The sequence below is a fragment of the Haliotis cracherodii genome, unplaced genomic scaffold (genome assembly GCF_022045235.1).
Source record: "Haliotis cracherodii isolate W230 unplaced genomic scaffold, xgHalCrac1.p SCAF_1, whole genome shotgun sequence".
NCBI lineage: Eukaryota > Metazoa > Mollusca > Gastropoda > Lepetellida > Haliotidae > Haliotis > Haliotis cracherodii.
In genome coordinates this window covers 37,761,716-37,899,670 of record NW_027266264.1, presented here as the reverse complement: position 1 = coordinate 37,899,670, position 137,955 = coordinate 37,761,716, and the positions used below count along the sequence as shown (strand labels likewise).

At 39.3% G+C, this 137,955-nt stretch overlaps 3 protein-coding genes across 7 annotated transcripts; 1 reads left to right on the top strand and 2 right to left on the bottom strand.

Annotated features, from left to right (window-relative positions):
• Positions 1–42,649: 42,649 nt before the first annotated feature.
• LOC139477428 (potassium channel subfamily K member 18-like) lies at positions 42,650–61,822 on the top strand. 2 transcript variants are annotated; one of them, XM_071260000.1, is made up of 3 exons: positions 42,650–42,848; positions 56,292–56,877; positions 58,326–61,822. In XM_071260000.1, exons 2-3 carry the CDS (start codon positions 56,457–56,459, stop codon positions 59,156–59,158), a joined length of 1,254 nt encoding a protein of 417 aa, XP_071116101.1. In that variant the 5' UTR covers positions 42,650–42,848; positions 56,292–56,456; the 3' UTR covers positions 59,159–61,822. The 2 variants fall into 2 exon arrangements, with proteins under 2 accessions (XP_071116101.1, XP_071116109.1); XM_071260008.1 differs by lacking the exon at positions 42,650–42,848 and adding an exon at positions 52,105–52,207.
• Positions 61,823–67,650: 5,828 nt separating this feature from the next.
• Positions 67,651–86,848, bottom strand: LOC139464152 (solute carrier family 22 member 6-A-like). Its single transcript, XM_071245683.1, has 10 exons — positions 86,763–86,848; positions 81,993–82,395; positions 78,402–78,632; positions 76,140–76,336; positions 73,501–73,734; positions 72,773–72,907; positions 70,729–70,817; positions 69,573–69,693; positions 68,487–68,559; positions 67,651–68,126 (listed from the first exon to the last, which is right to left on the bottom strand). The coding sequence occupies exons 2-10, from the start codon at positions 82,374–82,376 to the stop codon at positions 67,947–67,949; spliced, it is 1,644 nt and encodes a 547-aa protein (XP_071101784.1). The 5' UTR covers positions 82,377–82,395; positions 86,763–86,848; the 3' UTR covers positions 67,651–67,946.
• A 5,009-nt stretch (positions 86,849–91,857) lies between these two features.
• On the bottom strand, positions 91,858–134,731 carry LOC139477400 (protein lingerer-like). 4 transcript variants are annotated; one of them, XM_071259981.1, is made up of 25 exons: positions 134,648–134,731; positions 131,914–132,065; positions 126,764–126,838; positions 124,949–125,065; positions 123,910–124,360; positions 116,828–116,864; positions 116,387–116,505; positions 113,884–113,951; positions 113,485–113,699; positions 112,789–112,903; positions 111,520–111,732; positions 109,061–109,218; positions 107,717–107,927; positions 107,409–107,517; positions 105,373–106,019; positions 102,780–102,924; positions 100,364–100,464; positions 99,743–99,811; positions 98,745–98,838; positions 97,573–97,748; positions 96,817–96,901; positions 94,794–94,880; positions 94,325–94,380; positions 93,481–93,636; positions 91,858–92,768 (listed from the first exon to the last, which is right to left on the bottom strand). In XM_071259981.1, exons 2-25 carry the CDS (start codon positions 132,028–132,030, stop codon positions 92,676–92,678), a joined length of 3,714 nt encoding a protein of 1,237 aa, XP_071116082.1. In that variant the 5' UTR covers positions 132,031–132,065; positions 134,648–134,731; the 3' UTR covers positions 91,858–92,675. The 4 variants fall into 4 exon arrangements, with proteins under 4 accessions (XP_071116082.1, XP_071116067.1, XP_071116075.1 ...); XM_071259966.1 differs by having other exon boundaries at positions 91,859–92,768; positions 93,481–93,651; XM_071259974.1 differs by having other exon boundaries at positions 91,860–92,768; positions 93,481–93,651; positions 97,573–97,745.
• Positions 134,732–137,955: the final 3,224 nt, after the last annotated feature.

Sequence of the window (137,955 nt, the reverse complement as noted above, 5' to 3'; positions counted from 1 at the left end):
GTAGATGGACATTTGTTGTTATGTTTGTATTTATTTCAGAGTTGAGCCGTTTAGCAATGGATGGACTTCTGTGATTATTGTTATGCCTGCTCTTGATTTGATGTGTCGTATTTCAGTGTAAGAGATTTGCCATTCTTATGATTGATCTATTGGAAAACGATCGAAAGGATGTCATCATTTGGTATCAATACTGACCATTGTTGTTATTATTGATAAACGAGGCACCTTATATTGAAACAAACGGTTCGCGCATGGTACGTTACCAGTTACTACATAGAGGATGTTAGGTGTTTCGTGTCAAATAACATGTTTATCTCATTGAGTGACCTGACAAGGATATGTTATTTGACAGACAAAAGACAGATGTTGTATCTATTATGTATGTTCTCACTTATCTTATTCTGTTACCGGCATAGTGTCAATCAGGCAGACTGAAACTAGGTCCGGGGAAAAGTGGTATTTCACTAGATAAATATAACATTTCATCTCTAGAAACACATTAGTTTAATGAATTAATAATTTATGTGATCTTTTACAAATACTGATTGGAACTGGTAGGGGCCGACCATACGATATTCTTGGTGCCTAGGGATGTATCGAAAACAATAAATTGTCCTCGAAATAAATAATAATGCTTCATATTGTTTGAAAAAAGAGGAATTTTCTGCCACAAAAGCTTCATCGTTGTAAAGTGTTTTTCAGAGAAAAAATATTTTGGCTCATGGTTTTAACTTAAAAAATATCTGGTCTTGCAGCTGTAGCCGTGTATAATGGGGATCAGGGGAAATATCAGACACCTTAATTGACATCTGTAAGTACAATATCATAAACATACACTTAAAACGTGAAGTTTGATTGAAAGTGTACTCTTTCAGTATAACACGATATGATATACCTGCCCCACGCTATTTCTCAAATATCTACAAGATATAATACTTTGTTGTTTGACAGCATCAGATGTATGATAAATTCACTATCAAACATCCTCTGAACGTTTTGACAGAAAACTCGAAAAGATTATACTTGCTCTCCCCATCCCTGGTCTTATGGATGGGAACGTTCTGATAAGCCTCCTGCTAATTCCCGTTAGCTAATGTGCCAGCGCTAATAAAGTGCCACGACAGGCCAGATTATCACACGTTTAGATAAAACATTCTTTGAGGACATTATCGGCTCTGAATCACCCTAATGCCAGAGTTTTCACTAAACTAGACTATTTATAAGCTTTTATCAAATGCTGGCGACTGGGGAAGCAGCCATTACACATTCTTCAGCACCAGATTAACAGAAACGTGGGGAAAGTAGACTTGCTCGGCGTCTTACGTGCAGCAAATCAATTTCAATTAGTATTGTCGCCTCTTGTATTCTGTTTCATCAATTCCTGTCAGATTGTGCACTTTTTGACTTGACCCGGTGACACCGTGTCACTCTGTGTTTCCTGGTCTGCCAACTGACTGTGAAGCAGGACAGAAGCTGAGCCAAACATTGGCAGCGCCGGACTGAACCACGATAACAAACAGTTCTGTATTGTTGGTTCAAGTAATGTGCTGGATGACTCATGCTTTTATACTGCGTCATTTGCTCTATTATTCTTTGAAGAAAATTTGATATTCATATGTCATCATGCTCTACGTATTTGGCCTATCTTCTATTTTTAAGGTTCTGTTTGAAATATTCGTTAACTATGATTATCATGTGTAAAACACAAGTAACGTACTAGCGCTTTCGCTTGATCCTACGAGTTTAAAAACCCCAACCTTTTATTTTTGTCATTTTCAGTATGTGATCTGATTTGTATATTTATTGTTGGACATTTGGTTGTATGGCGGTGTAACAAATCTGAGTATTCAGAATTAGATGGACAAATCTGCACTTTCTGTTGGTGATTTACTTATTATTCCCAATATGTCGGATCCTTCCTGGTTTTCTAGAGCGCATCTTCCTGGGGCAAGGACGTTAAAAAGTCTAGTTTCCACCCTTGTCGAACTAGGCTGGAGTTCTGGAGTTACATTTTGGCTTGACTAATAAGTCTATGCATAGCCCAATCAAAATCGCGCAACAAACTACACATCCGGTTCGTAAACAACATGGATTTCAACGTGCAGATATCGATCGTCTGCAGGATTTGCTAAACATGTTTACCGTCAACTGGGCGTTCACAGATATTTTCCAAATCTTTTCATGTTTTTAATCAAGGCGCTCAAATGACTTGATGCGCTTCGCGAGGTAAGACCCGTTTAATTACAATATAGATCATGAGTATCGATCAGATTGTCTTGACTGGTCGCCGCCCTTTTGTTGGAAGCAAATGCAAGTGATATGAGAGGTGGAATCTTATTAGTCAAGAAAGTATATCGAAGGGACATAACTCGTTATGGCCACTGGTGGTGCTACGATGGAGACACGAAATTCCAGCGTTGTTCGGCAAGGTAGGAAACTGAACTTTTGTAGTCAGTTAACACCCTTGCCTCAGGAAGATGTCTTAGCGAGATGAGTATATTATGTTATAATAGACACAGTTACATTTCACTACACTTTTATTTACCAAGTGAGGTTAATTAACAGCAAATATAACATTAGGAGAAGAGGGCTATCAAAGCAGGGGACGCAAAAAATCATCACATGTGGTACCCGTGGGAGAATTGAACCCGGGGCTTGGTTTTGACGTCCGAATGAATTAGCCTCTGGGATTTCCCATCTCAACATTTACTGAAGAAAGAAATAATTTCCAACAATTGCTCTGATTAATCTTTGCGTGTTTACAATTTGACTAACAGTTTATATAAAGTTTATGTGATGTATTATTATTCTTATTACCAGTTTCATAAGGCTTTATACCAATGACGTTATTGAAGCCATTGTTAGCTCTGTCTGGAAAGTATTCATGTCAGCCTCCGTTGTAAGATTTAGAGTCATGGCTGGGTTTGTTGGTTTTTGCAAGTATCGTATGTACATATATCTACATCAACAATGCAAATTTGTTATATATTTCAATAAATCATGCTCCATTCAATTTCAACATGTATGTCTTATTTCACAATTAATATATTTTCAAATGTCGCGGTGGTCCACTTAATTTCACACTGGCATAAGGTAAAGTAATGCCATTAATATGTGCTCATACACATATGTATATGCGGACACCTGACAGGGGGAATCGAATGAAGCCTGTTCAAGTCCAAGTATTCTGCCTTTCGCACTTTGTTTTATTAAACGACCATTTGATATTCAAGGGCTGGGCTTTTAGTTAGCGGGAGAATTGTTTTATCTCTTGCTGGGGACATGAATAAAAGAAGAAAACAAACAATAGTATTTTCACCCACAACCCAATTTTGTCCAGGTTACTCAGTGGACCATTTGTAATGCCTGGAGCAATATTATTTATTTTCTAGAACAGAACTTTATTTTTGTTAAAAAGACCATATCTTCAGTTGTGTAACTCATTCCTCTTCGTGTGTGAAACAGAAAGGTTAGAGAAATTTCAACGTTGAAACTGAGGCTTGGCTGAGACCGGTGGACAGCAAGCACCGGTGTAGTTGCTGTTATGCTCTCGTGTGACATATGCCCAACATTAACGAGCACATCTTCCATTGATATTGGCATTCATATATGCACGTGTGAATGAGTGTTATCAACGGAGCATTTGGTTCCGTGTCGCTACCACATGGGCAGCATCATGTTCGTGATGACCCCTATGTATGCACAGGGCAGGTATTGATATATACAGATACTGCCTACATGTTGGCTTCACGTTGATACGTTCGGAAAGAAAGACACGGCGAGGGAGTTTGGGCTCCACTCCACTTTAAACAGTAATCGCGTGGGAGAAAAGCAAAGCTCGTGTGTGGGTCGAATCTGGACTTCTAACACGAAATTAACGTGCATGTCAGTAGATCCATGGAGCATTTTCCGTCGAATATTAATAAGTAAAGTGCCGTTACTCGCTTCCAGATACATCTGCATTGATGTAGTCTAGAAGGAATACTATGCTAGAAATGTGCCTGTACGTGATAATTAACAATACCTATACAAAGATATATGTCTAATGTCGTTGAAAAATGCTAATTTTTGAAAAAAACATTCTTCAAACTTTAGTTTCCAGAGCAAAAGCGGTAATTGTGAGTGCTCACTTTCCCCTGCCGCTTCACGTTACACGAAAGTTGACACCCCGTGTACGGAACTAACCCTTTAAGCAAAAGATTAGCTACCACCTAGGAGGTGTAAATTAGCTTAGTGATCTGGCAACACGACAGAGAACAATCAACAAGCAGCGAGTCGTGAATCAGACAAATTCCCCACCCGATCTCCCATTATCACGACCTCTGTAGGAATTCTCACCACATGAATGCGACCCCCAGAACAGGGCTATTTGGCCACAAGGTGTTGGCTTAGGTCCTTAACTATTCACGCGAGCAAATCTAATTACAAGTAGATTAGGACCTACAGCGAGCATCATTACCGAGCCAGCGGCCAGTGGTGTGACCATTGTCCACAAGTGCCCGTAATGACCAGTTTGTCACCCACGTGAAGTAGGGGCGTGACCGGGGGTCATTTGTTGTCTGTGCGGGTGTTGGTCAATTCAATGAAGCTTCAAGTAGGTGTGACTTCACAATTAGCGTAAGTTGGTTCGCATAGTCGATGTGTTATGCCGGGCCTAATGTTGAAATTCTTCCAAGAGTTAGCTTTACTTGGGTGACCAACAAGAATCCCATGTAATTTGCTGGGTGGATAATGCAGAAAGGTTTTGCTTTGTTAACGAGAACAGACCACTCGGCTAATTTTGTTTGTTCATTTCATTTACTCCGGCAGCAGCGTTGTAGTGTGCTATGGTTGCTGCAACATGAGAACTAGGTGTGGAAAAAGTGTAGTTTCACATGCTGGCTAGGATTACATCGTACACATGCACAGAACCCGACGGCTATTGTTCTGAATAGAAGAAACCACGTCAAACGGAATGAAGCATGTTCTCTTAATCGTAAAAGGAAACATAATAATTCTCAATCACACAACTTCCAATGTATTATATGTGGAGGAATCCTCACAAAGCAGATATTATATCACGTATATAGCGATCAACACATGTCACTACCATTCCGACGACCAGAAAGCCAAATTCATAACATAACCATCAGCGAATTCAAAGCATGTAAAATGCGGTTTAACCTTTTTAATCTAGCAAGCATGATTTCCTATATTGTTTATCAAAATTAATTCAATATAAAAAATGACAAGGTGAGAGTATGGAGTATAAACCTTTAAACAACGTGCCCATGTTCTGACCGTAGCATGAACTTTCCAAACCAGACCCAGACTGCACGTGCTGCTTGTACTGAGTGAGTACGGTATTTCTCCACTTTTAGCAATATTCCAGCAAGATCACGGCGGGGGACACCAGGAATGTTCTTCACACATTGTACAATTCTGGTTTATATAATATAAACACAGAGTGTGGTATGTAATTTATATTAAATATACATTGATACAGAGTCCAGATATTCGTGTTGTCAAAACTTCTTTATCCACACAAGATCTTTCGCCGTTCAAGGGCTCTTCATGTGCATTGTAACTTTAATTACTTACATTGTAGTCCTAGGCATCAGTTGTATTTGTGGCGTTATATATCTATATCTGACAGTTTGTACCACATATATGTAACTCACACTACGTATATAAGGATTTAATACTAGTGTCTATAAGTGCATATAAACACGTTCTATATATACATAGACACATACTACATATATAGAATTCACATATTACATCTACAAGATTTTACTTTATTAGTGCATATAATCGACCGACATTTGACATTCCAGCTACAGCTACAAAACCAGATATTTGTTTTGATTTAAAACACAGTGCCTGATTTTTTTAAAAAGGAAAACACCTTGCAACAATGTACAAAACACACACACTACATATATAAGAATGTCATACTAATATCAATAAGTGCATGTAAACACACACACTACATACATAAGAATGTCATACAAATATCCATAAGTGCATGTAAACACACACTACATATATAAGAATATTATACTAATATCCATAAGTGCACGTAAACACACACTACATACATAAGAATATCATAATAATATCAATAAGTGCATGTAAACAAACACAACATCTATAAGAATGTCATACTAATATCAATAAGTGCATGTTAACACACACAACATATATAAGAATGTCATACTAATATCAATAAGTGCATGTAAATACACACACTACATACATAAGAATGTCATACTAATATCAATAAGTGCATGTAAACACACACTACATACATAAGAATATTATACTAATATCAATAAGTGCATGTAAACACACACTACATATATAAGAATATCATACTAATATCCATAAGTGCATGTAAACACACAAACTACATATATAACAATGTCATACTAATATCCATAAGTGCATGTAAACACACACAACATATATAAGAATGTCATACTAATATCAATAATTGCATATAAACACACAAACTACATATATAACAATGTCATACTAATATTCATAAGTGCATGTAAACACACACTACATAAATAAGAATGTCATACTAATATCAATAAGTGCATGTAAACACAGACACTGTATATATAAGAATGTCATACTAATATCAATAAGTGCATGTAAACACACACTACATATATAAGAATGTCATACTCATATCAATAAGTGCATGTAAACACACACACTGTATGTATAAGAATGTCATACTAACATCCATAAGTGCATGTAAACACACACAACATATATAAGAATGTCATACTAATATCCATAAGTGCATGTAAACACACAAACTACATACATAAGAATGTCATACAAATATCCATAAGTGCATGTAAACACATAATACATATATAAGAATGTCATACTAATATCAATAAGTGCATGTAAACACACACTACATACATAAGAATATTATACTAATATCAATAAGTGCATGTAAACACACACTACATATATAAGAATGTCATACTCATATCAATAATTGCATGTAAACACATACTACATATATAAGAATATCATACTAATATCAATAAGTACATGTAAACACACACTACATATATAAGAATGTCATACTAATATCAATAAGTGCATGTAAACACACACACTACATACATAAGAATGTCATACAAATATCCATAAGTGCATGTAAACACACACTACATATATAAGAATATCATACTAATATCCATAAGTGCACGTAAACACACACTACATACATAAGAATATCATAATAATATCAATAAGTGCATGTAAACACACACTACATATATAAGAATATCATACTAATATCCATAAGTGCATGTAAACACACACTACATATATAAGAATGTCATACTAATATCAATAAGTGCATGTAAACACACACTACATATATAAGAATGTCATACTAATATCAATAATTGCATGGAAACACACACCACATACATAGGAATGTCATACTTATACCCATAAGTGCATGTTAACACACACAACATATATAAGAATGTCATACTAATATCAATAAGTGCATGAAAACACACACTTCATATACAAGAATTCCATACAAATAATATCTACAGGTGCATATAACTACACACTACATTAAAAAGAATGCCATAAAATCTATTGTTATAGATAAACAGATACTACATATATAAAAGTTTCATACTATCTGTAAGTGTCATTAAGAATTTAGCGTTTATTTAAGGTTTTATCGTTTTTACTTCCATAAACGCAAAAAAAAGTGTATTGAAGTCAATTAAAATAATAAACACACAAACTGCTTATTTAATCATTATAACAAAACTGAAGACAATGATATGAAACAGTTAGTACCTTGATACAGCCACGGATCTATATAACGGTTATATAGTTCCGTGATACAAGAGCCCCCACCCACTTTATCCAACAAGGAAACAGAAGAGGGCGCGGCCAATATTGTTTCGCAAAAGAAATTGTTTCGTAAGCCAATCAAATGCCATGGAATCACTTGTTGTTTATTATAGAAACACACATACAACATATAAAGGAGTGCCATACTTTTTATAACAGTTTATAGACATGAACTATATCTTGTTTTGATGAATTAAACGGAATCTATATTATACACGACAGGTTGTCGCCTAAACACAGCAAATAACGACACCGTATGAATACCTGTGTACGAGACGTTTCATAACTTTCTTGACGCTTGTATTAATACATGACACTTGGATTATGGTTACACAAGAAATGACCAACATATGAAATAATGTATATCTAAAAATATTTCAGGGCAGTTGTAAAACATATATTGTTTTCTTGTTTGATTGGGAATGTTAGTTCGTTTATGCTTTATGACGGCGGCATATAAACAATTGATAGCATACACAACTACCCATGTGTACGGGATATGTGACGGGTTTAGGTGTATATTTCCGTAAGAATTTACCTCCAATTACCCGAAATGATATTCCTATTGTATTTGCATAACTGACCAAATTAATCTGATTGTCTGTCAACACAGTGATTTTGGCACCAAATTGTTAGAACAACCAATATCTCACAAATTCTATCCTTGTAGGCTAGACATTTGATGGTGAGCTAAAATCCCATACGTTTCATGAGAATAGCGCATGTGCTGCAAACTCTTACAAGAGGTGTGGGTACAATCAGTTACACATGATAAACTCTTACAGTGAGTGAGTGAGTTAATATATAACGTCATATCGGCAATATTTCAGCCATACCGTGACGAGAACTTGTCCATTTCCATCACATATGTGTAGATTTATATCACAGGTGAGAACTGGAATGTGCATATGCTGTTGGTTACGGTACATTGTTTGAAAAAAATAAGATGATGCTTGTCTTTAAGTATTAAAAATCCCATTGTTATTCTTTTTGTGCTAATGCTCAGTGCATGTATGAAACTCATTAGTTTAAAAATAGTGTACAATGTATCTATCAAAGCGGTCAAATGGTTACAAATGAATCGAACCCTTGTTTGTTAACAGACCCCTCTATGTAAGTTTGTCGTTTTGGGTGATGCATTTCAGATACATCTTCACTTATAGTTGTATTTTAAGGTTCCACAGAGACATAAAACTGTACAGAATCATCCGTTCATGCCATGTCACCTTCGATTGGATGATAAGGCGGCTGGTTATCGCCACATTGACTGCAACATGTGAAGTTGTGTATGGCCGATTATTGGAAAGATGATCATCAGTCATGAAACATCCAAGTAGCATAAGATGCACCTCGATTCGCACAGTAAAACCAGTTGTCTCGTGTGTTCTGCACAAGGACCAGTCGTGGTGGTTACACCAAGTGCAGCATCACCCTAAGCCCAACTGGAATCTGATGATTATCATATAAATGATTTGGTTTGCTCTGCTCCAGACGATAATCTGGTGGTGTCACTAGCCGACAAACTACTTTCCCGTCATCCTGCCAGAACACAGACTTCGCTCCACACAAATTACCTCACCATCTGCTCCTACCAGACGTTTCGTAGGGAGCCCCGTGCCCTCTGCCCCCCCCCCCCCCCCCCCCTCTCTCACTACCCCCAGCCAGACTCCGTTCACCTCCACAGACCTCCCACCACCCAGACCAGTGCTACCACCACCAGCAAAAAGTGCAATCTACAATTATCATTCCAATAGGGATAAGTACGGCAGTTTGCGAGTAGCAGTGGCCCTATAAACTACCTGTATCAGACGCTAGATACTACTTTTGTTACTGAATGAGGTTTTATGGGATTGTAACGTTAGGCTAAGTGTTAGGGTCGACATTTGGCAGATAGATGGCCGATATTGTTGCTTTCTTGCTGTTCGTGTTTGCCTTTGTTGAGCCGAATCTACAATCCAATTATCCAATTGTTTGGACGTTTCTCACTGTTTAGACACGTGTATGGAAGGGCTGAAGAACCCATCTCCTGATTTACTATCTCCAACTCCCAGAATGGGTTCTCAACGATAGAACGCCCGTCACACATCCTACCAGGTCGGTAAACACAGTAGGTACGGGAAACAGTTACTTTTCCATATCACAATCAATGTCAGACAGTGAGACAATTCCTTGGGCAATCAGTGTATTCAGATCCTCAACCAGACCTGTTTAAATGTGTCTCGTTATTCCAGGTTCCCTCTACTGAAATGCCTTCACTTCGCTATATACCGACGGTGAATCCATTGTATAGGGGATACTTTTTAATTAACCAATTTGAGTTTTACATCCTCAAAGTACACAACCCGCAGTAAAAGGTGGAACTTTCTGCTATGCAATGGCACAACATGTGCGCTGTGGCTAGATCGCTCTGACGCGTGTAGGATATGTATTGTTAAGCCTGGGACAGAGAAGCCTTTGTGTCAGACTAACATCTAATCTCTCGGAAATGAACATATCGTACAGAATAAAACAACAGTTGTTCAATCATCTTAATAAAAATGTAATCAAAAGGAGCCCAAGAGACTCTTCATTTTTAGATACTGCAGTAATCTAGACTTGCCAAACATTATAGACTTGCAAGGGCTAATTTGTATCAGGGTCTGTAAGAGAGACTACCTTTGTGTAGACAATATAGGATATGACGAGAAGATTGAACCTCTGGGATTATCTTTCATCAAAAAATGGGTAAATTAAATATGTTACTGTGTGTGAGTTCTGTTTCTATAGGGCATTAGTTGTTCCTGTTTGTATCAGATATACATATGTATGTCATGGACTAAGTTCTCAGACAAAGCCATAAAGAAGAGTATTTTTCTGTCTTGTTGCCAATTGCTGACACTTTACTGGGCTAATTTCATCTCTAAAATATCCACAAAGTTTTGTGAATACCACTATCCTTTGATTCAGTTCTGACTGAAGGTGACACCACGTAACATACGTCTCTAGTCACCCTAGACTTCAACACCATTGTGTATCCACCGCGACGTCTGAACACCAAGTTCCATCTCTACATATACAATTATGTAGATTCTCTACACTTCAATGCTGCCTAGTGGACACCTTCCACGTGCCACGTGTTCAAGTCACCCCTAACGCCCCCAGTGACAGCAGTAAGCGACGTCTCATCCTGCTTGTCATACGGTAGGTAGGATTCCAGATATCATACAATCCGATATGTTGCTGCTGCCAGTCTCCGCCAGAACCGATAGTGCTCGATATTGTCCACTTTATGTGAAAGAAGTGTCTGCTCAACTAAACTGAAATATGTCTACCGAGATAAACTGATGACCTAAATGTAGTCAAAGCACATTTTTGTGTTTATTTCTAAATTTAAACCGAGTCGTAAGGGGGCACGGGTGGCCCAGTCGTCTAAGGCGCCGCGATTCGCTGTGCAGAGTTGCGTCCCTTGGGCACGCCAGAAACCTATGATTGTGGGTTCAAATCCCGGTTCGCCCCGATTTTGTTTCTAGGTTTGTCAGCACAATACCCGTGCTCGTTGGTTTCACCGAAGTGGTAAACGTCTGAGACCTGCATCAGTACGGGCTTTCCCCCCACATTAAGCTGACACGCCACGCTATAACGGGAATAATGTTAAAAGCGGCGTTAAACCCAACTCACTCACTCACTAATAAATCGTAAATCACCTACTCATTGAATGGTTGATGTGTTTTATCGTGATGGGATTAACCGTAGAAATGTTCACATCCGCTGCAGGAAAACCTGATGTACGTTAAACCAGATGGGGAAAGTAATATTAGATAAGATAATGCTATGAAATAAAAAAAACCCGTCTAGCAGTTCTTTTGGAGTTCTTTAATGGATATTAAAGGGAGCGGTTGGGAGTGCGTCGCTTGTAATGGTCTGAGGACCGTATCATATTTTGCTGACAATAAATACATATTCATGCTTGTGTCACTTTATTACCAAACTGCTTCTTTTTTAATATAATATGATACAGATACACTGATACCACTGGTATTGATTTAACATTTTACAATCAGTTCCTAAATATATCAGCTCTACCTCACAAAATTGTGATTATACAAAAGTAAATTTAAAAAGACAGAATTCACCCAACAGATCAATAGTGGGTTGAACAATCGGCTGAAAATGTAATGAAACCGGTGATGGAATATTGTTATAATATATTTAGCCCTATTCTATACACGGACGATAGGTTGGGCACGATAACGTCAGTTTCAATTGACTGGTTTAATAATAGGCAAATTTGTAAGGCAGACGTTTTTGGAAGACCCTGCACTAGATTCCCGGTTGATTCGTTGAGAAAACGTGTACACGTGTACATTCTGCTTCAATTTGAAGTGCAATATGTCATAATGAAATAAATATTTATCAGAAATTATGTTCATGGGGCTATTGAAGCACTGGTCTTTACGTTTGTGTGATTGTATCATATAACAGAATACACTCAAACAGTGCTCCAGCGTGTTTATCTCATCGCAGTGTCTGGTGGCATATTACTTTTAAATCTTACTTATACAACATGATATTGTTGACAGAATCAATAGTAACGGCTATCTTTATTTAAATAACATCGTCACAGGCTTACACACCTGCTAAGTACTCTTCAAACAAATCACAATGGACCCGATGCTCTAATGTCTGTGTGTCATGTCACCTCTGCCCTTGGATAATACGCCATTCATGTACCGGTATAACATTCAAACCTGAATTATAAATAATATTCCATATTCTGTTGGTTTTTGTTGTTGTTTTTTTCAATAATAATTAAATACATTTATATCAAATAATGTTAAAATCTATAACTAATCGTTGAGGACATCCATAGTCTGTGGTCAATGTATCTGGACCGGACGGTGGTCCAGATGTACAAACAATTATACTCTTTAACCACCTATTCTCAGTGCCAAGGGACTCCATTGTGAATTATCCATATAAGTTCCTTTTATCTTAATCGGTAATATCTTCGATGTTTGGCGTGTGCTAGTTGAGTCAGTGTGAATTACAATTAATGCTGTTTTTTTATTTCATGTCTGCAGTTAAAATACAGGCAGTCAGGTGAAATAGATATATATGTAAACGTACGCCATGACACATAGTATGCTTGAACCTATCTTTGCTTAAAATAAAGAAATTCTCGCTGGTGTACGTGTTTTATAATTGCACATTTATTAAGTTTTATCAGATACCTTTCTACGTTTCTTGGTGGATATTCCACACTGGTTGTACTCAAATACCCCATTGCTCATTCTACATTCCTTATACTTTCGTGCAATTAAAGTTATTTGTTATTTCAATTTAACTGTACAATCCAGCGCGGCTGACAACTAAATCAGTTCAATTTATCTCCTGCGATGAAATAATAAGCGGCATGGTGATAAGCTTCACACTTTAAGAGTAGGTACAGCGCGGTGTTCTTTTGTACCGGAAATAAACAAATTCCACAGCAGGCGCATCGCGCTACTAATTGTGCATCCTTATCTAAATTGATTATCGTACTTTCAAAATCTTACCAAAACTTGTTACGCACTTAACTGCTGTTTTTTGTTCGCGAACCAAACTGTCTGACCTATGTTCTCGGTCTCCTAGATGGAGAGATTCAACATACTCGCAGGTAATGCTACTAATGGCGGCGATCACTTCCGTTAACATTTTGTCTGGGTGTTTTATCGGGTGAAAACCGCTGTCAACATTGATATGTTTTCAGATACAACAAAAGAGGAACGTCCTGGGAGTATCTCACACGATCGTGGAGGTCCCGACGAAATCTGTCATTCGAGAGAGCGCAAACAATTCTTTTTCACGACTTGGCCGCCGTAGGACTAATTAATTGGGAAGTTTTGATTGCAAGTTTAGCAGAAGATTGATTGAATGGTTAAAGGTAAACATTGCAGCTCAACAACACGAAGGCTGCTGATGCAGCACGGACATCAACAACATGGCGTATGTCAGACAGAAGTCTCTCGTAACAAAGATGAGGACAGAGGAAATTAATGACAGTCTGTTTTAGAGCCAAACTGGAATACCCTGTTGCGTATTTCTGACAGTACGCTTCTTTGTTTCTTGTTTCAGTAATGATTTTTTTCTAACGACCTTACATCGCCACAGTTAACGCTGCACTGCATACGGCTATCGACGTGGCACTGTCCTGATATCAACATGCTTATCGCAGTATTCATACCACACGAAGTATGTCAAAATGAAAAAAAGGTATAACATTTTAGATGCTTGTGAAAACGTTTGAGACACTCTGACCCAGCACGCTGCCATCTAAAGTCTACATGAAAAGGGTGAAGTTGTTCCTACATACAAGGCCTCAAATAACATAACCATTATATGTAAGCATCACTACATTAATTGTTTCATCAAAGAACCTGGTGTTCACATAATGCCACATATATTCCCAGTATGTTAACTGAGGAAGAACTCTTGACTTGGCATGGCCCTAAAACCTGAACACATGTCCATTCCTCATTTGTACCCGAGTCCAAAGTTCCTTGAAAATCCGTTCAAAGAGACATATATTGTTGGATCCTGCAAATGTACCACCAAATCCCTGCCTCAAAGATTAAGCATAATACCATCAAGGAAGGACTTTCTATATACTGACAAATGTATTTGAGACAAATGGATTGTCTAAAGCTCAAAGGAATTTCTTGAATGATTTTGCAATCTCAGAAAAGAGCCAAGTTCAATCCTGTCAAAACATTTCAGAAGACAATGTGCAGGGTGTGTTTAAATAGTAAAACAAATAGTAAAGCAATAGAATCAGGGCATGCTGATGGGTGGATGTGTTTTATATATCTTTTTGGCAACTTATCATGTGATACAATGTGAAGTCACATAATTGTTTGTTTGTTTCTTGTTTAACGCCGCACTCAGCAATATTCCAGATATATGACGGCGGTCTGTAAATAATCGAGTCTGGACCAGACTTCCAATAATTGACATCATGAGCATCGATCCACGATGACATGCATCGACCAAGTTAGCGAGTCTGACCACCCGATCCTGTTAATCGCCTCTTACGACAAGCATAGTGGCCTTTTAGTGCAACTATTGGTTGCTGAAGACCTATTCTATTCGATGTTCACGGGTTGAAGTTGCATTTACTTGTTGTGTATATCCATAGTTATATATAAATGAAAACTCCCTATGTCATCTTGATTCATTGATTCACTGTCTATAATTTACATATCTTGATGATATTATTGCTCAGGGATCACCGATGGCCTCCCTGGTCTAGTGGTAAAGCGTCTGACCGAAGAGCGGAAGGTCCGGGGTTCGATCCCTGCGTCATACCAAACGACGTCAAAAGTTGGTACTTGTTGTTACCCGGGCGCTTGGCATTGAGGGTTAAAACAAGGACTGGTCGGCTCAGAGTCAGTATACTGTGTCTGAGTTGGTTATTCATGTTAAACTGCAACATGGTATCTCAGGAGGCTAGCACTATAAAACTGACATTAATTTGGACTAGTACAAGCAGCCACACACACATACACGTGTATGCAAGTCGCTATACAATAGCAATAATCCTGAACACGACGTCAAGCCCAATTTCAACTCACCTCACTGCCGATGGGGGATAGAAAGAGACATGGAGACTCTAAATCTGATAAAGAAGTGGGAATCAGCATGGGTCGCAGACGTTTACCATTTCAGGTTTAGACCAACGAGTACTGGTGTGATACTGACATGACATCAGGATCGAAGATATTCATACCACAGATCAGTTGACCCGCAAAGACAAAGGGCCGCAGATCTGCACAGCGAGTTCCTACGTGTTGAGCACTAATTCAACCCGCGTCCCCAAATTCTTACAACAACAACAATGGCATAAATTCATAACAGACGCCTTCTGTTTTGAGATCTCGGAATGCTTGGGATGTTTATAGGTGATGATATTGCTTGTATTCTTTATGTAAAGGTAAATAAATATACATTTTATAAATATATGACTCGTTTATAACTGCGCGAAAGCAAGGTAAAGTACAATAATTGAAATATATATGTTTGCAAGAGGATTGATAAATATTCTTTAAATATGTTTATTGTATTGTATACTATAGCGTTTATCAGTTTGTTTGATCAGTTACTGTGAGATAAGACAGAAACTAACATGACATTTGTACACTGTGTTATTTCCCAGCCCATGTGGGTTTCAGTCATTCCACTCATTAGCTACGAAGGTAGAATGTCTCTGCGGTTACTGCTACGAAATTAGACATTTAAACAAAATTAGGCTACTTTAGGAACTGGTTTAACCTTTCATACAATGATCGTATCGGTAGACCCTATTTCGGATTTTCATAACAACGTAATTTTACAGTTCCCAAATGCACGTTTTGCTCGACATTTACGAGAGGGCGCGGTATCACGACCAATATTGGCTCGGCATGCTCCGGAGGAGTGTGGGAGGGGGCGGCTAATATTTGCATTCTTAACATTTAGCAAACAGCGGGTGAGAGCAAAAGTTGGATTTGTTCCGAAAACAAATGGGAATTAAGCGTATTGTTCTGTTCCCTATTCGCTTCTGTCTGAGTCCGACTAGGCATCTTCCAGGCATAAACCCGATGCATAGGTGATGATAATAGAGTGTGATTGGTTTCATATAAAACAAACAACGTGAAAAGAGTGTATATATATATATATATATATATATATATATATATATATATATATATATATATATATATATATATATATATATATATATATATATATATGTGTATGTATACACAGGTATGTATATTAGCATATAGAACAACGTGAAAAGTGTTCACAAGTATGTATAATAACACAAATAAACCAACGTGACAAGTGTTCACTGGTATGTATATTGACACACACAAACCAACATGAAAAGTCTTCACAAGTATGTATATGAACACATAAACCAACGTGACAAGTGTTCACTGGTATGTATATTAACACAGTTAAACCAACGTGACATTGTTTACTGGTATGTATATTAACACATAAACCAACGTGACAAGTGTTCACTGGTATGTATATAGACACAAATAAACTAACGTCTCAAGTGTTCACAGGTATGTATATCAACACAAATAAACCACATGACAAGTGTTTACAAGTATGTATATTAACACAAATAAACCAACGTGTCAAGTGTTCACTGATATCTGTAATAACACCTAAACCAACATGAGAAATGTTCACATGTATGTATATTAAGACATAAACCAACATGACAAGTGTTAACAAGTATGAATATTAACACATATAAACCAACGTGACAAGTACTCACAAGTATGTATATAAAGACATAAACCAACATGACAAGTGTTCACTGGTATGTATATTAAGACATAAACCAACGTGACAAGTGTTCACATGTATTTATATAAAGACATAAACCAACATTACAAGTGTTCACTGGTATATATGATAACACATAAACCAACGTGACAAGTGTTCATGGGTAAGTATATTAACACAAATATAGAAACCTGATAAGTATTCACAAATATGTAAATTAACACACATACACCAACTTGACAAGTGTTCACAAGTATGTATGCCAACACACATAAACCAACGTGACTAATGTTCACACGTATGTATATCAACATATAAACCAATGAGACAAGTGTTCACGTGTATGTATATTAACACATAAACCAACGTGACAAGTGTTCACCTGTATGTATATTAACACATATAAACCAACATGACAAGTGTTCACAAGTATGAATATTAAGACATAAACCAACATGACAAGTGTTCACTGGTATGTATATTAACACATAAACCAACGTGACAAGAGTTCACAAGTATGTATATTAACTTACGTAGTCCAACGAGTGATGCAGGTCTCAGACGTTTACCACTTCGGTGAAACCCACGAGCGCGGGTATGGTGTTGACAAACCTAGAAACATAATTTGGGCGAACCGGGATTCGAACCCACAAGCATAGGATTCTGACGTGCCCAAGGGACGCAACTCTGCACAGCGAATCGCGTCGCCTTAGACGACTGGGCCATCCGTGCCCCCTCCAACGAGATAAGTGTTCACTGGTATGTATATCAACTTACATAAACCAACGTGACAAGTGTTCACAAGTATATGTATTAACATACATAAACCAACCTGATAAGTATTCACAAGTATGTAAATTAACACACATACACCAACTTGACAAGAGTTCACAAGTATGTATATCAACACACATAAACCAACGTGACAAGTGTTCACATGTATGTATATTAACACATATAAACCAACGTGACAAGTGTTCACTGGTATGTATATTAACACATATACCAACGTATCAAGTCTTTACTGGTAAGTATATAAACGCATAGACCAACGTGACAAGTGTTCATAAGTATGTATATCAACACACATATACCAACGTGACAAGTGTTCACAAGTACGGGTATGTACATTAACACAAATATACCAACGTGACGAGTGTTCACATGTATGTATATCAACACAAATATACCAACGTGACAAGTGTTCACAAGTATGGATATTAATACACATAAACCAACGTGACAAGTGTTCACAAGTATGTATGTTAGTACCAGTAAGCCAACGTGACAAGTTTTCACATGGTTTATAAAAGAAAAAAAACATACTTTGCTAAGGATGGACAGCCAGCACGTCTTTCTACCGATAACCATTGCCTATTGTCAATACCGTTGTAGAACTTCATTTAACCTTTTCTGTGACAGTGTCGGCTATATATAACGAAACTGCTTAAATCGTGTTTGGGTTCGAATAAGTATTTTTTAGGTCTAAAGCAATTCTATAAATCAATTATTTGTAATCATTATTTAATTGGGTTTTTTTTCAGAAAGCAGAGACAGGCAACGTCTCGCGCGCCACGGTGCCTGGATGCTGCCTCGCTATTTCAACAGTGGTGACTTCAACACAGCCAGTTTGTATCACATCATCAAACACACACTGAGACGTTCAACCAATGATTGCGCTGTCAGTTCTTCGTCTACAGCACGTCAACCACAGCCGTTGGCGCAGTATAGATCCGCCCCTGTACAAACGTTTCCCCTCAGCATATGTACGGTACAGTCTCTCTCCCGGAGAGTATAAACCGGAAGGAACCCCAACGGATCTGTTTCTCGCCCTTTCCGGTACAAAATACCTAATATATACATAGTTTTGTTTTTCGTTTACTTCGCTTGGAGCACACATTCAAAAATTACAGAATATCGTTTTCACTGATTTTTTAATCTCATGGTATTTCAGGATTAGATTTATCAATATTCTTTTCTCAATTATGTAAAAATATGAACATTTTCTTAAGGGGTTCACATTTTAAAGATTTCTATTTAATCCTTTCCATGAAATAATCGAGTCGTACCACCGGTTGGGAGCAACGCTCCACACCTTCAAGGTGACACGCAATCATCCAAGTCACTGAGCCTGACCATCCGATCCTTTTGGTCGCCTGTTACGAAAAACATAGGTTCTTGAGTCACAGCCCTTGTTGCATGAAGAATCTGCTCGGAGTCCTGCAGGTCGGAAATGGTTACAGACAGTCTGTGCAAATATATGATATATGATATATGATCTAGATGCAAGTCTATTTCTTTCAGGTTCAGGATCTGCCAGGATTCTCTCATCTTACTTGGACTCCTTTTCAATTTATATGTAAATGGAAGTATTTGTATATATCAATAATATAGCTTCATGTTTATACCAATGGCATATAACTTATATTTCGTTTTATAAGTCTGGTCTTGGCATGGCGATTTTAAACTTCTCTTCGTCAGCTGCATGATTTTAAAGAAACTGCCAGTAAGCTGGCCAAAGAAACACGTGACAAAATCCATGACTTCCACGTGATAAATGTTTTTTTTTCAGTTTCCTTAGCAAACGAATCTTGCAAATATTTAAGGTAATCCATATTATCTCCACCAAAGACCATTTTGTGACACTTTATAAGTTAAAAAGAACATAAACGTTATTTTCATGTTGCAGCGAAATTTCCTTGTGAACATATTATTACCACCTGTGCGTTTCCTGTTTTGGAGAGTATATATATCCTGATAAAATAATATATGCGACACACACCTCCCCAACAATGTAATAATCTAATACAAATTTTCCTCCACCTATCTTTCTCAATTCCTTATATGTGTATATAATTTTCCTCAAAAGCGTAAACTGGGGAATTGTATCTTCGTGTATTCCAAGTGGAAGTTATTTGTATTGGTAAATATTCACTAAGACACCAGGAAAGACAGCTCTCGCGGAAGTATCATTTGATGGGTGTCAATGTTAATTTCGGTCTTTAAGGGGCCTGGTCAATGACAATGATCTGTAAGGGTTTTTTTCAGATTCCTGCTTAACAGGCATCAGCGTAACACACACACACACACACACACACACACACACACACACACACACACACACACACACACACACTCCCCAGCTTGTAGATCTCTCATTGATATATATTTAGCAATGGGTCACAATCGTGGTTAAGGAGAAGCATATAAATAGCGTAAGGGAGAAAGCAGTTTTGTTTAAAAGTGGTAACATCGATACATTCCTAACGAATTCTTAGAGAAAGTGCGCATTGCTAGCAACCTACACACAATCACGGAGAATAATACACAATATTAATCCACCTAAGATGGATCTACTTGCAGAGGGCCAACCGCAGTGCAACGTGTGACTTCAGCGACTGGAAATAGTTCTCAATATAAATATTTGGTCCCGTGTTAACCAGCCCAAGCGCCAATTTCCCACAAAACGTATTATCACATGAGTCCTGTGCTTATTCTGGAACCTAGGATGTGTTCTCTCCCTTGGTTCACGTCAGCATGCTAGTCGCTGGTCCTCGTGCGGTGGGTGGGGGCGAGTTGGTCGGGAGGTTGTACAGTCATTGTATGCGAGACCAACGTGGTGAGCTTGGGGCTGATCGGGTCAAAGTGTTTATCAAACGGTACGAAAGAAGACCATGAATATCAACATGACTGCCGCAAACACAGTGCCGCGCTGGCGTCGTTCAAGGCAAGAGCAGCCACGCTGATGTTCCATTAAACATGAACGTCTTCTAGTAAAGAATTTTACGTACGACTCACACACACAGACACACACACACACACACGCACGCACGCACTCACGCACGCACGCACGCACGCATGCGCACCCGCACACGCACACGCACGCACACAGAGTGTTGACTCATGTCCATTCTGGACCAGGACTGCCGTGGGGGTGGCTCAACCAACCAAGGCTTCACTGTCGGCCCTTAAATAATCAAGTGGGGACCATATAAACCAGTGATGGCTATAATGAGCAACATGTCACGCATGAGGATGACGCGTTACTGAGTCTATCCACCCGATTCGTTAGTGGCCTTGTGCGACAAGCATAGGTTTCCCAGTTATGATTGCAAAGAAACCTTTACCAATTTAGTCAGAAATGGTAGTAAGCAGGTCAGTTTGACGCCACAATCAGCACTAGTGCATGGTGGGCGAGATTGGACATCGCATTCTCGCCTTCCACGCGATAACACAAGACGAGGAAGCGATAACGCAAGACGAGAAAGCGATAACACAAGACGAGGAAGCGATAGTACGAAACCAGAAAGCAATAGCGCGAGAAGAGAAAGAGATAATGCGAGACCAGAAAGCGCTAACACTAGACCAGAAAGCGACTTCTTGTTATCACTTTCTCGTCTCGCGCTATCGCTTTATGGCTCTCTCGCGGCTGTAATTGAAGGTGAGAATGCGATATTCAACACATTCGAGTTGGACCAGGTAGACGGGTCTTTGGGCAATCGGATAGTACCCATTCTTTTCGCGGGGTGCACTGGCAGAATTAGGACTAACTTACATCACAAATAACCATGGAACTTTCACCACCTTCAACGCTCCTGTTTCTAACTTAGCAGCTGTTTGTTCTCGCTGGTAAAAGTAATTTGATTGGACGGCTGTTTTTGTCTCGCCCCAATCTAACCGAGATCCAAACAAAGTATGGTAACGAATAGGCCAAGGGTCATCATAATAGAAGGAAGATAAACAAACGAGAAAACGAAAGTTCACACCAATGTTTGATGGTGGCTATTACTGAAAGGGACACGGGTGGCCCAGTCGTCTAAGGCGCCGCGATTCGCTGTGCAGAGTTGCGTCCCTAGGGCACGCCAGAAACCTATGATTGTGGGTTCGAATCCCGGTTCGCCCCGATTATGTTTCTAGGTTATTCAGCACCATACCCGTGCTCGTTGGTTTCACCGAAGTGGTAAACGTCTGAGACCTGCACCCCTTCGGGTTTTCCTCCCACATTAAGCTGACACGCCGTGATATGACTGGAATACTGTTAAAAGAGGCGTTAAACCAAACTCACTCACTCACTCACTCACTCACTCACTATTACTGAAACAAACAAGAACTGATTATTTGATAGTGATGATGTTTTCATAATGTTTGTAATTGTTTGCTCAAATTTCAAATGAAGACTTTCTGTTGCCCGTCAGTGGATAATTGACGATGGAGGTAAATGTGAAGGCCGCATTTCAATCTGAGTGAATATTCCAAAGTTCAACCCGTGAAAATCCGGTTTAGAATAGGTCTTCAGCAACCCATGCTTGCCGTGCAAGGCGACTATGCTTGTCGTAAGAGGCGACTAACGGGATGAGGTGGTGAGGATAGCTGACTTGGTTGATGAATGTCATCGTTTCCCAATTGCGTAAATCGTTGCTCATGGTGTCAATCACAGGATTGTGTGGTCCTTACTCCATTATTTACAGACCACCGTCATACAGCTGGAATATTGGAACACACAGAACACGAAGTTGATCGTTCCGGCTTTCCCTCTCAGATTGAAAGATGAATTGACAAACGATTCACAGTCCGTGATGGTTTAACCTGACATGTGTTAAAGTAACGGGTTATATATAAATGTCGCGTACACTTACAGAGAAGCTAAACAGTTTCATAACTGATTACTTTAACCGATTATCATAACTGCACTGATTAAAACACATTAAAAATGGTGGTCAATTATTTTTTTTCAAAGAGTTATATCTACTGCTGGTAAAACAAGATAATGGAAATATTTCTTATTGTGTCTGGCAAGGTATGGGCTTTTGTGGGATTTTACGACGCTTGGTTTTGAATCTGCTGGAACCCCACACCAGGGCTCTCAGGCCACATGCTCACCAGAGGGTGGCGATACTCTTCGTTGCTACTCGTGATGTTGGTAAGATGCATTGTTAAAAAAACCTGTCGCATAAAATTTCCATATATATGGAATATAGGTGTGTGTGTTGCTGGGTGGATGTATAGGTGGGTGTGTTGGTGGGTGGAGGTACAGGTGGATATGTTGCTGGGTGGAGGTAGAGGTGGGTGTGTTGCTTGGAGGATGTTTAGGTGGATATGTTGCTGGGTGGATGTATAGGTGTGTGTGTTGCTGGGTGGATGTATAGGTGGGTGTGTTGCTGGGAGGATGTATAGGTGGATATGTTGTTGAGAGGATGTATAGGTGGATATGTTGCTGGGTGGATGTATAGGTGGCTGTGTTGCTGGGTGGGTGTATAGGTGGGTGTGTTGCTGGGTGGATGTATAGGTGTGTGTATTGCTGGGAGGATGTATAGGTGGGTGTGTTGCTGAGAGGATGTATAGGTGGTAGTGTTGCTGGGTGGATGTATAGGTGGGTGTGTTGCTGGGTGGATGTATAGGTGGTAGTGTTGCTGGGTGGATGTACAGGTGGGTGTGTTGCTGGGAGGATGTATAGGTGGGTGTGTTGCTGGGTGGATGTATAGGTGTCTGTATTGCTGGGTGGATGTATAGGTGGGTGTGTTGCTGGGAGGATGTACAGGTGGATATGTTGCTGGGTGGATGTATAGGTGGGTGTGTTGCTGGGTGGATGTACAGGTGGATATGTTGCTGGGTGGATGTATAGGTGTGTGTGTTGCTGGGTTGATGTATAGGTGTGTGTGTTGCTGGGTGGATGTATAGGTGGGTGTGTTGCTGGGTGGATGTACAGGTGGATATGTTGCTGGGTGGATGTATTGGTGTGTGTGTTGCTGGGTTGATGTATAGGTAGGTGTGTTGCTGGGTGGATGTATAGGTGTGTGTATTGCTGGGAGGATGTATAGGTGGGTGTGTTGCTGAGAGGATGTATAGGTGGTAGTGTTGCTGGGTGGATGTACAGGTGGGTGTGTTGCTGGGAGGATGTATAGGTGGATATGTTGCTGGGTGGATGTATAGGTGTGTGTGCTGCTGGGTGGATGTACAGGTGGATATGTTGCTGGGTGGATGTATAGGTGGGTGTGTTGCTGGGTGGATGTACAGGTGGATATGTTGCTGGGTGGATGTACAGGTGGGTGTGTTGCTGGGAGGATGTACAGGTGGATATGTTGCTGGGAGGATGTACAGGTGGATATGTTGCTGGGTGGATGTATAGGTGGGTGTGTTGTTGGGTGGATGTATAGGTGTGTGTATTGCTGGGTGGATGTATAGGTGGGTGTGTTGCTGAGAGGATGTATAGGTGGTAGTGTTGCTGGGTGGATGTACAGGTGGGTGTGTTGCTGGGAGGATGTATAGGTGGATATGTTGCTGAGAGGATGTATAGGTGGATATGTTGCTGAGAGGATGTAAAGGTGGATATGTTGCTGAGAGGATGTACAGGTGGGTGTGTTGCTGGGTGGATGTACAGGTGGGTGTGTTGCTGGGAGGATGTATAGGTGGATATGTTGCTGAGAGGATGTATAGGTGGATATGTTGCTGGGTGGATGTATAGGTGGGTGTGTTGCTGGGTGGATGTATAGGTGTGTGTATTGCTGGGAGGATGTATAGATGTGTGCGTTGCTGGGTGGAGATATGGGTACGTGTTTTGTTGTGTGGATGGGCTTACTATAGGACAGTTAGGCGGACAAAGAACAGGTTTACTGCGTTAAGTGTCAGTGACAATCCTGTAAACATTGTGTTAATTTATTAATAACTAATGTGGTTTCACGTCATATAATGCTACTGACATATGGAGTGTTGTGTTCTTTAAGGGTGATGCTACATAGTCCCCTATCACGTATATCCTTTGACGTTAGCACATTAGCACTATTGCTCCAGTATACACACTTATTCATGTCTGTGTACAACAGCAGCTTATGTGGTCACCCGAGCGATGTGACTGTAGAACTATTGCACATCTCCTCATTCCTCCGTATTGTCTATATTCAATAATTAAATCCTTTATCAAATAGAATTATTCCTATAATTTTGTGAAGAGTATTTGCTATGGTTCAGGCCATGTTCAAACGACTGTGCGGTATTTGTTGGGTTGAAAAACACTTCAATTTGTATTTGTTCCTCCGAATCCGCGCTACCTTTTCTATAAATAGTAAAAAATATACAGTGTTTTTAAATTTTTTTTACAAGACTTAAATTATATTCAGCTGCAAATATACCTCCCTCACTGCTGTTAAGTTTATATCAATATCGTCCTGTGATTCCGGTATCGGTCTCTGTCCTACTGATATATAAATATCGTGCTTTGTATCAATTGTCTTTGTTGGTATCCGTGCTTTGGATATATTAGGATATCAACCTATACATCAGTTATCCAAGTTGGTCTCTGTACGTTGTCCATACGTTGTTCTATATGCTACTTATAAACCTATGCGTCTGTTATCTACGTTGGCCCGATTTATATCGTCGTGTGCATCAGTGCGTGTGTTGGTCTTTGTGCTACTGGTATATATCGTCCTGTACATCAGTTATCAATATTGGCTTCTGTGCAACTGATATATATCGTCGTGTGCATCACTTGTCTATGTTGGTCTTTGTGCTACTGCTATATATCGGTCTATGCAACAGTTATAAATGGTGGTATCTATCCTACCGATATATATATCGTCCTGTACATCAGTTGTCTGTGTTGGTCTCTATGCTACTGGTATATATCGTCGTGTACATCATTTGTCTATGTTGGTCTCTGTGCTACTGACATATATCGGTCTATGCAACAGTTATAAATGGTGGTATCTCTACTATCGATATATATATATCATCCTGTGCATCAGTTGTTTATGTTGGTCTCTGTGCTACTGGTATATATCATCCTGTGCATCAGTTGTTTATGCTGGTCTCTGTGCTACTGGTATATATCGTCGTGTACATCAGTTGTCTATGTTGGTCTCTGTACCACTGGTATATATCGTCGTGTACATCAGTTGTCTATGTTGGTCTCTGTGCTACTGGTATATATCATCCTGTGCATCAGTTGTTTATGTTGGTCTCTGTGCTACTGGTATATATTGTCCTGTACATCAGTTGTCTATGTTGGTCTTTGTGCCACTGGTATATATCGTCGTGTACATCAGTTGTCTATGTTGGTCTCTGTGCTACTGGTATATATCGTCGTGTACATCAGTTGTCTATGTTGGTCTCTGTGCTACTAGTATATATCATCCTGTGCATCAGTTGTTTATGTTGGTCTCTGTGCTACTGACATATATCGGTCTATGCAACAGTTATAAATGGTGGTATCTCTCCTATCGATATATATATATCATCCTGTGCATCAGTTGTTTATGTTGGTCTCTGTGCTACTGGTATATATCATCCTGTGCATCAGTTGTTTATGCTGGTCTCTGTGCTACTGGTATATATCGTCGTGTACATCAGTTGTCTATGTTGGTCTCCGTACCACTGGTATATATTGTCCTGTACATCAGTTGTCTATGTTGGTCTTTGTGCTACTGGTATATATCGTCGTGTACATCAGTGGTCTATGTTGGTCTCTGTGCTAGTGGTATATATCGTCCTGTACATCAGATGTCTATGTTGGTCTCTGTCCTACTGGTGTATATCGTCGTGTACATCAGTTGTCTATGTTGGTCTCTGTGCTACTGGTATATATCGTCCTGTACATCAGTTGTCTATGTTGGTCTCTGTGCTACTGGTATATATCGTCCTGTGCATCAGTTGTCTATGTTGGTCTCTGTGCTACTGACATATATCGGTCTATGCAACAGTTATAAATGGTGGTATCTCTCCTACCGATATATATATCGTCCTGCACATCAGTTGTCTATGTTGGTCTCTGTGCTACTGGTATATATCGTCGTGTACATCAGTGGTCTATGTTGGTCTCTGTGCTACTAGTATATATTGTCCTGTACATCAGATGTCTATGTTGGTCTCTGTCCTACTGGTGTATATCGTCCTGTACATCAGTTGTCTATGTTGGTCTCTGTGCTACTGGTATATATCATCGTGTACATCAGTTGTCTATGTTGGTCTCTGTGCTACTGACATATATCGGTCTATGCAACAGTTATAAATGGTGGTATCTCTCCTATCGATATATATATATATCGTCCTGTACATCAGTTGTCTATGTTGATCTCTGTGCTACTGGTATATATCATCGTGTACATCAGTTGTCTATGTTGGTCTCTGTGCTACTGGTATATATCATCCTGTGCATCAGTTGTTTATGTTGGTCTCTGTGCTACTGGTATATATCGTCCTGTACATCAGTTGTCTATGTTGGTCTCCGTACCACTGGTATATATCGTCGTGTACATCAGTTGTCTATGTTGGTCTCTGTGCTACTGGTATATATCATCCTGTACATCAGTTGTTTATGTTGGTCTCTGTGCTACTGGTATATATCGTCCTGTACATCAGTTGCCTATGTTGGTCTCCGTACCACTGGTATATATCGTCCAGTACATCAGTTGTCTATATTGGTCTCTGTACCACTGGTATATATCGTCGTGTACATCAGTTGTCTATGTTTGTCTCTGTGCTACTGACATATATCGGTCTATGCAACAGTTATAAATGGTGGTATCTCTCCTACCGATATATATATATCGTCTTGTACATCAGTTGTCTATGTTGGTCTCTGTGCTACTGGTACATATCGTCATGCGCGTCAGTCATCTATTTAGCTATTACAAAGTCACATATACATATATATGGCTTTGTAATAGCTTTGAATAATTATTAAACGAGTCTGTATCTACGTTCAGACGACGTATAAGATATGCACGAAGCACTCATATCCCACTTCAAGCCGTTTTCACGCTCAGTGGAATGGACGGGTCTATCACACAAACAACTCCTGCTAAATGTCTTTCGTTGTCGAAAGCAACTAGTCTTATCTCTTGTCATCTGTTACAAATGATTGAAACACAATAAATATGATTCTCTCAAAACATGGCATGTTGATATAAAATAACGATTTATTGACAAATATGTCTCCGTTACCAAGGATATTGAGTGGTAGTTTGAAATTGAATAGAGATCCCATTGTAAAGCTTGGCATTGATCGAAACTATCAATTATTATATACCAAGGAATTTCATGTGGAGGGACGCTGAGATATGGACGTTATTGATATAAATGCGGGTGATATAGAGTTAGGCTTGGGAAAGATGGATATAGAGATAGATAGACGGGTGAAAAGATGGATATACAGATAGGTGGTTGAAAAGATGGATATAGAAATAGGTAGAAGATTGATATAACGATAGGTGGGTGAAAAGATGGATATAGAGATAGGTTGTTTAAAAGATGGATATAGAGATAGGTGGAAGATTGATATGAAGATAGGTGGGTGAAAAGATGGATATAGAGATAGGTGGGTGAAAAGATGTATATAGAGATAGACGGATGAAAAGTTGGATTTATAGATATATAGGTGGGTGAAAAGATGAATATATATAGATGGTAGAAAAGATGGATATATAGATAGATTGGTGGGTGAAGATAAATATATAGATAGATGGTTGAAAAGATGGATATAGAGATATGTTGGTTTAAAAAATGGATTTGGAGATACGTGGGTGAAAAGATGAATATGTAGATAGGTGGGTGAAAAGATGGATATAGAGATAGGTGGGTGAAAAGATGGATATAGAGATAGGTTGGTTAAAAGATGGATATATAGATAGATAGGTGGGTGAAAAGATGGATGTAGGTATAGACGGATGAAAAGATGTATATAGAGATAGATGGGTGAAAAGATGGATATAGAGATAGGTTGGTTAAAAGATGGATATATAGATAGATGGGTGAAAAGATGGATGTTGAGATAGATTGTTGAAAAGATGGATATATAGATAGATGGGTGAAAAGATGGATGTTGAGATAGATTGTTGAAAAGATGGATATATAGATAGATGGGTGAAAAGATGGATATATAGATAGATGGGTGAAAAGATGGAAGTTGAGATAGATGGGTGAAAAGATGGATATATAGATAGATGGGTGAAAAGATGGATGTTGAGATAGATGGGTGAAAAGATGGATGTTGAGATAGATGGGTGAAAAGATGGATATATAGATAGATGGGTGAACAGATGGATGTTGAGATAGATGGGTTAAAAGATGGATGTTGAGATAGGCGGGTACAAACAAATTGGTGACAGGGAGACAGGTAGATGGATATTTGGATGCATAGATGAATAATAATATGTACCTCAAGAGCATTAGCCTGCAATACGGTTGTTCTTAACGCTTTCCTGCCAATGAACAAACTTGCACTAAATCATGGATAGATTCTGAAAGAAAATAACATTACATTCATACGAGAAAATAACATTACATTGATACGAGAAAAAAACATTACCTTCATACGAGAAAATAACATTACATTCATACGAGAAAATAACATTACATTCATACGAGAAATATTAATTCCTACGCCGTGCACGAACCTGAACTGATTAACTCTTGCATTCAGTGAAACGCTTACACCGGCAATCAATTAAGTTGCTTATCGATCTAGATACCGCTTCATGGTTTGCGGCACGAGTATTTTTGTTTACCAGCGAGCATAGAGTATCAATCAAGTTGTTTTTATATTGCGCGCTAAATATGCACCCTAAATATTCCACTATAAAATGTACCTTGGACGATACATATATCGTTAATGGAGTTTTCTGTCTTCCTTTCTTCATCATTAACTCATTCATTCTACTTTCAAAGACAAAATGTTTGTTCGCGTGTGTGCGTGTATGTGTGTAATACATGTAACTGGGGTTTTAATTCTAACAATTTGTATTACCTGCATTGCGCATGAAACATATGCCATGAACGTCACCATTGCAGTGTGACCACCTGGTCCGTCATCACTACTTTCACCATTGATCGGCAAAGTCCAACCTACTGCCAAACGCAGTTAGGTATATAATGCCTAGACTCACTGTCTACTGGCAGTCGGAAGTAGTGAACGGTTTATACAGGTTCATGTGAGGAGTTTATAGCGGCATGACAACTTGTACAGATTGATAATACGTCGCCGAGAGATCCGGTGATGTTACGAACTATCGTTACGTGTTTGTCATGACAATTGAAAGGGATACACACACAAGCATCGCTCGGATTTAACGTGTTGGCAGCCCCCGGGACTGCTTGAGAGGAAGCAATGTCATTGGTTTTATTGTGATTTGATTTTGATTCAATAAGCTTTAATTTATCCCACACCATTACATTCTAATACTGTTTTCGTGATGACAATAGGCGTCCCACAGCGCACTTGGGAAAACTGTACAAAACTGTAAACCATTGTAACCATTCCTGTGCCCTTTCATTGCGTTTTGACAATCGAGCTGGAGAAGGGAATGTACAAGTTCAATAAAAGATGAGTTTTTACAAAGAGCATTTGTGTTGGTATACATAAACGTACATGTTTCCCATGTTGTTAATTTGTGTTGATATACATGCATGTGCATACTTATGACGTCCGTCTATTTGTGTTGATATACGTACATGTGCATACTTATGACGTCCGTCTATTTGTGTTGATATACGTACATGTGCATACTTATGACGTCCGTCTATTTGTGTTGATATACGTACATGTGCATACTTATGACGTCCGTCTATTTGTGTTGATATACGTACATGTGCATACTTATGACGTCCGTCTATTTGTGTTGATATACATGCATGTGCATACTTATGACGTCCGTCTATTTGTGTTGATATACGTACATGTGCATACTTATGACGTCCGTCTATTTGTGTTGATATACGTACATGTGCATACTTATGACGTCCGTCTATTTGTGTTGATATACGTACATGTGCATACTTATGACGTCCGTCTATTTGTGTTGATATACGTGCATGTGCATACTTATGACGTCCGTCTATTTGTGTTGATATACATGCATGTGCATACTTATGACGTCCGTCTATTTGTGTTGATATACGTATATGTGCATACTTATGACGTCCGTCTATTTGTGTTGATATACGTACATGTGCATACTTATGACGTCCGTCTATTTGTGTTGATATACGTACATGTGCATACTTATGACGTCCGTCTATTTGTGTTGATATACGTACATGTGCATACTTATGACGTCCGTCTATTTGTGTTGATATACATGCATGTGCATACTCATCTGGTTGGTTTAACATTACTTATGTTACATACATGTGCAATATTGTCACGTCGGTTTATTTGTGTTAATATACATCCTTGTGAAAACTTTTACGCTTGTTTATTTGTACTAACACACATCGTACTAACATACATACCAGTGAACACTTGTGATGTTGGTTTATTTGTGTCAATATACATACATGAGAACACTTGTGGCGTTGGTTTATTTGTGTTAATATACATACATGTGAACACTTGTGACGTTGGTTTATTTGTGTTAATATACATACCAGTGAACACTTGTGACGTTGGTTTATTTGTGTTAATATACATACCAGTGAACACTTGTGACGTTGGTTTATTTGTGTTAATATACACACATGTGAACACTTGTGACGTTGGTTTATTTGTGTTAATATGCATACCAGTGAACACTTGTGACGTTGGTTTATTTGTTTTAATATACATACCAGTGAACACTTGTCACGTTGGTTTATTTGTACATGCATGCATTCATACATACATACATACATACTTACATACATAACCATAACCAAGGAATATGCAGAATCTGCTTTCGTCAGTAAAAAGCTGTCCCTGATCTGCCAGCATTGTACTTTTCTGTCTAGCGCAGACTTCGAGCTTGATGTTCATGGATCAAGGCCATTCAACCGATGGGGTAGTAGACTCGAATACCTGCGACGTTGTAGCTCCGTGCGTCGACTAATGCGGCGCCCTAATGTTGTTGCTGCCGTTTCCGTTGCTGTGACGAACCTGTGCGCAGGTACAGCCAATCAATTCGCTGTTCACTTGCCCACAGGCCAACGGAGTTACCATTACCAAAACTCGATACCTCTTTGTTTTCAGAGTGTTTTTTTTTTAATTTTACTTTTTCAATTCGTGTTTAACGATAACCCAGCCACTTTCCTTATCGGAGGCAGGTAAGAGAAATGATTAAGTTTATCAAAACATGAATTAGTATGTGATTGTCAACTATATGACCGGGCACTTATGCAATCTTGGGTTGATAAGCTTCAATGAGTATCTGAATGTAAATAAGATTACTAATAATGTTTTATTAATATGATTATTCAGTTTGGTTTACTTGTAGGTTTCGGCCAGAAGCTACATTTCAGATTATGGACCTTGACAATGTCCATTCTCTTGCAACACAAGCAACACAGCCATAAACATGACAGCTGACACACCTCTACCAACATGCTTCTGTACACACCTACATGTACCAACATGCTTCTACACACACCTCTACCAACATGCTTCTACACACATCTACCAACATGTGTCTACACACACATACCAACATGTGTCTACACACACATACCAACATGCTTCTACACACATCTACCAACATGCTTCTACACACATCTACCAACATGCTTCTACACACACCTACCAACATGCTTCTACACACCTTTACCAACATGCTTCTACACACACCTACCAACATGCTTCTACACACACCTACCAACATGCTTCTACACACACCTACCAACATGCTTCTACACACCACTACCAACATGCTTCTACACACCACTACCAAAATGCTTCTACACACACCTACCAACATGCTTCTACACACAACTACCAACATGCTTCTACCTACCTCTACCAACATACTTCTACACACCTAAACCAACATACTTCTACACACATCTAACAACATGCTGCTTCTACCTACCAACATGCTTCTACCTACCTCTACCAACATACTTCTGCACACATCTACACGAATACTTCAGCCCACATCTATACATATGCTTCCATACATATCTACACATACACCTCTAAACACATCACCAACATGCTTCTCCAGGCACATTTGTACACATATCGTAAACACATATATCAGTGCACACTTACACATACACACATACACACATACACACGTATTCGTATTGGTAAACTAACGAACACATTCCTGCACCTGTCTTTATGACCAACTATTATCGTATCTTTTTCGTAAGCTTCAATGAGTATCTGAATGTGAATAAGGTTACTAATAATGTTTTATTAATATGATTATTCAGTTTGGTTTACTTGGAGGTTTCGGCCAGAAGCTACATTTCAGATTATGCCCACAGACATGGTGTACATACAGAAGTGGTAGATAACATACATATATAGATAGTTATAATATAATTGATACATATTGAGCCACATATTGTAATTGTTAGATATGAGTCATGCAGATTCAAAAACAGTTATATGTGGGAAAAGGAAAAGATTAATTATGCCACGCGTCCTAATCAGGTAATGAGGTCAGTCGTTATTGTCGTGCCCGCTATATATTTACCGTATCAGATCATGTCGATGAAATAGTCCGCCATACATGCTAACAGTTTCATCTTTGGTACATAAATAGTGCAATCAAACCTAGAGGATTAACACTGCTAATTCTGCACAAGAGTGGCATTAATTATCATGCCTGCCTCCACAACTGTACACCATGTTACTGAACCTTGACAAAGTCCATTCTCTTGCAACACAAGCAACACCGCCATAAACATGGCAGCTGACAGCATGATTGATTCCTCGAAGCGTGTCAACTATCGGGTGAATTCTCCTCGGGTTAATAACATTTGATAAAGTGAATAGACAGTTATCTAGCTGTTTGTCGTGTGTCACTGTTGTGATGCATTGTGCAATCATGTCACCACTAACACGTGTAGTTGGCTGACCAGTGGCCGCTGTGACATGTCACGTGGATGACTGTAATGAAGCTGGCTGATCAGTTTCATCGATTTGTGTTTTATAACTAGGTTTGTGTTGATCACATTATCTGACATTGTATATGGAACCGAAAACACATATCTACAGTTCTTGCATCTACACACACCTACCAAAATACTTCTACACACACCTACTAACATGCTTCTACACACACCTACCAACATGCTTCTACACACACCTACCAACATGTTTCTACACACACCTACCAACATGTTTCTACACACATCTACCAACATGTGTCTACACACATCTACCAACATGCTTCTACACACATCTACCAACATGTGTCTACACACATCTACCAACATGTGTCTACACACATCTACCAACATGCATCTACCTACCAACATGCTTCTACACACATCTACCAACATGTGTCTACACACATCTACCAACATGTGTCTACACACATCTACCAACATGCATCTACCTACCAACATGCTTCTACACACATCTACCAACATGCTCCTACACACATCTACCAACATGTGTCTACACACATCTACCAACATGCTTCTACACACCTCTACCAACATGTTTCTACACATATCTATCAACATGTGTCTACACACATCTACCAACATGTGTCTACACACATCTACCAACATGCTTCTACACACATCTACCAACATGCATCTACCTACCAACATGCTTCTACACACATCTACCAACATGTGTCTACACACATCTACCAACATACTTCTACACACATCTACCAACATGTGTCTACACACATCTACCAACATGCTTCTACACACATCTACCAACATGTGTCTACACACATCTACCAACATGTGTCTACACACATAGACCAACATGCATCTTCCTTCCAACATGCTTCTACACACATCTACCAACATGCTTCTACACACATCTACCAACATGTGTCTACACACATCTACCAACATGCTTCTACACACCTCTACCAACATGTTTCTACACACATCTATCAACATGTGTCTATACACATCTACCAACATGTGTCTACACACATCTACCAACATGCTTCTACACACATCTACCAACATGTGTCTACACACATCTACCAACATGCTTCTACACACACCTACCAACATGCTTCTACTCACACCTCCCAACATGTGTCTACACACATCTACCAACATGCTTCTACACACCTCTACCAACATGCTTCTACACACACCTACCAACATGCTTCTACACACACCTTCCAACATGCTTCTACACACCTCTACCAACATGTTTCTACACACCTCTACCAACATGTTTCTACACACATCTAACAACATGCTGCTTCTACCTACCAACATGCTTCTACCTACCTCTACCAACATGCTTCTGCACACATCTACACGAATACTTCAGCACACATCTATAAATATGCTTCCATACATATCTACACATACGCCTCTACACACATCACCAACATGCTTCTACAGGCACATTTGTACACATATCGTAAACACATATATCAGTGCACACTTTATGACCAACTATTATCGTATCTTTTCAGTCAGTTTTCCATGTTGCCTTTGGCATCATGTTGCATGTTGTATAATACGTTCTGCAATACTTATCACAGTATGTTCGAATCCATCAGTCCACCACACATTCTATACCCGCTATGATAATTGATTTATGATATTGTCTCCGTCTCCATCTGTACCCCGCGGGCTGCCGTAGCAATGATGTCAATGTACGTTGAATCAATGGCAACAACATAAAAGTCCAAAGTGACGCGGTACCGGAGCGACCTGGTATCGATCTGTCACCTATAGATATAGCCTTTTTCACATTTAGGTCTACAGGAAAACAATACATCGATAGTGTAGTTTAACACCATTTGCTTGACAAACAAACATCATATTCAAAGGGATTGATCAGCCAAGAAATTCAGTCGATAATTGGACTATTCACAACGGCCTGTTTGCATTGTATTTATCTCGCCCTTCCTAACAACATTCAAGAGATATTTATGTCTCCAAATTCACATTTGGGTTTGTTTTCCAAAAGGGAAGCAGATAAAAGATCATCGGCTACGACATCCACCTTGGTGATCCCATCCAGCAGATCAATGTCAGGTACCTTCATTAAACCACACAGGCACCTAAGTCCCCTGGTGATGTCATCCAGCAGATCAATGTCAGGTACCCTCATTAAACCATACAGGCACCTAAGTCCCCTGGTGATGTCATCCAACAGATCAATGTCAGGTACCTTCATTAAACCACACAGGCACCTAAGTCCCCTGGTGATGTCATCCAGCAGATCAATGTCAGGTACCCTCATTAAACCATACAGGCACCTAAGTCCCCTGGTGATGTCATCCAACAGATCAATGTCAGGTACCTTCATTAAACCACACAGGCACCTAAGTCCCCTGGTGATGTCATCCAGCAGATCAATGTCAGGTACCTTCATTAAACCATACAGGCACCTAAGTCCCCTGGTGATGGCATCCAACAGATCAATGTCAGGTACCTTCATTAAACCATACAGGCACCTAAGTCCCCTGGTGATGTCATCCAGCAGATCAATGTCAGGTACCTTCATTAAACCATACAGGCACCTAAGTCCCCTGGTGATGGCATCCAACAGATCAATGTCAGGTACCTTCATTAAACCATACAGGCACCTAAGTCCCCTGGTGATGGCATCCAACAGATCAATGTCAGGTACCTTCATTAAACCATACAAGCACCTAAGTCCCCTGGTGATGGCATCCAACAGATCAATGTCAGGTACCTTCATTAAACCACACAGGCACCTAAGTCCCCTGGTGATGTCATCCAACAGATCAATGTCAGGTACCTTCATTAAACCATACAGGCACCTAAGTCCCCTGGTGATGGCATCCAACAGATCAATGTCAGGTACCTTCATTAAACCATACAGGCACCTAAGTCCCCTGGTGATGGCATCCAACAGATCAATGTCAGGTACCTTCATTAAACCATACAGGCACCTAAGTCCCCTGGTGATGTCATCCAGCAGATCAATGTCAGGTACCTTCATTAAACCATACAAGCACCTAAGTCCCCTGGTGATGGCATCCAACAGATCAATGTCAGGTACCTTCATTAAACCATACAGGCACCTAAGTCCCCTGGTGATGGCATCCAACAGATCAATGTCAGGTACCTTCATTAAACCATACAGGCACCTAAGTCCCCTGGTGATGGCATCCAACAGATCAATGTCAGGTACCCTCATTAAACCATACAGGCACCTAAGTCCCCTGGTGATGGCATCCAACAGATCAATGTCAGGTACCTTCATTAAACCATACAGGCACCTAAGTCCCCTGGTGATGGCATCCAACAGATCAATGTCAGGTACCTTCATTAAACCATACAGGCACCTAAGTCCCCTGGTGATGGCATCCAACAGATCAATGTCAGGTACCCTCATTAAACCATACAGGCACCTAAGTCCCCTGGTGATGGCATCCAACAGATCAATGTCAGTGTGGGTGATGGTGCCTTCCAGAAGTGCATTGTTGTTTACATGCAGCCAACGATACACGACCGCCATGCGTAAATGAATATCCAGTGTGTACAAATCCCTTTAGGACCTGACCATGTTTGCATCAACACATCGATCAGTATCTTTGCAATATAAAAAACAACCATTGTTATCGATTCGTCATAATGAATGTACTCTATGCTTCCCTGGAAATGTTGTTTGAGCGTTTCCTTGCATGCAAATGGAATAGTGTTGCTGGGTGAAGTTTACTCTTAAAATGGGAAAAAAACTGCTATTATAGACAAAAACTTTACACACAGTTTGAGCTGCAGTAATAGAAATAACACCAACAACGGTTTCGAGAACTGTTTGTGTAATATTTGAACATTGAAGTCATGTCTTTGTCTTACAACTTACATTTTACACGTGCATCTTGCATTCGTATGCATAAGCTATCTATGAAGTCAAAGTATGTTCTTCCTTCGATTTTTAGTTGATAATTCATGCATTTAGTTCTCCCAATTCCAATCTGTTTTAATCAATTAATCAAATAAAGAGAATGAAGAGATTATCTGTGTATTGACAAGAGAAACATTACATTTTGGGCAACATGTTTCTGTTTTACCTTGCCAAGAAAGTTGAAGCCAGAAGTTATTCACGTAAATGTGTTGTTTATCTCCCAGGTACCGTCATAATATGCATGTAAATGCCCGTCTGCCCGAAAGAAACTTTGTAGTTGTTGTTTCTGTTGTTGTTGTTGTTGTTGTTGTTGTTGTTGTTGTTGTTGTTGTTGTTGATGGTAATTCCTCAAGAACTGGTCGATAAAAAAACCATATATCCATAAATGGTATCCTTAAGACAAATACGTAGATATATTGGATTCTTAAATTGGAGTTATAAGCAATGGCGGTAATAATATAATAGATGGTGTTTCTAATCATAAAGAAATATGCGGGTATATATTAAAAAAATAAAAGGGCAGATCGCTCATGTTACTGACTGCATTTCTTATCGATGGAACATATTTATAACCCTTCTGTGTTGAGTTGGATAACTTTCGCATTCCTAGTGGGTGTATTAGAACCACTCGGTTACGCCCCCAACAAGTTAATTAATCATTCGCCCATTCACTCACTCCATCAATCATTCAACAATCATTCACCAACTCAGTCAGTATACTTTGTCCACTCACTGAAGGAGTCGTTCAAACCCAAAGAAACCATTGAAATACTCACTAAAAAACCTCATTCAACCAATACTTTAATCAACCACTAACGTAATTCCTAAATAAGATATGTATGCGGGCTAACTATTTCACACTGCTAATGCCATCATTTCCTGGGGATTAGAATGGTATAGATTAACTGACACACAGGGATACACGGTAGTGGTACATAATACAGCAAACCTTTCTGACATAAATGACTTTCTGTAATCCCGTCATATTATAATTTAAAAGGTTTACCTTGAAAATCACAATTCAATTATTTAAATCGATATGTAGTTTATCTACAATGTGTACAGTTTTATTACATAATACGTGAACACTGTGATTAAGAATAGACACCTTAAACCCTATTTGTCAGATTGCTTTTTCCTACAGAAACATACGTGTAAGCACATCGATCCTGCTGATAGAATATATTTCTTCAGCAGTTAACATCTCAAACCTACAGCCCTGCGGTCTACGTTAGCACAGAACACAAGACGGCCGAACATGACGTGGGATGTGTATTAGTGACCAGGCAACCGGTGTACACATACTGTTCTGGGCGGGAGACAATGACCCAGGACGTGCAATAAAGGCGTGAATTCTAGTCATACAGATCGTTCATTGTAACTGGGATGCTACACTGTAACTTGGGCAATTATTCATTTGATTCTGCATCCCGTTTTCATAATGTCATACAAATTACAATCAGCTGACGTCGACTTCAACATAATTGTACACCCTTTGTTCTTCCAATATCGCCCCCCTCCCACAGTTCACCTGTCAACGGTCGTCTTCCTGTGGTTCTTGTGAGGAAGGAAGGATCGACGAGGGCGTATTGTTATTGTTGTTATTATTGTTATTAAACACGGTGTTGGTAGACCGGCCGCCATAAACATAAAGATGCTTTCATACTTTCACACATATATTATTTCTAGTGTATATACGTGCTTGTGTGTATATAACTGTTTAAGTTCATAATTTGATCGATCTGTGTTTACACGGAATACACAGAAATAGCAGTTATGTACCGGCAAACATCACACTATATGTACGTTCTAACACAACTAATCTTTGTAGAGTAATAATGGAACTGTTGGTATTTTTACAAGAATATAAAATAGAATAATGTCGTTATCTATTCCGTTACAGATAATCAATCACCTTTAAATAATATAATTGATTTAAAGAGAGGGCGTCCAGGCAATGACTATATGTCAGAAATATAGCTATGGGTTGATCTTTGTATATATTTGTGTGCAATCACAGAAATGCCAATTGTCATCTCCATCCTAAGGTGCAAACATTCGACCGAGACAACATAAATAAGGCGGATTGTTTTTATAGATAAAACGTTTCTCCAGTAATGATTGAGCACATCTCAGCGACATCCTTCCTGGTAGGATTGAACTCATTCTACTCATCTACTGCGTGGAGGCGTTAAACACATGCCACCATCTCCTCCGTGGATGCATCAAACACACCCCGGCATCTCCTCCGTGTATGCATCAAACAACCCAGCATCTCCTCCGTGGAGGCTATGAAACACACCCCAGCATCCCCTCCGTGGAGGCCTCAAGCACATCCCAGCATCTCCTCCGTGGAGGTTATGAACCAAATCTCATCATCTCCTCCGTGGATGAATCAAACACATCCTAGCATGTCATCCGTGGATGCATCAAACACATCCCAGCATCTCCTCCGTGGATGCATCAAACACATCCTAGCATGTTTCCGTGGATGCATCAAACACATCCCAGCTTTTCCTCCGTGGATGCATCAAACATCCCAGCATCTCCTCTGTGGAGGTTATGAAACACATCCCAGCATCTCCTACGTGGATGCATCAAACACATCCCAGCATCACTTCCGTGTATGCATCAAACACATCCCAGCATCACTTCCGTGTATGCATCAAACATATCCCGGCATCTCCTCCGTGGATGCATCAAACACACACCCTCACATTCAACCTATCCCCTTCTTAGTGGCATCAAACACATTCCACCATTCTCCTTCCTAGTGGCATAAACACATCCCACCCTTCTCCTTCTTGGTGGCAACAAACACATTCAACCCATCCCTTTCCTAGTGGCAAAAACACATTCCACCCATCCCCTTCTTGGTGGCATCAAACACATTCCACCCATCCCCTTCTTGGTGGCATAAACACATTCCACCTATCTCCTTCCTAGTGGCATAAACACATTCCACCCATCCCCTTCCTAATGGCATAAACACATTCCACCCATCCCCTTCCTAGGGGCATCAAACACATTCCACCCATCCCCTTCTTGGTGGCATAAACACATTCCACCCATCCCCTTCCTAGTGGCATCAAACACATTCCACCCATCCCTTTCCTAGTGGCATAAACACATTCCACCCATCCCCTTCCTAGTGGCATAAACACATTCCACCCATCCCCTTCCTAGTGGCATCAAACACATTCCATCCATCTTCTTCTTGGTGGCAAAAACACATTCCACCCATCCCCTTCTTGGTGGCATTAAACACATTCCACCCATTTCCTTCTTAGTGGCATAAACACATTCCACCATCTCCTTCATATTGGCATAAACACATTCCACCCATCTCCTTCATAGTGGCATCAAACACATTCAACCCATCCCCTTCTTAGTGGCAACAAACACATTCCACCCATCCCCTTCTTAGTGGCAACAAACACATTCCACCCATACCCTTCTTGGTGGCATCAAACACATTTCACCCATCTCCTTCCTAGTGGCATAAACACATTCCACCCATCCCCTTACTAGTGGCAACAAACACATTCAACCCATCCCCTTCTTAGTGGCAACAAACACATTCCACCCATCCCCTTCTTAATGGCAACAAACACATTCCACCCATACCCTTCTTAGTGGCAACAAACACATTCCACCCATACCCTTCCTAGTGGCATCAAACACATTCCACCTATCTTCTTTCCTAGTGGCAACAAACACATTCAACCCATCCCCTTCTTAGTGGCAACAAACACATTCCATCCATCCCCTTCTTGGTGGCATCAAACACATTCCACCCATCCCCTTCTTGGTAGCATCAAACACATTCCACCAATCCCCTTCCTAGTGGCATCAAACACATTCCACCCATTCCCTTCTTGATGGCATCAAACACATTCCACCCATCTCCTTCCAGGTGGCATCAAACACATTCCACCCATCACCTTCTTGGTGGCATCAAACACATCCAACCCATCCCCTTCTTGGTGGCATCAAACACATACCAGCCATCCCCTTCTTGATGGCATCAAACACATCCCACCCTTCTCCTCCCTTGAGGCATGAAACACATCTCACCTACCCCATTCCTAGTGGCATCAAACACATTCCACCCATCCTCTTCCTGGTGGCATCAACCACATCACTTGATTTGATTTTGAATCATACATAAAACTAAAATAATTGCTTCATTTGACATCATGTCACGCCCCAAGGAACAAATCACTTTTAAATTCTGTTTACAGTTTACATTCTTTAAGACAATGTAATTCAATGTTAAGGGACATGTAGGTCGGGTAATATGCATATGCATGTGTCTGAGTCCTATGTATGTAGTTTGTTACAACCACTACGTGTCTGTCCAGATTGTACCTTCACTAAACGACGCAGATTACATAGACCCTACAATAAAACTACCCGCCATCATCGCTACAAAGTATTCACCTTCTGCTGCTGAAAGCAGCAGTGCTAATATACTGGAAACGCTCGCTATACATGCCACGTCTATGCATGATCAAAATGGCTGACAATTCCAAAATCGATTCAGAATCTTCATGAAAAAATGCAACCAGCAAATGTTCAGATGTTTAACACACACATTATCTCATCTCTAGCTGGAGAAACAATCTTTCTTTGAACTGCTATCTTTATATGCAAACTTTCCCACGGGACATTAGTTTTGGGTAGGTGAGAGCCATGATGATTGTTTGTCAATTGTAAGAACCGGTCTTTGGAATCGATACATCTGGTGACGCCGTCAGCACCAAGGCGACCGAGTCGAGCTAGATTGTCCGCGGCAGGAACATCGAGGAAAGCGCATGCCAGCTACCCCGGTAACACAGTATTGGAGAGGGTGGACTTTCGCGGGGGAACCAGCTACAACCTTGTGTTTTTTATAATATTTTGGGAAGGACTTATCGTTGTTGAACCTTTGGTAAGTATAATGAAAGGAGTTTTATAATGGGTATATGTATTGATCATATACTTACGGGTAGACACAGTGTAATGGCGATATTCATGACTTCACCAATGGCTTCGTTCTGGATAGCCGTTTCTATGGTTCGTGAAAGGCACTAATATTATAAAAAACTTGAATTTTTGCCCCAAAAAGCTTGTTTTTAACGGGTTTTTTATCTACTAAGAAAAATAGATGTGTACCTGATATGCTATAGGACATATTTAAGTGTTTTAGTTCTTGCCAAAGACAATAGTTATGATGTGAGAGTTTGGCCATTATACAACCATACGTTCACCGGACATTGTGTTCTTAAGCTTATAAAGTTAATGCATAGTTCCATACATTCCAACTTTGTACAATATCTAGTTCCAGAAAATATGTTATATATCTATCTGTGGATATTTTTACCTAAATAAAGATATTATTATATTATAGGTAAGCAGCTTTGATAACATTTCAGCTGAAACGTAACGTTGTCTCGGATCCATCTTGAATACATTATATGTTCTTGCCATGTATCTATTTAAGGATGTCTCAGTCTCACCTTGTCCTGGGTGAAGACCACCAATCATACCCCTTTAAAATATGACGTCATCTTTTGATGTCGCCTTACAGAGATGAAGAGAGTTGGTATATTGTGGAAACGATGCGGCGATGTTTCTAGGTTCTCGTGCAGTCGGTGTTTCTAGGTTCTCGTGCAATCTGTGTTCAGTTCAGTACTAAGTAATTTGAAATCTTTCCATTAGAATTTGAAACGAGAATAAGTCAGTGGATACAATCTAAAATCAACATATCTAGTGTTTGCTTGGCAAGGAACTTTGTGTTGCTTTGTAATTCTTTGATCAATTCTAGTATATGGCGCGATAGCCTCAAGTTTTATGTTTGTATTCTAAATTTATGACAGATACACATTGGCTATTATTTCCAATGCGCAATAAATAACTATTAGATGATGCTATATTGTTGGTGCTTATAGGTGACCTCTCAGCAGATTTCAGGATATAATAATCTACCCCCGGAAGAAAATATTTTGACCAAATCGCATCACTCCCAGAGATGAATTTAGAGGTGTTTCATGATATATTGTGATGCGAGGATACCATGCGTAATACGGAGATATTTCCACTGTGATATGGAACTTATGAACTATAGCACTACATTGTCAATGTACTAGGTATATTAATACTTGTTTCACTGACACGTGAACACAACAGAGAGACAAAACAAAATGTAGAAGCGAAAAAAAGCCGAGTAGTACCTACACTAAAACAACGTTGTACGACGGTGACGCCTTGTGTTCGCGGTGCGTATGTCTTAGGTTACAGGTAGCACCTCCGTGCGTGAAGACTGACGTCTTTGTACAGTAGGTTGATAGAGTGGCCATGTAGTGTGTCTGTGGTGGAGATAGTAGAACGGTGATGGCAGTGTTACGCTACAGTAGTAGTAGTGTGCAGATGTAGCTATACGGTGATGGTAGTGTGCAGTGTAGCCGTAACGACGATGGCAGTGTTTAGCTACAGTAGGTGTAGCTGTAGTGGTGATGGCAGTGTAGGTGTAGCTGTAGTAGTGATGGCAGTGTAGGTGTAACTATAGCGGTGATGGCGGTGTAGGTGTAGCTGTAGTAGTAGTGGCAGTGTAGGTGTAGCTATAGCAGTGATGGTAGTGTAGGTGTAGCTGTAGTAGTGATGGTAGTGTAGGTGTAGCTGTAGTAGTTATGGTAGTGTAGGTGTAGCTGTAGTAGTGATGGTAGTGTAGGTGTAGCTATAGCAGTGATGGTAGTGTAGGTGTAGCTGTAGTAGTGATGGTAGTGTAGGTGTAGCTGTAGTAGTGATGGTAGTGTAGGTGTAGCTGTAGTAGTGATGGTAGTGTAGGTGTAGCTGTAGCAGTGATGGTAGTGTAGGTGTAGCTGTAGTAGTGATGGTAGTGTAGGTGCAGCTGTAGTAGTGATGGCAGTGTAGGTGCAGCTGTAGTAGTGATGGAAGTGTAGGTGTAGCCAAAGTGGTGATGGCAATGTAGGTGTAGCTGTAGTAGTGATGGCAGTGTAGGTGTAGCTATAGTGGTGATGGCGGTGTAGGTGTAGCTGTAGCAGTGATGGCGGTGTAGGTGTAGCTGTAGTAGTGATGGCAGTGTAGGTGTAGCTGTAGTAGTGATGGCAGTGTAGGTGTAGCTGTAGTAGTGATGGCAGTGTAGGTGTAGCTGTAGTAGTGATGGCAGTGTAGGTGTAGCTGTAGTAGTGATGGCAGTGTAGGTGTAGCTGTAGTAGTGATGGCAGTGTAGATGTAGCTGTAGTAGTGATGGTAGTGTAGGTGTAGCCATAGTGGTGATGGCAGTGTAGGTGTAGCTATAGCGGTGATGGCAGTGTAGGTGTAGCTGTAGTAGTGATGGCAGTGTAGGTGTAGCTGTAGTAGTGATGGCAGTGTAGGTGTAGCTGTAGTAGTGATGGAAGTGTAGGTGTAGCTATAGCGGTGATGGCAGTGTAGGTGTAGCTATAGCGGTGATGGCAGTGTAGGTGTAGCTGTAGTAGTGATGGTAGTGTAGGTGTAGCTATAGCGGTGATGGCGAAGTAGGTGTAGCTGCAGTAGTGATGGTAGTGTAGGTGTAGCTATAGCGGTGATGGCGGTGTAGGTGTAGCTATAGCAGTGATGTCAGTGTAGGTGTAGCTGTAGTAGTGATGGTAGTGTAGGTGTAGCTGTAGTAGTGATTGTAGTGTAGGTGTAGCTATAGCGGTGATGGCAGTGTAGGTGTAGCTGTAGTAGTGATGGTAGTGTAGGTGTAGCTATAGTGGTGATGGCGAAGTAGGTGTAGCTGTAGCAGTGATGGCAGTGTAGGTGTAGCTGTAGTAGTGATGGCAGTGTAGGTGTAGCTGTAGTAGTGATGGAAGTGTAGGTGTAGCTATAGCGGTGATGGCAGTGTAGGTGTAGCTGTAGTAGTGATGGAAGTGTAGGTGTAGCTGTAGTAGTGATGGCAGTGTAGGTGTAGCTGTAGTAGTGATGGCAGTGTAGGTGTAGCTATAGCGGTGATGTCAGTGTAGGTGTAGCTGTAGTAGTGATGGCAGTGTAGGTGTAGGTGTAGTAGTGATGGCAGTGTAGGTGTAGCTGTAGTAGTGATGGCAGTGTATGTGCAGCTGTAGTAGTGATGGCAGTGTAGGTGTAGCTGTAGTGATGTAGTGTGTAGCTGCATTAGTTGTAGTGGTGATAATTAGAATATCGATGCACTGAGTGTTAGTATTGTAATCTAGGCCAGAAACGCCAGTAGTTAGAAGTATGAGACAGGGTCCACGACGTCGCTATACGCTGACACACAATCACCAAGCTCTCCACGACCAACTTGATTCTCCTGTCAACTCCTAAAACTAGCTTGGGACCCTGGAGTCGTAGTGAAGCGGTGTATCACCTGTGTCACTCCGCCAACAAAGTACTAACCATGTCGCTTTTCCCTCTTCTAGCAAAGCCTCCTTAAGCAGCATGGATTACTTCCGATATAATATTTTATGTTGATGCCCTGCAGTTCACGGCCTATCTCAACACTGGGCATATAGATCATGCGAAAAGACAAATCGAAACAACCTAATGATCCGACATTAATCAATACCACATTCAATGAACCGGATATCCAAAAGATCGATTGTGCATGTAGCTAGCCCGGGACCTCCCTGCACGAAAAATATTAAACTGGGGTATTGATTGCCAGTAATTGGCCCGTAACTTGTTTTCTGTGAATTATATAACAATACGACTGCAGAAATGTTATCACAGCACAGTTGGATATCTGTAAACTTTGCCACAGTCTAAGATAACATATTATTTTTAATTGAAATAATTATAGATTCATAATAACAAACACAATGACTTTTAATACACCGAACGTTCAATCAAGTTACTAAAAGGCAAGATCGAACAAGCTGCCAATCAAACCAATAGTGCCAAATGTTTCGTCTGAAAATACTCCTGGCCTTTCGTGGTGGAATCTGCATTAAATATAAATATGAGTTCGTCCTTCTCTGTTTTGCATAAGACCCCCGGCATGTGTATTATGTAGGTGGCGGAGTAAGCCGAGTTGGGCACAAACAATGGCTGAACATTCCGTCGCTTCTGAATGGCGAACACATATTTCAGTGTGTCGCGTCACACATTTTCATCACATTGTGATTGTTACGTTTCACTGAAACATCGCACCCATTGCTTTAGGGGGGCGCGTTGCTGTATAAATGTAGGGGTGAGTGTTTGTGTTAGTGGCGGGTGCTGCCAGTAGGGCGGGACATCCTTACCCTTTTCGCGAACACCTGATGTCATCACTGATTTGCAGTGATCCATTCATATAATTTTCACCCCTTTTTTGCTTTGTACGCCCAATACACTTTGTATGCCAAAAAAATCAATGTTTTAATGAACCTCGCGATACCAGTAATACACTTCGTTCCTTTTGTCATTACTTCTTTGATTTTAAATTCTCGGCCATAATTGGTGGCTGTGTAGTCTGACAAAGTGTTCTTGTTGAAATTTCTATCTAGTGGAACGTGAACGGAAAGCTTTGGGGATGTGTTAAATTGTTAACTTCTGGCTAGGTGAGCAGGGCCTGGGGATTCTATGAATGGTTTGACAAGAAGGGGTACAAGGTTCAGGAAATCCTCTATTACAGAAGCGCCTACTCATAATTGTCCAATATACATGTCTTTCAATTCGTCTCAAGAAACATGGAATGTTCTACATCAATAGGTGACCCCATAACGTGTTGGGCACTACTCCATATGTGTCACCATATATCACTATGCTAAAACGTTAAATTACATCATAAGATCATAAGATATGCCAAGTCACCTGCGATCTTGTGGTACATAGGTTAGACGTTGTGTTTGTTAGTTTGTTATTTAACGCCACCCTCAGCCATATTCAAGCTATATGATGGGGGTGTGTATATATCAAAAGCAGTGATGGTGGTGGTCGTCGTTATCGTGACTGAGTGAAGACCTGCATCTTATGTTTGAGGTGTATGTAAGTGTTTCGTGGCAGGCATGTATGCACATCTTCTTCGGGTAAGAGGGGCACACGTGGCCCAGTCGTCTAAGGCCCCGCGATTCGCTGTGCAGAGTTGCGTCCCTTGGGCACACCAGAAACCTATGATTGTGGGTTCGAATCCCAGTTCGCCCAAATTATGTTTCTAGATCTGTCAGCACCATACCCATGCTTGTTGGTTTCACCGAACTGGTAAACGTCTACGACCTGCATCACTTCGGGCTTCCCTCCCACATTAAGCTGACACGCCATGATATAACTGGAAAACTGTTAAAAGCGGCGTTAAACCTCACTTACTCACTCTTTGGGTAATAAAGTAATGACAAACTATTCTCAAGGCATAAACTGACGGATACTTGGTTATGCCCCGTTATCTCGAAGTTCCACTTACATCGACGATTCCTTTTTTTACATCCGGTCGAGTTCGAAATGTTCCATCTTACTCAGGGTTTACATCAGTGGTACACCAATATCGGAGTCTGATCCACGCAAGTCTTAGATCAACTCAACCTTTAGTTCATAGATCAACTTAACCTTTCCCTTCAGTTCTTAGATCAACTAAACCTTTCCCTTCAGTTCTTAGATCAACTAAACCTTTCCTTTCAGTTCAGATCAGTGAATCTATGTCTGTTCTCTTTGCTGTGACATTGTTTACTGGTTGTCAAGTCAACCATCAATATTTTAATGTCTCCTTTTGCTCTTTGAATCTCTGTTAAGACCATGACAATGTAAACCTGCTTATATTGAGCCGGGCTTCTTATAATATAGTCTAGTTTGTCTGTTTTTATGAAACTATTTATGTGTCACAAAGACTGTAGTGAAGCCGACCACTATCGATGTCAATATTATTGTCATTACAAAGTTGCACGTTGCTTTTCGGGAAATTACCTTAATGCGCGTAAATGAGAAACACGAGAAGGTCATCCGGATATAAGCAAACAAACAGAAGAATATTTGAGGATATTTCATCCATTATATTTGATTGTGTGTTGAAAATCGGGTGTGATCGAGCAGACCACACATGCAATGACACAAGATGGCGGGTTTGGGGTTCGGGGGTGACAGTCGGTGCCAGGTGTCTTTCAAGGGTGCATCCATACGATGACGGCGGGGTGGTGGTTTTGAGAGGAATGTCTGGCACCCAATAGACTTGACATCATCGGTGGCAACCTTAACGGCCAGATATACAGGGTTGACGTTCTTCAACCCGTGGTATCACCATTCCTTCGCCAACAGACACGATGAACACTCTTACAGCACAGAAATCCCTTGGCTGCACACTGCAAGGGATTTCTTAGCTGTGCATAACGTCGCCGCCCTTGTGCGAATCATCTGGATCGCCAGATCAGGGGGCGGACGTCCTCATCCACCACAGAACCGTCAACAGCTGAAAACAGTACTGAAGAACGTATGGTAACTGATACCAAATGACGTCATCAGGTGGATGACGACATCGATGAAACGGCGAGTCTGCACGTGCATTGGTGCTCATAGTGATCATATTCGCTATTGAGAATGTCTGGTATCTGTGAACCAACTCAGATGATGACAATGCCTGCTTCACTCACTCTACTCGACTCAACTGCACGTCACCTGTATTGAGATACGCATTGATAGCCTGCATTTACATCGCCTATCATACCATTTCATATTTGTTTTATTTTAGCCACCATCAAACATAGATGCACACTTTCTTTTGCACAGCAGTGTAACCATTTCCATAATCATACGAAATATCGCATTTTATTATATTCTTCAGTGTAAAAGAGTGAGTTACCTGGGAAAAGTTATATTTCCATTGCAGTGATCATAACACTTTGACGGAATTATTGTCATACAAGAGTTACGTCACGCAAATTGTCTCCCTTTATCGTAGGTGTCTACCGCGTACACAAACTCTTTTACGCTTGTTCCACAATGACAAGGCAAAATAATGACAGATGATGATTTATGGATTTGATATCGCTTTTTGCCGTTTGTTATTCTCTTGAAAATGTTTTGTTATAAACTGTAAATTTACAATGTAACTCGTCAGTCAAGACTGTTCGTTTCGCAAAGCGCCATTTTTGTTACTTGACCGGTGTGTATTCTCTCGCTTCCAACAGCGGTCTCGTAGATCTCAAGACAATTTTGTTTTCATTTTGTATATAATGATGTTCAAATGTATGATAAAGAATTTTCGTGACCCTAAATATTTTTTGTTACTTGTGTAAAAAGATTTTGAAAAAACGCAACGACTTTTTAAGTCGCAATTACAAAGGGGTGGTGAATATCCTCTGTAACCATTTCAATAATCATACGAAATTTCACATCAACACTGTTGTCATGCCTCATCATTGTCACACTATTGAATGCAATCTACGCATGTTTACTATGAGTTTCTTGAAAAAAAAACCAATGAATCGAATATATGAGCCACGGAGGCAGCGAACCTCTTGATGCAGTGGCAGGCAAATGCATTGATGTGTCCCTTATACGGCTAGTTACAAAGATCTCGGTGGTATTTCAGCTATAACTGCATATTCATATTTAATCACGTCGTCAAGGTAACAAATTTAATGTTGGAATGTCAAACAGAATTGTGGACGTCTTATGGTCTCATATTCACTAAACGTTATGTATGACCTTCAACAGCTTCTTGTGTTACCTATCGATGATGAGTTCCGTCTATTTTTCCATTTCCAACTTGGTAGGAATATAGAGACAGTGTGCGGTGTGTACACTTCCATTAAGGCCCAGATATATGTATAATGCAGTAACAATAGACTCATAGTCACCGAGGTTTAAGAATTATCATTAAATAGTATTTTCATTAGAAGGAAGGTAGTCCACTGTCCCTTCAGTCCAGAATAGGCTGAAACATTACGTTTCACACTTAAAGGCAGTTGTCAGTTTACCTTGGCATTTGTATACAACCATAGTAACAATGCATTGTAGTTGGAAGGGGGACAGCGTTTGCATTATCATAAACAACTGTAGCGGATCATCATGAACATAGCAAAGTGCTATATCAAATCGGCCGATACTCAGTTTTACAAGGCGAGGCTATCTGAACTACGACTGCATCGAGTTTGTGTGCAGTGTGTTGAGAAGATCAGCAGTTCTTCGCTTGGATGAAGTCGGCTGGCCTGAAAAGTGAAACAGAAGGCTTTCTGTTTGCTGCTCAGGATCAGTCACTTCCCACTCGAAACCGCCAATGTCTGATTTTGTAAAATTACAAAATGTAAATAGGAAATGTAGAATATGCAATGAATTTAATGAAACTGTCCAACACATTGTCAGTGGATGCCCAGCTTTGGCACAAACACAGTATCTTAAGCGACATGATGGAGTGGCCCGACACAGAGGTCCATCCATGGTACGACCCAGAATATGTAGAGGGCGTCATGGAAAAATGATAAATACAAATTTCTTTGGAATATGCCCATGTACAGCCTCAGACGTATCCAGGTCAACAAACCTGATCTTGTCCTTTTTGATAATTCCAATGAAAACATTTATATCATTGAATCTTCTATCCGTTTGACACTGATATGATTGACAAGATTCAGGAAAATCATGGCAAATATGCAGACCTCGATTTCGGAATGTCACGCTTGCATAACAAGTACCAAGTTGTCCGACTCCCCATTGTTCTCGGTGCCTTAGGTTTGGTACCTTCCAATCTGTTAACTGACATTGGGAGAGTACCCGGGTTTGTTGCCAGAAATACAGCCCTTCTGGGAATCTGGGTAATGAAGAAGGCTGCAGTGTTGGGGAGTCTTCACATCCTCCAAAATGTTCTGGGTGGGTTTGACTAGGCAGCGCTTCCTGGGAAAAGTCCTATTTGTTGTCTGGGCTGCGTGTAGAGGGGGTAAGGGCCGTGAGCTGATTGATGAGCCTAACCAGCCTGACTGTGCCAGGATCACCCAAACCCTCGTTGCTGCTTTCATTTATTTAAATCTGTACATAATAATTACCCAGATTACGAACAAAAATGTATATGTGCCATCTGAAAACAAATCATCATAAAAATTCAATTTAGCAAATCCTACTTTAACATCCTCCATACTCTCCATCTTCTTTCTGTGAGCGAAACCAAAATATCAATACTGTATCCCATCAATCTGTATAGCTAGGACGTGATATGAATATTAATTATGGATTATAAACCCGGCCTGCGACAGGCGGTATTAGATGTTGCTTTCTGTTGCTATGTTTAGGCCCTGGGTGACATTCCATTGCCTAGTTGTAGGTAGTAAATGCCTTGATGTCCTTGCAATCTTACTGTGTTTCAATATGGACGATGTACACATATCGACACATATGCCCTAAGAAAGATGTGTAAGTATCATCGTTATGTTTTGAATTATTATTCTAACGGTGAAGGTAAGGCCTTTGGTAGCTACGCCTTGCCTACGAACATGACAAAACGATAGGATAATCTCTGGTAAACTGGTGCGGCCTATTTCCAAGCAGTGTAACAAGTAAACACCATCATGTCTTTAAGATGTGTTTGACGTTGGTTACTTAAGTTGTGTAGCCTAAATTTCAAATGATAGATTTTATTGCCTTGTGAATTACTTTATCCCAGATTGATCTGATTTTAGTGAGTGACTGAGTTTGGTTTTACGCCGCCTTCAGCAATATTCCAGCAATATCATGTCGTGGGACACCAGGAATGGGCTTCACACTCAATGTACCCATGTGGGGAATGGAATCCGGGTCTGACGAGCAAACGCTTTAACCACTATGCTAACCCACTGCCCCCTGCTTTAGCAAACGTCCTATTGGTGTAATTGACAACATGCACATCATAACTCTTGTATTTCGTTTTGGTAAAACTTTTCAATTCCAAAAACGTCGACATAGAAACAGTTTTAGTTTCGTACGGGGCACGTTTAAATAGATAAATGTTTCAAAACTTTATGAATTAATTAAATTCTTTGATCAAATGTACAATTGCAATGGCTTGTGTTGAATGGTGTTGCACTGAATGTATGTTTCTTCAAAAACATATTATCTCTGTATGAATAGAACGCAATGAGAAAGTATGAGTAAACATGCACAATAATCCTCTGTTTAACATTGCCGTCGACAAATTATACATGCTGCATGTCTACCCCCTGGACACACGTGGAAATGACACAGGATACCACAAAACTGCCTTATCTGATAACGGGCACGTGAGATGAATGTTGTGTTATACCATTACTTACAAAGAGGATTTCCTCATCTGATCTGCGATACAAGTAGCATGGCCAATGCCACTCTTGATTCTCGCATCAATATTTGCCGTGAAGCTTTGAACCCGTATAAATTTTTCATACGTCGCAAATTCCTTTGAAAAATATCAACGTCAACGTTTCCAGGGCAACCAGTGGTGCGATTTCATCTATTTTCTTCTTGTCAATTGTCTTACTTGCTACCAGGTTAAATATGATTCATCAAATGTCTGAACTTCAGTTGGGAGGATATGAACACAAACTGTATCTGTGTTTTCATTGTTTATAACCTGTGTACTGGTACAGACTATGATGCTTTCATGTTAATTTTAGCTACATTTCTTGACCTGGATGACGTTGTACAAAACAACGTTAAAGTCGCTTTGTACAACGGCACCCTGTACCACAAACACTTACATACCATTCTTGTAGATATTTTGCTAAGCTCCATCGGTCTCTGCTAATCGTACCGTATGTGCTTACTGCTGAATTATAGTCCTTATATAGACTGGTTCCCGGATGTACTTACGGCTCGAAAACTTACTGATGTGTGGAGCGAGATTCTGTCCTTGCTCTAGCCTGGTGATTCTGTACTTACCGACAGCCTTGCTGAGATTGTCCTTGTGATAACCGCCTACAGTGTAGGGTAATGCATGTCACATGTGGATAATTTCCCTGCTTTTTAACTTCACAAACAATAAGCAAGTCTGGCATTTGCATTGTATTGTCGCCATTATTTCTGTGCGAACATTAAAACTTAATCATTTTGAAAATATTTAATTTATCTTGCAAGTGCAAAGTATTTCCAGTGTGTTTTCTGTGTAGAAGTGTTCATCATGAACGATATCATACTGAATTACAAAAATAATCTACATTTTCCTTTATTAAATATTGATGTCAAATATGGTAAAACACGTCATTTATTACAACAGTCTTGTAACACAAAACAAATATGATATAACAATTTCAGTATATGTCCAACATATACGCGACCCGTGAAGATCCGGGATAGAATAGGTCTTCAGCAACCCATGCTTGCCTTAACAGGCGACTATGCTTGTCGTAAGAGGCGACTAACGGGATGGGGTGGTCAGGCTCGCTGACTTGGTTGATGCCTGTCACCGTATCCCGATTGCGTAGATCGATGCTCATGGTCATTGGGTTGTCTGGTCCATTTATTTACAGACAGCTGGGATATTGCTGACTGCGGTGTTAAACAAAAAACAAACAAACAAACAAAATATACACACATATCAGGTGTAATAAGGAAAACGTGCCTTTTGTTGATTTGTTTCGGCCCGTCTGTTTCAAACTACAGATCACAAACACGAATATGAATATGATTCCGTTTGTGTCTGTTTTCAAACTGTTTCTAACAGAAACTCATTTTTATCTTCTTATCACCAAATGTGGTAAACAACACATCAATATAAGAGACTTTAAATACCAACATGACTGTACCTATTTGATTAAATTAAATAAATAAAATTAGAGAGAGCGAAAACTGATGGTCTTCAAGAAACGCCGTATAGAAATCTTTTGCGGTTTTCTAGGGTTTTTGTCATACCCAAACCTGATCAGACAGGTTTGATCAGACCAAAACATATATCTACATTTATACAATCCAGAAATAATTAATTATTTCACGAAAATATGTATTCTTCTATCTTTACATACGCAAAGGAAACAATAAAAAGGCGCTTCTTATGAATTTCCTTCTGCTTTTTAATGACACAATCAAGTGGAAGTAGTTCCCAGTGCCCAGATTACTGTGGTCTGCGGTCTGCTGTTTCCACTAATTCCCTCAGAAAGTATCATTCAAAAGAAACAATAGATGACGGATTCATTGGGCATCAGGGCGACAGCAAGATTACATGGATTTTAACTGATATTTTCTAAATACACAACATTTTAAGATATCTTATTATCCGTCACAAGACGTGAAACTGTATAAATACAGACTAATCCATTTGAAAATAACCGTGTACCTATTGATGATATACACTCGACTATACAACATGGTATTCAAGCAGAAGTCATGTCATTTGATTATGATATAAACACATTGAACACCTACATATTTCATTATAACATGCATTATGTTATGATATAAACACATTGAACACCTACACGTTTCATTTAAACATGCATTATGTTATGATATAAACACATTGAACACTTACACATTTCATTTAAACATGCATTTTGTTATGATATAAACACATTGAACACCTACACGTTTCATTTAAACATGCATTATGTTATGATATAAACACATTGAACACCTACATGTTTCATTTAAACATGCATTATGTTATGATATAAACACATTGAACACCTACATGTTTCATTTAAACATGCATTATGTTATGATATAAACACATTGAACACCTACACGTTTCATTTAAACATGCATTTTGTTATGATATAAGAGTTGGTAGACATAAACATGATTTAGGAACAGTACATTATTTCAACATGGTATTAACGTTAGAGCTGATTGTAAAGCATCATGGATCTGAATAAGAACAAGAAGACTAAATATACCTATTGGATATAACGTTCCTTCACGTTATCGCACCCTTGCTTTACAAAGTCCTACGTCAGTGTCATGCAAAGTAGAAATCATTGGCATGAACAAAACAAACGGAAGCGTCTACGCTTTGTTTCCAGAACAACGCGAATCCCGAACGTGCTTGAATTTGTATTTGGCCTAACGCTGTTTCAAAGCTTTAGTTCGTACCCTACCGTTTACAACAAACAATATAAACGTGTGTATTCACCGCACCCATACTACAGATATTATTGAATCCCATACAGGTTCACAAACAAAGAGAACGGAAACACTCTATGTATAACTTCGGCCACCTTCGGTGTTGTCCGTGGTGTGCTGCCATTCTGATTGTCGCCATTTGGCCTCGAGTGTTGTTATTACCATGGTGAGGAATCGTCGTTCGATCCCATCTATTGATTGCTCTGTCCCGTGCCACGGGTCTAAACAATATATGTCTCGCTTGCCTTCATGGAAAGATGGTTCACAATAAATATTTATCCTTTGATAAATTGGAACAGAACAAACGGTTCCAAGGGAACGGAATCGATATTCTCTTGTTTCTACGAACAGCATATTAAATTATTCAGGACATTTCCTGTACTGTAAGATGTTTAGTTGTATAGGTCACCAAATGTATTCTCTTCTTCAGGTTTGGTCGGAAGTTTCAACACTGGATGTAGCAGTTTACAGCATGAAGAACTGACTAGCTTTAAGGTATTTACAGCGGATAGATTACGTACGCAAGTTACATTCGCTGTGTCCGGGTGCTGTCCCGTGCGGTGTCTAGCATAAAGATCAAGTCATTTCTGTCAAGATGGGTACGAAAAAGAGGGACGGATGTTGCAAAAAGTTTATGAAGTTCCTGTTCTCGCATGTTGGGTTATGTGCCATGGTTATATTGTACTGTGTTGCGGGAGGTTTTATCTTTGAGCATCTGGAGAAGAACAACGAGCAACAGATCTGCTATGAATCAAGAAACGAGTATACACCGATGGAAAACAAAACAATCGACTCCGTCCTGAAGATTTTCTCCGACTATGGCTTTCCCAACGCCAACAATCGAGTCCTCATGGAGGTCCAGATCCGTAGTGTGCTGGAGACGTTCCGGGACAACACTCTTGCCATCGGCTACGACGGACGTGTCTGCTCCGACTACGGCCTTCCTGATGGTCCTACCTACAAGTGGTCCTGGCCCGGGGCCCTCATGTTCTCCGTAACTGTCATATCAACCATTGGTGAGTCGGAATGTACTGATGTTAATAATGTGTCCAAATATTGTTTGGTCGATAGGTTGTTGAAAGCACTTATCTTCTATATATAGTTATAGCGGAATAACTGGTGTCAGGCATCACTTTCTGCAAACATCATTACTTACAGAATGTATATGTACAAACCTACATGGCAAGACAAGGTAATATGTAACAAGTAGCATTCAAAATTAATAATAAAAAGAGGTTATCTCGCTAGTGCGTTTTGGGATGGTAAATATCATGTAATAGGAATAAATATTGTGATTTTTTTAATTAGCGTAATTCCTTAAGTTTCCCTGTAAATGCGAATTAATATATTACGTCACACGCTCGGTGTTAGGTCAGACAACTGGTAATATATTCCAACTGAAACTTCTTTTTAGACAGTACCTTAACTACTATATAGGCAAAAAGGAAATTGCGTTCACATACGTTTTTAAGATGAAGATTCAAACAGAAACATAACTTTATCAGTGATCGTTTTTTCTTTCGCGGCAATCCATAGGTCCGCCTGCTAGAGTAATTGGCCTTCAACAAAAGGAAGATACTCTAATCTATGTGACGTCACGTTTGTTTAGAGTCTGCCTGGTCATATTGAATTGTCATAACGTTACGAAATGCTGCAAATGAAATGATACAAGGACAGATTTCGAACATTTTTTTCCAAATCCAACTATTTTATATTGGGGGGAAAGACCCAAAGCTACATAAGTCTACAAACACAGACATGGAACCTGAAATCCGTGCGGTCCTCGCTAAACTGCTAAACAATTAATATTTGAACTGTCGGCCACACTTGTCGCAGGCCCTAGCTTAGCCCGCCCACTTTTGGTATGTTAGACTATTATTTGGATAATGATGACAATTCCCCACCATGTTTGTAAAAAACTGAAAGCAGTACCTACCTGACCATGTATATTTGCATATTCATCCGTAGATGATCCCAAGGGGAACTATTTTTATCGGTTAACTATATCCATCCGAGGAACGTACCCATTACATGATAAACTTATATTTTACACCTCTAGATTTTTATATGTTTATGTGTTAATTCTTCCATCATTCATCGCAACAACACAAATTGACTGCAATATTACACCATTCAATCAAACTATATATAATAATATACTCATTAATAGATGAAGATATTAGATACTATGCACCTAACCAACTGCCATATAATTCTTTCATTAATAGTAATATTTACACTACAAATTTAACTAATACACAGAATAGATATGTTTAGCAGTTGTTTTGAATGGTTGCGTATAGTTACATACCCATGAAGGTAATTTTGATATTTGTGATCAAATACTTTACAATGTTGTAATCTACACTCTCGGGATAACTTTGTGAATGTAAAGTGTTAAGACGGCCTACATGTGCACATATTATGCCTGCCTACATCATATATATCATCTCCTTCTGCTTAGGGTTCGGTCACATCGCTCCGAAAACCGTATGGGGCCGATTGGTGTGCATCGCCTACGCCGTTCTTGGAATCCCACTCATGCTGCTGTGTCTCGCCAACATCGGAGACGTCCTTGCAGACATCTTTCGCTTCATCTACGCCAAGATCTGTTGCTGCGGATGCTGCCGTCGCAAGAAGAGTCCCAGGACAAAAGTCGTCCAGATCAAACCGATGCAGCGAGGAGGGGATCATGACCCAGCTTGGAAGACTGATAAGTCTAACGAATTCTCTCGCCTCCCAACCAAGTCTCCGACGGGCAGTACTGACACCAATGGCAATGACAAGAGCAGACCCCCGTCCAAAACCAGCCGACCGGGGTCAAGGGTTCCAAGTCCCGTGGGCAAGGCTGTCAAGATTGTTCCTCTCGACCTGAAACACATGAACCGCCCACCGCCAATGAAGAATGACCCTGTAGTGCTGGATGACGACAGCGATGACGATGACGATGACTTGGACGAGAAGAAGATCACTGTTCCACTCACCATAACAATGATCGTCATCGGAGGCTACATCTTCGGAGGGGCTGTGCTCTTTGGCCTGTGGGAAAGCTGGGATTGGCTTCAGTCTGCTTATTTCTGCTTCATCACTCTCAGCACCATCGGCTTTGGCGACGTCGTTCCTGGAACTGACTTTGAGAACCCCCAAGCGCAGGCACAATTAATTCTCGGCGCTATCTATGTCCTGTTCGGAATGGCGATCTTGTCCATGTGTTTCTCGCTCATGCAAGACGAGATCATTGCTAAATGCAAGTGGGTGGGTGAGAAGCTCGGCATCCTGGACAAAAACGACGAATAATACTCTGTATTCTTCTCTGTAAGCTCTACTGTAGCTGTATACATCAGCTCTCGACAAAATCTCAGAACTTTTTTACATTGAAAACGGTACTCGGGACAGCAGCTTGATGGTCGCTATCTACAAGTCCTTATAATCATCGGAGGCTCAAAGGGAATCTCTGTGACTGAAGACGAAGTGGAGGATAATGAGTACCCGCAGAATGTCCGATGTGCCTCAAACTGTGGTCTAAGTGATTTGACAGAAAAGCATTTTTGTGATTGAAAATCTGTGGATTAGAAATCCAGAGATATGTACTGGAGTTTGCCCAAAGCCCCTTATCCGTCCATAATGTGTATAAAACCAGATGGAAGGAATTATAATTTACGCGAGCTGTCTCGGGCAAGTCCCCATACCCTGATCTTTCCTTTCCCACTCATTATGCCTCCATTTTACGGATACTAAAGGATTGTCACAAATCCTCTGACAATCGTCTATGGATTTGTAAAACTCATGCCAGAAACATCCTGGTATGTCCCTGTTTGTTTGATACCGAAAAGAACATTCATTACATTTCCTTTTGATCCTTTTGGTATTTTAGTTTTTAGATCGAGAGTATATAAACTGGTTATACGCTGCAAATTTGCTAGGTGCCATTAGGGAAGGATCAGGATATGGTTTTATCCTTTCGTAAAAAGATGTTGTATTTGATTTTCATTTAAGTATTAGTTGTGTGTCCATTCACGAGATATGCATAATCAGATACTGGTTACTTTTTTGAATTTTGTGTTAAAGGTATATGAATAGTATAGTACGCCATGGCGGAAGTACACCAATTTATTTCACATTCTTGAAGACGCTATTCCTAATATCACTCTCGTTTCTTGGCAGCTGGATATTGTGAAAACAGTTTTACCCTGTTTCGTAGTGCGCATCACCTACAACCAAATGACGCTCTGTGATATATGCGAGCGCATCGATCTAAAACATCGGCATCACTAAAATAATTACGAAAAAATACATCAGATGAGTTCACAATTTTGTTACGACCGTAGGTCAAGTTAGTTTCGTCACATCGAAAATGTGTTTTTTTTCTTAAGTACATAATTGCAGGATCACAAAAGATTTCGCCTTCCTACTTGAAACCACGTCTTGCGTGAGTATACTGATATAATGATGCATTTAATAATCGATTTCGAATATATATCCGTGATGACAATAGCTTTAACAATACAGCTTGGCGTCCTGAACCAACAGTGCCTCGAACCAACTGTGCTCGTTTCACTGTATGTATATTTAGTTGCAAAACTGCGCACCAAATATACCATAATATGAAAAGATAAATTGTTATTAAATGGCTAATTCTTTTGAGGAACCGAAACATGTGTTCGTATACTATTATATTGTTTCAATGCTTAAAGACAAAACGATTAATGCCTGTTAGATTATGGTCTGTAAGCTAAAGAGGTGGATTCTCTAATGATATAACAGAACATGTTTTTGCAAGCTGATACATATTTGACTTCGCTTTGCTATTTTATGTACATATTATTTACATCGTAAGAGAGGTATATCTCCAAATCACTGTATGAGATTGTGGCATAATATATTTTTGCCTCTGTACATAAGTAATACATTTTTTTAAATCCTAAAAATACAGTCTTCAAAGAAAGAGATCTCTATTTTTTAATTGCAAACTCTTCATATATTTAGAAAGCCGTCCATATTGTAACGTTTTTCTTTGAACTTCGCTGCTTTGTACGTCCCTATGCACGTGCCATACGATTTTGAAGACTCGCCTCGTTTTGAAACTGCTGGAAAGGGAGAAAACTGCTTTCACTTTTGTGGTATATCGTGCTGAACGCTCATTATGGCAACTGACTGAAATGTTTTATAATTACGTTACCATGGAGATAACGGTATTATTGTTATTGTTAAAAAGTAGCCCACTGCACGTGAACAAGATGAACAAGTAACAAGACGATGCTGATAAAGTGGGGATGTAGTTTTATATGTACAGATTACAAGTTTGTTATCGGGTTTTTTAAACTTAAGTATCTGAACTATATTCTATACATGTTTCGGGTTGTACTGTAAGTAGTCGTGTACAGAGTGATCGTGTACCCTGTAAATGTGTTCACGATGAGCTGTATTCTTGTATATTTCCACTGCTTATTGAACTACACTTCGCATTGATACTGGGTCGCAGACTGCTGATTTACTGTTAGTCGTTACACTCACAGTATGGTATTGTATTAGACGTCCCTCTCCTACTTATTTTATATTAGAACTGTTGTTTTTGACAGTGGGTTCATGACCAACCCATAAACATAAGATGTTTCCCACCCTAGCATTGTTATTTCTACACGTAGTTACCAAAACAAGAAGTTTTACATCAGAGTATAATGTGGTAATACTGATCTTATAACAAGAGAAATGAGTTGTTCTAAACCGGGATCTTCTCTAAGACGTTTTATTAATGATAATGTTAAATTCCGATTTCTGATATAAATAAAAAGTAAAAATTTTCACACAAAAATATGTACTTATATAAATATATTCCACGATTAGATTATTTAAGTGTGATCAGTATATTACTCAGTGTTTGTTGCATCTGTGAGACTCAAACCAAGCTGGTTTTATGCCTTTTCCACAAAGTTCTTCTGTCTGTGATACGTGTGTACAAAATGTTACAATAAAGTTCATATAAAATTTCATGTGATGTCAAGTTGTTTTGGATGCCACTCCTTTCAAACATGTCTCCGTTTACTGTGACAAAGTGTTGTCTTCCCCCTCACAGCATAGTGTTTCGGAATTGCAGGGAACACTGTGACCTTGATCCAATCCGATGTCCGATGTAAATGTTACTTGAAATATATGTGTGTGGTAACCGTTTCAATAATCAATTACCGGCACATCAGTGGGAACGATAAACACGTTACAGCGTTACGTCTTTATATTTTCTGCACAAAGTCTTGTTGCACAAATATGGGTATCAATACAAATTCATCATAAGCTGTTCCTTTGATTGCTCACTATATCAGAATACCATAGTGGTTTGCTGAATCATTAGTACTTAAAGGCGAGTTAATATATCGTTAATACTTGGCTGACGAGCCGCCGCTTCCATCTACATTGTATGTGCCACTAGGGATGATGGCGACTTTCAGTAATGACAAAACCTTCAGGCCAGGCCAGCGGAACAGGACACAGACGACCTGAAACATAGAAGAATGTCATTCCATTTTCTACTTTATGTCGCCCGACGATAAATATTTGTTAGAAATATATTTTTATTTAATGTCTTCAAATTTTCATGTTATATATTTCGAGCGTCCATCCATTATTTGAGGAAAACAATCCGAATGAAATTACGAAATAGGACTAAGGCTACATGAGGTCGCCTGCAATGCACAACATCACACTCTATGACTATACGGACTTCGACACAAACAGATAAAAACTGCAAAAGTAGCAATTCTAAAATATTTTATAATTATTTAACACACCTTTACGGTGTCTTTGACGCTGGTCATGAGTGAAAAATTCGGATAAATTCATCCCTACACGTTCATCAGTCATACTTCTCATTTAGACACGAAAAGTTTTGTTCTGGCGACATGATCATTCTCCTCGTGATCTTGAAATTCAATGTAGTATATGCTCTTTTGTGAAACACATACTTGTAAACCAGATGTAATATTCAAATGAGATGCTCACACTACACTTTACGCCTGTTACGAACCCTACTTCGTCGGTGAGAATGGTCGTCTTAACATTCACGAACAAATGCAAATATATGTTAACATCAACTCCAGCGAATAATCAGTTCGATTAAGATTCCGTTGGGCGTAAGACAAAAGAACAATGGTGTAGGAGATTGATTTGAAGAGAAAGAAGTGTGTGCAATGTTTTCAACATGGCAAACCTTTCTTTATGTCTATCGACATCTGTAAATCATCGGGACATGATCCTCATAGGTCAATATATATGATCATATATTTACTGTTGCCGGGATGAATTGAAACGTTTGGGTACAAAGAGAAAGAAAAGTTTTGCTCATTTAAATATCTTAGAAATATTTATATTATTATATAAAGAAATATAATTAGAAATGAATAATATATTTGTATGAACAAACGCAGCGCAGCTATTTGGTATCTGCGCAAACTGTATAGCTTCAAATAAGTTCTTATTTTATAAACACTTCACACAATTTTGTCTTTCAAATGCATCAGTGCGCTTCCATGTCCACGTTTTGCAATAATATTGTGAAGAAGATTCCGACATGGTTTGCAAACAAGGGCAGTTGATAACATCTTTCTACATTATGCAATTCTGAGGCAATATTCAAAAGAACTTAATTCCTTTTCAAATTTCTTTCTCATCTCTCTCAGCATACTGATAAATGTATCAATATATTAGTGTGAACGAATATGGGTTGGTCACACAAAATTAAATGATTGCAGGACTTGGTTTGGTGTTATGAAAGTTTAGTGTTTACAACATACAGTTTATGGTTTAGTGTGTACGGGACCCGACCTGGTATGACCAGCAGAGGTTTAAGTTGCACACGAGCTGGTGTCGACGACACAAGGTGTAGAGGAACACGAGCTAGTGTAGACGGCAGTAAGATTAAAGGAACACGAGCTAGTGTGAACGGCACAAGGTTTAGGGGTACACGAGCTGATTTGGACGGCACTAGGTGTAGTGAAACACGACCTGGTATAGACGGCACAGGGTCACTGTGTGAGACTCACGATCTGGAATGGACGGCTCAACGTTTAATGTATACGGAACACGATCTGGTGTGGACCCTACAAGGTTTGGTGTAACACGATTTGGTGTGGACCCTACAAGGTTTGGTGTCACACGATCTGGTGTGAACCCTACAAGGTTTGGTGTCACACGATCTGGCGTGGACCCTACAAGGTTTGGTGTCACACGACCTTGTGTGGACCCTACAAGGTTTGGTGTCACACGATCTGATGTGGACCCTACAAGGTTTGGTGTCACACGACATTGTGTAGACCCTACAAGGTTTGGTGTCACACGATCTGGTGTGGACCCTACAAGGTTTGGTGTCACATGATCTGGTGTGGACCCTACAAGGTTTGGTGTCACACGATCTGGTGTGGACCCTACAAGGTTTGGTGTCACATGATCTGGTGTGGACCCTACAAGGTTTGGTGTCACACGATCTGGTGTGGACCCTACAAGCTTTGGTGTCACACGATCTGATGTGGACCCTACAAGGTTTGGTGTCACACGATCTGGTGTGGACTCTACAAGGTTTGGTGTCACACGATCTGGTGTGGACGCTACAAGGTTTGGTGTCACACGATCTGGTGTGGATCCTACAAGCTTTTGTGTCACACGACATTGTGTTGACAAGGTTTACTGTGTGAGACTCACGATCTGGTGTGGACGCCACAAGGTTCAATGCATGCGGCTCACAGATCTGTTGTGTTTCAATTTAATTTTGATTTTGCTATTGTGTTTACGCCAACAACTCATTGACGGATATGTAAAAATGAAATTAAATGGGAGTTTACAAATGTACCGAACGACAAGTTTGTTTGAAGGCAATTATTTAAATGGGTAAGCCAAATCGTTTTTCGAAACAATAAGACGTTCAAAAAAAGTCGGACTTACACCACCCATGTTTAAATATCAATACATTAAATATTTACATTAATAGCCAATCGATACAAAAGCTAAACATCTACTTCGAGGTTCTGGTAAAATAATCCTCCATGTTCACCGTGGATTTTCAAAAGAGATGCATTAAACATGAGAGCACCTACACACTGTCGTTTACAAATACAAAAGTTCAATATGCATACAAAAGCATATTGATTTTTGGCGTTAGTTCCAACAGAAAGCCAAGTATACGCGGATCGAGCCAACGCTTGAGGACGCGCTTACCATAGGTACGTAATTTTTAATTGCCTTGAATTGGAAAAGGCCTTGAATAATTCAAAGACAGTTATGCGTCGCTATGACAACACGTGCTGAAGAAAAATCAATATGTACAGCATGGGACATCGCTGAATACCCGGATCTACGAACAGTTAGAGCCCGGATGTGACATGAATCTCAAACGACAATTGGTGACATGACAAAAGCTTATATGGTTAATAATATATCACGTTTAATGTTACTTGGTAGTGAAGCAAATCTATTATCAGTGGTGTGTTTTGGTATATATGTTGGTTATTATTTATTTGGTATAAAACATGTATACGACTTATAGAAAAGCTGGCAAGCGATGGGGTTTCACGACCTGATTTCACTTTGTGTTTCAACCAAATTAGTTCTGTATTCTCTTAGGTTTTCTCTTACAACGACAATCCATTCAGGAAAATGACAATCCTTTGCAGAGGTAAACCCTTGTTTAGCTTTAATACAAACAAAGGACCAATACATGATAACACTCAACGGGAATGTTTCAGTAAACATACCACAATGTGTTGCTACGTTCAGGTGGGGAAACCAAGTGTTCACCATTGTGTCGTCATCATCATCAAATATTTAAAACCCTGACATAAAACACGCCATACTGCGATGAAAGAATAGAAAGCGTTGTACAAACACACACACATTGATAGCTAGATAGCTAGATGGATAGATCGATGTAGGGTTGTATATATACAGCTACACCGATGTAGGGTTGTAGATATACAGCTACACTGATGTAAGGTTGTAGATATACAGCTACATCGATGTAGGGTTGTAGATATACAGCTACACTGATGTAGGGTTGTAGATATACAGCTACATCGATGTAGGGTTGTAGATATACAGCTTCACCGATGTAGGGTTGTATATATACAGCTACACCGATGTAGGGTTGTATATATACAGTTACACCGATGTAGGGTTGTATATATACAGCTACACTGATGTAGGGTTGTATATATACAGCTACACCGATGTAGGGTTGTATATATACAGCTACATCGATGTAGGGTTGTATATATACAGCTACACCGATGTAGGGTTGTATATATACAGCTACACTGATGTAGGGTTGTAGATATACAGCTACACTGATGTAGGGTTGTATATATACAGCTACATCGATGTAGGGTTGTAGATATACAGCTACATCGATGTAGGGTTGTATATATACAGCTACACTGATGTAGGGTTGTATATATACAGCTACACCGATGTAGGGTTGTATATATACAGCTACACTGATGTAGGGTTGTATATATACAGCTACACTGATGTAGGGTTGTAGATATACAGCTACACCGATGTAGGGTTGTATATATACAACTACACTGATGTAGGGTTGTATATTTACAGCTACACCGATGTAGGGTTGTATATATACAGCTACACTGATGTAGGGTTGTAGATATACAGCTACATCGATGTAGGGTTGTAAATATACAGCTACACCGATGTAGGGTTGTATATATACAGCTACACTGATGTAGGGTTGTATATATACAGCTACACCGATGTAGGGTTGTATATATACAGCTACACTGATGTAGGGTTGTATATATACAGCTACACCGATGTATGATTGTAGATATACAGCTACACCGATGTAGGGTGGTAAATAAACAGCTACACCGATGTAGGGTTGTAGATATACAGCTATACCGATGTAGGGGGTCATATAAACCACCCTACGTATAGGGTATATACGTATTACTATTGCACACTCGTCCTTCTACAGACGATTAACAACCACGCACTGAGCATAAAAGTAATATAATAAAACATAGTTTTTAATCCGTGGATGAGTCTGATGTCATTTAAGAATGATTAGTGAGACAGAGTTTCAACGCTTAGAAGTAACATGTCAGTATTACTTCATAAAGAATAATCATGGCACCTACTTTCTGCCTCTACTGACGGACACCTAGTGCTTATCATCGGTTGCACATTGAATTGGCTAATTAAGCTTGACGAATCCATTACGCAACGTTTGTGAGGTTGGCACAATACTCCAACAATCAATCGTGTATAGTGATGGAGGGGAGAGGAAATTATCAGCAATCAATGACGATCGTCAATACTCAATAACAGTGCCTGGACACCATTATGTGTGTTGCCAAACCCAGAAACTGGTGGATGTCACAGACTTCCAGCCTCATCACACGAATTCTTTCTTTTGCCACCGAGGGTGTGACAAGAGGAATTGGCTCAAAGTTGTAGTCAAAGGAAGTTCGAAGTTTCAACATCTTTAATAATCACAAATCACAAATATACAGTACACAAAGAGATAGAAAAAGGAAATTCTGTCGCAGAGTTCGGGTATTCCAGGAAGCGGTATATCCAGCACGGAGTTTGTCTGTATACAGACTTCCAGGCTACATAACGTCATTCTTTATGTAGCAGTATAAAATCAACACGTAAACCTAAACATTACAGATAGGGCCTTTATTACTACAGAGGCTGTACAACATACGATGTACAATACAAGACTAATGAATTAATATATTCAACTTGACACTAACCTAAAACAATAAAAATAACGTTTTGAATTACTGAAACAATATGGATATACATGTCACGCTGTGACACTTTCAAGCATTTAGTCGAAGAGTAAATTGGTCTTTTATTATTGATTACATACAACAACACCACGAGAGGCACAGCAACTCAAAGGTATCGCAGCCATGAAGTAGAAACACTGATTAAGTTAAATGTCATGTTATCATGAATTCAGCTAGTTCAAAAAGCGACGAACAAGTAGGGATTCATTTGAATTAATATATAATTCAAACTGTAATGGATGTCACTTCAGGAATTTGAAATACAAACCGAGAATCACATCATCCTACTGTCACATCTTTGTTTCCTCAATGACAGAAGATGAGGTTATTTCGTCCGCACCCTCGACTTCTTGGATGGTATTTGGAAGTTTCTTCTTATGGGTCTCTGGAAGGAAGAACGTAGCCACGGCGACTATAACGGTCATGACGCCAAAAACGATGATAGGGGCCGCCTCGGATGTCTGCTCGCCCTGTATTGGGAACAACGTGTGTGAGCCTCATCCATGTACCACGCAGCCTTGGTACGTACCAAACTGAGGGCATTGCTATAATTCACGACACGCATGTAACAAATATTTGGACTATCTGAGGTGTGTTTTCCTTATTCTTCTCACACTGCACTCACTGACTCTTGTGACAGCCAGGAAACCCGGCGTACAAGCTTACAATAAACAAACTTATTATTAGACAGAACTAGTTCATGTGAACACCCACATTGTGAATTTTGGTGTGGTTTTGCCAACATTGACACTTCAACCTTATTTTAGCACATGAAGATGTTTTCCAGAAAGTGAGAGTACTGTATAATTGTATTCAAATTCAACACTTACCAATCTGTTTATCTGTGGTGCAATCACTCCACCCACACGGGTCCAAAATGCGCACGTCCCCATGCCAATATTCCTTCAATGAAACAAACAAGTTGTGAGTTATAATTAGCTCAGACAAAAATATAGACGCATAATTTACACTCAGAGAGAGTGAGTGAGTTGCATTTAACACCACTTTTAACAGTATTCCAGTTACATCACGGCGTGTCAGGTTAATGTGGGAGGAAAGCCCGACGTGATGCAGATCTCCGACGTTTACCACTTCGGTGAAACCCACGGGCACCGGTATGGTGCTGACAAACCTAGAAACATAATCGGGCCGAATACACTCAGCGAGAAGCAGTGTGATACAACATAAGGCGAAAGTTGTCATTGTGTATCCGATTGTATCAGCTGGAATCTTCAGTGAAGACAGGTGCTTATAATCATCTCCTAAATGGACATCATTAGTTATATAAGAAACAGTTTTTGTCAGTGTCACATTGTGTATTATCTTTCTCAGAACTTCTTGTCTTCTCTCAGTTGTCCTGATGACTGTTGGGTATATTTTAGACGTAACAGAAATATACAGCTGAAAGGATCTTCTCACCTGATGACTGTTGGGTATATTTTAGACGTAACAGAAATATACAGCTGAAGGATCTTCTCACCTGATGACTGTTGGGTATATTTTAGACGTAACAGAAATATACAGCTGAAAGGATCTTCTAATCTGATGACTGTTGGGTATATTTTAGACGCAACAGAAATATACAGCTGAAAGGATCTTCTCACCTGATGACTGTTGGGTATATTTTAGACGTAAGAGAAATATACAGCTGAAAGGATCATCTCACCTGATGACTGTTGGGTATATTTTAGACGTAACAGAAATATACAGCTGAAAGGATCTTCTCACCTGATGACTGTTGGGTATATTTTAGACGTAACAGAAATATACAGCTGAAAGGTTCTTCTAATCTGATGACTGTTGGGTATATTTTAGACGTAACAGAAATATACTACCGAAGATATCTTCTTATCTGGTGAATGGTGGGTACACTGTAGACATAGACATTAAATATACAACTAAAGAGATGTTCTCACCTGATGACTGTTGGGTACACTTCAGACGTATAGAGAAATATCAAACTGAAAAGTCCACCCACAGCGAATCGTCCAACGATGGCGAAACCAGTTGATATGAGAGTTAAGTCAACACCAGAATCTAAAAAACGAACATACATTTTTTGCAGGTGTAGTATATTCATTTAATAAATTCATTTTATTCTATTTAGCAAAATCCAGGATTGCGCATAGCCATTACTCCTAGATTGGTCCAAATGTACGTCGTGTGTGATACCACCAGTCCAATGATGGTCCAAATGTACGTCGTGTGTGATACCACCAGTCCAATGATTGGTCCAAATGTACGTCGTGTGTGATACCACCAGTCCAATGATTGGTCCAAATGTACGTCGTGTGTGATACCACCAGTCCAATGATTGGTCCAAATGTACATCGTGTGTGATACCACCAGTCCAATGATTGGTCCAAATGTACGTCATGTGTGATACCACCAGTCCAATGATTGGTCCAAATGTACGTCATGTGTGATACCACCAGTCCAATGATTGGTCCAAATGTACGTCGTGTGTGATACCACCAGTCCAATGATTGGTCCAAATGTACGTCATGTGATACCACCAGTCCAATATGAGCTGTCGACTACAGGCATGACAGGAACAGAAGGGAATAGGATTTCCCGCTGCTTTTAAGATGTACAGACAATGTCAGTCGACATATCACATTACTAAGAAGTGACCTAGTTTTACATGACAGGATAAGGAACGTTAATATTTCAAAGAGTTCTGGGTTTCCAGCTTCAGCTTCAATCAACCCCCCCCCCCCCCCCCCCCCCCTTCTCTCCAACAGCCAATTCTGGACAAGTGTGGCATCTCAAATCGTGATGGACTTTGAATAAATGAGGGTGTAAAACGGAGCAAAAAAAGACCGAATACTGTTTTTTTTTTTTTATCCCGGTGGTTTAAATACCTATGACTTCTCCACAAAATGCATGTTTATCACACAGAACTTGGTGTTTTGCACCAAATCATGTCTGTCTACCGCGGTTGTGTTTGGTATGATGTTTCATGTCACTTGTATCGAGTTTGAACCTCCCATAAAATTGTGACAACCATGTGCGTCACGGTAACTTTTGTTGGTGAGTGTATTACCGAGGACCTATTATACAAGTGTGTACCCGTCTCTCCTGAAGGTAACGCCCCAGCTATTATGCACGTCACAGCAGCCAGCAGGGCGAAGGAAATGACCGCAACTCTTCGTTTAATCCTGTAAAGTACAACATATATAATCCACACAAAAATATAAAGTCTCAGAAATAGGCAATATTACTAGGGGAAATGGATGATAGACCTATTGGTGTGTATACTGACTTCAATGATATCCTAGAGAAGGGTCTAGGGTACACTTATCGATGTGTGTGCTGACTTCAATGATATCCCAGAGAAGGATGTAGGCTAGACATATCGGTGTATATGCTGACCTCAATGAAATCCTGTAAAGACAAGCTGAGTAGACCTATCGGTATGTATGCTGACTTCAATGATATCCCATGCCGGATGTAGGGGAGACCTATCCGTGTATATGCTGACTTCAATGATATACTGTAAAAGCAAGTTGGGAAGACCTATCGGTGTTTATGCTGACTTCAATGATTTCCTGTAAAAGCAAGTTGGGTAGACGTATCGATGTGTAGGCTGACTTCAATGATATCCTGTAAAAGCAAGTTGGGTAGACCTATCGGAGTGTATGCTGATTTCAATGATAGCCAAGAGTAGTAGGGGAGACTTAACGGTGCATATACTGGCTTCAGCGCAACTATCCTTAATGTCTTAAAGAAACACTGTTACTCAAATCGTTTATGAGGATTGGCTGTTATCATTTGATTGTGAATGCTGAGTCATACATATCCTCACCTCGTTCAACTAATTGCCAATGAAAGGCATTAAGCAATGGCATTATGGCAGCAGCATGGGTCGATATTTACCAGTATTCATAATGCTATCAGTTTTTTAATAATAGTTTACACACCTTGAAAAGGGTATTTTGCTCTATTGACGTAGACATTCGTCTTTGTTCATACTGGACTATTTCATTCCTATTGTTCAGGGAATGAGGATACCAGTGATGACGCTCCCGAAGGTCGTATGTGAGACATGATCTGAGACATGCATCTACTCAATGTATCTGTATGGTTGAAGGGAAACATATAATAGTTTATATGTAAAGCCTTTACCTGCATAATGCACATCACTAGTTTCAGTTTTAAGATATATGGAGGAATAGTTTGGTATTCTGAATAAAATTTAAATATGAATAGCGAAAAACATTGAATCATATACCTTGTTTAAACGTTAAGGGCTATAACTTTTTGTCCTTCACAACGCTTGTGACAACAACCCGGTACCATAAAACTAATTAGTCCCACAAAAGAGGAAATTTGTTTCGCCGCGGATAATCCGCAGTAAGTCGGCGTAATGTTTGCGTAGCTACGCAGAAATAACGTTAAAGACCTTTGCGTTGTTGTACACAGATGTAATGCTTAGTTGTGGACTCGCATACCCTGATATGTTGACTTACTTCATCGTGACACAGATGGGATGCCCTATGTTGACTTACTTCATCGTGACACAGATGGGATGCCCTATGTTGACTTACTTCATCGTGACACAGATGGGATGCCCAGTACTGGACTCGCTAACCCCATGTTGACTTGCTTCATCGTGACACAGATGGGATGCCCTATGTTGACTTACTTCATCGTGACACAGATGGGATGCCCTATGTTGACTTACTTCATCATGACACAGATGGGATGCCCTATGTTGACTAACTTCATCGTGACACAGATGGGATGCCCTATGTTGACTTACTTCATCGTGACACAGATGGGATGCCCTATGTTGACTTACTTCATCGTGACACAGATGGGATGCCCTATGTTGACTTACTTCATCGTGACACAGATGGGATGCCCTATGTTGACTTACTTCATCGTGACACAGATGGGATGCCCTATGTTGACTTACTTCATCGTGACACAGATGGGATGCCCTATGTTGACTTGCTTCATCATGACACAGATGGGATGCCCTATGTTGACTTACTTCATCGTGACAGAGATGGGATGCCCTATGTTGACTTACTTCATCGTGACAGAGATGGGATGCCCTATGTTGACTTACTTCATCGTGACACAGATGGGATGCCCTATGTTGACTTACTTCATCATGACATATATGCCTATGATGTAGGCCAGCATTTCGACGCAGCCGCCGATGAAGAAATTGAGATACTTGTTGCCAGCCAGTGATGTGATCTTGAAAGTCAATCCATAGTAACCAACTGCAACGGCAAACCTAGATCCACAAAAACACCATTGGTATTAGATTAATAGGTGATTGAATATATCGTGCGATAAGCAATGTCAACGAAACTCTTCAGTCTTGAGAAAAAAGATGATAAATGAGGATCTATTTCTGAACGAGGGATTCGTAGTTACGTATTAGAGACCAGTATTTGTCGAATGGTATTTTGTATATTGTATCGTGACACATTTCGTGAACGATTCGTGTGTATTATTTCATACACATCTAATATATTATTTCTAATATTACATCTTGTTCGGAGACATAAAAGTGAGTGAGTGAGTTGGGTTTAACGCCACTTTTAACATTATTCCAGTTATATCATGGCGTATCAGCTTAATGTGGGAGGAAAGCCTGAAGTGATGCAGGTTTCAGACGTTTACCACTTCGGAGAAACCCACGAGCACGGGTATGGTGCTGCCAAACCTAGAAACATAATTGGGGAGAACCGGGATTCGAACCTACAATCATAGGTCTCTGGCGTACCCAAGGGACGCAACTCACAGCGAATCGCGGCGCCTTAGACGACTGGGCCCGCCGTGCCCCCGGAGACATAAAAGGTCCAAACGATAATTTTTGATCACCATATGTAAAAGAGTAGAATACTTCGCTTCCTCATCTGGGGGGTCTTCAACAGATCAAAGAGGGTGTATTGCTGTTTAGGAGACGCTCCTTTAGCTTCTACCAAAGAACGCACCGATGCCCACGATTCCTTGGGGAAGTCCTTCCTGTTGAAGGTGGTTACCCTGGAGACGTACTTCTCCGCGTCGGCCAGTCTTCCACGCATTATCATCCACCGCAGGGATTCTGGCATGACGCTGGGGTGCGAAAAAAACAGTGATCCGTTTAAAATTATCTTTATTGCAATTTCATCATTATAACACTTTAAAATGAGAACGTTTGGTGAATCCACATCACTTTCTAGTTATCTACGTAAGAGGCTATTAACGGGATCAAGTGGTCAGGCTCGCTGACTTGGTTGATAAATGGCATCGTATTCTATTTGCGTGGGTCGATGCTCATGATATCAAACACTGGATTGCCTGGTCCAGACTCGATTATTTACAGACCGCCGTCATATAGCTGGAATATTGCTGGTTGCGCCGTTAAACAACAAACAAACAAACGTTCTGTCATTGGTTCAAAATAAACTAATGTCCAAAAGAAACGATACCATGTGTTTGAAAGGACATTACAAAAAAACTAAACGATACAGACATTTCAAATTGGTATATGACTTGTGAGTAATGTTTTCACAGTATGTGTACAAAAATTCATTGTAATCAATCCTTTACAATCATGAGGACAGACATGTAAAGACGCGGGGGGTCCAAAATGAAAATTTCATTTGAACACAGTTGATGAGTCAAGTGTGGAAAATGTCACAACACACGTCTCAAAGTCACGTTAGTACCGGGTATGTCCACCGTGAGCGCCTATACACGCCAGTACACGTCTACGGTATGATGACGTTGGGGGGATGCGTTGCCATTCATGGAGGAGGCATTGTTCCAATTCCTGGAGGTTAACTGGAGGCACAGGGCGATTCCTGAATTTGCGGCCGAGAATGTCCCACATATGTTCAATTGGGTTCATGTCCGGTGAACATGCTGGCCATGGTAAAACGTGAATGTTGGCGTTTGCTAGGAAGTTCTGGGTCAGCCTTGCCGTGTGAGGCCTCGCATTATCGTGCTGGAAAATGATACCATTAAGCTGTTGTTGGATGAATGGCACCACAACTGGTTGTAAGATGTCATCAAGATAACGCTGCGCATTCAGGTTTTCTCGAATAACGACGAGTCTCGTTTTGACGTCACCGCAGATTCCACCCCAAACCATTAAACCTCCGCCTCCATATGGCCTGACTCGATAGATGCAGATCGGTGCCAAACGTTCACCTACTCTTCGGTACACACGCTGCCGGCCGTCGTTCCTGAAGATGCAAAATCTGCTTTCGTCAGAAAACATGACACGTGCCCAGTTCAACCGTTGCCACCGTCGAAGTCGCCTGGCCCATATCCGTCTGTTGAGTCGGTGTTGAGGTGTCAGGAACGCTCCGCGGTAGGGGCGACGTGCTCGGATACCATGAGCCCGCAGTCTCCTGTACACGCTCTGTCGACTTATCACGTGTCCCAGTGCCGTCCGTGCTGTTAACGTCGCCGTTACGAAGCGGTTCCGAAGGTGAAGTACCCGGATGTGGCGGTCTTCAAAAGGCGTGGTCACCTGTGGTCTCCCGGTTCTCGGCCTGTCTGCTGTCTGACCTGTTTGACGCAACCGCTGCATTAACCTGGTGACGGTTATGCACGCGCATCCTAACCTTCTGGCGACGTCGCGGTGCGTAGCTCCCTGTTGGAGCATTCCTACGGCTCTCTCTCTCTCTCTCTCTCAATCGCTGTCAAACGTGGCATTTCTGTTGTGTGCTTTTTGTTGCTGTGATCCCAACGTGTCGGGACAGCAGTTTTATACAGAAGATATGCACGTGCATTTCGTGTTACGTGACGGGACGTCATTTGGGCAAATTGCACGCTTTTTTCTCAATTGATCAAATGTTCCCGGTTTTATCGACCGAATACGTTTGGTTTGGAACGTAGGATACGCAAGAGTACCTTTTCAGACGAAAATTAACTCTTCATAATAAAATATTTCGAAAAATGTGTGGTATTGTTTCTTTTGGACATTAGTTTATATGCAGATACTTTTATGAACGTGGAGGCAGGCTAGTTTGCGGTGCGGTCTAAGGTATGGTTTCCAAATGTTGAACAACATTTGATTTACATTGCCCCTGTCGTTCTCACTTTGGTGACACAAACTATTATTTTGTTAAGTTTTTATCAAGGTAAAACATATTGTGACTTTTTAATATTAGATGTTATGGATTGGGCTTGAGTTAGGTGCGGTTATTTATCCCCTCATTGGTCCGTTGAATATCAAGATTCAAGATCGAAAAGAAAAACCGGAAATGGCGGCCCCCAACCTAACCACGACAGGCTTTTGGAATCACTTTTCTAAGTTCACTTTTGGTAAAAAGAAGATCGTAGTGGATATTTGGAAGTGAGTAAGGACAAATTCGTATATGGATGTCAACAATATTTTATTATTTGTAGCCGTTGGCTACATGTTTCTAACTGGTCGACACGTATCCGCCAGTAGTGACAGAAAACTGACGCGAAACGATGCAGGGATGAGGGGATAGGGCAACGCACCTAGGTGTTCAGTCACCCACCATATGTAAAACAGAGCCAGACCGCTTGGAATGCTGATTGCCAGCTGTATGTAGCGCCAGTCACGGACAAGATATGCAATGGCCGCAATTGCAATGACACTTGCTCCCCAGAAACACTCTAGAATCGCCCCAGCTAGAGGTCTATAGGCCGGGACAAACATCTCAGCTACGAGGACATATGTACTTATCTGAAGTCCCTGCAAGAGAGTGCACCTATTACAGTTTGGCTGTATTAAATACCACATGCATACGATGCTATGACCGTGGATGATGCGCTCACTCATAGAAACATGTAAATCTTTCTACGTCATTCTGAAAAGAAATCAAATGTATGTGGCCCAAACAAATCAATCATCTGTCTTTGGATTATATTTGTTTGAAGTGAGGAGTAAAAAAATGAATTGTTTACTTTAAAAGATATGAAATTAGATACCATTAATTTTAAATATCTAAAGATTGTTATAATTTGTCTCTATAGATGAAAATATTAAAAGATAATTAAATGAGTGTTTTTATTCTGTCCCAACGTATCGCTGACAGGTTACTATAGATCGGTAGCAAAGCATGGTAAAGTGTTCTCGGTGACCAAATCACAATCAGAAACTAGGAAATAAAAAAGTATTCAGTGGAACAAGTAACCAGTATGCTCGGCCTATTTATTTTTCAATCAGCTGATACGAATGAGCTATTAAGGGGAAGGTTCACTAACACGAACACCAATCAAACATATCCATATTAAAATATAATGGACCGCCTCCGTGGTCTAGTGATAGAGCGGCCGCCTGGCCACATCATACCAAAAGACGTGTAAAGATGGTACTTGATGTTACCCTGTCTGGCGCTCAGCATTGGGGCTGAAACAAGGACTGGTCAGCCGGGAGTCTGTATACTGTGTCCGAGTGTGGTATTCATGTTAAATTATGGGCTAGCAAATCGGCATCATTCCGGACAAGTACAAGCAGACACACACCAGCGAGCACGGACATTCACACGCACGCACACACACACACACACACACACACACACACACACACACACACACACACACACACACACACACACACACACACACACAGAGTAAAATCCTGCAACGGTACTATTCCATTACGAGGGGTGGATGAAAAGTTCTGAACTACGTATTGTACACCTTGACAGTTTGGATGTTTAAGTACAATACTTTTGAATCAAATACACAAGCAGACAGGTTATTTCTACAGGCATCAACGTGACTATGTAATTTCTGTTGATGAAAATGGACAAAATTGGCTACTCCGCTGTTATCAAATATCTCCACTTTAAGGGATGATGCTTCTTCCTTTGCCGCTGTTAAGAGGTGGGCATCAGAGTTGCAGAAGGAAAGGGAGAACCTCGAAGATGTTCCAGGATCAGGGATGACTTCAACTACCACCACTAAGCAAAATGTTGATAAAATACATGATATGATTGTGGATGCTCGACGACTAGCCAATAGTTAAGATATAGCCAAGAGTTAAGAATATTCCTAGGAATGAACTGGGCATGACAAAGGTTTCCACACGCCGAATTCCAAGACTTCTGACTCCTGACCAGAAACGCCCCGGATCGTGAGAATCTCGTCGTTTTGAGGCAGACTCAGCTGATTTTGTTGAGCGATTTGTAACCATGGACGAGGCCTGTGTTCAACACTATCAGCCAGAGACTAACCAACAGTACACAAAGCAGTGGAAACATCTGACGTCCAACAGCGGGCAAGGTGATGACTGGTGGATTAAGCACTCCAAAGGTAAAACCATTAATTGCCTATAGTATTCTGTCTGCTTAAGCGAATGTCAAGGCTAAACGTCCGAATGTCAAGGCTAAACGTCCGAATGTCAAGGCTGAACGTCAGGAAAACGTCATGGAACATCCTCCGTAATCATCAGATTTGGCACCGTCTGATGGCCACTCTTCCTAAACTCGAAGAAAGAACTGTCTGACAAGCTTTGTGTAAATGATGGTGAAGTCAGTTCTACTGTGGAGGACCTTTACGTCACCAAGCGCGGAAGCATTCAACACCAGTGGAATACAGGTACTCCAGGATCGTTGGTACAGTATGTGGACTTCGATGGGGATTATGTTGAAAACTATTAAACAACTAACACCATCAGTTTAGTCCATCATAGTCAGGCTCAGGACTGTTCCGTCACACATCTACCAACATGATATGCCTTAAATTGAAACAATTATAAGTGAGTATTTACAGACAAATATATTGAATGTCGTATATAAAACTACTTCGTGTACCTGTAGAAAGATGCCTTCCACAAATCGGAGACAAACAAACCAGGTGTAGGATGGGACAAAGTGTATTCCAAGACCGATGACCACGGGAGCATACAGAGTGACCAGCATTATTGGTCTGCGGCCAAACCTATCCGACAGGTACCCGAACAGTAGGCCTCCCAGCATCACTCCACAGAAATAGACGGTCGTGGCCAGGCTTCTCAGGCTGTCGTCATCGCATACCAAGTCCCACTGTTAATAAAGTAGGTTCATGCTACATTATCAAAACAGAAGATAGAAGTCGTAAACATTGAACTACACAGTTGCCGAACATTTTAAAAGATTTTTAACAGTTTCGCAATTTGAATGGAACTACACTAAAATTACTCCATTTTAATTTGGCAAATCGAAATTAAACAAATACACAGCGTAGAAACACATTACGCATGCATCTAGCGTAGCAAGTTTAGTATTTAGTTGACATAAGAGGTTTCCGGTTGTAGTTTCATAATTATCATTCCGAATGACATTATCTAATACATGTATACTCTGCAAAAACAAAAGAAACGCAAAAGTAAATATCTGACAGAATGCAAAAGACGAAATTAATACCAAAAACGAATAGGTCATTTCTTCATGGGTTAGGATTGACTAGCGTGGAAAGAATGAGGTACTGCAGAAATCTGGTGAAAAGATGTGAAAATCGCACAAACACTTCTACGTGAGAGCCCGGCGCCGAAACACAGCAACATGATATATAGGTGAAAATTACTTGTTTGGCTATAAAAACCTTAGGTTTTCATTTGCATGCCTTCACAATCTTACAGCATGTGAACAATGAAAACATGCCACTGACTGACGGAAGCCCAACGCAAAAAACATCGGCCGTCTGCGAACAGGAGAATCATCTTTGTTTTTTCCACGTAGCACCAAGCACCTTTACAAGACTGTGGAACACACGGGGCAACACGTGACCTTCCCAGATACTGTCGACAACACACCAGAGCACAGGTCAGAATCATACGGCTTCGTCATTCATACCTCTACAACTTCAGCAATACCAGGATTGCGTAGGATATCAGCCCAGGCAGTGAGGAACTGTTTACGCGCTTAAGGTATTCGAGGTGTTATTTTGACGGACCTGCCGCGTCGTCTGCGACGTCAATGGTGTCAAGATCATAGCGTATGGCCACAGCTGCGATTGAGACAAGTTTGGTTTAGTGACGTGTCACGTTCAATGCTTCGCAGTGCGGATGGTAGTCGTCGTGTTTGTAGGCTTCGCAGGGAACGTTATGCACGAAAGTGCATACAGGAAATGAACAGATTTGGTGGTGGTAGTGTGATGATGTTGGCAGCCTTCTCCTGCACTCCTATATTTGGTGCATCTTCTAGGGAATTTAACGGTACAACGTTACACGGATGAAATTCTGCGGCTAGCATTATGCACCAAGCGAACGTCATTTCCAACAAGACAACACCCGACCTCACACGGCAAGACAACAGCCTTTTTCGGAAATCACAACATCCCTTGGACATGGCCCCCAAGGTCTCCAGATTTAAACCCAATCGAACATTTATGGGATGCTCAGCAACAACAACAGAACCTCCGACAGTTGTCACGAGCACTTCAGGCAGAGTGGGTGAACGTTCCCCAGGCCACAATTCGGGATCTGATTGCTTCCATGGGACGACGACGCCAGTCAGTTTTGACTCTAATGGTGGTCTCACAAGATATTGAAAACAGATGACCTTCACCTTGAAAATATACTGTTCAGTGTGTGTTATATTTTACCTCAGTCAATACCAATATATAAAATATACATTTAAAATTACTTTTGCCTTCCTATTTTCGCAGAGTAGATATATACTGAACAACAAAAGTTCCTTTGACAATGAATAAGATTTAATGCAAAGTTATTATTTTTACCAAGTCTGAAACAATTTCGGTTTGCAACAGATAAAAGACTCCTGTAAGTGTTCAAATGGTTTAATTTGCCATACTGACTTCAGAAAATGCGTGATTTCATAATAAAAAAACACGAACATGCCAAAATGTCAATTTACAAATCAATAGCGTGTGTGTCCACCTCTGGTTGCGATGCAAGCAACACATCTTCGTCTCATGGAATGGACCAGGCGTCGCACAAAGTCCTGTGGGATAGCTGTCCATATCTGCTGGAGTATGTTTCGAAGTTCCTGGAAGATCTGTGGAACACGTGGTTGACGTCGAAGGCGCCGGTCCATCTCGTCCCATATATGCTCGATTGGTCGAGAGATCAGGGGAGCGAGCCGGCCAGGGGATGACATTCACGTTGTTTTGTTGAAGAGAATCCTGAACAAGTCGAGCAATATGAGGCCGGGCGTTGTCATGTTGAAAGGTAATGACTGGGCCATGACGACGCAAAAACAGTAGAACAACAAGGCCGATGATCTCGTCGCGCTGTCCATTGAGCATTTCCTCTACCACTATCAAACGGGTCCTCTGTCTTGCTGTAATACCACTCCATACCATAACGCTGCCGCCCCCGAACCGATCTTCTTCCATGACACAATGATTGACGTAACGTTCACCTCGACGTCGGTACACTCGAATCCGTCCATCGCTATGGCTGAGGTGAAAACGAGACTCGTCAGTGAATAGACCTTGTCACCACTGCATGGCCGTCCAGCGTAGACACTGTCTGCACCACTGTAGACGTGCTCGACGGTGAATTCCAGTCAAAATGGGACGTCTGGTGGGTCTTCTGGCGACAATCCCTGCACATCTGAGGCGACGACGTTCGGTTTGTGAAGATATTCGTCGAGGGCCAGGAATGCTTCTTGCAGTCACTGTTGCTGGCTGGAATCGATTTCGAAGGTGTGTTGTTCGAATCCAGTTGTCTTGTCGATTATTGGTTACGCGTGGCCTGCCACTCCGAGGATGGTCTCTGACTGCATTCATCTGTTGCCAACGTTGCCATAAACACTATATGGTGTCTCTGTTGACGTTAAATTGCCTTGCAACATCACGTTGACTCGATCCTGCTTCAAGCATACCAATGGCTCGCAGACGCTCTTTTTTAGGAAAGGCGTGGCATTTCGTAATGTTGAATAATTGCCTAATTTTGTTGTTTTTCTGAGTCGTTGTTGTCAGCACGATGCTAAACAATGCACATGGAATCCCGTTAATACACATGTTTTTATACCCATTCTTGGGTAGTGAAATGCATGGGGCTTGCATAAAAGTCAACTTTTGCGTGGCATGCTTTTCTGTAGCAGTTTTTGTGACTTGATTCCATACATGTACTACAATATTGAAAACCGAACTTCACTAGTTTGAAAAATACACTAAAATATTGGTGGCACAGGAACTTTTGTTGTTGAGTATATGAGTTCAGTGACGAGGAGTAGCGAGTGTTGACTGCCATCAACAGCACCATTGAAGGCCACCTTCAAGATTTTGTAGGGTCCAACATGGCATATTGTTGTAAAAATTATTAAATCCTTCAAATTCAAAAGTGCAGCATAAAAAAAAACAGTTTACCGTATTAGATTAGCAAGGATATATATGCATATTGACATCAGAATGACGAGAACTGTAAGTATATATATAGCGTGACTATCATCATGTACCTCCGTCCCAATAGTTGTCTCCCTTCCATCGGTGTCATACGTCCATTGGCCAGGCTTACAGTCGAGGGTCAGGTTAACACCATCGTCCAGGAAGAGTTTTGTGTCACACTGCCCAGATTCTTGACCAATAACTGTCTTATTGGTAGAATTATGAATATAGACAGAAATATTTCCTACGGCGTGACAGGTTTGGGTGATCCGAGCGCCAAAAAACGCCATGATAACGTGGTTAAACACCAGCGGACAGTAGTTGAAACAGAGCAGTATGAAGACAAGTATTTGGAATCTTCCCGTTTTCCCCATCTCGTCGATCAGCTCATCCATCTTTATACTCAGAGGGGACACCTTGTCATCTGTGGCTCCAGGCGTCTCCATGGTGGCCATTTCCAGTGCGTTGTGTGTACTACAAAGAATGAGAGAGCAAGTTATATCACAGCATTTCATCTGATATCAGTGAGAATCCACGTGCAGGGGTATGATGCAATCATACCAGGGGTATGATGCAATCATACCAAGGGGCAGCGGATCCTGGCACCTAACGGTTAATAAGTAAGACCATAATCAAAAAGCGATACACCTTTGAAGTCTGCCCTGAAGAACTTCTTAACCAATATAGGGCACGGATGGCCCAATATTCTAAAGTACCGTAATTCACTTTGAAAGAAACTTTAAATCGTGGGTTCGAATCCCAGATTCACCATGATAATAGGTCTCAGTTTTTCAGCGCCATAACCCCAGCCCGTTTATTTCACCAAAACTGGTATAAAAAACGACTTTGACCCACATAACTTTGAGCTTTCTTCCAAAATCAAGCTGCTACGCTTTGAGTTAACCAGACTCGCTCAAGCATTCATTGCCAATAAATATATAAGGGTATATATGTACTGCACCTCAGCTGCAACCACTAATGGTAATATTCAACAGTCAGATGTCCATAAGTCACTTCAAATAAATGTATGGCGTGTCATGTCTAATTTATGTAGACCTGTGTCGTTAAACGTCCACCTTTGATGACAAGTATATGATACTAGGGAAATTGTATAGGATTGTTTGTTCAATGTAATTCCCAAATCCTTTTCCAAACTTAATAGAAAATGGAACTTTCTCACCCTGTTTGTTTGTTTTCTTTCCAGGTGATTCAAAAGTGCAAAGAGGTACTGTTTCGCTTGAGTACATAACGGATACACAACTACCCAATAACACAACTACAAGTAGTGAGCCGACCAAAATCAGGGCGCCAGGTGTCACTGAGCTGATACTACATCCCACCCGACAAATATCAGGGGGTCAGGTGTCACAGAGCTGATACTACATAACACCCGACCAATATAAGGGCGTCAGGTGTCACAGAGCCGATACTACATCACAACCGACCAATATCAGGGCGTCAGGTGTCACAGAGCTGATACTACATCACATCCGACCAATATCAGAGCGTCAGTTGTCACAGAGCTGATACTACATCACACCCGACCAATATCAGGGCGACAGGTGTCACAAAGCTGATACTACATAACACCCGACCAATATCAGGGCGTCAGGCGTCACAGAGCTGATACTACATGACACCCGACCAATATCAGGGCACCAGATGTCACTGATCTGATCTGATACTACATCACATCCGACCAATATCAGGGCGCCAGCTGTCACTAACCTGATACTACATCACATCCGACCAATATCAGGGCGTCAGGTGTCACTAACCTGATACTACATCACATCCGACCAATATCAGGGCGCCAGCTGTCACTAACCTGATACTACATCACATCCGACCAATATCAGGGCGCCAGCTGTCACTAACCTGATACTACATCACATCCGACCAATATCAGGGCGCCAGCTGTCACTAACCTGATACTACATCACATCCGACCAATACCAGGAAAGCAGGCGCCACCGAGCCCTGAGAAGGAAATGGTAGTGGTAGTTTTCGGTAAATAGCTATAGCTGATACCTTTGAAAGACAAGTAAGGATGTTGTAAGGACAGAGCGTTTGAAGACATCTTCAAAGAAGGAAGACAACCCAAGCGAATACGCATTGACCGAGGTCAGTTGAAGACTGCCAAGACCAGACAGACCTATGGAACCTATATACATGTCACTTACAGACTTACCAGAATTTGAAACAACTGCAGATCTTGTCGACAGTTTAAAACAAGACGTTTCACAGAACCATTGATTTGTCGCCATCTAAAGTGACCAAAGACAAGGATACATCGGTCTGGTTGCGATTGTGCTAGCTTAAGAAGAATAAACATTGAAGAAGACAACGGCGAAAGAAATCTTTTCGTTGTAAAGTGTCTGACAGGGTGAGACTGACTGACATGAGGACCCCTTTCACAACAAAATACCATGAGCGATGGACTGGGGAGAGTTTTATTATTGCCCACAGATTCCACGATGAGGTCTTGTTCTCTACAGAATATGGAGAAGACATACAGAGACGTATCTGCCAGTCGGAACTACAGGAAGTGGTTGTGAGGGAGGATGACGTGCGGGAAGTTGAGACAGTCCTCAAGACAAGAGGAAGAACCTTTTATTGTCAAGTGGCTTCACTGTCCGAAGAACTTAATTCATGGATGAAAGCATCTGCTGCAAATAGTATACCTAATTCATGTTAATTTTGGACTAGGTCCCACACCTTGTGACGACCTGAACGTACGGGGATATTTCAATGTATGTAAGAGCTCTGTACTCGTTTTTATAGCATCTTGTCCATAAATAAACTTGAAGCTGGATAATGTGTCATAAAGAGCCGGTCAACTGATCGCACTTCGCAATATTCCAGCCATATGACGGTTTGTAAATGATCGAGAATAGATGACATGCAATCAACCAAGTCATCGAACCTGACCACCCGATCTAGGTAAATTGGGACCAATATTCCCACGGGTTGGTTATTTAGAAATAAGTGAATATTCTCACCGAATATTCGCATGTCATAGATAATGGCGTTACACCAAACAATATGATAGCACTGTATAGTCGTTTGAGATTCTGCACACAAAACCCCGGCATTTTCGCTAGTGGTGTGGCGGTCAGCCAACAGGTGCAGACGCCTACCTACACTGGATCAGGAGACGTGTTGGTGACAATATGTCAGTGTTTTGTCATAACCTGGATGCCCACTGTTCAGATACAATGAGTGAGTGAGTTGGGTTTAACACGCTTTTAACAGTATTCCAGTTATATCGCGGCGTGTCAGCTTAATGTGGAGGTGAATCCTGAAGTGATGCGGGTATGGTGCTGACAAACCTAGAAACATAATCGGGGCGATCCAGGATTCGAACCCACAATCATAGGTTTCTGGCGTGCCCATGGGACGCAATTCTGCACAGCGAATCGCGGCGCCTTAACGACTGGGACACCCGTGCCCCCTCAGATACAATGAACTGCTTGCATCGAGTTATTTCATACAAGGAGCTTTAAACTGTACGATATAAAGTTGTTCACTAAACCAGCTACCCGTGAAGATCCGGGCTAGAATATTCGCCTAATCACCCTGTATCAAAACTGTCTCATAGCCTTTTACTTCCAAGGTTTGTTTTTGAGACCACCCCTATACCTGTTTTGTTTTCTTATCATACCGTAGACTGGATGGTATGAATTGAAAACCCCATAGCTTCGGCAGTTAGGTAATTCACCCTATCTATATTAATAAATGTTTTTCATCCATCTCTTTAAAGTGTAAAGAACATTTTCCAATACAGACTCCATATAGTGTACCATGGTTATGGCTATCCAAGTGTCATGTAACATGCATCATATGACCAATGTTAACAAAAACACGCAGCGTCATCTTGTCATTTTATAGGATGTACGTCTAGATGTTCTCAAAATGATTTTTGTGTGTGGAGTAGAGGTCCGTATCGTGTACCTTGGTTATGGCTATGCAAGTGTAATGTAACATGCATCATGGCTAACAAAAAAAACGCAGCGTGATTTTGACATTTTTGAAGATGCACATCTAGAATTTTCTCAAAATGATTTTTGTGTGTGGAGTAGAGGTTTTATGAAGACTACATTATTATCACTGTAACGGAGTCACGTGCGCATATTTCTTAGGTCCGTTTCCGACTGTCATCATTGGACTTCGAATAAATGTTTACTTCATGTTTTCAATCGAATTTGTCCCCGGTCTTGTTGATAGGACTCCTTGTGACTGAAATACTTCAAACGCCAGGTAGGGCCATCGGTAGTTACCCGACATTTCGATAACAACAGTCTGTGAAAAATTATATCCTTTTTTAACAGGCCAATTGCAGTTTTTTAGCATTTCCGATAGTACTTAAGTCAAGTCAACAGTGCTCATACAATGCTCGTGTGTGAGGTGGGCGGGATTACGGGTAGACAGTGGATAATATCTCGTTACAAGAGCTCAGCTTAGCTATCTAAATAGTGTCCTCGCATAAACTGCTGGTTGGATATGAACGTAAACCCTTGAGTAAACTCCCGGTGTCTACGTATTTCGGAACGTCCCGTGGACAGTTAATGCAGTGATGTTTAATACAATGCAGGAGTCTATTCAATCAAATTACAGTATAACACTGTATATACATTTTCCACCAAGGCAGTGACAGGTGTTTAGGGCTCCAGTCAGGTATATTGTAATCTTTGTTATTCACAAGGTCATTTCTACACACACACACACACACACACACACACACACACATACATACATATATATTCTTGTATCAACATAAGACTAGCTGTGTTGTTATTGAAAAAGTAACGCACAGTGACATGTTATAACTGTTTACTTACTGTTCACTTTGTGTTGCTGTTCAACCTTAAGGCAAAAACTCCAACAGCACAGGCTGCGAGGAATGAATGTTTACCGTGATGGCATAAGCTAAAACCTTCAGTGGTGGAACACTTACTGTGGGAGCCGTATAAAGAGATCGTATATCTTACTTTGAGGTACATGTTGACACGATGCAAACACTTTAAAAAATACAGTGACATATCTTATCGCATATATATCTTATCGCAACGACACAATCATCAAGCCTGCGCGCCCGGTGTATGAGACCCGTGAAGATCCGGGGTAGAATATGTCTTCAGCAACCCATGCTTGCCCATACTGTGCTTGTCGTGAGAGGCGACTAACGGGATCGGGTGGTCAGGCTCGCTGACTTGGTTGATGCATATTATCGATCCTAATTGTCTGGATCGATACTCCTGATATTAATCACTGGATTGTCTGGTCCAGACTCGATTATTTACAGACCGCCATCACATAACTGGAATATTGCTGAGTGTGGCGTTAAATAACAAACCAACCAACCAACCCGGCGTATAAGTCGCCTCTTAAAGAGCATAGGTTGCTTGGGATCGAATCGAATCGAATCGAATCTGATCGTAGAGTGTTGTAGATAAGAACACAAAATGTATTATAAGAGTGAGTGAGTGAGTATGGCTTTACGCCGCTATTAGCATTATTCTAGCAATGTCATGTGTGAGTGAGTACGGTTTTACGCCGCTTTTAGCATTATTCTAGCAATGTCATGTGTGAGTGAGTACGGTTTTACGCCGCTATTAGCATTATTCTAGCAATGTCATGTGTGAGTGAGTGCGGTTTTACGCCGCTATTAGCATTATTCTAGCAATGTCATGTGTGAGTGAGTATGGTTTTACGCCGCTACTAGCATTATTCTAGCAATGTCATGTGTGAGTGAGTATGGTTTTACGCCGCTATTAGCATTATTCTAGCAATATCATGTGTGAGTGAGTATGGTTTTACGCCGATACTAGCATTATTCTAGCAACATTGGGTCCGGGAACACATAACACTCAAATGGGCACATTTTATCCACGCGGTGAATCGAACCCGAGTCTTCCGCGTGACGAGGGAGCGCTTTAACCACTAGACCACCCCACCGCCCCTATTGTTATCAGCAATCGGGACTTCATGATGATAGCTCTGACAGATGTCATAAGGTATGTCAAGTTGCTCAAATACATCTAAATATCTGCAAAAATGGTCATTGTAGATGAACTTGCACGGAGAATGTTTCGAAGGAGGTGCTTGAGGATGACCGATGTAGAGTGGTTGAGTCAGTCCCAGGGCCATGAAGCAGATTGAATTTATGATGTGCCAATAGTCAATTTAAGCAATTTAGTGTGGTGGTATGTCTACACTTCAGTCAAATACTATTTATACTACACTCTTCAAACTTGGTATGAGACTAAAGAAATATCAGAACAGAACTAGTTATCATACCTCCATGTCAGTATGATTAGATCTGATTGGTCAACGTGATCTTGATAAAAAAAAATTAAAAAACAACCTATGTATCCCGCCTTGGAGGGTAATAAATTTCTAAGCGGGGGAATTAATCTCTTATACTCCTCCACGAGCAATGCAGGCTGCACGTGGATATCTGAGAGGCAGAATAAAGCCCTTTTCCCCGCTTCAAAGCAAAACGCTGCATAAATGGAAGTCACGTGACATAGCACAAGTTAACCACAACTCAAACAGGTGTTTTCTATCAATGTTGAGTTTGTGTTAATTCTTATTCAATGTCCCATTAAAACATTTTGGTAAGACAAATTCGTTGTAGCGGGATCACTCGGGTTACATGGGCTTTAATGCGGATCGTGGTATACAACCTGACGCAAGACGCATAAAACCCCTGCTAAAACGTAAACTATAATATATTATAATATTATTTCAGAATTCTTCATGATCTTTTGAAATGTGTCTGTATAAACTGTAAGCTTGCGACACGTAGCTCTGATTATGTGATGTCATGATGTCACATGACAGCCGACAGCGTGAATAAAAGTGACAAAACCCTTTCTATATTCGTAAAAAGATATCTGCAAAAAACAGAATCGATTGTACGATTCCGACTATATCATGAGCAAGTGTTTATGTATCACTATCAAATAGTGATAACAGAAGTTCGCGAATAGGGGAGCGTATCCTACCCCAACCGTGGCACCCGTCACAAACACAAGGCGAGTCAATTGTTCACCTGTAAGAAACACGGGAACATTATAGTACAAGTCAAAATATGAAACAGATGAAGCGGTCTCACTGGTCTCCCTTATTTCTAGTTAAATGGGTAAATCAGTGGAAAGGAATTGGCTATTTGATGGTTACTGAACGATCCTCGATATACAATGAAGCTGAAGTTACATTTCTTGGCCATATTCAGTTGTTTTTACTTTACCAATCCGAGCTGAAGTTCTGATTCATGTACATGAAGAAACAGATAAGCATGGAGATGCCCACTTCTTACCTAAATGTCTTACCCCCACATTTTACATTGATGTTATCAATGAGGAAGTCTAGCATTTCAGAGTGTTCTCAGTTAACTTCAGTTGGCAGTTGCCTTCACTTTTTACAAAGTGACCTGAACCTCTGAGACAGATTTGTAACTCCTTCTTGGTCACCACGTTTTGTAACGAAAGCCCAACGGATCAAGAATTGAAGTTTGTCACGTGGGATAGTGACGTACGAAGCTGAAAACTCAAATGTTTAGACAGAATTTAACCTGGTTCTTTTCTGAGATTGCAGTCAAGCAGATCCTTTTGGTTTAGGAGAATCCACATGGAATTAATTCCACTTGTCTCAAATACTTTCTGTGAATATAGAGAAAGACCTTCCTTTATTAAAGATGATGGTTAAACTTTGAGACAGGGATTTGGTGGTACATTTGCAGGACCCAGAAATGTATGTCCCTTTGTACATATTTTTATGGAGCTTTGGAATCTAGTACAAAAAGAGAATTTAACGTCTTTAGCTTTTAGTCAAAAGTTGATAGTATTGATGCATGTTAGTGTCAGATTTCTTCCTGGGTTGATATACTGGCCTTAAATGTGGCATTATTTGTATGTCTCTTTTACCAAGTTCTTTGATCAAACAATTAATGTAGTGATGCTTATAGAATGTGTTTTATGAGGCCTTGCCGGTGGGAACAGCAACAAACGTTTCATGTAGGGCAGGCAGAAGTTGGGTGACAGCTGGCTGGAACAAAATGTGTTTGTTCAATTTCTGTTTCCTCTTTTTCTCTACCAATGACATCACCCACAGACTTAATCCACTCTGAAAGATATTGAACATGTTCTTCTTCTCTTTTGGCCCATTTATTTGCATATACTTCGACGGCATCCATAATGAATTTTAATCTACTGTTGACAAGTGCACCCACACAAGATAATATCTGAACTATGCAGCCCTTCAAATGACCCAAAAGAAAGCAAACGAGGGGCCCTATTTTTCTCACTCGAAGTATATGAAGGGAAAAACAATTGCCATACAACTTCCCAAATCTACCATTTATGGGATGGTGGATGATAAACCAGTATAACAGAAAAAACACAAGGACATAAAAATGTGGGAGGTAAATGAGGTTTCATTTGACCAAAACATTCTAAATCCAACTATGTTTATCTCCATAAATAAGAAAGCATACTGATGGTAAGACACGATTAAGACATTTCAAAGTAGACCATTTGCATATTATTTATGAAATTTGGGTAGTCCTCCACCAAGAATGTTCAAGGGGATTCTTCCTGGATATGACCTATGAAGACCTGGGGTAAAATAGGTCTTCAGCAACCATTGCTTGCTGTAAGAGGCGACTTACAGGATCGCCTGTTCAGACTCGCTGACTAGGTTGATGCATGTCATTGTATCCTAATTGCGTGGATTGATCCTCATGATATCAATCATTGGATTATTTACCGATCGTCATATAGCTGGAATATTTTGGAGTGCAGCGTTAAAATCAAACAAACAAATCTTCGTTGATGTCATCTTGTTTTGATTTCCAAAACAACAGATGGTAGTAATTATCATACAGAGATGAATGTTATTGTTTTCACTTGGAATTTACTGTAAAGGCCTTTCAAGACAAGCCATTTGTCATGACAATGTTCCAATGTCACTGCTTTCAAGACTCGCTAACACTTGCTCCACCACAAATTGCAGAAAAGGTGACATGAAAACTGTCTGAAAATGCCAAGCTGTATAAAATGTTTTTAACCCAAAAACCTGAGACAACACCTTCAGGGATATTTCATTGTCATGTGACACCTGACTGACCCTTTCGAGTGTATGCGCAAAAGCAACTAAAAATACAGATGCCATAAAAGTAATTTTCAAATGATCAAATTCTGAAATCATATCTAGTTATGTACAGGTACTTCTCAGACCCATGCCAAATTTGAGGTAATGTGGTGTGGTAGGAATAGTATTTGATTAAACCGTACAAACACACTACATAACCTGAACAATTGTGTTCCATCTTTCAAGGGGCAAAAAAAACTCTGAAGCCATGAATATTGATTATCAGTTTGTTTGACAAACCGGAATTTAATCAAAACTGACCCATCCTTTGCACCCTGATGTGCCTTCAACAAAACAATTTATAAGACCATAAGCCAGGGCTTTGTATTTAAGGACTAACCAGATCTAAACCTGCTGCCCCAACTTAGCAAAGATGTCCCTCATAGTTAAGAGGTTAATAAGTGCATGTCAATTAATACTATACCCCAATCTGCTGCTCCTGCAGAAACACAAGATTACATGAGCTAGGTTCCAGTAGTCACCTATTGCCAGCACTCATCAAATCATGATACAACTGGGTAGTTTCTAATGCATAACTTTTTTTCTTAGTGTTCTTTCCTACACACCTGTGTTGAACTTTAATTTTTTGAATTTCCAGTTATCTTCAAGTAAAAACTTGGTCCCTACTTATTCCTTCTTTATGTCGAACCTCGATGAACTCGATTTATTTTCGTTGTCACTTCAACTTCGAAAGGACAGCGTTTGTCTGTACTGTAATTAATTTTTTCTGCTGATGGTTAAAATACATTCACTTCAGAATTCACGCATCACACAGAGAAAAGTACCTCCAATTAAACACAAGACACAGGATTTGTACACACATTTCATATTTTATTACTGACACATTTTGAAATATTTATACTGTAGCTCTCTTTTTTAAAAAGCAAACCATTCAACAAATGATATAAGACAGATACACATAGTGGGATGACTCAGGGCTAGTGCTAAAATTTCTATGTTCAAAACTTGGCTAACGTACATACACATGCACACAAGAGATGCCAATGTTGTTTATACACAGTGAGCTCATCAATTCATCGAGACGTGACCCTTTTAAGTATATGATTTAAGGAACTGGGCTGCACCATGAAACAGTAGGAAATTAGGAGTAAAGCATGTATATTATTAATAATTACATCATTTTTACAAAATTTATTAATGAATAGGTTATCAAACTCAACATCGATTAGGCCACTTTCAACGTGGCTACACACACAGTTCATGGTTCTCAGTCCAGATCCATTAAATGCGATTCTTGACGACAATGTAAGGCACCATCGCACAAAATCTACAATCTTCAGAATTCCTCATGCTGTAGTGACGTTTCCATGAAACAAATAAAGTCAGAATCACCACATAAAAAATATGCATAAACTTGGGGGGGGAAAAAAAGCAAAAATGACTGTACATACGAAGTAGTTTATGAATGCTTGTGCCTACAAGAAAGTATTGCTACAACAGCGCTATTCAGATATGACTCACAGCAGTCCTCAGGATATTACATGACGTATTTCGGTACAAACTTTTCCACAGCTCAAGAGAAATAAATTGAAACAGGAACCAGGCAGATCCTCATTATCCAGAGTTGGTTGTTCCTCTCAGTTAGACCCCCAGTATGTTGTGTATGGCTTGGTGCCCCCTTTAGCCTGGGATGTGGCTTGCTGCGCTCTGGCTGACCCACCAGTGGAGTCCTAGCGAGCAGACATAACGCCAGCATTAGTTACTCATGCACTAGGCTGTCAAAAGTCACAACAGAAAACAGAAATAAGTTGCATGTAAAACTTGCTATTCCTCCACCTGATGTGATTTGTTATAAAACTACAACTATTTAAGTCACTTGAATATATCTATGTTTATGAATATGTACCACTTGATAACACATAAATACAACTTTAAGTTTAAGTAGTGATTTTGCATGCATAACCAATTATTCTACACTTGTAACTTTATTTGCAATCTAAGCCAAAAAGGTAGCCAAACTTCAGAAAAACCTGTCAAGAGTTCAATATGCACAGCAGCCACCTTACATTGAAACATTAGAGATAAAAGTATTTTAAATGAGAAATGAGATCATACAGGTCATGAAGGGTGAATAGATCAAATTTGCAAAACATAACAGTTTCTATATGTGACAGCCACGTTTAAATCAGTCAAAAATACAATTTTATTTTTAGAATAATTTTTTTTTAAATTACGAATGTTTAGAATAACCATTACTGTGGGTCTTCCACTTTTCAGAAAGAACTTATCATTTTTTTCAGCTGTAACTAAATTCTTACTGTAAAACAAAGGTTTCATTTCATCCAATGGACTGCCCAATTCAAAAGTATTGTTCAAAGGCTGCAAACGTCAGACCAGGTTTTTCTTAAGTTTTACCAGTCAGAAGATAGTCAGTCTGCTTACCTGTTGCAGAGGATGGTGCAGCATTTGGGAGTGCGGCTGATGCGGCATCATGGGGACAAATGGCGCCGCTCCATATGGGGTTGTTGGGGCACCCATGGCTCCAGCCTGGGTTGCCATTGGCAAGTTGAATGGTGGTGGAGTGCCAGCATGAAACGCCTGCTTATCAAAACCCTAAAATAAATTATACTGATTAAGGTTCAAGTTAATAAACAAACTTGAAAATTATTCATTTTTTAATAAAACCATGAAAGCATGAAAGCAGACATGACAATATTCCCTCAATCTCATTAAAATCAGATCTTAGTTTTTGCTACCACTAAACAAAGATCTGAGGACATCCCATTACGGGTCACTTCAGAACGACCTTTTGCTAATTTTGGCCGACCAATGAAATGACGGACAAGAATTCCACATTAGCCAATCAGGAGGTAGCTTTCTTATGCTTTATGACACTAGTTTCAAACTGGCGACTACGCTTCTAAAGATATTTTGACCTATTTTCAGTTAAAAAAATTAAACTGATAAAAACATCATTCTGGTATGGCTTATAGATGGCCTAGATTGTGTGGGTATAATCATCGGAATACCCCTTGTTAAATATTTCGTGGTTGCATGATTAGAAAACTCATTCCAACTGTCACTTTCATGATCTGGTAAAAAACGCTCTGATTGGTTGGATGAAAGGTCATTCTGATATGACCCTTAATGGGATGTCCTCAGATCTTTGATTAGCATAACGAGAACTAAGATCTAATTTTAATCAGATTGATAATCCCCCAATCATGACCTTTAAAGGGAGATAACCTTTACCATTTGGTAGCACATCTACCTTCTACAAACTTACCTGTGTATGGGTTTTGCTGTAGGCAGAAGAAGCAAGGTCTGCCCCTGTTGCTGACCCTGCAAGGTACATTAATCAAAGTCAGTTATCTATCATGAATAGTACAACAAACCATTTCAGATTTATCAATCCTTGAAGAGCAGTCAGAATTTGTCAGAAAGCTAAAGTTCTCTACAAACATGTTTCAGTAGAACGAAAGTATTCAACATCATTCAAACTCTGACAGTAGAACTATTGCAAATATACATGGTACCAGTTTTGGACATTTGAGGTTGTCCAAGGATCTTGTGATTTTCCAAGATTATTTCATACTCTCAAAACCTTTAACTTCATCAGTTGTTATAAGTCAACTTAATTTTTAAACCTTGAATATGTATTAAAAGTTTCTTCCTAAAAACAAAATTCCACTAAAGGAAACATGGACAATGTAGTGCCCTTCTTTGTGAGGCTGCAGAAGACACCAAATGCATACTTGTGCCTGCTGCTCCCTTTGCCTGCGTCTGTGTAGCTCCATAGCCCGTCTTTGTGAAATCCTGTGCCTGAGTCAGATCATCATAACCTGAAATCATTCAAACAAAGCTGTTATTCACATTCATATTTGCTCAATATTTCTTCACGCACAAGAATTCTGAATAAAACATGAAAATAGCCTCCATAAAGTTCATTTAGAGATATTGTCCATCTTTGTTTAGCACAATTTGAATTCAACGAGAGTACGTTTGTGTATTACTAGGTTAAAATGGTGATATGGATATCAGTCCTAACACTCCTGAGAATTTGACCTAAATAAATAATCGAGGATGAAATAATCATGTCTTGTTGGACTCTAAACTCAAGCACTTTTAAAGGTAAAACATTTGTTTTCAAGGACTCTTTAATCCCGTAACAAAGCCCAAATCCTGTAAATTTACTCCCAACAATGGTTGACAGTTTTTCTGGATACGACTTTCGTCTGTGAGACTTTAACTCACTTTCCGCCATCATACCAAAGTCTTGTTTCTGTCTTTAGTTTCGCACACTCATTGGTACTTTGAAACCCAAGCGCAAAGACAACAACACTTCCCTGTGATTTAAACACTGTTTGAAGCAAACTTTCAGCCCTGCTTCCGTCACAAGTCGACCTGACATTCATAACCATGTTTTGATTTCTTTGAGAACAAGTTTAAATAGACTTGTTGCTGGATCCTCCATTTGGTCTGTCACGGTAACAAACAGCACCAGTCTAAGAGTTTCAAGTGCCACTCATAATAACGTTAATTAAACCATATTCAGTAATACACTGTGCAAAGGAATTAACATATGTAACCCGCAATAGCCAGAAGACATGTTGTAAGCAACATGAAGTAAACTATGCATTAACACTTAATAATAAATTTCAGTAAACTGTCAGTAAAATTCCACATTTCCAGCACTTTGATGTTTATATCTCAGAATTAAGCACTTTTCATCAGACATTGTTAAAGGCACCAGTTCACAAATAGACCTATCTATGTGCCAAGTTTGGTGAAGAAATATGGTACTGTTTTAAAGATTTGCTCTGGAAACGAAATGTGACGGACGCACTGATGGCACCCATTCCTATATCCCCCCTTCCACTTCGTTGTGGGGGATAAATATTAGCAAGGCAAAAAGGTTAGCTGGACTCACCAATACCCCTGACCTCGACTCCCAACATATTTCTCAGTTCAAAACACCAAAAAAGCAACATTTTCTCAGAAAATTCACTTATCGAAATCAAACTTTGCACTGCACCTATCCTATTGGTATAGAAACTGTACTCCCAAATGGAAAAGAATCAATGAAGTATTTTGAAAGTTATAGGTCACACAAATGTTCCTATTTTCTCAGAAAATCCACACGTCAAATATACAACTTTGCACTGTACCTCTTCTACATGTTCTATCAGTATGGAAACTGTTCCCCAAATCTGACAATAATCCATGCAGTAGTTTTCAAATTATAGGTCACACAAATCTTGAAGTAAAAACAAAAGAAGTTTTTTAAAAAAAAAAAAGGGGGCATTTTTGAGAAATCCCAAAAATTGTAATCGAACTTCGCACTGCACTATACGAATGAAAAGTGTTCACCAAATTTGAAAAGAATCTATGCGGTAGTTTTCAAGTTATGGCTCACACAAAAAATGTCCTCTGAAGGGCGGACAGATGGACAGAATTCCTAGGCATAACTATACACTTTTAGGCCGGGGGTATAAAAATAAAAAGCCTAAAGCATCACAAGGCACCAGTTCACCACAAGACTGATCTGTAAAACAAGTTTTATCTAGAAATATTTAAGTTTTGGAGAACCTTTTCAATTTCCATAAAATCCACTACAGTCTTTCCAAACTTTTTGAGTCTGCTGGACTGAACTTGTATCTGGGCATTATTTCCTGCAGATTTTAAATCTCAGCTTATCTTACTGGACTGAAGAACTTTTTGCTTGACTCAAGTCTTTGGATTGTAGCTGAAGTCACTCACTGTCACTGAAACATTTACCTTTAGCTGTGTTGTAACCAAAGGACTTTTGGAATTGGGTGGTTGCCGTGGTTCCAGCATGGGCGGTGTTGGTCACAGGAGGCATCTGGAAGAAAATATTCATACAATTATACTCTAATTAAAGAAAAACCTTGCAATATATGAAAGTCTGAATAAAACCTAGTCGGAGAACACTAAAATATCTGTCAATTAGACAATAATACATTATGAAAACGAGCTAAAGATTGGTATCAACCTAAGGTAGATCACAATACCACGGCAACTTACAGTACTCTCTGCTACCTGCACGGAACCTCAGCCTGCTTTACACCATACCTCCAGCCGCTGGCAATTGTCATCATGTTTTGCCTAATATTAACCTCACATATACTCTACATTTAGCAGCTTGTAAAAAAACTACTCTGAATCATGTGGTCATACATACATTGTCATAGTGACATGGTAGGAGCAAGAATAGTAGTTCACAATATTTTAGGGATACGCATACAATGTTGGTCATTAACATGGTATGTACAGACACCTTCAGTAAACAGTGTCTAATTCAGTGGTAAAGTGCACAAAGGCATAACTTACATAATAGATTCCACAACAGCAAAGAGGAATAACTATGCATAACTTTGACCAAGTCAAATCACAACTGAGAGTTGGACAATCCATGCCCACCCAATTATTCACACTTAGTACCTATTGTGACCACACAATCACCATTTCAAGCATTGGGTACTTGTGAACTTTTCAGCCTTGAGCTGTACTCACTGGAAACACAGTAGGGTACTGGAATCCTGTACCAGGGAGCATCGAGGGGTAGTAGTATCCGTACTGCAAGTTGATGAACGGATGGTGAGCAGACTGGGTGGACTGCTGCTGAGATGTGGGGTTTGGGGATTGAGCATCTACCCGGTTCAACTTGCTGCTGTCTGTTGTTCCTGCTACTTTCAAAATTAATGCAACAATTGATTCAACTTCTAAGGTAAAAAATATATATCATTGTTGCTCACTAGTACATACATGGAAATTTATCATACAAAACTAGATTCCACAGGAGATTTGGTGAGATCAAGTGACTTCTAGGAGATATTGCTACAATAAAATTGCATGTCATGCTTTGCAGACCTAATGTGTGACATCAGTTACCATGATGTCACAATCAAAAGATTTCACTAAGATCTCTGCCACTGAAGCTGGTTAGCGGAACTTTTAAACTCAGACTCTGGTTATTACTGTTAATTAACTGAAAAAGGTTGAACAATCATTTTGGAAGATCAATAGAATCTCACCCTCATGTTTTTATGATATCTCATATCCACACACATCGATAAAAGTCCTGAACTTTTATCTACGGGTACTTGATATCAAAAGACACAAGGGTGGGATTCTGTATATTAGAGTTGGAAGGTGTACACATTTAAACAGTTTTTGTCATGAAGCAATGGGTTTGTGGATGAACATTTTAACACATTTGATATCAATCGGCTGAATAATATTGTCTGCTTGATATGAAGGCAGGTGTTCATAGAAACATAAAAGGAAAACTTAATAATTTTTAAAAATCTTCATTAGCATGATATTTCTTAAACAATTTAATTCAATTCAATGTCATAATGGTGCTATATTTCAGCCAGAAGTTCCAACTCCCTGTGCTTTGTGGTTTGAGAAGATTATTGAACATGTTAAGCAATTACACAAATTTCATTATTTTTTTTCATGGTCAAATCCTAATTCTCATCGTCAAAAGGTTTAAATCTTATTCCTTCTGTCACTTCTGTGAATGGTGGACGAGAGACAATGCATGCCACAACCTTACATGGACATTCTGACATCACCTTTCTGTTTCGAAATATGCTCCACAAACTCATTTTGCAGAAAACCCATATTGACTACTAAGCCATAAGATGTAAATCCCTAAAAAGCAATCCACTGCTACTAACCTGAGTATGGTACACTCCCAAGAGTGGCACGTTCCTGTCCTCCTATTGTTGAAGGCACAGGGAATCCGCTCATGTCATAGTAACTGTTTGCAGCCTGAAAGATCATCAATAGTTCTTACTCGTTTATACATGCAAGGCATCTGGCATAAGAGGTCTTACACTAGTTTTAATGTAAATTTTCACAAGTAAGCCTGAACAAAACACCTTGGAAAAATAAAATGATAAATGAATATTATATTGTCATAGATGTCATTAGGAGTTCATCATCTGAATATGGCACAGTTTTCCAAAAACTATGTACATCAAGCTGTGTCATATGAAAGTCTCATAGCAATGGCAAATGTTCCTGCTTCCTTTTATGCTGTGGACATATGCAAAATTGATAAATCAAAAACTAACCTTCTTCCATGATGTTCACAATTGTGAAAAGGGTCTTATTCTCTGTTTACAAAGCTTAAGTGAGTGAGAGTGTATTGGGTTTAACGCCGCACTTAACATTATTCCAGTTATATCACGGCGTGTCAGCTTAATGTGGGAGGAAAGCCCGAAGTGATGCAGGTCCCAGACGTTTACCACTTCGGTAAACCCAGAAGCACAGTTATGGTGCTGACAAACAAATCAGGGCCAACCGGGATTCGAAATCACAATTATAGTTTTCGGTGGGGCCCAAGGGATGTAACTCTGCACAGCGAATCAATGCGCCATAGACAACTGGAGCCCCATACCCCCTTACATAGCTTAACATAATGCTATGTGAATTGCCGTTACACCAAAATAACACTTGAAATATACAAGGCCCTTGTCCAGGTTGTCATTAAGGACTGCTAGGTCATAACCCCATAAAATTTAATAAAAAATTAGGGATGGGTGAGGTCTCAAATGCAAATACCACAGACAACCACAAGAACCATTGGATGCCCCTTAATCCAAGCACTGGACTAATATTCCTGTATATTCTCTGGGGTGATTTGAATGCAAGATGTGCAGATTTGACTGACCAGTGGAAGTCTCTGCTGCAGGAGCTGGACATCCTCGTATCCAGGGTACAGGGGCTGCTGGATACTCTGCTGTAAACACACACAAACTTATAAAATACTCCTAATACTCCCTGGCAGGACTTATATTATAAACCTGGTGACTGAAAGTCAATATCAGTATTTTACCATGGTTACAGGACAAGTTTCAACTACTCACTAAATACTTTGGCAATAGTTCATGTTCACCATATCATGTCCTATCATGTCCTAGCTGTGTTGCAAACACTAGTAAAGAGAAAAGAGATTGACATCGAGGTAGAAATTAAATTTCTATCAATCAAGCACTGGAAATAATGTAAACCACTCATTTTCAAGCTACCCACTCATTGCAATTCAGCAAGAAGATTTATCCATGCTGGTAATGAGAATAAGAAACGACCGGAAAGATAGTTAACTGAACAAACCTGTTCCTCAAGGATGTTAATTCATCATGCTTAAGTACTGAACTATTAACTTTTATTAACTATTAAATTTTATGTCTTGAGTATCAAACTGATCACTGGCATACAAATTTGATTTAATACTATTAGTACAAGGTTGACCCTTACATTGTATATCAGCATGATCAGGTTTAATACTTACACTCGGGTTACTGACATAGAAGGGTGGAATAGCACTCTGTCCAACTATGTATTGATGACCTAGGAGCGGCACACCAGGTGGAAGATTGGGAGGCGCTTTTGCTGAAAAACAATGTCAGCATACTAGAATGTGCTTTTATTTAAAAACATGTATACTTGTATTACTTTGAGGGAAAAGAAGTCTCAAGTGGTTTGACACAAGTCAAAATTGTTTCCATGGAAACAAAGAAACATATGTTTAAAAAAAAGAAAATAGCAAGAGGAACCAGTTCAGCTGATGAGCAATGATGAGCAATGCATATAGAAAATTGTTACAAGCTATGGCTTGGAATAGGATGAAAACACTATGGCCAACGACAATGGGAACCACCCCAAAAACAATATATCTCACCTCAAATAACAAGGAAAATATCTCGCTACAGTTAATCAGGTAATTTAATTTCAGGAGATTCAAAATCAAAATTGATTAAAATCTTGTTTTTTTCAAACAAATTGCCCAGAAAGCAGTTCATCATTATCACATGACTTTGGAAATATAATTGTGACAGGTTATCATATTTATCCGGTCTTGGGCTATCCAAACACCAAATATGGTCACAGGTAATACATATATGCCTTCCAACAGACTTGTGTTTTCAAGAATCCGAATAATTAATCATTGTTAATATCATTTTATAATCATACCCATGTAAACAAGCATGAATGACTCATATCCCCTGCCAATGGCCTGTTCCTCGAGGTGTGATTCAAGCCCCTGACCACATATACTGCCTGAGGCTAATTCTAAAGAGTGAGTGAGTTGGGTTTAACGCAGCTTTTTACAGTATTCCAGTTCTATCATGGCTTGTCAGCTTAATGTGGGAGGAAAGCCCAAAGTGATGCAGGTCTCATCAGTAACCACTTTGGTGAAATCCACGAGTACGGGTATGGTGCTGACAAACCTAGTAACTTAATCAGAGCGGGCGAACCAGGATACAAACCCACAATCAAAGGTTTCTGGTATGCCCAAGGGACGCAACTCTGCACAGCGAATCGTGGCACCTTAGACGACTAGGCCACCCATGCCCCTTTATTCTAAAGAGTCAATGTGAGTATGTATGTGTGTGTGTTGGTGAAAATGCCACACTCTGCTATATTCCAGCTATATGATGGCGGTTTGTAAATAATCAAGTCTGGACCAGACAATCCAGTTATTGACATCATCAGCATCAATCTACACAATTGGTATACGATGACATGCATCAACCATGTCACCTAGCCTGACCACCCAATCCAGTTGCCTTTTACGACAAGCATGTCTGTCTGTCTGTCTGTCTGTCTGATTGGACTGGTGTACTTATCAGTCCCAGATGAATTTTGCAAAGTTTAGAGATACTGCTAAGACCATTCAGAAAATGTTTCAAATTCATCATGTTCATACAAGGATTCAACTGTACAGGCCTGTAGTTTCAGGAGTTATATGAAGCTCAAATCAAAATATGCCAAAAACATGTGATGTTGTTATCCTGAAATTGGACTGGAATTCTCTTGAAGCTGGGATCATACATACAAAGTTTTAGCTCCACAGCCCCACAGGCAAAAAAATTGACAACTTTGTCACGTGAGCAAAAAACAAAACTCCAAAAATATACAAACAAGCATGAAATCCTCACATCCCCCTGCCAATATGACATGTTGGGTGTGTGCAATACATTAGCTCCTGAGAACTATGTTCACTGGGCCTTTTGGTAAAGAAATATAGTACTTTTTTCAAGATCTGCTCCGGAAACCAAGGCTACTGCCATTTTCAGTCGAAATCAATGTCATTGCCATGGAAACTCAAAAAATCTTTTTAAATCCCAAACTATCAAAAGGCACCAGTTCACCACCACTAGATCTATCTATGTGCCAAGTTTGGTGAGGAAATATGGTACGGTTTTTAAGATCTGCTCCGGAAACAAAATGTGACGGACGGACGGCACCCATTCCTATATCCCCCTTCCACTTCGTGGCGGGGGATAATAAGAAGTTGAACACTTGTTTTACAAGTGAGGAAATACAAATTGTTCATGAATGGTTCATTGATTGAAAATTGTTCCAAAATTCTTATCAAAGAGCAAAAAGCACCAGTTCATAGCTACACATTCATAGCTCATAGCAGATACATATTCAAAATTTGATCAAAACACATTTAATGGCCTTTGAGTTAGGCTCCAGAAGGAAATTCTACTCTCATTTGAACCGACACAGACTGGGCTATAATTGTATTTTGAGAGGTTAAATTAGAAACAAGAAATACAAATATATATCTTAAATCAACATGGGTTATCGTTTAAACCCTTGAGTTACAGCATTTTAGTTACAATCAAAATAGGTCTTCGCTACTTGGGTAATTCAATTAAAATTAGCAAAAGGATTGTTTTCTAAGAAAGACTTACTACTTGATGGCAACGAAGTGCGTGTTGAGCCTGACACAACTGAGGAGAGAGTTGTTGAAGCTATCGTTGACGTAACATTTGCAAGCGAGGTGGTGGAAGTCGTTGTCGGATGGCTGGCAGCAGTTGTTGATGTTGTGTGATCAAACTGAAGGAGCAAATTTGAAAATCATGTTTCAAGTATGTACCTACCTTGGGGTATTATAGACATAAATGCCACTCATTTCCCACCTTTCCCCTCAAACTGTTTAAACTGTCACTTCTTTTCGCAGCACAAACATGCCGACATATAACATGCCAAGTTTGTGAGTATCAGTTGGTACTTCAGTGAAAGTCAGCCAGTGAGCTATGCATCAGGAGCATAGAGTGAGCGAATTTGGAAATATGCCACATTGAGCAGTATTTCAGTTATATAACATGTCAACTTGAACCAACGAAGATTGGTATGGTGCCGACAAACCCACGATCACATGTTTCCGGGACACTTAAGTATGTGATTGTAAGATTGTTGTGCCTTGGGCTACACATGCCCTTCCAGGAATACATGTGGTACACGTATTACCAATGCACATCTGAACAATTAACCGTGGACAAAAGATAGCTGATCTTCATACTTTATATTTGTCATTGAAAAATCATAATATCCCTTCACCATGTAAACCAATGGTGCTACCTAGAACATAGTAAGTTCAATTTGAGCTTCCATAATCATAATTAAAGCCCGTATCATATTCACATAGTCTTTTTCCTTAATGACAATTGTGAGCCATTGTAGTGAGTTTGGTTTAACACTGCTCTGAACAGTAATCCAATTACATCACGGCATGTCAGCTTAATGTTGGAGAAAGCCCAGGCTATGCAGGTCTCAGATGTTTACCACGTCTGTGAAACCCATGAGCACAAGTAGGGTTTTGATAGATGTAGAAGAATAATCATGGATTCGAACCCACAAATAGGCCACTGTAAATCAAGTAACAATTAATTCTCTATTCACCATAAATACATGGCACTAAGGTACATGTATTGTAAACCTGAAATGTCAAGTTTATGAAGTCTGATTCCGTAGGCTGTGATTTTCAAGCCATATGTCAATAATTGATTATGGATCAGGCAAACCATTGGCTAAAAAATATGCAAAAATACACACTGTGATGGTGTACTGACACACTATCAGCCAGGTCAAACACACTAACCAACCAACTAATCATCATTTGTTTGCCCTTATAACATGGGATGCTGGAGATCTATTCTGCCCTAGATTCCCCTCTGGAAAACTGAAAGGAAACTCTCATATAAATAGACATAATTTTTCAACTCATTCAACACCAATCAACCAGAAGCTTTACTGATGTGACACCGAGTTACCAGAGACTTGTGTCATAGATGAAGCCAATATTTATCAAGGAAAATATCTGCTTGTAAAACATCTTAGCTACAACATGTTATCCACCATTTCAAAGGTCTAATCCAAGTGTTTATACATATGGAAGTTATGTTTATCACATTATTTTAATAATGCATTTACAACTTAATTTAGTTCATTGTAAATAAGAAAATGTAAGCTAACACATTCATAACATCCAGAAGAATGAAGGAAGTGGGAATTTGATTTTCAGCAAAAATATAGATTTCATGAAAGTCACTTACCTATTTCTTTGTTACATTAATTGTTTACGCAATGGGAAAATTATTTTTGAAAGAATTATAAATAGTATCTGTCACCACCCATTTCCCGATAACAGCGGCCATCCGATAAGTAACATGAAGAAATGCCTGTTTTCAAAGCTTCGCATGAATAACACGTGTCAAAAACTGCCATGTGACACCATTAGAAAGCTAATGTTTTCATCTATATGGTAGTAACCTCGCCTGGAGTGTTTGTGTAGCTGTATCATGACTTTATTGGATACAAATCGGTTTCTAATGACACTTTCTTGCCGAAATCTACTACAGGATTCGTGATTGGTCAAATATGAGCATGTGACCCAGCGTTAGAAACATCTTTATTTTGCTCTTTGACATGTTCAATGTGGACCCGTTGTCAAAGTGTTTGTCCGAAAAATTTATTTTCAATATTATTGCGGGAAATAGTGAATAATTTTTTAATCTATGGATAAAAAATTAAAAATTGAAATGGAAAATCTATTTCAGACATTGTGAAATGTGATCGATTTAATAAATGAATGAGGGTAGGTTAAAAAAATTATAAACTATTTTGACATGACTACGGCTTGGCTGGCCTACCAGCCTGCAGTGTCTGGGGACTCCAGGCTTCTTAGTGAGTGTACTGGCCTACAGTGTTGAAAGAGTTAATCACAAACTACTGAGAACTTTTCAGTAACTGCATTTCTTTACCAACAAGAGTTTAGCGATGTTTACATAAACATATATCCAACTGGCTCACTTCAACTGATTCTGTGCAGACAGGTATCCAGAACGCCAGGTGAACTCCAGGGTTTCCGTTACCCTACATTGAATAAAGGGCACTGGGACACATGAATGCTCTTTTCTCACCAACACATTATGAGGGACACACTGAGCCACGAGACATTCACCGAGCAGTTCACGCACAACACTGTTACATCCTTAAACTTACCTGGGAGCTCTGGTGAGTGTCAGCCATTGAGTCTTTTATTGACATATTAGACAGAGTGTCCCCAAGTTTGTTTGCAGTGAGCGGCGAGGTTTGCAGATTGGACTGATGTCCAGATGAGGTGTAGGACTTTGAGTTGTAGCCAGACACTGATGCCGACTGAGTCTGTGAAGGAGGGGAAGATAGGCTGGAGGCCTGGTTCTGATACGCGTTGGATGAGTTTGTGCTCGACTGCCGTGCAGAGGACGGTTGCGAGTCTCTTAACTGGTACGATGAACCAGTCTGCTGCCCTTGATATGAGCTTGTTTGTGTTGATGAAGGATAAAGAGAGTTCTGGTTGGCTTGGCTTGACGAGTAGTTCGTTTGACTCTGGAATGATGCCGCACCTGTCTGGTAGCTTGGATACTGGTTTGAACCAGATTGGAACTGGTTGGATCCAGATGAATACTGGTTCTGTCCAGTCTGATACTGATTCTGACTAGGCTGGTACTGAGAAGGAAAGGAGCTACCTTGTGTACTTGTTGTATATGCCTGTGTATTGGACAGTCCAGAAGACTTATGTCCCTGATAGCTTGACGACTGGTATGTTCCTGATGACTGAACAAATGAACCCAAACTTGATGAATCCGATTTCACAGTGGAAAGTGAACCTAGAAAAAAGAAACATACCCAGGCATCATCGTGTGCTTTGGCCATCCAATTGAACACACTATCCTCAATGTGATTCTTGGTATAAAGAGTGAGTGTGTGAGTTGGGTATTACGCCACTTTTAACAGTATTCCAGTTATATCGCGGCTTGTCAGCTTAATGTGGGAGGATAGCCCGAAGTGATGCAGGTCTAAGACTTTTACCACTTCGGTGAAACCCACGAGCACGGGTATGGTGCTGACAAACCTAGAAACTTAATCAGGGTGAACCAGGATTCAAACCAACAATCACTGGTTTCTGGCGTGCCCAAAGGGATGCAACTTAGACGATTGGGCCACCCGTGCCCCCTTGGTATAAAGAGAAGCATGCTATGAAAATAATATTTTGTGTTCAACTGTTCTGAGAAACAAGAGGACAAAGTCATTGATGTCCCTGCAATAGTAAATACTTGTCTTGAATATGTCAACTAGTTTATATTGATTGCATAACTACCCCCATTTTCTGTCTAAATCAAAATTGTTGCTATGGAAACTCAAAACAATGTTTTTCAAAATCCCAAAGTATTAAAAGGCACCGACATGAGACCTTTTGGTGCGCCAAGTTTGGTGAATAAATATTGAACAGTTTTCAAGATCTGCTCAAGTAACAGCACGTCCACTGATGAATGGACTATGTAAATTTTAACACCCCTTGCAAAATGTCTTAGGGGGACAATAGATATACTCTTATTTCGGTTTGATCAAAATTAAACTTTTTTCATTAAAATGGCACAGCATGCATTGAAAAGTTAATTCATCCCATGATTACATAACCACAATGCTTAGTTATGATATTTCACATGATATACTGGAGGGACTGTTGAGCCTAATTTTGACCCACGTTCAATCACAGAATAGACTGTGCAACAAAGACAGGAAATATAAAAACCTTAGAACAAATATTTTCATCTCAAATGCAGGGCTTGATTTAACTGGCACCAGGGTCATGTTCACATGAAAACCTATTTGCACCAGACAAAACCAGGTTGTACCCTGTACCCATAATTTCACAAAGTTCAACCCATATGTGATGACGTCAAGCCCCAAAATGCAAGAGAAAATGTACATGAAAAGAGATTATTGATTAAGTATGGTAAATAACTTAAAGGTATTGAATGTGTTCAAAGATCGATGTTATGGGGACATGTAAGGGTTAGACACAAATTTGAAACATTGACATGCACTTTGTGCATGTGGAAATAAATATTTGGTGGCATTTTAAAAAAATGTTAAACAAAAATATAGCGAAATCAAACCCTGGAATGTGTTTGCAAACAATAGTGTCTATATCATCCATTTTGATCAATTTCACTGAATGATGTTAGTTCATGTATGTAACTTGCAAGCATTACCCTGAGCCAGTGAAGCTGCTGTCTGCCCCTGTCTCTGTCCTCCCATCAGAGGGCTGGATTTCATATCAGACTGGGAAGGAGGGAATGGAATTGGCTCTGGGGGCGTCATCTTAAAGAAGATCATGTTAAGTAGTGGATAACATGGCCAAAACATGCAAGACTTCTGTTTCCTTAAGCATGAAGTAAAATACATCTAAATGACAATATTCTGCTAGTCAGCGAAGGAGCTAAACCTATAATAGGACATCCATAAGTTCCAGAAATCTAATATTCTAAAGATATTTGTCAATCATGATAGATCGCCATACCTTTGTAGGCTGACTCAGTGGTGAAGGAGCATCTTTCTTTGGTGGTGTTGTATTGTAAGCTGTGTTTTGGAACACACTGGTTCTGGGTGAGGAGTGATCAAGACCACTCATTGCAGGTGGCTGTTTGCCAGGGGACGACATCATTGTCGCCGGCATCACAGATTCAGAGGATTTGCTCGATTGAGCTAGATGGTTATTCATCGAAACAGCACTGAATCATAAACATGGAATTTTGGTTGGATCAATACCATAAAGACATCAAAGTATCAGATTACATAATGAGACAAGAGTTTTGATTAGATAACTGTGATTTGTCACTGGTTATTTTCAAATATTAGATAGCTATGCGATAAATCGCAACGAAACATGAAGTACGAAGTGCAATTTATTGTACGATAAATAAAAATCACAATCAACATTTATTTCTTAACTAATGAAGATATTCATAGATTCTGATTACAGATGGTGATCTGTTAAGGGTATGCACCAACTTTTTGATGTCCACTGGCACAAACAGAACTGACAAAATGACCAATAAAGAGATTTCATCTCAGTTATTAGCACCAGTGAAAGAGGTTTCTGAAGAGACAAAGGTCTATGGAGACATAAAATCTAGGCATCCCTTAACCAGAGCTCGAGATAAACTGTGTATTTGCGTCAAATAAACTGAAATACGCAGACATAACAAATCCTTGAGTATCAAATACGCATCAAAAATTAGAAATATGCTATTCAAATAAAATTAACGCTTACATTACAACTACTAGATACAACGATTGCGTATATTACAATTAATATAAAATGATTGTGTATCAGCCAATCACCAAATTCACTTACCGACAGTTACATTCAGAAAAGCTTCTGCGACAAACATACTGATAGATGCCACATTGAAACACACATTGTGCCTAGTCAATGCACATGTTGAATCTTTAAAAGTCACTGATTGGTAATAAAAACAATAGCGCCTTCCTTACAATACCAGGATTTGTAAACCAAAAATGGCTTCCCGGAGAGGGAGCTGCTAGCAGATGCAGACGGGTATACTATCCCTCCTTTTTTTTAAAGATTTACAGGGATTGTTACGAAACAGGTTTTAAGTTAAATACCCAAATGTCAAGAAACGGGGGTAAAAAAATTTGAATACCCTCTAAAACTTGTGGATAACCAATCTAACCCCTGGGTAAAATACCCAAATAACCAAAAGCTTATCTATAGCTCTGCCTTAACTATAAATGATCAATATGTATCTTTGAAATGGTCGTTTTGACTCGAGTATATCAGCAGTATAGCTTATAAGAGCAAATGAAATAGTTATGTAACATTGTCAAATCCAGGATTTACCTATTCTGGGTAGTTGTCGTGTAACCGCTTGCAGTAACAGCTGAGTCAGAGGACCCAAAACTGAATGGAGATGAGGAATCAGCCCCAAAGTCTACTCCGAACTGAACATCCAGCTGCGGCATCACATGGCCTGGCATTTCAACTGCTGATGCTGGAATCTGAAATAAGGAGTGGTTCAAATAGTGCTCTTACTACTTGAGTCATCTTCTAAATTTGAGGGTAATGATATTTTTGTAAGTATCATATTATCTTATATATTTGTATATAGTAGACACATTTCCCAAAAAATATACAGCATAATCATGATAATACATGAAGCCAATGAGTTTTGATTACTTTCTTCAATGCAAGACATTACCACCTGTATGTAAGACCAGATATAGCATGTCTACAAATTTTGTACTGAAACATACAAGTAGTCAAGGAAATAAAACAAACATGGAACAAGAAAAAAGCGTTGCCACTATCCCCCGCCATGAGTTGGGTTTAACACCTCTTTGAACAATATTCCCGTTATACCACGGCATGTAACCTTAATGTGGTGCAATCCGTGAGCAATAGTATGGTGCTGAGAAACCTAGAAACAAAATCAGAGTGAACTGGGTTTAGACCCCACAATCATAGATTTCAGGCACGCTCAAGGGACAGAACTCTGCCTCCCATAAAGCCTAGGATGGCTTCATGTTGTCTGTAAATCTGAGAAAATCTGTTTAATACTATGAAATTGATACGAACGAAAGGTAGTTTATGATAGAATATGTAACTGAATTTGTAATGAGTAAGGATGAGACATATGTACGAACAACTTCTTTATTACAATTAGGAGCGATGGTTTCGGTGAGGGTTCTGACACCGTTATCAAGAAAGTGAAGTAGAGTTTGGTTGACAAGAATATATAGTGTTTATACAGTTGAGTAGGTTTAAGATCAGTTACACTGTTGTATTTGTAATGAATTGTTTCTCTGCATGAATTTGGTCAGTGAATGCAACAACTGTGTCCATGACGCTTTTGGAGGAACATACACTCAAGCAATGCAGAACTTACCAACAAGAAAGGAAATGTATTCAATACTGTGAGATGACATTATGTGCCAAGTTTGGTGAAGAAATATGGTACGGTTTTCAAGATTTGCTGCGGAAACGAGGACTATCGCCATTTTCAGTCTAAATCAAAGTTGCTGCCATGGAATCTCGAAAAATAACATTTGTAAAAATCCCAAACTATCAAAAGGCACCAGTTCACCACTAGATCTATCTATGTGCCAAGTTTGGTGAAGAAATATGGTACGGTTTTCAAGATCTGCTCCGGAAACGAAATGTGACGGAAGGACGGGAAGGACGGCACCCATTCCTATATCCCCCTTCCACTTCGTGGCGGGGGATAATAACATGGATCAAGGGCTACAACTGTGTATGAACAAAATCTAAGAAGTAACTCTGGAAAAACGCATTTTAGATAGCCAGCAGTAACATCAGTGTGAAAATTATCTACCTTTACAGTTTTAGAGAAAATTGGTTCCAATTGAAAAGCAGACGGATGGGTAAATCCACCGCCCCCCCATCCAGCCTGGGAATAATTAAAATACCATTAAAGATCAGTTTGTGTCATTTGGCCACAACTGCCTCGTGGCAGAACTGACAAAAACATGTTACTGGACACTGCTACAAGAACATGAAGCACAGTGTGACCAAGGTTCAAATTTCCTAAAAATATGTCTGTTAAATGTAACAAGAGTCATCAGAAAGATGACATATCCCCCCGGCAGCTGTCTGTAAAGTAACCACTAGTAAATGTGCAATTCTGTATGTAATAAGTCAACAGTTGAATGTAAGAAGCATACATTGTTTACCCACTGAATGATTCTGGCCCGGAAACGAACCCGTTCCCCAATGGAATTTAGGTCCAAATTCATTCCATCAAAATTGTAAAAAATAAAAATTCATAAAAAAAACAACATCAAAATGCACCACTTCAGTATGTGCCTGATAGCTTTGCCAAGTTTCGATCAAATACACTGACTGGTTTTTCGAATTCTGCCCCGGAAACGAACCCCATCCCCAATTGAGTCTATGTCCAACTTCATTCCATAAGAATTTTAAAAAATAAAAATTAGAAAAATCCCAAAATATCAAAAGGCACCACTTCAGTAAGTGCCTGATAGATTTGCCAAGGTTCGATCAAATACACTGAATGGTTTACAAATTCTGCCCCAGAAACGAACCCCATCCCCAATTGAGTCTATGTCCAACTTCATTCCATAAAAATTAAAAAAAATTAAAATTAGAAAAATCCCAAAATATCAATTGCCAAGTTTCGATCAAATACACTGAATGGTTTTCGAATTCTGCCCAAGAAAAGGAAATGATTACCGACGGACAGACAGACAGACGGACAGGCAGACTGGCTGATCACTATATCCTCCAACATTATATGCTGGGGGGATAAAAAGAAAGAATACCTTTGATGGAGGAGGCAGCTTGCTTCTCTGAGGTTTAGGTCGCTGTTGCAGTGCCTGCTGCACATGCGGTGGCTGCGATGACATCTGCTGTGCTGCCAAAGACTGTGCAGACATACTGTTCCCCTGCTGCAAGTTTTGAGAATAGGAGCTCAACCCACTTGGGGCAGTCTGTGGTTGGAGATTCGAAAGGTTTGACCTTGAAGATGACCCGATCTGCAAATTTCAAGAACATTTGTTGTGAACACACAATTACAAAATCACAAAATTCCACATAACTTGCCATTCTTTCTCTATATTCACAGAAAGTATTTGAGACAAGTGGAAATAATACCATGTGGATTCTGAAAACTCCAAGGACTTGCTTGATTTTTTGCAATATCAGAAAAGAACCAAGTTCAATTCCTCTATCTAACTTTAGGAAAAACTACATTCCTTGATCCATGGGGCATTTGTTACAAAACATGGTGACCATAGATACAGTTATATATCTATCTTCAGAGATTCAGGACAGTTTGTCAACTATAAAAGCAAATGCCTTATGAAGTTTACTGTTAAAACTGTATGTGAAATGTTGGACGTCCTCCCTGAAAACATCAATGTAATATTTGGAAAGATATTTAGGCAAGAAGTAGGTATTGCCATGGGCACCAATTTTGCTCCCCTTATTGCTGATCAGCTTCTTTATACATGTATATGAATGAGAATTTCTTCTCAGATTTGCAAAGTTAAAAAAGGGAATTTGGCCAAGAGGTGTAACTTTAGTATTGTAGACATGAAGAGGACATTTGCAAATTTGATGCATCTGTGACAAAAACTATGCCCTAGGCAATTCCCTATTTCAACTTGTACCATATGTCCCTTGTTTTTAGATGAACAACTGACTTGCTTTTGTATGTGTTTGTGATGTGCCATTGTTGGGCCATGATACCCTCACCTTTTCGCAAATCCCTGGTATCATCACTATTGAGTAGTGATTCATAAACACTTTCTCACAATAAAGTCGGAATCATACAATGAACCTGGAAAGGGTTTTGTAGCATCATCAACATTGATCTATGCAATGTATACAATGACATGCACCAATCAAGTCAATAAGCCTGACCACCCAGTCCCATTAGTCTCTCACTGAAAGCATGGGCTGCTGAGGACAAATGTTAACCAGGATCAGCATGTTCAGAGGGGGCTAATCAACTTCATAAAAACAATCCCTCAGATTGTGAATATTATATCATATTGGGCTAAACTGAGGTTAACAGAACATATACACACCCCAATAGTGTTCTTGATAGACTCTGTGGCCTGTTGGTTATACTGAGCTATCAAGTTATCATTGGCTTGCTGCTGTTGCTGTTCCGCTGTCTTTAACAAGGTGCCAAGGTCCAATCTGTCATGGTGAAAAAACACACCACATAATGACCATTTTCCGAAAGATTAATAAGCAGTAAACTGAAAAAGATCTTAACTGCACATCTCTCAGACAAATGTTACATTGATCAGCTTCCATGACTCAATGTGTGCCATCAGCTAAACAAAAATAGAACAAGAGTTACAAAATATTTTCTGAGAGATTATGAATCAGTTAAAACATTATTTTTTTTAACTAAAGCCACGTTAAAATATATTCTCATTACCGATCAACCCAAAACATCTGCCCAAGCTTAGGGTTCTTAAACACATTTGCAGGCGAAATTTAGTTCACTTTTCCCTTTCATAGCGTATTTTGAAGTAGCACTGACAGATGTAACCTGTCCTGACAACCTGCATATATCTTTATTATCCACTATAAACACAACACGATCGCTGTATCTTTACATCATTGCTTTCATTTGTACACTTAAGGTTGGAATGGCTGGAAAATTGAAATAGCAAAATACTGATATTTGGAACTACCAACACATTTTTGAAAAAAAATAATTATGTGGCCTAACCTTTTAACACTTTAATTTGAAAAAAAAGTGCCCCTACCTCTGTCCCAATGTACTAGGCTGTCCAAGTGAGTTTGAAGTCACAATTGAACCAGGCTGTCGTAGTGGGCCAGGCTGTCCCATTGAGCTTGGCATCGGACCAGATTGTCCAAGAGAATTTGACTGACCCATAGAGCTGGTGATATCATTCAGTGGTGAAGGTGCCATGGGTTCCTCCTTCACTGTTGATGCTGTGAACACCTTTGACTCAGTCAGCTGAGAGAACAAAACGGCAAAGTAATTTGTAACCGTTAATACTAACTACACACATATCATTCAGAAGAATGGTTTGTCAACCAAATACTTTGAGATCTTCAAGAAAACAAGTGAATAATAGTACCACTAACATGAGTAATTGTATAAAAACAAAATTTGGTGACATCTGAATTTTCCCACTTACCGATCCCTGCCAAGTATCATCGTTCCAATCTTCAGACGCAGGGGCAGACTCCCAGGTCTCTCCCCATCCTAAACAAATACAAAGTTTTAAATATATATAGTGTATATTTATTTATATAAGTATTTATGCAATAAGCCTTACAACACTTGCATTTTATTTTTGCAGGTATTGGTGACAAGAAACCCAAATGACAGTTATCATGAACTCAAAGGGACCACTAGTTTTCGTTCGTAATAACCGTAGTTTGTTAAAAGCATTTTGACCGTCAGGCATCTTGAGTAAACGAAAGTGTGCACTGTATGTATACTATTTATTCATCTCAAATAACATTTGAGGGCAAAGGTGTCAGTTACTTAATCCAGTTAGTCACTTGCCATGAATTTTTTATTGCCATATTGATAAGCTAATCGGCGACACATGCAGAAGCTCAGGGTTTAACAGTTAGTTATATACAAACATTGACAAAATATCCATGATTTTGTTATAAACATGATCATTCTATCTATCAAATTAATACGATAAAATATACAGCAAATGGATGGGACCAAAGAAACAGTTTGTTATATCGGTCAGTTCATTACAACTGAAGTCTACTGTATATTCAATAGGGTGCACAGTATTACGGTAATAACCACTAAATTTCTGCATTAGTGACGTTTTGTTGTCGATGATTTGTCCACAAAAATGGAACTACAGAAGTGGATGAGAAACTCCTAAACCATGATGTAGTAACTCCAGTTTGAGTATCGTATAAGGAACTACATTGAAAAAATTCTAAATGCAATAACTAGAAGTTGTTATCCAGAATGTTATGTTTTCTTATTTACTCACCAACCACTAGAATGACAATCAAAAATATAACAAGAGTTTGCCACTAACGTGGCTATATCCCCAGCCCCTGTTGCAGAATTTATGACATAATTAAATCTAAACAAAGCCTAACTTTTTTTAACTGAGGTGGAACTTGTCATGGAAATTATAAAAAAAGGAGAGTTTGGAACCTTAGTCCATCTTGTTGCCAAGGAAACGTAAAAAATAAAAAATAAAAATTTCTAAATAGCAAAAGGCACCAGTTCAGCATGTACTTGACAGACCTGCAAAGTTTGATGAAAAAATATTGAACGTTTCTGACTTATGCTCCGGAAACGAAACGTGACGGACGGACGGAGGGACGGACGGACGGACGGACAGAGCCCGTTCCTTTGTTGGGCGGGGGATAAAAAGAAGAAAAAATTACCAGTCGAATTGAAATTATGAAATTCAGAAACTAACTGATTCCTGCTATCGAAAAAGCAAAACTATTTGCGACCTGCTTCCTGTAAATGTATCCATTTGGCAACTGTTGTGACAAAAGCAATATCCAACGAAATTGCGGACAATGAAGTTGTAAACAATGTGGGTTATTTGTATTCAGATCCACAACAAACACCAGTTGAAAGAACATGTGCGAAATATTGTGATATGTATCACAATACATGAATCATTATTGCAATAGATTCCAATGGGAAAGTCATGCGAATACCCATCACTAACTTTCAAAACATAATGTTAACTAGGAAAATATTTCTCAATTAATGTCACCCAAAAGACTGGAGACGTTTTTTATAGTCTACCAACTATTGATCAGGATGTACTATTTTCAGATAGATCAGGATGTACCATTTTCAGATAGATCAGGGTATGTGCATTGTACAGGGAGCTTGCTTGAGTCAAAAGGCAACAGAAAGTTTCATGATGTTATCAACTATTGAAAGGACAATCTTCTGTATCATTACCAAATTTGGAAAATTCTTCACAACATTTTGGATGACAACCAGTCAATGTCCTAGAAAATGGGGTGATAGAAATGCTGTTTAAGTTCACGTTACTATAGGAATTCTGCAGATACATCATCACTGCCTGTGGTGTATCAGACCTGAACAAAGTTAATCAAAAGTAAATGTTGGAAGCAACAATAAATGCCATTCTCAGTGACAGGGCTGTTGTTTGACTGCTGTCTGGCATAAATAATCCTGGTTTCGACATCATATCTGACTACTCGAAATTTGTCAATTACAAAAGAAAGCTCAATGATAATATTACACTTTGCATCGCCGGAGACGCATTTGCCGATTCAACCGCAAATTGTTAGAGATCAACATGACTCACCTACCAATTACCTTTTTTTTCAAATTAACAGTGCTAATTGACTTCTAGGTGTAAACAAACATTCCACACATGGTCATCCATGTTGAGATGTTTGACGAAAACTATTGTTACAGTAATCCTCTCAAGCCATCAATCTCTTTGTCAGTAAATAAGGCAGGAATATGGAGATAATTTGAGTACTTACAAGCCAGTTCAGAACACAACACTGATGACAAACAACATAATGCATTTTGTCACACTTTTGTCACAACCTCTAAATGCTTAATGACATCAAATATAAAGTTTATCAAAGTTCAAATACTGACTTCCAATATTCCAATACACAAATCTATAGTCATAAACAATCTGAACACACCTGCTGGTTCCTTGTCAGCATTCTCTGCAGTTTCATTAGTCCATGTATCAATCTGAGGTCCTTTATCAAACCTCTGTGGACGACCTTCTGGCTTAAATCCTCCACCACCACTTCCTCCCCTGCAATCATATTCTCTTAGACACACCCAAAAATAACAGCATTCTTCCTCATCATTACTCCCTGCAGCTCAAGGTAGTTTTAATCTATTTCTGAGGGACTAGCCATATTATATCAAGAACAAGATAAAATAGTCAATGAAAAAGTCCTGTTTGATCCATATAATTACATCTGTTTATCCTCTAAGCAGCAGTAGAAACTAACATTTCATGTGCACTAGTCCTTATGATAACGTATAGCAATCTCCTTAAAAATGGCAAACTCCCACTAACTGATAACAAGACAAGAGCTTGGCTGACAAATTGCAAGCAGTAAAATGCTCACCTTCCTCGGCCTCCTCTTCCTGCAAATCGGCTGTTACCTTAGGGAGGTAATTTAATAAAACAATTCTTAAAATTGCTCACAGTTTTCTAAGTTTCTTCATCAAACCATATGTGTACAGCACATACTGTATTCGACATAAGTGCCCAGGGCGCTCTCAGAGTTAGAAATAGGGGGCTCTTATTAGAATATTATTTTGGTGAAAAACAAGAGAGTTGAAAGATCGTAAATTTCGTTGTTCATGCTGACAGCCTGAAATGTTTATATACGACAGATATATTTTTTCCAGAATTTAATTTCCCATAATTAAGAATGCATATAACATACATATTATACACGAATAAATAAGTCTTGTGTACACTGATCAATTGGAAGGGGTGTTAATTGGGATTGTTCATTAGCCCATATTTTAGAAAATATGTCTGTGAGTGCTTATTAGCGCGGGGCGCTTATTACGTCGAATACGGTAATAAACATTTACGTTAAATGAACCCGGGAAGGCAAACATACACACTTGATATTAGTATTTAGTAATGGTGCATGATATTACCGGTATACTGCTAAATGGAGGTTCACTCTTTCCACATTATGTATTACAATATCACTGTTCAATGCTCAGTATATGGGGTGATTTCAAATTCCGATTTCTGTAATGTGTTTAATGTTATACACATTCCAAATACCCAGAGCTTGGATGAGTAAACATTATGTTGTATGAAAACGCTTCTGAATTCAAACTTTAGAATTATACAATCTACCGTGATGGAAATCCCAATACAGCCTTGTTGATTGTAAAATATTGTGATTAGTCATTTATTCCACTTTCTAAGACCCCCATGTAGGAGCGAGTTAGTGCCTTGTTTCAGAGGATGACAACAGAGCAACAATCTGTCATGTGAATGCAAGGGGTAAAAAAGGGCCAAATCAGCCAAGTACCACATTGTAACCCATCTGACCCCCTTGTGTCTCACATAACATTCCACACACAACTCACTCAGCATAATATGATATGGTATAGGGATAACAAATACCAAGTTGAATCAAACCAACGCCTAGTTAAGTCAGTTAACGGGATTATTGTTTGTGATTATCTTCACTGCCCAAACATCTATGAGATTTACACCATATCTTATGATGAGACAGATCTATGATAAACTTGCCCATATACGAAGATCAATTTCACTTCATTGGAACAAGGGGTGTTTGATGCTGTAATAAACATCTGTATCATATCTGTATACAAAGCAAATAAAACAAGTGCAAAAGTGAGCGTGGCTCACTAATACCCCTGACCCGCCTAGTGTCAGTAGTTATAAATTAAATAGCTAGGATAGGGTTAGGGTTTGAAAAAATTCATTAAAAAATGGAAAATTAATAAAAACAATTTTTTTCTTTTGACTGAACCCCTCCATATGACACAGATTATATGTACTAAGTTTGAGATGAATCCCCTGAATAGTTTAAAGCTCTGCACGCTAACGTCGAACCCATTCGACAGAGGTGTCCATCACCCTGCATCTGATGTCGAACCCATTCGACAGGCAAATAGTATAACAACACCCCAAAATAAAACTCGCCATATCTCTTTACCAAGAAGGCTTTGCGTAACATTTAAATTACGTATGACATGCATAAATGCTCAGCTTGCTCATTATCAAAACGTTCAGTCATTTATTTACCTCAAATAGAAAATATCGCGAGTTAAAAAAGTTTCGGCCCAACTTCTCAGCACACAACTACCAGAAACGGCCATTGTTGACTTTTGGCACTTCAGGTTGAGCGGCATGCAGTCCGATATTTTCTTTATAATTTCATCATTTTTCCTATTCGATCATAATTTTTTGTTTGCTGACGAAAGGAAAACACTTATGTTCCTTTATTTCTATTATTAGCAACTTTCGGTGTAACTAATTGTAAACAAAAATAATCTGAATCGTAACATCATCGATTGGATGGAACTTGTACGATCATGGCAACGGCGGTAAACAAACAACTCCACATGCATAGTTATCCCGTGAGACTATTACAATCATTTTGTTACATCTAACTTAATTTTCTAGAATTATTGACACGTATGTATAAATCTTTGTAAAAAGAATTTCATTTTTAAAGAGTTTGCAAATGATTTCGTTTGATTAACTTTCCGACACATTGACAAGCCGACAAACGTCAGTGATACGTTTGGGCGTGGCCTAACTCACGATTTGTTGAGTTGAACAAAGTCAACAAACACTGCGAAAAATGACAAATATTTGATGATACGCAAAATCTGAACTGATATACATTCTAGGTAAACCATTCAATAGCAAAATAATGCATTTTACGAGAAATAACAATTTTAGCTATCATTTCTGAAACCGGCAGCACGTACCACATGTGACACATGGAAGCAAAATATGCAAACGTTGGTAAGCTATCATAAAGAAATTCCGAAATAGATTCAAATTCAAAAGAAAATACATAATTTACTATTTTTCGTCAACTATTTACTATTTATTGATCTGGAGAGCAGTCTTCACTCCTATTTGTTTCATATTTCTTCGTGATTGTCGCCATGAAATGTGTAATGATTTTAATTTTAAAATATTTTCTAAAAACGAACGCAACGGAGAGCAATACAATGTATTGATATGCCATAATAATAACATAATATTGTTATTGGTCTAACATTACAAAAAGAACAATTTAAGTATTAAAGATGTTGTTGAAAACTTTCTGAGAACCTCCCGTCCTCTGAACCGATAAAATTTTGGTACAGAACGAGGTAGTGTAAATATATATAGATTCTAGGCTCCTATATATGTGATTTTGTACCCAAAACAAATTAAATTGTACCCAAAATACTTTGTGAATTTGTACCTAAGAAAATAAGACAATAGATCTATAATTATATTTATGATTTCATGTAGATGAACAGAACAAATAATAAAATATTTCATCATGTTCCAAATATGATTATGACTGTGATCCTTGAAATTGATTGTTTAGTTTTGAGAGAAAATTGACGTCTTGTCACTGAAGGAGAGGCCAGTTAAGTTGGTTAAACCGAAATTAGAATGAATTGTTTTGATAGGAAAGTGATATTATGTTAAGTTTAAGACACCAAATTAATGTATATCTTTGAAATAATTCTAGGTAGATCTACAAAATCACATACCCATTTGGGTAACAAATTACTAGAAATTTTGGGTACAAAAGTCACCACTGTACATTTCAACAGATTTTCGTGAATCAATGGGATAAAAAAATTTCGTCTGAATGATTCCTTTTCTCATTTTTTAAGACAAGAATTTGTTTTACATAACAAAACAGGCAGATCTACACGGATCACGTTTAGTCCTAAAAATGTGAAAAATATGGACACCTCAGAAATGAGGGCTTTGAAAGTTATAATTCTACCTAACTAGTCACATGGTTTGACTTCTATCTAGGTCTATCTAAGAAAAGTCCTTATGAAAATCTTTTTTTATTTTTTTTATAATACTGACATTTCTGGCACTTTGACAAAGAGTATTCAAGGAAAGACATATGTTTTTGAATGAAAATATGACTTTCCTTTATAATTCTTTTTTCATGATGACAGGGGAACTTTAATACACACCAGCTGAGGAAGTTGTGATACTGTGATTGCATACACAGAAAAAACAGGTTGGAAGCAGTACCTGTATGTATAAAATATACCACATAAGGTGAACAAAAGTAATGGATTGGCTGACTGGAAAAAATACATCTGGCAAGGGTAAACATGTACACAGGCATGTTTCTTTTCATTCCAACCAGAAGACTGAAATAGCATTTTCTAAGAAACCTATGGCAAACTTACCAGCTCATGTGGCACCATGGTTCTTGTGATTAAACAAACAAAAATGTCATGTACTGTTACAAGTACTGTTAAATTAAATTATATTTCAGAATTGTTTTATTTGGAAACAAACCACATAATGCACAAGATTAATGTCCGTATGAGTTTAGTATGTATATGTTAAGGATCTGATTTATTCATTATTCATGGAATACTAAAATTAAAATGATGACATCAGAGAGTTACTTATTCACATAGTTGATTTTCAGAGTGCAAGATGAAAATTGTTGAATAAATATGTTTAAACTAAAGATAATAATTGAAGTTTGATCAGTTACACTGTGCTGATGCAAAGACTAATATTTACTGTCCCCACACACCATCATTGTGGGAAAAATAACTATTAAATATAACTTAAAATTTTAAAACCTGTAAACAGCTATAAATAATTAAACAATTACAAATCTATCATCAATACGCAATCATGGTGGTCTTCATATTTTTGGAATAAATTTAGAAATCCTTCGTGAAACTGTTCTAAAATCATGCTAGAATCTATGAATGTATTCCCGAAAGGAAAACTATCCTAAATGTAATGTGGAACTAACACCGAAAATATATGTACGTAGCATTTTATTGCTTATATATACCCTATCATATTCAGCAACGCGGGGATGTTATTTTGAAACAAGTTTTGTCAAGCCCATTTTCGCTGTTGTTGAGGGTGAGCTTGCTGATCGACGATATCCATAGACGTATTACGTGGGATACACTTGTTGTAGTGAAACTTATCAGCGTGTACATCGCAGAAATATGAATCATGTCCCATTTATATTAACAACATTGAATGGCGATTCTTAAATATCAACAGAAGTTCAAATAAAAGATACCGAGAAACTTGCATGTGGCATGTTGATTTATCGTCTACCGTTTCCGGGTCACGGGAGCATGCAAGGTCAAACGGATTATTAATACGCGAATTATATCGTCAAAGTCACATTTTTATTTCATGTTAGTGGTGATTACTGATAGTGTATCGACTTATATTTTTGCTGTATGTGATGGGCGAACTATTTCAAAATTTACTGTAATTGTTTTGTTTCGAAAGCTTATCAGCAGACAGTATATACCGGGTACCCCTGTCTGTGACATCACATCCCGTGACCTTTGCACTTATTGAAATAGTGCTGTCAGAATTCATGATCTTTATTTTCATTTTTCTCTCTTCATATTTATTGGAATATGACGAATAAAACTTTCTTCGATTGAGAAGATCGTCAACTTTCACCAAGTTATATTTATAAAGGCAATGTAAACTTTGTTGATTTTAAAATAGCAATAAGTTATGCGGAGGTCAGGCGAAGCGCGCCATGTTTGATTTTAGGACATCTGCTAGCATCATGACATGGGTTGTTTATTTTTGTATATCGTAAATATTCAACCAAAACGCTTGAAATTAGGATAAGTGAATATTTATAAGTCATTAATTGTTTCCTGCAAATTTTATAACATGACACGTCAGATTGACCTCGAAAATTAAGTTATTTTTCTGTTTAACGTTTAGATAATAAATTCACTGAAATGGTTCATAATATACCATCGCGCTAAAATATGCCGACTATAAAACTCGAATTTTTACTCAATTAAACTTAAGATATCGGAGATATGATCATTGAAATCAATTTGCACAAATGTTACGATATTAAAAGGTTCCTAGCATGAAATGCAAACCACCTTCAATAACGCAATTCAGGTAGTTCAAGAAAATTTACAAATTTTGTGTTTGGTTTGTTCATAACCTTGGTATGATTGAAAACACAGGGATATTTTTATATAGAATTGTGTAGTTTTCTATCAGGAGTAAATGTGCAAAATATTTCTTCAATTGACCCTTGTTTAATGAGGCACCGACTGTTTGAAATCACCCACCCTCTTTAGAGCGCCTTATGCTAAAATTAATGAAAATGATTCAGCAGGCTAAAGGTTAAGAAATCGCACGGACAAAGTTTTTGGGCGGACAGACGGACAGAACCTTGGTATAACTATGTACCCCTGACAAAATGTTGGGGGTATAAAAATACCAATGGAGCACCTTTGGAATTCACTACCACAAATTCTTGTAAGGATGATCTCTGGCATAGCGGAAGACAAGAAACCAGTTATTGTGAAAATCAAACCATCGGATTGTTAGCCCCAATAACATGAATAAGCTAACTGACTGAGCTACAGACAAACAGTTAAACTTTGTGAAATTTTCCAAGTCATGCCTGAACGGTTATATAATGAAATGACAAACACTTACGAAGGTTATGGATAGCCTTGGTCTTCGGACTAGTCTACAGTGATTTATCTTGGATTTCTAACAAGCGCCCTTGGCAGGCAAATGGAGGGAGGGAGAGGAGATAATTATTTTGTTCAAAATTTGGATGTCTTTTTAAATTCTTTTTTCTGACAGTTGTAGTTTTCTATGCAATGAAAACACTAATATAAGTAAAAAAAAGCATACACCATTACTGCCCCTGTATCAATGACAAGTCACCTCTAAAAATTGGCAGCATTAGTTGAACCTTATGTGCAAGGAAATGTTGGTTTCCAATTTGGGAATGCTTACTAAAATTTGTTGCTGACTTGCAGTGGTAGAAACTAACAGTTTTAGTCCACTAGTCCTTATAATAACACATATCAAAACCCTTTAAAAGGGCAAATTTCTACTAGTCTAACTCTTTATTATACCTTATCTATTAGGCAGTTTGGCCTGGGACTAAAGGACCGGTGCCAATTTCTAACACTGCTGTACACCCCCTTAGAGACCCTGCACAGCTTTTGCCCACAGCTGTGATCACAAACCTAATCCAATTATTGCGAAAGATGTCCCACGAAAGATAGTGTACACACCATATTTAGTAATGATATTGATCACAAGATGAGTGACCACCGACAGCAACTTATGCACACTTGGTGACCCCAGGCAACACTTTTACAATGCTGACATTCCTGGACATTGTTTCGTTAATTCTTACAATAAAATTTCACAATTTATGTCATAGGGTAATGTAACATGTTTGTAAACTTTGCGGTGCTAATTCTAAAGGTAGGCCAAATCAGTGGAACATAGTTTTAGTAATGATGACACACAATCAGACATTAAATAGCAGACAGTAGTACATCAGTGGTGGTCAACTCAGAAAGTACCATCAACACTTAGTCACTACATCCATAGAATCAAACGAAATTGTACAATTTTTATGGATCATGTTATCACTTGAAAAGCAGGAAGTTGTACCTCTACCCCTGCCTCGTCCTCTGTCCCCACTTCGCTCACGCCCAAATCCACCAAAACCATTTTCTTTGTCCCGGAAGCCATCTTGATCCCGGTAGCTATCATGATCTTTAAACCCATCTCCATCTTGGTAGTTGCCCTTTCCTCCTCTGTCACCAAATCCATCTCTGTGCCTGAATCCTTCATTATCTCCATCTGCATTTCTTTCACCATACTGATTGTTCCTGTCTCTCCCACGACCACGAGCCAGACGTGGAGGGGGACCTCCATTACGACGTCCACGTCTAGGAGGGCCATCATGTCTGTTGTCCGGTCGGTCATCATCACGACTACGATCTCTTTTGCTGTCCGATTTGTCTGACACATGGTTTGATACTGGTTCTGTTTTCGGAATGGGAACTGATGCATTATTTGTTCGTTTCTTCTTTTTGCTTTGCTCAACTTTCCATTCTCCCTACAAAAGAGTATGGTTTTATGATACTTTAAGATTTATGACAAAAATTTAACGAAGGGAATAGAATTTTAACAGAGAAAAAAACAATTCTACTATCTTCAGCAATATTCAAGCTATATAATATCTGCTGCCCGTAAAGCAACCAACGAGCATGGGCCTGCCAAAACAATGATAATTACACACCAACCAAAAAACTTGCATTCTTCACACAAATCTACAACAATCAAAGCACTAAGACAAGTTGCTGTGACTTAGTTGAATAGGGCCTGGATTATTATCAATAAAGTCACGAAAGTTGCTTGAAATTCTCTCTCAGCATTGACTTTCCTTATTATGAGTACAAAAAGAAACACAATTTTACTGGACTATGGGCTTTGAACTAGTGGCTGAAGTCACTCTTTTGATAAAATATCCTTATCAGTAGTTGGAAAAATAATATAACAATACATATTTCAGAAATTAATTTTGTTGTTCAAAAAGTTTTCTTAGTATATAGCCATTTGTAAAAGCAGTCTATCTGAAGTTTTAACACAGGACTCAAGGCTCACAGTTTGATCTTAAATCTGAACACAACAGTTTCTGTACTACCTGAGGCTCATCATCCTGTTCTTCCAGCAGCATGAGAGCAGCTCTTTCCAGATCATTCTCACAGTCATGCAGGGCCACTGCCACAGTGTCCTCAGACTTACCAGTCATCTCCATCAACTAAACAAACAAAACAGCATTTAATTGTTGGTTGGTGGGTTTGTTGTTTAACGCCGCACTCAGCAATATTCCAGCTATATGACAGCGGTCTGTAAAGAATCGAGTCTGGAGCAGACAATCCAGTGATTGATATCATGAGCATCGATCCACTCAATTGAGATCGATGACATGCATCAACCAAGTCAGCAAGCCTGACCACCCGATCCCGTTAGTCGTCTTTTACGACAAGCATAGTCACCTTTTACAGCAAGCATGGGTTGCTGTAGACCTATTCTACCCCGGAATCTTCACGGGTCAAAACAGCATTTAATGTTTCAAAAGCGTGAAGCCACAAAATTTGGGGCTATTGAGGATTAATGAAATTGGTACAACAAACATTTTAACATATCAAAGTTTATAACAAAAGGAAGGTTCACAATGTAAGGACTCAAACAAAAATAGCACTACTTCACCTGGAAGTGTAATGAAAGCTTAAATGTCAGCCACTTAACAAAACCTGCTGTCAGTATTGAGAATTTCTGCATAAATACCAAGGTAAAACTAACACAACATCTAATGATTTGAACAAAATATATCATAAGCCTCATTTCAGAGAAGTATTTACTTTTGTAAAGGAAGCAGAAATCAAGCATTAAATTCCACAACAAACCAAATACCAAATTTCATTACATACTTTTCATTACAACTATGGCTTGCATTCTTGTTTTTTGCTTAATGCCGTACTCAGCAATATTACTGCAATATGAAGGCTGTCTATAAATAATCAGTGTGATATCATGAGCATAGATCCATGCAACTGGGATACAATAATGCGCATCAACAAAAGTCAGGGAGTCTGACCACCCAATCCTGTAAGTCGCCTCCTACGACAAGGATAGTCACCTTTTATGGCGAGCATGGGTTGCTGAAGACCTATTCTACTCCGGATCTTCAAATATTGCCTGGAGTGAGGGAGTATGGTTTTACGCCTCTTTTAGCAATATTCCAGCAATATCACGGTGGGGAACACCAGGAATGGGCTTCACACACTGTACCCATGTCGGGAATCAAACCTGGGCCTCCCCCTGACAAGCGAACACTTTAACCACTAGGCTACCCAACCGGCCCAAATTTGGCATAGAAGGGAAAGTGAGTGAGTGAGTGAGTGAGTATGGTTTTACGCCGCTTTTAGCAATTTTCCAGCAATATCACGGCGGGGGACACCAGAAATGGGATTCACACATTGTACCCATGTCGGGAATCGAACCCGGGTCTTTGGCGTGACGAGCGAACGCTTTAACCACTAGGCTACCCGACCGCCCCTAGAAGGGAAAGGGACATACTGAAATTCAGATTTAAACTTCTTGAACAAATTCAGATGTCATATAACAAGAATTTGAAGCTTAGGATTGCATGGTCAAAATGCAAGGTTAATTGACAGTTACAATTCGAAATATTCCAAAATGAAACAAACACTGAGCCCCACTACCAAACCACACATCTACCAAATCTGAACAATGAATTCCTACAGGCATATTATTAGATTTTCAACAGAACGAATATAACAGTACATAAATTGGCATCCTGTTGCAACATTTTCTTACAATAACACTCTGGTGTCAACAAGAAACATTAAGCATTATTTTGTTCATTAATGAAGGAATTTGAATAATGGCTCGCATCTCTCAAATGATAAACTGTCACTAACAGAATACAAACCTGGCTTATGGCGGCCAAGTCTGCATCATCCTGTCCAGAAGTGATCTGTGCTATTCTCATTTGCTCCTCAGTGGGCTGCAACAATTTCAAAGACTGGTAATGCAAGTGAAGTAAAAATTTGATTATAGTACTGCTTTTCTCGATTTAGACCTCTTTCTACTTCGTTACAACAATATAATCAATTAGATATTCAGGGTTTTACATGATGCAAAAATGTTCATCCAGTACACAAATGTATGGAATGTATACAGAAAAAAATGGGAGGACAAAGTCATCAAATTAAATCAAAATATTACACAATAGTAAATACTTGTGAATATATATATATGAAACTCAAAAACATTTTTAAAATCCCAAACTCATAAAAAGTAGACCTATCCATGCGCCCAAGTTTGGTAAAGAAATGTAATGTTTCAAGATCTGCTCCGGAAACGAGAACTACCATCATTTCCAGCTTAAGTCAGAGTTGTTGTCAAGGTAACCCGAAAAATAATCCCAAATTTATCAAAAGGCATCAGTTCACCATTTGGCCCATTAATGTACATGTTTGTGTAAGAAACACTGTACTGTTTTCAAGATATGCTCTGAAAAAGGGGCACCATTTCCAGCCAAAGCCAAAGATGTTGTCATGGAAACCTGAAAATACTTTTTTCAAACATCCCAAATTTGGCCCATTAATGTACATGTTTGTGTAAGAAACATTGTACTGTTTTCAAGATATGCACTGAAAAAGGGGCACCATTTCCAGTCAAAGCCAAAGATGTTGCCATGGAAACCTGAGAATACCTTTTTCAAATATCCCAAATTATCAAGAGGCACCAGTTCAGCACTACATCTATCGAAGAACCAGGTTTGGTGAAGCAATATTTGACTGTTTTCGAGATCTGCTTGGGAAACAGATACTACCACAAGTCAAAGATGTTGCCATGGAAATCTGTAAATTTATTTTTTTTCAAATCCAAAACTAACAAAAGACACTAGTTCACCACTACATCTATCTATGTTCCAAGTTTGGTACCATTGTACGCACGGACAGACACACGGACAGCGTCCATTTTAATACCCCTGCAAAAACGTGTTGTGGGGGAAACAAATGCATTGCATCCCAAGGGACTCATAATAATAATCATAGTACCAATTCTTGACAATAACCATGAACTGACAAAGGTCTTTTTATTAAAGTATTTATCAAATCCTACAGTACAGTACACTCTACCATTTCAATACTTAACAGGACCATCATATTTCCTGTAAGAGCCTTAGAAATTCATTACAGGGTCCCCTTGACCCTAGCTTTGCAGGTGTAGGTGAAACGCTACAGTATAATACTTCATTTGAAGAATAGGAGGTTACTATGGTAACAGAAATGCCTCCAATGCACACAAGGACAGATATAAATGCCACAAAAATTGATTCATATGGGCATAAAACTTTAGAATGGATGCAAATTATAGGAGATGCAAGAAGGAAGATTTGAATTTATTTAAACTAGTCAACTTCATATGTATGATGCATGTTAAATCATCTCAAATTGCTACTCTGATAAGAAATACAAACAAAAGATTTAAAGTTCCTTCAAGCAGGCCATTTGGCACTAAAAGTGTATCCTAAATGTGAACATGGTGAAGTGACAAATATACAGATATAAATTGTGATCCACCACTTCTCTTGGAAGGCAAAAAATTCATGGCTCAACCAACACTTTAACTTTAGTGAAAGATTATTGATATTACAAACGAAATGTAATGGTCTGGCTTTGTAATGTCCGCAGATTTGACAAGGAGCGGTTCAGGGTTTTACACAGCCTTCTAAACATGGGAGTCATGATGACATGCCACATATTTAAGGGGGTCCTTTTTCTAAATTTGGGAGTCATTTTAAGTTTCTATCTTATAAAAGTTACTTCAGACTCATTTAATTCTTATTATATTCTAAACACAGAAAACAGCTGGCGGAGTAGCTGTCAGTAAGTTTAAACAAGAGTTATAAGATGGCAAATCATCTCATGCTTACTTTGAAGTCCAACATGATGAGAAAATTTCTATCATATCTGTCTGTCTGTATACAAGAGTAGTTATTGAGGTATCAACACAATACCATGGAATTGGGATTTGGAACTTTGTATTTCTATGTAAGGTACGCATCACTATCAACTAGAGTCAAAATCAAACTCATTACCATGGAAACAAAAAATAGGAATTCTAAACACCTCTAAGTAGGAAAAGGCACCATTTGACAACCTGGTCTTTGTTAGTGCAAAGTGTCATGAAAGAATACCTATTAGTTATATGGTCCCGACAAGCACACCACAAAGTCAATCTTGTTGCCATGGAAATAGGAAAAAAATTAATTCTCAAAATAGCAATAAACACTACTTCAGCCAAAATACATGTTCCAAGTTTGAATGAAAAATATTGAATAGTTTTTAGTTCTGCTCCAGAAACGAAACCTACCTATGTTTAAATAAAAGGAAACAGCGGAAAATCAAAGTTATAAAATTAAGAAATGGCAAAAGGTACCACTTCAGCCCCCGTTAATACATGTACCAAGGTTGGATGAAAAATATTTCACAGTTTTTGAGTTATGCTCAGAAACAAAATGCACAGTTGAGATGGTAGAGCTGGCGACGGATGGACGGACGATGACTTATCCCCTGTGTTATATAAAAAATTATTACGCCCATTGCTTAGAAGTAGGCTGGTTGTGATTTATGGGTTGTGCTTTTTCACCATTCACCATATATCTTGTAAGTTCCTTTGTCAAGTGTTATACATATCAATAAGGCAATTATGGTAACAGTTCAGACAACCCTGCATAGATCTTTTGGTAGAAATTCCAAATTAGCATGACGATTTCAGCACCCTGTTATTATGGGTATAAAGTTTCATGGATAATATCGGAAAGAATTATTGATATATGATCCAGAAATTAACACTACAACCCATCTGGTTTTTAAGTTAAACTAATGAAAGTAACCTGTATTTGGGTTTAGTCCAACTTGTTACCAAGAAAAACAGTAAAAAGGCACCAGTTCAGCATGTGTTTGATACATATGCAAAGTTTCATAATACAGTCAAGTCTCATTAATCCGACACATGTTAATTGACAATCGGCTTTATCCGACACTAATGATGGGAACCGATGAAATCAGTGCTATTTAGACCCCTTAATCCGACAATCTTGCACTCCAACACACCTAATTTGCAAAGATTTACCGAAATCACTCATAAATCTCTCTAATTCTTTAATTCGACACAGTGATCAGCGTACTGCATGGTCATCTCAGACATCTGTTGTCGGCTGGTAACTGCATATTAGAACAGCTGCAGAGATAAACTTGCTAAACAAACAATTAATGCTTTAAATATACAAATTAGGATTAATCACATGCTTTGATTACCTCTATCTCATCAACTCATTAACTCATTAAAATAAAATACAAGTTCTAGTAACTGCTGAGGACATCTCATTACAGGTCGCGTCAGAATGACCTTTCGCTAACTATGACCGACCAATGAAATAACTGACAGGAAGTTGACAGTGGCCACTAAAAAAGCTGCTTTCTTGAGCTATGCGGCACCAGTTTCAAACTAGTGACTTCCATTCCAGACTATGAAGTATTTTGAATCAGTCAAACAGTTGTTTTGTGTTAAGCTTGAGGGGTTGCATGATTAGAAAACATATTCCGCTAACAATGTAACATAACAATCTGAATATTTCATTTTCATTACGTGTTTGTATCTTTAAATATCATGTATTTGTACGATTTTCAATCACAAACGTTGATACTACTTTATTTTGCTTATCCGACATACTCTTTAATCATGTTAATCTGACATAATCATATGCAACCAACCATGTCAGACTAACAGAACAGTCAGGTTTGTTTCCAAAGAAACACAATACACATGCAAACTTTTGTAATAAAATATTGAACAGTTTCAAAGTTTTGCTATGGAAACAAAGTGATGGACGGAGAGCACCCATTCCTATATCCCCTCCCACGTTGTGGCAGCAGATAAAAACATAGGACCCCAAGACCACCTCCCCACAATTCCAAACACTGCAGTATGTTATCATAAATACTTCTGCTTACAACAGGTACACGCTTACCAGTGTGAAGAAAAGACTGCATGGACAACTGATAAACAAGTACAGACATTCTTGTCTATGATCAGGACATTTAAATTCTACATACCACTTGTCTGCTTACAACTTACCCACTGGATGACACTAATTTCCCTGGTTTTACTTTGACCGACAAAACTTGTGGTCCAAGGAACCCTTAATATTAATTTCATTGATCCTAACAGGAAATAAAAGGGTCCTGTGAGGTAATGAAATGACTTAATGTACTGTACTGAAAGATTTAAAAAATATTTTCAGCATTTGTGCATACAGGATACACATTTGTGTTGTAAAACCCTTAATTTCAAGCATTGCTGAATGATAAACCTGTTAACAATCAACAATTATCCACTGAGTTGGGCACCTCTTCCCCTAGTAATGGGATATGTTTTATTTACAAAATGTCTACAAAACGCTAACGTGGCAAAGTCATTAAAGATAAACAGTCCTCCTCGGGTTTGGTTGAAAATGTAAAACCGCAAACGAAGGAAAAGCCTAATATGCCAAAGTGGCGTAGGCTCAAGCTCAAGGTTAAACATTTTCAACCAAAACCAAGGAGTGTCTTATCCAATTTAAGAATCATCTCAATGCAAGAAATACCAGAATAAATAAGAAAACAGTGGAATACATACAGTGTGTCGCAGTAGAAAAGGAATTCAATCAGAGCAGGCACGAGAAATACCCTGTGCAGCATGCGCACAACTTAAGTCTTGACATGTAAAGCTGAACATATCATCACCTGCCCCAGTGGCTCAGTGGGAAAACAGTGGGTTACAAAACTCATGTGAGGTTGCAGGTTCATTTCACATCATGGAATTTTTATGAGAAAAGAAGTTGTGACTTTAAACCAATCAAAAATACATTATATTTATATCAAAGGGCCAGTTTATAAAACTTCACCTGTAAAATATAAATCCTCTGATCAGGTCTCACTTGAAAGTAGTACCTCTCACAAGGACACTGTGACATATGAAGATCACTACAACACAAGTGGCAGCAGGTTTATAAAGATCAAATCTTACCTGTACTTTGGAGGGTGGTCCATCTGATTTGGTCTGTGTCTGGTGTGCTGTGGCTTTAGATTTGTCCTTACTAGTCCTACTGGTGGCACGCGAGGTGCTCACTGCTGCACTCATCATATACAGTATGTACAATGTTTATGTACAAGAGGAATCTGAAAGAAAAGGATCCAGGTTATACTACAATACATGAATACTTTACATGCTGCAACTCAGCTGTAGGCCATTAAAGAAATAATTTCAAGTTGTCACCTCATTGGATATATGCAAAAGATTTGGGGCTCAAAGTTTGTACTTGTATCAAATAATCATACTACTATTTCTATAAAGCATAACTATACTTTCAGACGCAAAACCCTTGAGTAAAAAGTGAATAAGCAGAATTGTGATCTTTCGAAGGCTTTAAGTATACATCAATATCATTTAGGCTGCTCTTTCTAATCTATAATGAGCAGCTTTTCTTGTTTTTTTTTCATTTATTGTTACATATATTGTACCAATATATAATACATTCCAAAACCAGCTATTTACACTAAACTTGTAGCATAAACAAAACTATCACTAATATAAAGTGTTTTCATTTGCCAGTGACTTCAGCCACTAGTCCACAGACCAAGCCAAGAAATAAATTATTCTGTATCACCATCTTCATCTTAGGAAATTTCAATCTTCTGAAAACATTGCAAAAAAAAAAGTGTTTTGCACAGACTGTTTGATGCAGGCTCAATGATTGGAATGAATGTGGTTTTACACCGCATTTGGCAATATTCCAGTAATATCACCATGGGGTACACCAGAAATGTGGGGAATCCAATCTAAGTCTTCGGCATTACCAACGAGCGATTTGGATGGTCAGGCTCGCCAACATGGTTGATGCATGTCATCGCATCACAATTGTGGGGATCGATGCTCATGATTTCAATCACTGGATTGTCTGGCTCAGACTCTATTATTTACAGACCGCTGTCATATAGATGGAATATTGCTGATTGTGGTGTTTAACAACAAGCAAACACAACCAAACCTGAAAGCAGAATATGTGCATAAGCCCCTATGATTCTTGCAGATGCTACATTAAAGGGATCAATTGATAAAAATGTTTGAGTAGGATATTAATGTTAACCTTCTATAGTATACCCCTCTGGGAAGACCAACTTTCAGTTTCAGCTGTGACCTGGCTGACTTTTTAGAAAATGAAATGATTCATTTTGTTGAATAGTGTCATTTTACCTCCATTGTCTTTGATTATTGCTCCGGATCAAACAGTTTTATTTGCATAAGGAATCAATTGAGAGGAACAGTCATTAAAACACAAATCAAAGTGAAGTAATGTGGCTGAAGTCATCAATATTCCTACAATATCATGACCTGACATATCCTATTACAAGCAACTTGCCAACACTGTCACGGTGCTATTACATGCAATTACCCAAACTTCAGTAGTCTCGTGCAAGAAAAGATTACTGGGGTTCAATACTATCCTGGAATCCCCACATGGAAAAAAATAACCAATGTATTCAAAATTGTGGATTTTTCTCTTCCTAAAATTTAGTTTACAAAATTTTCTTTTTATCAACATGCACTGATTGAGCTGAAATTTAATCAAGACATATATCACACACAAATTTGTGCACACTAGAAAGTCTTTTTTACCCAATTAGATTGATATGTGACATTATAATGACAACATAATAGAATGGATATTTCAAATACACTAACACATTGAAAAATGATCTCACTTTTTTTCAATTGTGTGACATAATTAAGGTTATAGTAGATCTAGGCCTGTCACTGCCACAAGAATAATACTTCAAACATGCAATCAGAGACCATATACCCCTGTTTGGTCCCTGGTGCAATCAAGCTGAATATTAACACTAGACCAGAGTAACGAAACAATTCTGGAGTTCATATATCTTCTCACATTAAGATTGGCAACCATAAACAGAAACAAAAGTTTATCCCATCTGCTTTCCTTGTAGGCCTAGGGTAGACACAAAAACAACATTAATTTCCACCTCGATCAGCAAGACACACTAGTTTGGTCCATTAACCATATTCAGCTCTCTAATCGAATGGTAGGCGGGTCAGTGCGTGGAATGCTTGTGAAACAAGACGTTCGCTTTTCGGTTTTCACAAATCAGCTGACGAGCAGAGATTCAATTTGATATCCACGTGCACATTGATATTTCGGGGAAATCCCATCTACGCAGCACACATATTATAGCAAATCGACTAACTTCGATATCTATAATTGTTACGTACACTAAATATGATCTTCAATCATTTCGCCTGGTCCACAAAAATGTTATAGGAAATTCAATCGAACAAGGATTTTGACATTTCCTCCATGGATTGAGCTACCGTCAGCAGAAAATAGTTCCTTCAAAACACAGTGCGACAACTGTCATTGAGGTAGAGGGCACCAAGTAAATTGGATAATTTAAAAAATAACAATGGAAAAGACCACACTTATTAGCTTATAGCCCATCTTAACGTCCTTGAATGTATAAATATCCGTCGTCAGACAACAACAGTGATGCGTGCCACCATGTGACGCCATGCTGGATTTTTACACAAATTTCAATCACGCACAACCTCAAACATTGAACATATATCTCTCAAATAGTCGTCAAGATGTAATCTTTGTGCAATTAAGTTTCGTTAGAACCCATAAACATACACCAAGATGTGTTGTTTACCAAATGCAGGATATTTGAAAACACAGGAACTCTACCTGGAAATGCGCTCACAGAAAGAAGAGGGGTCACGTGACTCAAGCAGAATTCGCGCCGCCATATAATATTTGTCGGAGATGACGTCATTGTGGAATTCCCTTATATATGTTTGTTTTTCATCAAATAAGACAATCTTTTTATTCAAATAGACGATTAGAATGTTTTCCATACACCTGGTGATTGTACTTATTTACCTACATAGCGCGTATGAATCGGTTTATTATTCTTCACATTTTACGGAAATTGTCGATCCCAGGAAGTAGTTCCCTGTTTGGCCACGAGGGGCGCTATAACAGGTGCGCCTTTGTTCGTACATGCAAGATCGTCTGCTTGTTGCAACACATACTTTGTCATTCAGTAATTAAAACCACAATTTTGAAATAGCAGCTTTGCGTTAATGATCGCGGAATTAGAAAAAAATGATACTGTTGTTACAGGAGATTAAAAGTGAAACGTTTTAATGAATAAGGCGCTGCCTGGCAGTGCCTGCGCGTATGAACATTCTGAGCCATCTTACATAAATTTTTAAATAATTAACTCCTCAATGGCGGTGCTTATGAAACTGAAATTTATCAAAAAATTATTTTCGTACCTACTTTGTCCATAACATATATATTACATATCTTTTGGCACGGATAAGTTAATTATTCAAAACTGCTTCACATGCAATGTGCCGATAAATTAAACAACTTTGTAAGTCGCATATATTATATATACATGGTAAATGTTTATTCAATACTTATTTTGTTATGTTTGCTGTTGGTAGTTTAATTATTTCTTTGTCGTTTGTTTCTAGAATAAAATATCCTGTACAGTTTATATATAAAGTACAAAATCGCCCCAAAACCAAGGCATATTGTACCAGGAAACATTCAGTTGATTGACGCGCGTATCTTTGGTTTAAAAATTGAGCCAAGCCTACTGATTGAAAGTCGAGTTCACGGCGAGCTGCGATTAAAGCGTGTGTAAATCATGCAGCCCCATATACCGCCCAAGGGACCAACAGGGGCAGAAAACAGCAATAACCCACTAAACTCAGGGCTTGTAATGGTTCACATTTCTGATATACTTATGTTAATGTTATTAGTCCTATTGTATGTAGGAATATCGGAGTTAGGTTTTACCATAAGGTAGCTTTACACGTTTTCTAGATTGCTTTGTTCGTTCGCGTTGTTCCATTGGGCATTCATTTAGCATCCATACATGTGTTATGTAATTACACACACACGAGAGAGAGAGAGAGAGAGAGAAACGTGTTTATGTTATTACACACACACACGCGTGAGAGAGAGAGAGAGAGAGAGAGAGAGTACAAAGGTGTTCTCTATATATAGTTTACTCAACCGGTGTGACCAATGTCATATACCGTTACGCTATTTTGACGTGATATATATCACGAGCGACAGTTGTTTTGTTGCCATGACGACAAATGAGATTATATATATCGCCCGCTGAGACCGTGTTACTCACGTTGTTAAGAGACGAAACAGTTTGGGTGTCGATGACGATGGATATCAAACTATGAAGTATGGCAGCTGAACTATTTATCACTTTGTTTGTGTGAAGTATCTGTGCAGTAGCACGTCGTTAGCCCTGGTCCAGTTCGTCCTGAAACGCCACCTGTCTTGTTACAGATCAAATGCTTTTTATAAATAATCTGACCGTGAGGTTGAAATGTGCTGCTGAAACTGACGATAATGTATTGGATCATTTGAATGGTGTTGCTGTTGTTGATGTTGTTGTGTTAAACGCGAAGTCCATTGATCCTGTTTGTCCGTATTTTTTGCGAGACAATCCCTAGCTACATATAGATTCCATAATCAACATGCAAGTTTTTGTGTGGAATTTAAAAACAACAACACTACGTTTAGACAGTACGTGTCATTTTATAAGGGCTCCCTAGAAACACAATTCAGTGATAGTTCAGTGTCATTACTGCTTCTGACCACCTCATAGGCAGAGCGTCTGCCCGGAGAGTGGAAGGTCCGGGGTTCGATCCCCGATCGCGTCATACCAAAAGACGTTAAAAGATTGTACGTGTTGTTACCCTGTCTGGGGCTCGGCATTAAGGCGCTAAAACAAGGACTGGTCGGCTCGGACTTGGTATACTGTGTCTGAGTGAGGTATTCATGTTAAACTGCGGCATAGTATCTCAGTGTGCTAGCACTATAAATCGGCAACAGTCCGGACAAGCAGCCACACAAACACACACACGTACATGCACGTCTGTAGCGACCAGAACTGGGATACGACCAGAACTGGGATAAACACCGTAGAGAATTATATCTGTGGCATGCAACTATGTGTTTAATTGACAAACATTTAAAAAGAGCAAAATCATCTGCACTTCTTGTGTTTTGTATTTTTACTCCGTTCTGCAAAGTGCGCCAATGGCAATGCTACTGACTCGATGCCCGACATTTGCAGCTAAATATAGCAGCGTATAAAAGTGGTAATGCGGAACTAAAGCGGAATACAATTTCTTCTTTTTATGCATATTGCTCATGACAAAATGCAATTCCTATAAAAATGGTCGTGTTGCTTATTATCTGTAATTACTGCCCATTGCCATGTTTAATTTCTAACCATGATATCAGTCCCAAATGTATTATTTAATTGTCTATCATATCATAACCTTTGTGAGGTGGTGACATGTTTAAAAACAGAGTAAATTTTCTGTTAAATAGATATCTTGGCCACTTCTGAACACAGTGTTTCCTACAAAATAGCAAAAGCCAAATGAAAATAAAATTATTCTCTAATTTATGTATTTTAAAGTTGTTATGCCACTCATTGGTGGGGATACAAGCGTAATAATTCAAGTTCCTAGGATGTTTGTGTTATGCAATTTTGCAAGAGTTATGAGAGTTGGACATATTTCTTCTCATACACAGTAAAACAGCAGGTAAATGTCTAGGAATAAATACTCATGACATTGTACAATAGGCCATGATGTTCACAAAATATATGTGGGAGGGTATGTACATCAATATAATAATATTAATTATTTTGAATATAACTAAGTGTGTCATTAAACATCAAACAATGAATACTCAAAATGTCAGAGTTGAAAGGGGTACAGTTAAATTTGTACTGTTCAAGGGATTTCTGAGCAACAACACCTCACAGCCCTCTGGCAACTGATGTGTGTATTTTTGTTTGTATTCTCAAGTCCCAAAGTCATTTTTTGTAAATATTACTATCATTAGCATGTTAGATTTTAGTGGTAACAATTATTAAAAATCACTCCATTTGATTATTGTGTACATGATGATAAAAGCAACTATTTTCTTATATTAATGGTGGA

Excerpts from the sequence above, each read along its gene's own strand:
- LOC139477428 (XM_071260000.1), top strand. The coding sequence starts at position 56,457 with ATGGGTACGAAAAAGAGGGACGGATGTTGCAAAAAGTTTATGAAGTTC. Across the intron at positions 56,878-58,325 it reads AACTGTCATATCAACCATTG|GGTTCGGTCACATCGCTCCG; the intron begins GTGAGTCGGAAT and ends CCTTCTGCTTAG.
- LOC139464152 (XM_071245683.1), bottom strand. The coding sequence starts at position 82,376 with ATGGCCACCATGGAGACGCCTGGAGCCACAGATGACAAGGTGTCCCCT. Across the intron at positions 76,337-78,401 it reads TGGAAGGCATCTTTCTACAG|GGACTTCAGATAAGTACATA; the intron begins GTACACGAAGTA and ends ACTCTCTTGCAG. Across the intron at positions 72,908-73,500 it reads ATTCTACTCTTTTACATATG|GTTTGCCGTTGCAGTTGGTT; the intron begins GTGATCAAAAAT and ends TTGTGGATCTAG.
- LOC139477400 (XM_071259966.1), bottom strand. The coding sequence starts at position 132,030 with ATGATGAGTGCAGCAGTGAGCACCTCGCGTGCCACCAGTAGGACTAGT. Across the intron at positions 107,518-107,716 it reads CACTGAGTCAGCCTACAAAG|ATGACGCCCCCAGAGCCAAT; the intron begins GTATGGCGATCT and ends ATCTTCTTTAAG. Across the intron at positions 99,812-100,363 it reads TCTATGTCAGTAACCCGAGT|CAGAGTATCCAGCAGCCCCT; the intron begins GTAAGTATTAAA and ends GTGTGTTTACAG.